We start from the raw sequence: 144,179 nt of genomic DNA, 5'->3' as shown, positions 1-144,179 counted from the left end.
GATCGTCGATTGTCTCATTGGGTTCGCTGCTGAAATCTTGGGGTTTGTGGTAGAATTCCCGGAGCCTCATTCTCCTGATGAATTCCTCTGTGTCCGCCGCGAGACTAGTGGGGTCCATTTTGGTAGTGGGGCAGAAATTGAGCCCTCGGCTGAGAACTTCGATTTCGTCTGGTTGAAGGGTGTGGTCGGATAAATTGACAATAGACTTCCCTGTGGTTGCAACCGTGGTACCAGGGGAAGCTTGGTCGTTGCTGGTGGTGATGCCGAGTTTCTCAAGCTTCCTGCTCTTGGTTTTCATGTAGGCAGCGTAGTTCCGTTGCCTCGTCTGTTTGGCGGTATAACGTAGCTGGTCTGCTGTGTCCTGAGTACAGGTTGAGAGTATGGACTCTATCTTGGTTTCGAGGTTGTGGCGTCTGCTGTAGAGTTGGTGTATGAGATGGTTGCGGAGTGTGCGAGAGGTACGGCGGCAGAGTCTCTCAGCGTAATCCGAGTTGTATGTGGACTTGAGTGGGTTCGTGATCTGGAGTCCTTTCGGGATCTTGTCTGCTTTCTTGCAGCTCTGTAAAAACTTGATGTCTGTGTCTAAATGCGCGATCTTCTTGGATATCCTTTCCACTGTGAGCCGGCAGTTTGTGGTGTCGATGGTAGTCATGATGTGGAGATGCCGGTGATGGACTGGGGTTGACAATTGTAAACAATTTTACAACACCAAGTTATAGTCCAGCAATTTTATTTTAAATTGCTGGACTATAACTTGGTGTTGTAAAATTGTTTACAATTGTCAACCCCAGTCCATCACCGGCATCTCCACATCATGACTACCATCGACACCACAAACTGCCGGCTCACAGTGGAAAGGAATAAAATTGCTGGACTATAACTTGGTGTTGTAAAATTGTTTACAATTGTCAACCCCAGTCCATCACCGGCATCTCCACATCATGACTACCATCGACACCACAAACTGCCGGCTCACAGTGGAAAGGATATCCAAGAAGATCGCGCATTTAGACACAGACATCAAGTTTTTACAGAGCTGCAAGAAAGCAGACAAGATCCCGAAAGGACTCCAGATCACGAACCCACTCAAGTCCACATACAACTCGGATTACGCTGAGAGACTCTGCCGCCGTACCTCTCGCACACTCCGCAACCATCTCATACACCAACTCTACAGCAGACGCCACAACCTCGAAACCAAGATAGAGTCCATACTCTCAACCTGTACTCAGGACACAGCAGACCAGCTACGTTATACCGCCAAACAGACGAGGCAACGGAACTACGCTGCCTACATGAAAACCAAGAGCAGGAAGCTTGAGAAACTCGGCATCACCACCAGCAACGACCAAGCTTCCCCTGGTACCACGGTTGCAACCACAGGGAAGTCTATTGTCAATTTATCCGACCACACCCTTCAACCAGACGAAATCGAAGTTCTCAGCCGAGGGCTCAATTTCTGCCCCACTACCAAAATGGACCCCACTAGTCTCGCGGCGGACACAGAGGAATTCATCAGGAGAATGAGGCTCCGGGAATTCTACCACAAACCCCAAGATTTCAGCAGCGAACCCAATGAGACAATCGACGATCCGGAACAGCAGACAGAGGGATCCGCGGTACAGCAACCGAAGAGGAAAGAGTCAAACTGGACTCCTCCGGAGGGTCGCTGCCCTCAGCTGGACATGTATGCTCAAGCTGTCAGGAAATGCGTCAATGCCAGATTCATCAGCCGCACTCAGAAGACAGTCCAGAATGTCACCCGAGCACAACGCAACGCCATCAACGCTCTCAAGACCAACCGCAACATCGTCATCAAACCAGCGGACAAAGGAGGAGCCATAGTCATACAGAACAGAACAGACTATTGCAAAGAAGCATACCGACAACTGGACAACCAGGAACACTACAGACGGTTACCCGCAGATCCGACCAAAGAACACACCCACCAGCTCAACAAACTGATCAAGACCTTCGATCCAGACCTTCAAAGCATCCTACGCATTCTCATCCCACGTAATCCCCGCGTGGGAGACTTCTACTGCCTCCCAAAGATACACAAAGCCAACACACCCGGACGTCCCATCGTATCAGGCAACGGAACCCTGTGTGAGAACCTCTCTGGATACATCGAGGGCATCCTGAAACCCATCGTACAGGGAACCCCCAGCTTCTGTCGTGACACTACAGACTTCCTACAAAAACTCAGTACCCACGGACCAGTTGAACCAGGAACACTTCTCACCACGATGGACGTCTCGGCACTATACACCAGTATCCCCCACGATGACGGCATCGCTGCGACAGCATCAATACTCAACACCAACAACAGCCAATCTCCGGAAGCCATCCTACAACTCATCCGCTTCATCCTGGATCACAATGTCTTCACCTTCGATAACCAGTTCTTTACCCAAACACACGGAACAGCCATGGGGACCAAATTCGCACCCCAATACGCCAACATTTTCATGCACAAGTTCGAGCAGGACTTCTTCACTGCACAAGACCTCCAACCAACACTATACACCAGATACATCGACGACATTTTCTTTCTATGGACCCACGGCAAGGAATCACTAAAGAGACTACACGATAACATCAACAAGTTCCATCCCACCATCAAGCTCACCATGGACTACTCCTCAGAATCAGTTTCTTTCTTGGACACACGAATCTCCATCAAAGACGGGCACCTCAGCACCTCACTCTACCGCAAGCCCACGGACAACCTCACGATGCTCCACTTTTCCAGCTTCCACCCTAACCACGTCAAAGAGGCCATCCCCTATGGACAGGCCCTGCGAATACACAGGGTCTGCTCAGACGAGGAGGAACGCGATGGACACCTACAGACGCTGAAAGACGCCCTAGTAAGAACGGGATATGACGCTCGACTCATCGATCGACAGTTCCGACGGGCCACAGCAAAAAATCGCATAGACCTCCTCAGGAGACTAACACGGGACGCAACCAACAGAGTACCCTTTGTCGTCCAGTACTTCCCCGGAGCGGAGAAACTACGCCATGTTCTCCGCAGCCTTCAACATGTCATCAATGAGGACAAACACCTCGCTATGGCCATCCCCACACCTCCACTACTCGCCTTTAAACAGCCACCCAACCTCAAACAGACCATCGTTCGCAGCAAACTACCTAGCTTTCAAGAGAACAGCGTCCACGACGCCACACAACCCTGCCACGGTAACCTCTGCAAGACATGCCAGATCATCGACACAGATACCACCATCACACGAGATGACACCACCCACCAGGTGCATGGTTCATACTCCTGTGACTCAGCCAACGTTGTCTACCTCATACGTTGCAGGAAAGGATGCCCCAGAGCATGGTACATTGGCGAGACCATGCAGACGCTGCGACAACGGATGAACGGACACCGCGCAACAATCGCCAAACAGGAGGGTTCCCTCCCAGTCGGGGAACACTTCAGCAGTCATGGACATTCATCCACCGACCTTCGGGTAAGCGTACTCCAAGGCGGCCTTCGAGACACACGACAACGCAAAATCGTCGAGCAGAAATTGATAGCCAAGTTCCGCACCCATGAGGACGGCCTCAACCGGGATCTTGGGTTCATGTCACGCTACACGTTACCCCACCAGCGAACAAATGTTATCTGTTTTTAATATAATGGGTCATTTGCTGGCTCTCTCTGCCTTCCGGATGTTTCTGCCTCTCTCTGTGTTTTTTTTCTCTGTTTTTTTTCCCTGTTTGTTTTTTTATTGAATGTGTATTCGGAGGTTCTGCAGGTAACACCTCTCTGTCTGAACACGGTGATTGCCTTGGCAACGGGCAGTTGCAGGGGCAGTCTGTAAACACCATTTATTATTGTTCAATATGTATAAATGCGTAGGCTTCAAGGAGATCTTGAAACATTTGCCTGAGGAAGGAGAAAATCTCCGAAAGCTTGTGAATTTAAAATAAAATTGCTGGACTATAACTTGGTGTTGTAAAATTGTTTACAGTTCTGAATGTAGGGATTACTTTAACAATGTAAATGGAAACCACTGTTTTCTATTTTTCATTATAGTAAGCTTAACTGAAACCTGAATACCTAGAAGCAATTTGAAAAGTTAAACCCCAAATCTTAAAGGGTTGTTAAATCTGCAATTGTAAATTTAACAGCCGTAAATTAAATTTTCGACGGCAGCCTTGGAACAGACACTTCGCAAGGAATCCCCTCTTCTATAGAACCACGGAAGTTTCCAGCACAGAAAGACGCCATTCGGCCCATCGTGTCGTGCCGTGGCTCTTTGCTAGCGCAATCTGAAACGAATCGCATTGTCCCGCCCTCTCGGCTAAAGCCTGGGAATTGCCGAGTGATATTATTGTACAAATGTGTTTGTGCTATTTTAACAGACACATTAGCACATTTAAAATAAACAGATGCAATGGCCCCAATATTTACGGGGAGGCAGGGAGGGAGCAGGGGCGACTTTTAGTGGCCGGAAAACCCGGAAATAAGGGGAACGCGGAGGTCCTGCTGAATTTAACGGCACAACCTCATTTTCATTTTTTTTGCTTCGTTTTCCTCCTGGCAGCCAGCAGGATTGAGAGGCTGGCTGGCTGGCGGGCAGCAAGGCCACAGCCGGGGAAGGGTGGGGAAGGAGGGAGAGAGGGAAAGATCGGGGAGTGGGGGGAGAAGAGATCGTGGTGGGGGTGCGGGGAGATTGTGGTGGGCATCGGAGCATGGGGTAGGGGTCGGCCTGGAGATTGCGGAGGGGGGGAGGCCGATCACGACTGGTTAGCTTGAGGAGCCCGGGGGAAGCACTCCTGCTCCTTGTTGCCCACAAGCAGTGCTGGAAAAGCCCTTACTGGATCCGGTCATACTCACCTCCCTCCAGCTGTCAGGTCTCCCGAGCCTGGTAAACCCGGCCCACAGCCGTTAGATCTAAATGGCTGCATACAGCCTCATTAACATATTTAAATAACTGACCGGCCTCTTGAGAGCAGGTAGCCCCTTCCCCCGCACAACCCCACCCGCCCCGGTTAAACTGGAGGTAGACGCATTCGTGGCGGGTTGGGGTCGGTTTCACATTTTTAAGAATTTAACCCTCGCTTGCCCCTCTCCCGCCCATCCTGGAAAGTTAAAATTCCCCCCACGGGCCCAATTTTAACTGCACTCACCTGGTGGAAACCAGGCCAGCAGGGGGGGTGGGGGGGGGCAGTTAAAATAATGGGTGTCAGTTACCTCCACCAACTCCGTTTCCTTCCCGCTATGTCCCCATATTAACCTGCTCTTTTGAGCAGGCGAGCAGGACACCTGCAGGAAGGAAGTGGGCTCCTGTTTTAAATATGCAGCTCAGGTCCCAATGCTGTCATCCGCACCTTCCCTGCCCCCCCGTTAATATCGGGGCCATTGAATCAACCAAGGTGAGACTGAAGGCACATGCAACCCACACCATGTAGGGATGGAAAGCTCCCTTTCCTGAATGACATTAGTGAACCAGTTGGTTTTTTTACAACCATCCAACAGCTTCTCTGGCTGTTCTTATAGAGCTGGCCCACAAATTACCATAGGAATTGCTAGATGAAAAAAGTCCATCTGGTTCACCTTCTACCATCCTGGTAGTCGCACAATACAATGATAATGGAGTTGTTGACTAATCAAGGCAATCAATCTCTATTAATTAGTCTACAACAGACAGAGACATGAGGGGCATGATTTTGACCCGGAGCCGGGAAGGGGGCAGGGGGCTCAAATTCCAGATGGGAAACCCGGAAATACGGGTTTTGCGGATGTCCTTACAATTTTGACATAAGGACGTCTTTTTTTTGGTCAGTTTGCCGTCCAACTGACCGGCCTGATTGACAGACTGGTCTCAGACGGACAGGACACCAGCCAGGGAGAGAACATCTTCAGATACGTCTTCTGGTAAGTCTTTGTTTCTATGGATGGGGGGGGGGCATGGGTGGGCACAGGGGGCTTGGGGGCATGGGTGGGCATGGGTTGGCACCGGGGCACATGGGCATGGGTTGGCACAGGGGCATGGGTTGGCACGGGAGGAGGGATTGGGGGTCAGTCACGGGGGCCGTCGGGATCGGGGGCCATCGAGGGGGTCTGCGATCGTTGTGGGGGGATCGGGAATCAGGGTCGGGGATCCGCTATCATTGGGAGGGGCAGAGATCGGGGGTGAGGGTCCGCGATTGTTAGGGGTTCGCTGCAGATAGGTTTGTTGGGTCTGGGAGAAGCACTCCTTCTCCTCCGGGCCCACAATCTGTGCCAGAAAGGCAACTACCTGTTAGTCTTGGGCCTTCATGCCTCCTTTCACATGGTGTGAAGGAGAAGGAATCCCGGCCCCCGCCGCGGTTGAAATCGGAAACTGTGGGAAAATGGAAGCCTGACCCGCCTCCTGGGAGTGGGTTGGTCGCCTGTCCCTCGTCCCGCCCCGGTGAAAAACAGAATTGGGCGGGTTGGAGGCGGGTTGGGGGAGGGTCTGAAATTGTTGGGACTTTGAATGTCCCCCCTGCCCCCAACCCACCCGTTTTTCATTTTTAAAATCGCGCCCGAGGTGAGGAAAACCCCTAGGGTGGAAAGCTTTGGGCACCATAGGTCCAAAGTCACCTGTTCCTCCCAAGCTTGTTAAACTCACCACATGTCATGTCTCAGATTACTCATATACAGTATCCCAAAATGTTATTTTCTGAAAGAAATCTATCTCATTTACATTTGAATGAATCAACGCTATCTGTTACCGCCATCTTCCTAGGAAGCCTGTTCTATAGATTTACCACTCCCTCATCGAAATAATGTTTCCAGATTCATAGAATTCACTTTCACAACTTACCATAATAGGGTTTGAATTCATGCCCTCTAGGTTGCTAGTACAGTACCATAATTACTAGGCTGCTGTTCCCTGTAAAGGGAGGTTCCTCTCCAGGGATATCATAACAGAAGATAAATGGGCTAAGGTCAGCACTCTTGGTTTGCAATATAGCTGGAGAGGGACTGCATGATGCCAATTAAAGAGGGGATTTCACACAAAATGGTTGCTCAAAAGACTTGAAACCATAAAACTGGAGGAAGATTAAGAGATTCCAATGGGATTCAGATGTACCAATTTGGATCAGGTGGCAATTCAGCTGCCTTATCTTTTAACAAGCTGAGTTTGCGACCCCATATCTTCACCACCACAAAGACCCCAACTTCCACCTCTGTAACATTGCCCATCTCCATGTGCCTCAGCCAATCTTCTGCTAAAACCCTCATGCGTTCTTTGTCATTTCCAAAATCAACTATTCCACTGCTCTCCTGGCCAGCCTCCCATCCTCTACCCTCCGTAAACATTAGCTTATCCAAAACTCTGCCCCCTATATCCTATCCCACACCAAAGTCCACCTCACCCTTCACACCGTCCTCACTGACGTACATTGGCTCCCAGTCCCTCAACACGTCAAATTTAAAATTGTTGTCCTCATGTTTGATTCCATTCAGGGTCTTGCCCCTCCCTATCTCTACAATCTCCTCCAGCCCTGGCAACCCCACAAAGTCTCCGTTTCTTCAATTCTGACTTCCCATGCATCACCCACTCTCTTTGCCTCACCATTAGCGGCCATGCCTTCAACTACCGATGCCACACATTCTGGAACTCCCTCCCTAAAGCTCCTGCCTCCACCTCCCTCTCATCCTTTAAAATCCTCCTTAAAACCCACCTCTCTGACCCGGATTTTGGTCTTCTACTTTGGCTCGGCAGCCATTTTATCTTTCTGATTACGCCTTTGTGAAATGCCTTGGGCATTTTTTTTTTACTTTAAAGGCGCTATACAAATGCAAGTTGTTGTTGTTGTAGAAAGCAACAATAAAGTAGATTTACTCACTCAAGTAGTCATTAGGGAGATGCCATAATGAAATGAAGACAAAACAAAGCATTCTGGTGGTCGTCCTTAAATATGACCGCAGTTCGGGGCAGGGTGCAAATGCTAAGACAACTTTACCTCTGTTTTGACGATAAATGTCAGTGTAAAACAGATTAAAGAGGACTACACTGTTTTATTAGACCCTTTTGAACTTAGCACCAAGGCTGCAGTCACACTTATCCTCTATATCACACCGTCTCACCCTGATTTTTCCAGTATCCTTTCAAATTTATTCTATGTTTGCTGAGGGCCCGGAGGCAATTGGCAGTTTTGTTCCCCATGTGAGGATTCCTGCCATAAAGAAAATATGAGGGAAAAATTGCTAAAATTTGTTGTGTCTACTACGAGGTTTTTTTTGCTGTCGTCTCATGAGCAGCAGAAATATAAAAAAAAAATCAAATATGAGAGGTGGTGCAGATCACCGGGGCACCATTAATCACCAATACGGAGACAGGATACGAAGAGGAACAGCGAAGGAATAATTTATTTCCACTGCTCAGTGAGTCAGCAACCAGAGGGCATAAATTTACGATCGTCACCCAAAGAGCCAGGTTCGGAGAAATCTTTTCTACACCGAGGGGTTATTTGGAAAATGCCCTGCCAGAAACAGAGGGCCGGGGTGGGGGAACAGAATCAATAATAGCTTTTAAAAGGGTAATGGATAAATATTTGAAAAAGAAAAATTCAAAAGGGTGTGGGGAAAAGGGAGAGCGTTTGGGACGACATAGATAGCTCTTTTAGACAACAGGCCCAGGCACAGTGGGTCGAATGGTTTCCTTCTGTACTGTAAAATTCTGTGGGGGATAAATTCCTCCGCTCCATTTTCAGGCGCAAACTGAGGCATGTACGGTACACGTGCCAGAAGAGGCTGGCCCAAGGACGACTCGAGATTGGTCCTCGGGCTTTCTTTCAATGATTCGGGCAAGCTGCCGGCGCCTATCACGTCTCCAGAGGAAGCTTGCCTTTTTGGTGTCCTCCAATTTGGGATCGGCTGCCCCGCCGGCGGTGGCCCGAAGTAAGTCCTGGGGGAGGAGAGAGGAGAACAGGACGTCCTGAGCTCAGGCCAGCAGTGGCCCGCACTGGTGCTAAGGAGCTGGGAGCAGCGCTCCTGCCCATATTTGGCGGCGGCCTCTGGCAGTCTCTTTAAGAGCCAAGTAATCCTGAACGGAGCAGGCCCGACATCTGGCAGCCGAATTTCCGGAATGGGTCCTAAAACAGGCCTTAGGCCCCTCACTAACATAGGCAGGGGGCCTAAAGCCTTATTGTTAACGTGTTAACCTGGATTGTTTGCAGCTGTTTTTCTGGATATTTCTTCATAATTTGATTTCATTCATCCTGCAAATGTGAAAATCTCTACTTAACAGGTAGGAGGACAAAGCGTACACCAGAAATAGAGCAATAAGAAGAGGAGGGGAGTTCTCCCAGTGTCCTGGCCAAGTTTTGGTTGACCGCTGGTGATGCCTGAAAAATCACCTCATCCATTTCGGGGTTGGACATCTTACATAGCCCCGCAAAATTGGCCCTTTATGCCCCCGTTTTGTGCCTGGAAAACAGATACAACGAGATCTGATTTCTCCCCTTGTGATTCTATTAATTTTGTGTTGGCAGATAGTCCCTCTTTAGTACTCGCTCACATTTGTCTGAGTTTAGAAGTAAGTGGATTTGAAAGCTGTTGTGAATGGTCCAATTCATCTGGGGGGTATTGGTGGATAGATTGCTGTAACCATCAGCACAGTATACGGCAGCAGTGAAGGGAGCGAATAGGATCTTGGCTGTAAAAGTCGAAGAAGAGTATAATGTCAGGAAGTGATTCTGAGTTTGTACAGAGCACTGATCCAGCCTCACTTTGCAGTACTGGGTACAGTTCTGATCACTGTGTTACGCAAAAGACATTTAGGCATTAGAGCAAATGGTATTCGGCACCTGAGTTATGAGGAGACGCTGCAGAAGCTGGGAATGTTTAAATTGGAATAAAGAAGGCATGGGGTGATCTTATTGAAGCATTCAAGATCCTAAAGACAAAATAAGAAAGGAAGAAAGAACTTGTATTTGTAAAGTGCTTTTCACAACTTCAGGATGTCCCATAGGCTTTACAGACAATTAAGTATTTTTGAAGTGTAATTACTGTTGTAATGTAGGAAACGCAGCAGCCAATTTGCACACAGCAAGGTCCCACAACAGCAATTAAATAAATGACAAGATAATCTGTTTTAGTTGTTAGTTGTGGGATAAATCTTGGCCAGGACACCAGGAGAACACCCCTCCTCTTCTTATTGCTCTATTTCTGGTGTACACTTTGTCCTCCTACCTGTCAAGTAGAGATTTTCACATTTGCAGGTTGAATGAAATCAAATTATGAAGAAATATCCAGAAAAACAGCTGCAAACAATCCAGGTTAACACGTTAACAATAAATTCCAGTCTGTGCTGTCTTATCGCAGTTGTTAACCCAACCACAGTGTTGAAATAGCAAACAGCAATTAGTTTTGGATGCTATTTTAAGTCTACTGGTTAGTTAACATATTTGTGTTAGATTCCTTTCTGTGCTATCTTAATGCAGTCATTGGGTTAACAAGTGTATTAAAAATTCTGGGGACAGGAAGTTATTGTGGATATATTAATCAATCTGCTAAAAATAATGCACAGGAAAAATTAAATCCCATATGGTATATGCTTACAAATGCTTTCAAATAAGTAGGTCAGAGTTACATAGTGAGAATGAAGGACTAGGGCCCGGGACACCAAGGGGTAGATTTTGACTCTGTGTGATAGTGTAAACGGGTGATGGCGAGTCGGCAGCCCAGTTTACATCTCTCCCAGTTTTGATTTCCATTGACTTCAAGATCTACCCATAACATAGATTCCATAGAAATTCCTCTCGCTGCTATTTCATTGTAAGCACTAACTCATTTATTTTAAAGCGGTTAGTGGCTCTGCTAGAATAGTGAATAAAAGAATTTCAGACAAACCCGTGCTTACAAGTGTCCCATGGCGTAATCACAGGCCCCGCAGACCCCCATAGGGAGGGCTCGGCTGCAGTATCCGCTGATGTTCCACGGTTGACTGCAGAGCGTCAAACCCATGTGGGAGATCCCCACACAAGTAGGCTGTGGCCTCCTGCGCACTCTCCGACATGTGGGATAAGCTCCCTGACAGGCAGTCCAATGCATATTGAGCAGTTGCAGGTGCACCAGGAATCATCTGGTGGGGGAGTCCTGAACAAAGGGGCTTATCTAATTATTCAGTGATCAAATCTGTAATGGACACGTCCCTTTGAAATACGGGTATAACTTTGACCGCTGAAGGTTTCTTTTGTTGTTGACAAGCCACTGCTGGGATATCCAAGGTTAAGTCCAATGGTGATGGTGGTTCTCAACCTTATAAATGACTGCATGTTTTCTCAACATATTCAATCAATTGCAGGATATTTAGTTTTTGGCCATTGTCACTCAGTTTTTTTTACTCTATCCACTTCCACGTACATGTGGTGTCTCATGATAACGGCTTCTCTCAGACACCAAAACCAGCACTTTCTGTGGTAGCTGCCATATATAATTATCATCCATGAATGTTCAATAAATGTTCGAACAAACATTTTAATTCCACTGTGTGGCAATTCCACCCAGCCATTGTTGGTACCTCTATTTTGTTTTCACTATTGGTGACGATATTATTCAAGGAATTGCATGTTGTGTTTCGTTGCCATCTGTTTATGGCATTTAAAGTTCCTCAGCTATGAGATTACCACTGCAAGAGAGGGAATTATATAATGACAATCATTGTCAGCTGAGCCCTTGCTGCCCATACAGGTGAAAGTATTTACACTAACACATGAGAGAAAATGGTTTAGGAACGTAGGAACAGGAATGGGCCATTCAGCCCCTCGAGTCTGTTCCCCCATTCAATTAGATTCTGGCTGATCTGTACCTCAATTCCATTTACCCTCCTTTTCTCCATATCCTTTGATACCCTCACCTATCAAAAATTTAGAGATCTCAGTTTTGAAAATTTCAAGTGACCCAGCATCAATAGCCTTTTAAGGGAGCGAGTTCCAGATTTCCACTACCCTTTGTGGAAAAAAGTGCTTTCTGATTTCACCCCTCACTACTCTCGCTCTAATTTTAAGATTATGCCCTCTTGTTCTGGATTCCTCCACCAGAGGAAAAAAGTTTCGTTATATCTACCCTATCGAAAACCTGAATCATTTTAAACCCCTCGATTAGATCACCCCTCATCCTTCTGAATTCCAAGGAATACAAATGAAGTTTAGGCAACTCGGCCTCATATTTTAACCCTTTAAGCCCCAGTGGTGAATCTGTGCGGTACCCCCTCCAAGGCCAATATATCCTTCCTGAAGGTCGGTGAACGCAGTACTCCAGATGGGGTCTGTCCAAGGTTCTGTACAACTGAAGCATCACTTCCTCACTTTTGAATTCGAAGCCCTTTACGATAAAGGCTAGCATTCCATTAGCCTTTTTGATTATTTTTTGTACCTGTGCACCAGCTTTTAGTGATTTCTGTACATGGACACCTAAATCCCTTTGCTCCTCCACAGCTCCCAGTCTCTCAACATCAAGAAAATATTCCAATTATTCTTGCCTACTCACTTAGTTTCTGTCAATGTCCCTTTCCTGCTCTCATCCACACAACTTACTGTGCCTCCTAAACTTAATGTCATCTGCAAACTTGGATATACAACTCTCTATTCCTTCTCTCCCAGTCATTGATATATACGTACCCACCTTTGCATGCATGCTTATTTTGATCTCATTTTGAAGGCGTTGACTCAGGGTTGCATTGTAAATCTTCCTTTTCTCTTCCTATAATTGTTTCCAAGATGAGGTGAGAACAAGTCTTTAGTCGGGAGTTAATGCAGGAGCAAAAGGCATTTGAACCATTCCTTTCAAGACCTTCATGGGCACTCCTGTAGTACTTGGTGAAGAATGTGCCACAGTGCACCTCTGTACTCCAGTCAAGAGGATTATACTGAAATGCAGAGTTACATGGAGCAAGTGCAGTCTTGCTTTAAAAAGCAGTTCAAAGCAAACTGGGAATATAAGCAGTCCTGTTCCTGTTTTATATGGGCAAGGGGCAGAACCTCGCCAAGGTTATAACATTCAACAAGGGATCTCGTGCTTAAATATGTTAATTCTAGCCTCTCGTGCATCCCCGATTTTCATCAGTCCACCATTGGCGGCCGTGCCTTCAACTGCCTCGGCCCTAAGCTCTGGAATTCACTCCCTAAACCTCTCCGCCTCTCTGCCTCTCTCTACTCCTTTAACACGCTCCATAAAACCTACCTCTTTGAACAAGTTTTTGGTCACCTGTCCTACCAACGGATCAGATCAAAGCTCTGCAGTCCTGCCACATCCAGTCGTGAATGGTGGTGGACAATTTTTTTTATTTTTTTTATTCGTTCACGGGATGTGGGCATCGCTGGCAAGGCCGGCATTTATTGCCCATCCCTAATTGCCCTCGAGAAGGTGGTGGTGAGCCGCCTTCTTGAACCGCTGCAGTCCGTGTGGTGACGGTTCTCCCACAGTGCTGTTAGGAAGGGAGTTCCAAGATTTTGTCCCAGCGACAATGAATGAACTGCGATATATTTCCAAGTCGGGATGGTGTGTGACTTGGAGGGGAACGTGCAGGTGGTGTTGTTCCCATGCGCCTGCTGCCCTTGTCCTTCTAGGTGGTAGAGGTCGCGGGTTTGGGAGGTGCTGTCGAAGAAGCCTTGGCGAGTTGCTGCAGTGCATCCTGTGGATGGTGCACACTGCAGCCACTGTGCGCCGGTGGTGAAGGGAGTGAATGTTTAGGGTGGTGGATGGGGTGCCAATCAAGCGGGCTGCTTTATTTTGGATGGTGTCGAGCTTCTTGAGTGTTGTTGGAGCTGCACTCATCCAGGCAAGTGGAGAGTATTCCATCACACTCCTGACTTGTGCCTTGTAGATGGTGGAAAGGCTTTGGGGAGTCAGGAGGTGAGTCACTCGCCGCAGAATACCCAGCCTCTGACCTGCTCTCGTAGCCACGGTATTTATATGGCTGATCCAGTTAAGTTTCTGGTCAATGGTGACCCCCAGGATGTTGATGGTGGGGGATTCGGCGATGGTAATGCCGTTGAATGTCAAGGGGAGGTGGTTAGACTCTCTCTTGTTGGAGATGGTCATTGCCTGGCACTTATCTGGCGCGAATGTTACTTGCCACTTATCAGCCCAAGCCTGGATGTTGTCCAGGTCTTGCTGCATGCAGGCTCGGACTGCTTCATTATCTGAGGGGATGCGAATGGAACTGAACACTGTGCAATCATCAGCGAACATTCCCATTTCTGACCTTATTTCATCTCCACGAGGACTGTGCGGTGGTCACTCCTACCAATACTGTCATGGACAGATGCATTTGCGACAGGTAGATTGGTGAGGACGAGGTCAAGTAAGTTTTTCCCTCGTGTTGGTTCGCTCACCACCTGCCGCAGGCCCAGTCTGGCAGCTATGTCCTTCAGGACTCGGCCAGCTCGGTCAGTAGTGGTGCTACCGAGCCACTCTTGGTGATGGACATTGAAGTCCCCCACCCAGAGTACATTTTGTGCCCTTGCTACCCTCAGTGCTTCCTCCAAGTGGTGTTCAACATGGAGGAGGACTGATTCATCAGCTGAGGGAGGGCGGTAGGTGGTAATCAGCAGGAGGTTTCCTTGCCCATGTTTGACCTGATGCCATGAGATTTCATGGGGTCCAGAGTCAATGTTGAGGACTCCCAGGGCCACTCCCTCCTGACTGTATATCACTGTACCGCCACCTCTGGTGGGTCTGTCCTGCCGGTGGGACAGGACATACCCAGGGATGGTGATGGAAGAGTCTGGGACATTGGCTGAAAGATATGATTCTGTGAGTATGGCTATGTCAGGCTGTTGCTTGACTAGTCTGTGGGACAGCTCTCCCAATTTTGGCACAAGTCCCCAGATGTTAGTAAGGAGGACCTTGCAGGGTCGACTGGGCTTGGTGTTTTGCCGTTTCGTGTCCGGTGCCTAGTGGTCCGATGCCGGGTGGTCCGTCCGGTTTTATTCTTATTATGACTTTTCGTAGCGAGATTTTACAACTGAGTGGCTTGCTGGGCCATTTCAGAGAGCAATTAAGAATCAACCACATTGCTGTGGGTCTGGAGTCACATATAGGCCAGACCGGGTAAGGGCGGCAGGCTTCCTTCTCTAAAGGACATTAGTGAACCAGACGGGTTTTTACGACAATCCGGTAGTTTCATGGCCATCATTACTGATACTAGTATTTTAATTACAGATTTTTATTTAATTGAATTTAATTAATTAATTGAATTTAAATTCGCCAGCTGCCGTGGCGGGATTTGAAGTCATGACTCTGGATTTTAGTCCAGGCCTCTGGATTACTAGCCCAGTAACATAACCACTATGCTACCGTACCCCTTAAACAACTAACGGGAGGAGGAGGCTCTGCAAACATCCCCATCCTCAATGACGGCGGAGTCCAGCACGTGAGTGCAAAAGACAAGGCTGAAGCATTTGCAACCATCTTCAGCCAGAAGTGCCGAGTGGATGATCCATCTCGGCCTCCTCCCGATATCCCCACCATCACAGAAGCCAGCCTTCAGCCAATTCGATTCACTCCACGTGATGTCAAGAAATGGCTGTGTGCTCTGGATACAGCAAAGGCCATGGGCCCCGACAACATCCCAGCTGTAGTGCTGAAGACTTGTGCTCCAGAACTAGCTGCGCCTCTAGCCAAACTGTTCCAGTACAGCTACAACACTGGCATCTACCCAACAATGTGGAAAATTGCCCAGGTATGTCCAGTCCACAAAAAGCAGGACAAATACAATTCGGCCAATTTCCACCCCATCAGTCTACTCTCAATCATCAGCAAAGTGATGAAAGGTGTCGTCGACAGTGCTATCAAGCATCACTTACTCACCAATAACCTGCTCACCGATGCTCAGTTTGGGTTCCGCCAGGACCACTCAGCTCCAGACCTCAATACAGCCTTGGTCCAAACATAGCCAAAAGAGCTGAATTCCAGAGGTGAGGTGAGAGTGACTGCCCTTGACATCAAGGCAGCATTTGACCGAGTGTGGCACCAGGGAGCCCCAGTAAAATTGAAGTCAATGGGAATCAGGGGGAAACTCTTCAGTGGCTGGAGTCATACCTAGCACAAAGGAAGATGGTAGTGGTTGTTGGAGGCCAATCATCTCAGCCCCAGGCCATTGCTGCAGGTGTTCCTCAGGGCAGTGTCCCAGGCCCAACCATCTTCAGCTGCTTCATCAATGACCTTCCCTCCATCATAAGGTCAGAAATGGGAATGTTCGCTGATGATTGCACAGTGTTCAGTTCCATTCGCAACCCCTCAGATAATGAAGCAGTCCGTGCCCGCATGCAGCAAGACCTGGACAACATCCAGGCTTGGGCTGATAAGTGGCAAGTTACATTCGTGCCAGACAAGTGTCAGGCAATGACCATCTCCAACAAGAGAGAATCTAACCACCTCCCCTTAACATTAAACGGCATTACCATCACCGAATCCCCCACTATCAACATCCTGGGGGTCACCATTGACTAGAAACTTAACTGGACCAGCCATATAAATACTATGGCTGCAAGAGCAGGTCAGAGGCGGGGTATTCTGCGGCGAGTGACTCACCTCCTGACTCCCCAAAGCCTTTCCACCATCTACAAGGCACAAGTTAGGAGTGTGATGGAATACTCTCCACTTGCCTGGATGAGTGCAGCTCCAACAACACTCAAGAAGCTCGACACCATCCAGGACAAAGCAGCCCTCTTGATTAGCACCCCATCCACCACCCTAAACATTCACTCCATTCACCACCGGCGCACTGTGGCTGCAGTGTGTACCATCCACAGGATGCACTGTAGCAACTCGCCAAGACTTCTTCGACAGCACCTCCCAAACCCGCGACCTCTACCACCTAGAAGGACAAGAGCAGCAGGCGCATGGGAACAACACCACCTGCACGTTCCCCTCCAAGTCACACACCATCCCGACTTGGAAATATATCGCCGTTCCTTCATCGTCGCTGGGTCAAAATCCTGGAACTCTCTTCCTAACAGCACTGTGGGAGAACCTTCACCACATGGAATGCAGCGGTTCAAGAAGGCGGCTCACCACCACCTTCCCAAGGGCAATTAGGGATGGGCAATAAATGCCGGCCTCGCCAGCGACACCCACATCCCATGAACGAATTTTTAAAAAAATCTCCTCGCGGCTTGGTGTCAAATTTTGTCTGATTACGCTCCTGTGAAGCTCCTTGGGATGTTTTGCTACATTTAAGGCGCTATATAAATGCAAGTTGATATTATTATTTACAGAAGATTTCCATTTGCCTGTAGCACAGCCTCATTCAGCCTCTCAAAACCGTGCCTTGGAGGAACAGTGAATCAAACGCTCGAGGTCGGGGGGGCCTGACTGTTCAACTCACGGCCACCATGGCACATCCCAACACTGCCCACAGAGCTGTGTAAAATGACCCCTTCGTTTCCTGACATGTGAAAGTGTTCCGTTTCCAGCAGGTAACGTCCCTTGCCTTGAGGAGCACTGAAATGCTAACAAGAAGTTTGTAAAGACATTAAGTGTGAATTGCTGAAACCATTCTTAATAGAAGAATCCATTTGCAAAAAAATGAGCGCAGTGGAAGTAAACATTAGTCAGATTCTGACATTCTGAATTAAAGCAAAATATCAATATTGACGTGATTAAGCGTCCCCGGGGTCAATGAAAGCATCCAAAGTAGAGTGTGCCTGTTTCAATATTAATCATTAGAGGTGCAAAACTGATGTTGCACTCCATCTCAATTACAAGTAACCCAGTGATTGCTACATCTCTTTGATCAAATCCCTGCTTAACCATTGAAGGTATTTACGAATCACCTCTGAGAATCACCAGCTTCTGTAGCACCAGCTCTGGATGAATGCAAATTGTGATGGGAATCCCTAAATATAGCTATAATTTATAGTTATTGTTTCAACAATAATTAGCAGATTGACATTTAATTCTCCTGAAATGTACGTTTGCTGCATACTGAACCTAAAAGATTTATATAATGTAGTGACCTATTAATATTTCCTCAAGCAGCCCATAATGCAAATAAAAATCTCTTACAGAGTAGCTTTCTTGATTTTGTACTCCTGGTGCAGAGTGTTGTCCGCCGGAAGCATATGTTGGGAGTCTGGGATTGGAAGACATTGGGACCCGCTGGATTTTCCAGATGGATGAAGATCCGTGCCAGAAGCATGACTTTTTTTTATTTTGTGGGTGACGTTGGCAATGCCACATTTATTCGCCCTCCCCAGTTGCCCTGAGAAAGTGGCGATGGGCCTTTGCCTTGAGCCGCTGCAGTCCTTTTGCTGCTGGTGCTCCCACGATGGTATTAAGTAGGGAAGTGAAGCATTTTGGTCCAGTGACAATATATGAACAGCAATAGATGTTCACGTGACGATGGTTTGGGACTCGGAGAGGAGCTTCCAGGTGATGGCGTTCCCACGATCTTGCTGCTCACATCATTCTTGGTGGTCGAGGTTCGCAGAGCTGGGAGATGCCGTCGAACTCACCATGATGAATTGCCTGCAGTGCATCCTGCAGATGGTACATACTGCAGTCACAGCGTGCCAGCAATGGGCACTGAGCCTAAGGGCAGGGTTACTGATCAAGCAAACTGCTCTGCCCTGAATGGTGTCGAACTTTGAGTGCTGCTGCACTTGCACCCACCCAGGTGAACGGTGAGTATTCCATCACACTCCTAAACTTAAATGAATCGTCCAGAGAAAAGTGAACTTGGCAAACAATAGCTTAAGCTTAGGCGGGCCTGTAAATGGACAAACAGCATGTTTGACCGTAAATCGAGGGCCTGCTCCGTTTAAGGACCCTGACTGTAATTCTGAAGGACAAATGGACAGAGCACCCTTTGTCCATTTGTACTAGGCAGTGAGCAGCCTAACCGGTGGGCCTTAAAGGGACCTCTAGTGGCCACTCCACAGGAGTGCTCCTCCTGGCCTCACGAAAATATCCCAGCCTGCTACCGGCCTGTGCTTGCCCCTCCTCCAGGATCGGCACCGGGGGAGGGGGGAACCTGCCGGCCGGCTAGGCATATAAGCCGGCCGATTTCCCGCCCTCCCACAACTGACAAGTATAGTTCCTGTTTGGTGCCTGCAGCTCGCCAGCTACTTTGAAATGAGGCCCGAGCCTGACAAGGATTTGGGCCACCCGGCACCGGCTTATGACTCGAGAATGCGGTCTTGCCGCTGAGTCTGTGCCTTTTTCGGGTGGAAGTTGAAGATGCACCCTTTCCCCCCCCACCACTGCCTCCAAGCCTCTCCATCTTGCTCCCTCTCTTCTCATCCTCAGAAACCTCCTCACAAGCTACGTCTTTGACCTTGCTCTGGGTCAGAAATCTTAATCCTTCTCCCTTCATATACTTGGGGTCTGGTTATTTGCACCTTCCTTTGAGACATTGAAGGTACTTTATAAACGCCAATCGTTGTTGAAATCCGTCGTATGGAACCCTGATAGAGCAGCTCGGACTTTATAGGCCGAATAATCTCTTCTCGTTCCATGTCTTGTGTTCTTGAGTAATCCCTTACTGATCATTCACAGGAGAAATTTGCAGGGCTGTGGGGAAAGGGCAGAGGAGTGGGACTAATTGGATAGCTCTTTCAAAGAGCTGGCACAGACACGATGGGCTGAATGGCCTCCTTCTGTGTTCCATGATTCTCTGGCATTGGGAATGATTTTATTTAGGAGAAGGCATACTTGTAAGCTCATTGAAGAAGTGCGTGTTGTGTCAGGGTGTATCATTACCAAAGCACCATTAAACCAGGATTGCTAGATGCTGAGATATATTAGCCATAAGGATCTCAAGAAAGCCACGGACAGGCAATAATCACTGGAAGGTCTCTTTCTGCAGAAGTTGGTTGACTAAACTGTGCCTATCTAAATGCAATACTTATACCTTATTAAGGACAGAAATAAAGTTAATGCAGAAATCAGAGGAGATGTAGCAAGAAGCTAATGGGTCCAGATGATCATAATCAGAGATAGAACTTTATTTGGAGCTTAAATCTATTTAGGATTTGCTTTATTAAAATTTTTTGCTCTTTCTTTCTTAATAGGAAAGTAATAGTGAATTGTTATAATGGAACTGAAATACACTTAAATGTGTAGTTTACCTTTTCCTGTGGGTAATTGTAAAGAAAGTAAAAAAACATGATAAAGTGTATCTCAGCTCCATTAACGCCAATTCATGCTGTTTCCAATTATGAAAGAAGGTAATAAAATCTGTAATAGAATTTAAATTGCTGTGGGATTTGACTTTAGCTGCGAATCCATCTCAAAAACGATTAATATTCATTTAACTGTGTGTTAAGATTCACCCATTAGCCTCCATTCCTAACCTTATCTACTGCATGGTCCCTTCACATGTAATCGCTTCCTTTCCACCTTTTAGAAATATGGGTATCAGGCCATTCAGTTATACTACACTGCATCCACCTGCAACCCCTCAATTGTCTCAGCTCATCTTTAACTGTTAATAAGGAGTGTACTCTGTTCTTGTGGCCTAGTTTGAAATGTCAGACTGCTGCCTCGGCAACGTGAACTTTTTAAACAGCCCGCCCATCTCCTCTGCCGCATTGTGTACAAAGAAGACTTTAAAAAAAAAAAATTGCTCTCAGGACATGGCCGATTTTGGCAGGATCACATTTATTGCCCATCCCTCGTTGCCCTGAGACAGTGGTCATGGGCCACCTTCGAAGGGCATGAAGTGGGTGGAGACAGGTGGAGGCCAGACCAGGTAGGGGGTGGTAGCTTTCCTTCCCTACAGGACATTAGTGAGGAAATTGGGATTTTGTGACAATCCAGCAGCTTCGATGTTAATTTTGTTCCTGGTGCTCGATATTACCAGATTTATTGGGCTTGAATTTGCTGGAGCAGGGCATCTTGCGGCCTGCCTGATTAGTTAGATTTTTTCCTTCACCCCTCAGCCTGTAAGTTGCTGCAAGTGCAAGCTGATAACAGAGAGGCGAGGGCGACAGGGCATCTGGGACCTTAGTGAACAACGGGACCAACAGTCTCCTTGACGAATGAGATACAAGGCTGAGATCGATAGATTTTTGGACTCTACGGGAATCAAGGGATGTGAGGATCGGGCGGGAAAGTGGAGTTGAGGTCGAAGATCAGCCATGATCTGATTGAATGGCGGAGCAGGCTCGAGGGGCCGTATGGCCTACTCCTGCTCCTATTTCTTATGTTCTTATGATTTAAGGATCAAGAAAGAAACAGAGGAACGACAGAGAAGGGGGGTGAATTTTGAGTGGGTGAATTCAATGTCAAATCAGGTATTGAAAGAGAAAAAAAGAGAGGGAAAGAAATATTGGATAAAGAGGGAAAAAAAAGAGACAGAAAGAAAATTAAAATTTTAAATTTGATACTTTTAGAATCTCCAACAACAATTCATTATCTGAGGGAATGAGACTCCACAGTTTAAACTGTTCATTTTCTGGGCCAGAGAGGTTGATTGGCAGTCATGAACAATTATCACATCATTAAATGGGTAATTACACTATTAGTTACTAGACGTAACTTTCTGTGGTGGGTTTAATGGGCAATTAATATACAAATGTAGCAACTTCACAAATCTCATGGGGAAGTTAAGGGCGAGATGCAGTTTTTGCGAAGCTAATGGCGGAACGGAGCAAATTGTCCGGCAACTTGTGGCGATTCGCAATTCAGGAGCTTTACCTTCCTCGTCACAAGTTGCTGGTCGATTTGCATGTCGTTCACACACCGTTATTTTTTTCAGCAAATTGAACTTAATTTCACAATTTCAAAAACTGATTGATTTTGGTCGGTTATCCTGGGAAATTGCACTTTGTCCATGTACAGAAGGCATTCGATAAAGTCCCTCATAAGAGACTGTTAGCTAAAGTTGAAGCTCATAGAATTGAGGGCAAATTATTGACCTGGTTAGGAAATTGGCTGAGCGGCAGAGACAGGGAGTAGGGATAATGGGCAGGTACTCAAATTGGCAGGATGTGACTAGTGGTGTCCCATAGGGATCTATGTTGGGGCCTCAACTATTCACTGTATTTATTAACGACTTAGATGATGGGATAGTGAGCCACATATCCAAGTTTGCCGATGACACAAAGATAGGCAGCATTGTAAGCAGTGTAGATGGAAGCATAAAATTACAGAGAGATATTAATAGATTAAGTGAATGGGCAAAACTGTGGCAAATGGATTTCAATGTGGGCAAGTGTGAGGTCATCCACTTTGGACCTAAAAAGGACAGATCAGAGTACTTTCTAAATGGTGAAAAGCTTGAAACAGTGGAGGCCCAAAGAGACTTAGGGGTCCATGTACATAGATCATTAAAATGTCATGGACAGGTACAGAAAATAATCAAAAAGGCTAATGGAATGCTGGCCTTTATATCTAGAGGAGTAGAATACAAGGGGGTAGAAGTTATGCTACAGCTACACAAAACCCTGATAAGACCACACCTGGTGTACGGTGTTCAGCTCTGGGCACTGCACCTTAGGAAGGATATATTGGCCTTGGAGGGACCGCAGCGTAGATTTACTAGAATGATACCTGGACTCCAAGGGTTAAATTACGAGGAGAGATTACACAAACTAGGGTTGTATTCCCTGAAATTTAGAAGATTAAGGGGTGATTTGATCGAAGTTTTCAAGATATTAAGTGGAACTGATAGGGTAGATAGAGAGAAACTATTTCCGCTGGTTGAGGAGTCCAGGACTAGGGGACATAGCCTAAAAATTAAAGCCAGGACTTTCAGGAGTGAAGTTAGGAAACACTTCTACATGCAAAGGGTGGTAGAAGTTTGGAACTCTCTTCCATGAATGTCAGTTGATGTTAGCTCAGTTGTTAATTTTAAATCTGAGATTGATAGATTTTTGTTACCCAAAGGTATTAGGGGATATGGGGCTAAGGCAGGTATATGGAGTTAGGTCACAGATCAGCCATGATCTCATTGAATAGTGGAGCAGGCTCGAGGGGGTTAAATGTCCTACTCCTTTTCCTATGTTCCTATACGTTTTAAGATACAATTCTAACATTTAAAATGAAGCACTCGCCTTTTATTAGTGAGCAGTTCCAACTCTGAAGTTTTGCCACCGGAAAAATCACCATGACAAACCAATTTATTTTTTTATTCATTCATGGGATGTGGACGTCGCTGGCAAGGCCAGCATTTATTGCACATCCCAAATTGCCCTTGAGAAGGTGGTGGTGAGCTGCCTTCTTGAACCATTGCAGTCCGTGTGGTGAAGGTTCTCCCACAGTGCTGTTAGGAAGGGAGTTCCAGGATTTTGACCCAGCGACGATGAAGGAACGGCGATATATTTCCAAGTCGGGATGGTGTGTGACTTGGAGGGGAACGTGCAGGTGGTGTTGTTCCCATGTGCCTGCTGCTCTTATCCTTCTAGGTGATAGAGGTCGCGGGTTTGGGAGGTGCTGTCGAAGAAGCCTTGGCGAGTTGCTGCAGTGCATCCTGTAGACGGTACACACTGCAGCCACGGTGCGCCGGTGGTGAAGGGAGTGAATGTTTAGGTGGTGGATGGGGTGCCAATCAAGCGGGCTGCTTTGTCCTGGATGGTGTCGAGCTTCTCGAGCGTTGTTGAAGCTGCATTCATCCAGGCAAGTGGAGAGTATTCCATCACACACCTGACTTGTGCCTTGTAGATGGTGGAAAGGCTTTGGGGAGTCAGGAGGTGAGTCACTTGCCGCAGAATACCCAGCCTCTGACCTGTTCTTGTAGCCACAGTATTTATATGGCTGATCGAGTTAAGTTTCTGGTCAATGGTGACCCTCAGGATGTTGATGGTGGGGGATTCGGAGATGGTAATGCCGTTGAATGTCAAGTGGAGGTGGTTGGACCCTCTCTTGTTGGAGGTGGTCATTGCCTGGCACTTGTCTGGCATGAATGTTACTTGCCACTTATCAGCCCAAGCCTGGATGTTGTCAAGGTCTTGCTGCATGCGGGCACGGACTGCTTCATTATCTGAGGGGTTGTGAATGGAACTGAACACTGTGTGATCATCAGTGAATAGTCCGTTAGAAACTCTACAGCAATTGTGGGATCTGCAATACCTGGAAAGCTCTGACAAGCTTCTAAGGTCATATCCACAGAATCAATTTCATGAAGTAGATCAAGAAAAGAGCCACGTTTAGCAGGTCTAAATGACGTCAAGTGACAGTCAGGCATGTGACATACCGGAATGGTATGACCATATGACCAGCATATGACCAGCTTGTTTATGAAGGACCCATTTGTCGTTCTTCATGGGGATACTCGGCTCTGTAATGAGGCCTCACCATGGAAGCACAGCAGCATCCTGAGCAAGAGGGTGAAAGTGACCAATGAAGCAGGAGGAACAGACCCCCAATGCAACATTGGCGACTGGTGCGCCGCGCAATTAATTAAAGATGTTTCCAATAACTGCAGGGCTGCTTAAACTTCCAAACCGCATACGGAAAGCGACCTTTTCTAAACAGCCTTCTCCTGCACTTTCCTGCGCAATTATTCAAACACCGTTTTCCCCATCTTTGGCTGTGACCTTACCTCACTCGAACCAATGACACACAAATATGCAGCACAATGTATATAAGTTAGGTGCGTTATTCCAACCATTGTGATTTGCTGCAGTGCTTTCCCTTTGTGCTGAAGGCATGTTTGTGGTGTGACACCTAGCCCACTACTTCTCCTCGGTGATTATGTTTTGGAAGGAGGAAGGATGCTGGCTGGCTGCAGGGTGTCACTGCCAGGCGACTGGGATTGTGATAGCCTCCATGTGATGTGCACTGTGGTGGGCCTACACCTGAGGCAGCTACATCTCGTGTTTCTGGCTTAAAAACAGAAAATGCTGGAAACACTCAGCAGGTCAGGCAGCCGGGAATACGGTGGAGAAAGGTAGGTAGTTGCCGTTTCTCATCTTTCGATTAGACACTTTACGACCTTCCGGCTTTAATGTTAAGCTCAACAACTTTAGGTCTTATCCTCCGCTCCCATTTCCCCAGACAGCGGACGCTGGTCATGGAGAACGGCTGCACCAGAGCCACTGGGAGTGGAGGTTGTTGTGGGCTGGTGCTTGGGGTAGTTCACACCCCTGGAGTCGATCTACCTTTCTCCTCCACATCCCTGGGCCACAGGACACTCCTCTTTCCCAGACTTTCCATGTTTCCCTCCCTCTCTGCTGCTCTTCTGTAATCATTCACACCTTCTCTGGACTCATCTTTTCTTTCTTTACTTGTCCCATTACCCATCCCCTTTTGTCTTGCACCATCATCCCTTTTGCCATTTAATCACTCCTTCCCTCCGCCCTACCACAGACCTTCCCCCCACCCCCTCCCCGCCTCCCCCCCAACCCCACCATTTTCCTGGCTGTATACTTGATTTAATGATGTTAATCTCTAACATCTTCCAGTTCTGATGAAAGGCCATTGACCTGAAACTTTAACTCTAGTTTCTCTCCTCACAGATGCTGCCTGACCTGCTGAGTGTTTCCAGCATTTTCTGTTTTTATTTCAGATTTCCAGCATCTGCAGTATTTTGCTTTTGTTCTAGTGTTTCTGGCTCCCTGTTTTCATATAGAATGATACAGCAAAGAAGGAGGCCATTCAGCCCATTGTGCCTGTGCTGGATCTTTGAAAGAACTATCCAATTAGTTCCATTCCCCTGCCCTTTCCCCATAGCCCTGCAATTGTTTCCCCTTCAAGTATTTATGGCATTTTCGTGTTTGCACAAAGATGTTTGATGGTCCAGCTATGACGTTGGCTTGAGAATGAGCCTTCTCATCCCTGACTACTACAGGCAGGCGCTTGATGTTGGACACTCCCTCACCATGTCTTCCGATTGGTCTGAGAGGAGCATTTAAGGCAATCATGAGGTTTGTGAATCTGTAGCTCAAGGTTGTCTGTGTCTGATCTTCAAGATCTCGTATCTGGCAAAGTGTATTTTTTAAGGTTAAAGCCCAAGACCTCTATAGTTGCAGTGTGAGCATCCATACGAGATCTTCCTGATGTACCTATGTCTTGAGCCACTGCAGGGACCACAAGAGTTTCCATGTGTTTTATGGCAGACCACAGTAGAGACAACCATATATCTAGGGTTGTGGACTCCTCCATTCTCCTCCCAAGACCCAGGTCAAGGGACCTCCAGCCTTGAGCAATTGACATGCCCTGCTCCTCCATGTCTGTGCATTGTGGCTCATCCTGTGCTCCCTCTTCAACCTCACTACCTACAAACTCCTGGCTGGAACTGTTCTGGTGTTTGGAAGGAGTGATGAGTGAGATGCAGGATGCTGTGAGGTGTGAGCTTGCTCGCTGACACGGCATGTGTGTACTTTGTTTCTCCATTTCTGTGAAAACTGCCTCAGTTAACCAAATACTGCCTCTGTTTTACTGCATGGTTCTTGTGATGTTTGTGTGCCTCTGTCGCAGTTGCTTAGCAGCATAATGTTATGTGACAAAGAACAATATTGTACTAGCTCTGAGCACAGCTGCAATCCTCTGGCTTCACCCTCACCCCCCTCCCTTGACCCGTTCCCTCTTAATAATGTCTGGAGTCATCCTCCTTGATTGTGGTCAGGTGCCGGAGCAGTCTGGGGCTCTCACCTGGGGCACTCCCAACATTTAAAGGTCATATTCATAGTAACATAGTAGGTACAGCACAGGATGAGGCCATTCAGCCCATTGTGCTTGTGCTGGCTCTTTGAAAGAGCTATCCAATTAGACCCAATCCCCTGACCTTTCCCCAAAGCCTTGTAAATATTTTTCCCTTCAAGTATTTATCCAATTCCCTTTTGAAAGTTACTATTGAATCTGCTTCCACCACCCTTTCAGGCAGTGCATTCCAGATCATTACATGTTGTACTGCAAGTGGAAGGATAGTACACAGAGCACGGACAGATTCATGCCTCTACTTGATGCTTCAAATTGAACTGGCACCACCCTGATCGGCTGACCTGCAAGCATTCATTGTGTGCAGCCCCTTTTAGAATTGTGGCTGTGCACACAGGTTGGCATATGCACTTCCTGACTGTATGTTTTCGATACATGAATAGCCCCCGTTCACACTGAGCATTCACTGCCCAGGTACCCTCACTTACTGCACTGGTCCTGTGGGCTTGGGAAACAGCGCTGACCCTTTCTGCCATTTTCTCCCATATTGACGGAAGCAGGTGCAGCCGCCCCTGTCATATCTTGTCTCCCTTCTCTTTATTTAGTCTTTGAAGTAGAGCTTCAAATGCCTGGTCATCGAGATGCGGTGCCATTTGCTTCTTATGCTTCATTGCGCAGGGAAATTGCTCAGTAAATAGCTGCACCAGGCTCCTATTTCATGGGTTTTAAATGGCTGCTGACCATGATAATTAATCGTCACACTCCATTAGATCCCCACATCTATCATTCATGATAGCGCCTGCTATAATACGGCCAAGTTGTAAATTCAAGGGTTGACAAACAAGCTTAATGATGCTGGAAAAAGTTAAGCAACACTCGGTTAATGATTTCTTTTAATGGCTAAAACTGTTATTTCTAGCCTAAGATCAAATGACCATATCCTTTCTCTCACAAAGACCACCTACTTACACCTCAGCCCTATCTCGGCCTACCTATTGCTTTTGTCACCTCCAAACTCAACCATTGCAATGGTCTCCTGGCCAGCCTCCCATACCCCTCCCTCCATAAAGCTCAGCCCGCATCCTATCCGGCACAAGTCCCACTCACCCATCACCCTGTCCTCGCCGAACCACATTGGGTCCTGGTCCCCCAACACCTCAAAATTAAAATGATCATCTTTGTGTTTAAATTCCTTCATAATCTTGCCCCTCCCTATCTCTGTAACCACTTCCGTCCCTACAACCCTCCCCAAACTCTCTGTTCCTCTGACTCTGGCCTCGTGTGCAGCCCCTAACCCTTCACCCCACCATTCCCTCCCTAAACCTCTCTGCCTCTCCTCCTTCCTTTCCTCTTTTCAGAGCCTCTTTAAAGCCCGGCTCTTTGACCAAGTTTTTGGTCTCCCCTCTCCTTCTTTGGCTCGGTATTCATTTTTTTTCTGATTACGCCTCTGTGACGTTCCTTGGAGCGTTTTTCTACATTACTATGCAAGTTGTTGTTGTCGTCATCGCTGCCACCATCGTCAACGGCGACGCTGATCTCTGAAAGGCACATTTCCTGAACAATGTCACTGTGTCAGTGTTCATGGAAGAAATCATGGACTTCCTTCCCGATACAGAGATGGAAATTTTCAGCGATGGACAAAGAAATCTTAAAAATTACAAATAACGAGCTCATGGACAGGCTATGGTCAATAAGACAACAAAGCTCATTGTGTCATGATTTTTTTTTTAATTTCCAGAAATTACAAGAAAATGAACCTTTCTGACAAGGTAAAAGAGCAATCTAGGCTAGAAGATAATCACTGATCATAATAGCAGATGCACACTCAGTGCGTTCACATGACATTCCTCCTACTATTATCTTAATGGAGGCATTAAACCATTTACTGGTTGATGGCCCACTCCGGTGATTCCTAAATTTACCACTGTCGCAAACCGCACTTACTTGCACACTTTAGGTTTTTTTTCCCCTAGAAATAAAAGAGATTCAATGTGGGTAAGTGTCTTTTTAGAAGGTAACTGACTTACATAGAATTACATAGAATTTACAGCACAGAAACAGGCCATTCATCCCAACAGGTCCATGCCAGTGTTTATGCTCCACACGAGCCTCCTCCCTCCCTACTTCACCCTTCTATTCCTTTCTCCCTCATGTGTTTATCTAGCTTCCCCTTAAATGCATCTATGCTAGTCGCCTCAACTACTCCTTGTGGTAGCAAGTTCCACATTCTAACCACTCTCTGGGTAAAAAAGCTTCTCCTGGATTCCCTATTGGATTTATTAGTGACTATCTTATATTTATGGCCCCCAGTTCTGGTCGCCCCCGCAAGTGAAAACATCTTCTCTGCGTCTATCCTATCAAAACCCTTTCATAATCTTAAAGACCTCTATCAGGTCACCCCTCAGCCTGCTCTTTTCTAGAGAAAAGAACCCCAGCCTGTTCAGCCTTTTCTGATTAGTATATCCTCTCAGTTCTGGCATCATCCTTGTGAATCTTTTTTTGCACCTTTTCCAATGCCTCTATATCCTTTTTATAATATGGAGACCAGAACTGTGCACAGTACTCAAAGTATGATCTAACCAAGGTTCTATACAAATTTAACATAACTCTGTATTGTTTAACATATCTTTCTGTATTTACAGTCCAACTGCTTGTTTTGACATATCATAAGGCCCGAATTTACCTTTTTTGGGGTAGTCTCACCTTCTTATCATGCTGATGGTCAGCTTTTGCCACTTTATCTAGGTTGGCATGTTAAACATGTTGCACCTCCTTTCAGAAGTGAAAGACAGTCAAACTGACAATGTCAATCAAAGGGGTAATAAAAGAAGAGCTGAAGTATTTGCAGTACTAAAGTGACTTGAGGGAAGCTCCTCCATAGCCAAATCTATAATGTCGCCTCTTTTTAAAAAATTCAAACGGAGTGCTGGAAGACTGGAAGAAGAAATCAGTTTGCTATTTTAAAAGGATACAATTAAAACTCTGTTAACTGAAGAGAGGTAAATGACTACTGGTTTGAGGGAAAGTATGTGGTTAAACAGACAGCTGCTGTTGAATGAAGTGCTCCTATTGATCCAATGTGGTTTCAGGGAACAGCAGTCAACCGTAGACTTAATATTCATTCTCCAACAGATAACAGAGACGGAATTGGAATACACTCAGGAATGTTATATCACCCACATTTACTTCAAACAAGGTAGTTGATTTGATCTGCAGGCAAACACAATGGGAGCTCCTTGCTCATTATTGTACTCCAATAAGAAGATCAGACTAATCCAATGAGTTAAAGTGGAGTCCAACAGGGACATGTGCTTTCTGTAATGATGTTATGTGCAACTCTTTAATCCATCATTAGTATACAGCTAAACAAGCAACAATAATAAGTGGAGATAGAAGTCATCGACTAACAATTGCTTTTTTCCCATTAGTGCCTTGTCACAGACTGTGTTGAGGCTATAGATTAGCGTTGATATGTGATTGTGCAAATAGGACTGTCTATCCCTCGCCACTTCATCCAGTGCCTCAGTCTCACTCGAACAGTGACCTACCTTGACCTCCAGAATTGGCTGCGGCAGCAAGGTTCTATTGCAGACTGTGGCCCTCCTTGCTGAGCCCGTGTCTGGTCTAAAAGTTGGTCTGAATGCCTAGGCCTGGATTCCCGCAGGTTCATCAAAACCGAAGATTCTCACAGTTTTTTTCAACCAGGAGCCCCTAACGTTTACCATGCAGTTCCTGTTACTATGGATGCTCGGGGAAGGGGCTGAGTCAGAAAGGCCCCCATACCCTCTACCTTTCACGGCAGGTTCAGCCATTCAGGTTCTGGAGCTGCCCAGGTTCCAATCCCATGCCAACTAAACCTTCTTTGTACGCTAACTTGAGGTGACCCCTTGTCTCCCTGGCACCCTCTGCACGTCCCAGTTTAATTCTTAAAGGTAGGAAAGGACCCGCAGGCAATGTTTGACCTCTTGTGTTGAGGGTCGGCAGTCATAACCTGGAGGTGGGCACCACAAAGTATACAGAGTTTTACGTGCAGTCCAAATAATGGCAGCCATCCTGTACCCAAGCTCTGTGCATCCTGCCACTATTGTTGGGATTGCAATTGCAGGTCACATCATGGACCCCAGTTGTTGGTCCACTAAAGGCCACCTAGACTGAGGTGGCTCACTTTGAAGTTAGCCATTAAGAGATGTAGATTATATAGCTCTCAGACTTCAGGAGATAAAAGTTCTCCGACTCTATTTGGATGTCAGTAATTAATTCAAGTGAAAGCAGAACCCTGAAGAATGAACAGGATATAATTTTATCACCTAACTCACTCCTAAGAGTAAAAATAATAGTGTGAATGGATGAGTACAGTCACTTCGGTGTCAGTCTTGGCTCAGTGGGTAGCATTCTCGCCTCTGAATCAGAAGGTTGTGGGTTCAAGTCCAATTCCAGAGAGTTAAGCACATCATCTAGGCTGGCACTTCAGTGGAGTACTGAGGGAGTGTTGTGCTGTCTTAAACCGAGGTCCTGTCTCCCGTCTCAGGTGGATGTGAAAGATCTCAAGGTACTGTTTTGAAGAAGAGCAGGGGAGTTCTTCCAGTGTCCTGGCCAGCATTTATTCCTCAAACAACAACAACAACTTACAATTAAATAGCACCTTTAAAGTAGTAAAACGTCCCAAGGTGCTTCACAGGAGCGTTATCAAACAAAATTTGACACTGAGCCACATAAGGAGGTATTAGGTATCGCCAAAAGCTTGGTCAAAGAGGTAGATTTCAAGGGGCATCTTAAAGGGGGAGAGAGAGATAGAGAGGCAGAGAGGTTTAGGGAGGGAATTCCAGAGCTTAGGGCCTAGGCAGCTGAAGGCACAGCTGCAAATGGTAGAACGATTAAAATCGGGGATGCGCAAGAGGCAAGAATTAGAGGAGCGTAGAGATCACAAAGGGTTGTAGGGCTGGAGGAGGTGACAGAGATAGGGGTGAGGTCAGGGAGGGATTTGAAAACAAGGATCAGAATTTTAAAATCGAGGCGTTCCCAGACTGGGAGCCAATGCGCTCAAACAACATCTAAATCTGATGATCTGATCATTTATCTCATTTTTTTTATTCGTTCATGGGATGTGGGTGTTGCTGGCGAGGCCGGCATTTATTGCCCATCCCTAATTGCCCTGGAGAAGGTGGTGGTGAGCCGCCTTCTTGAACTGCTGCAGTCTGTGTGGTGAAGGTTCTCCCACAGTGCTGTTAGGAAGGAAGTTCCAGGATTTTGACCCAGCGACGATGAAGGAACGGCAATATATTTCCAAGTCGCGATGATGTGTGACTTGGAGGGAAACGTGCAGGTGGTGTTGTTCCCATGTACCTGCTGCCTTTGTCCTTCTAGGTGGTAGAGGTCGTGGGTTTGGGAGGTGCTGTCGAAGAAGCCTTGGCGAGTTGCTGCAGTACATCCTGTGGATGGTACACACTGCAGCCACAGTGCGCCGGTGGTGAAGGGAGTGAATGTTTAGGGTGGTGGGTGGGGTGTCAATCAAGCGGGCTGCTTTGTCCTGGATGGTGTCGAGCTTCTTGAGTGTTGTTGGAGCTGCACTCATCCAGGCAAGTGGAGAGTATTCCATCACACTCCTGACTTGTGCCTTGTAGATGGTAGAAAGGCTTTGGGGAGTCAGGAGGTGAGTCACTCGCCGCAGAATACCCAGCCTCTAACCTGCTCTTGTAGCCACAGTATTTATATGGCTGGTCCAGTTAAGTTTCTGGTCAATGGTGACCCCCAGGATGTTGATGGTGGAGTATTCGGCGATGGTAATGCCGTTGAATGTCAAGGGGAGGTGGTTAGACTCTCTCTTGTTGGAGATGGTCATTGCCTGGCAGTTGTCTGGTGTGAATGTTACTTGCCACTTCTCAGCCCGAGCCTGGATGTTGTCCAGGTCTTGCTGCATGCGGGCTCGGATTGCTTCATTATTTGAGGGGTTACTGTTCCCGGGAGCTTGCTGTGCACAAATTGGCTGCTGCCTTTCCTACATTAAAATAGCGGCTACACTTCAAAAAGTACTTCATTGGTTGTGAAGGACTTTGGTCATGAAAGGTGCTACAAAAATGTAATTCTTTTGGTTAGTTTGAAATAAGAACCAGTACACCACAACAGCTTATGCCTTTCAGTCCCTGCAGATAAATTCCCGTGGAGTATTCAAGGGACATCAGGCTCAATTAAATAAGAATCAATGAAGTTTTACGACATGGCTGAAACACAGCTGAAAAAGTGTATAGCATTTGATTTACAACAGAAAAGGCTGTGATGAGGTAACTTGATGATGTGCCAAACATTCAACCATGGCACCTTAATCAAATCAATGTCTTCTTAAATTGGTAATAGTCAGGCAACCACTGGGATGGTGTCCCAAGAGGTAGGCCATACGGTCTCTGATTCAATACTACAAGGTAAAAGCTTCTTAATCTGGGCTCACTGTGAGCTGAGGCGGAACACAATCTGTTCTGTAGGTTGACAGTAATGTATATTTCTCGGGCCAATAGTTTGACTAATCTGCGCTGCTGTTTTTTAAAATAAATACCAACGTAAGCTGGCACCATTATTTGCCATTTCGCTTATATTGTTTTTTTTCTTCCTCTGAGAAAATAAACGCCAACATTTCCCTTTAACGTTTTGTCAGAAAGATTGATATAACTTTAAAAGTCAGGGTCTATCAGTAAAGGAGTGTATCGAGCCTTTTCTCCCTTGCACTTCCAAACAGAAGCTTCATCAAAACCGAATTTGTAGCCATTGCTTTCGTAAAAAGCCCGAGACGTTTACAATAATGTCTGTGTTTATTAACACGAGTCTTGTCTGGTTTAATCTGTAAAGTGCAGAGGTGTTGCTTGAGGTTGTGATTGCTTTGTTCATTTGTTGGTTTATGGATCATTTGTCTATGAAAGCAGTTAACAAATAAAAATGCTACAGAGGTTTTAGGTTGTCACAGTTTAATCAGAGAGACCAACAACTTCTCCCAGTCGAATAAATGTTCATTATTTCCACATGGGTAAGTCAGTACCTTCAGTTGATGCGATTAGTCATAGCTAAGATTACAATAATAGTCATCAGAGTTTGCCAGAGATGTTTAATGGACAGTACTGATCCTGTACATTTTTCGACAGTGCTGTCATGTGCTGCAGCATTTAGAACTGGTGAAATCTCGCAATACATTTAAGTTAACGTGTTATCTCTGTCGTTGGCTTACATGGTCCAGCTCTTCTCTCACACCCTTGCGATTTGCCTTTCATTGATTGATGACACTCATGGAGTAGATTAGCTAGTTGAGTTAACTTCTTCCGCAACGCTCATCTTTCTTGTCAAGGAGAGCTTGCAGAAATTTCCTGCAGGAATCATGAAAATTCCAATCGGTTTATGAATGGATCTGATGTTGATAAGAGTAAAAAGTATTGGTGCCAGGGGGCATTTGGGGAATATTGACTACTTTTTGCATGTGACATTAATCCTGATTCTTTCAATTTCTGTTCGATTTTAGCTTTTCTTTGGAATAGAGGGGCAAAATCTTCATGTATCCATTTACAAAGTTGTTAAACATACATTTGGAGTGGTTATTTAAAATGCATTGTAATCACGGGTTGTTTATCAAAGGCAGTTGATTCAGGTCTGGGAGTATAGCTCAGTTCTATCTCTTCTGCTCTCTGGGTGTATCATTCTTTTCTCACTCTCCTTTGACACTTCTGCAATGGTGCATCATCTGTTTCAATACTTCCAATAACAAATCTTGATTGAAACATGACATTGTTGCACAGCCATCCTCTTGAACAAGTAAAAGTATATGTTATTTAAGTTGACTGGACCTACCCCCCATTAATTGGCTTCACTGGTATTTTTATTCCACTTGTGAAAATCAAATATTTCACCCATATCAGAAAAAACAATTTGGCTTCAACATAGAATCAGAGAATGATACAGCACAGAAGGAGGCCATTCGGCCCATCGTGCCTGTGCCGGCTTTTTGAAAGAGTTATCCAATTAGTCACACTCCCCTGCTCTTTCCCCATAGCCCTGCAAATTTTAACCCTTTGAAGTATTTATCCAATTCCCTTTTGAAAGTTACTATTGAATCTGCTTCCACCACCCTTTCAGGCAGTACATTCCAGATCATAACAACTCGCTGCGTAAAAAAAATTTCTCCTCATATCACCTCTGGCTCTTTTGCCAATTACTTTAAATCTGTGTCCATTGGTTACCGACCCTTCTGCCGCTGGATACAGTTTCTCCTTATTTGCTCTATTAAAACCATGATTTTGAATGCCTCAATTGAATCTCTCCTTAGTCTTCCCTGCTCTAAGGAGAACAACCCCAGCGAGCAGAATATCTAGATGCATTTTTACACACGCCTGCTACTTTCTAAAAAAATTACGAACCCTTGAAAAATAACCAATAATGAAAACGAATCAGAATGGATATTATAGCCCCAAAGTTCCTTAGCCCTGGGTGCACAATATGGGGCAGGACCCAGTTACCCCCGGGGTCTCTGCCTCTTTTTTTGATCGTACAAAGTTCCGCTGGAAGTGGGGGTGGGCTCTTCTTCTATCGGCGCCCCTCCCCATCCTGTGCGGATGTCAAAGAAAGAGGCGAGACTGGTCAGATGTCCTCCCAGTTCCGCCTCCCTTGCCCCCGGTGCTAGGCAGTCCTGCATGAAGCAGGCGCACTAGTGTGTCAGGACCAGATCGTAGCAGGTGTGGGGTCTATTGTCCTTTCAAATGGCCAGTTCCCCGACGGCAATTGATTGCTTTTGGAAAAGCGGCAAATTCAAATTAAGATTACATTTTTAAAAAATTCTTCGGCCAGCAAGCCAGCCTGCTTACCCTGTGGCGAAATGTGCAAGAACACATTAACCTGGAATTTGGAACGTGGTCAGGGGGCGAGTCCAGGGAATTGTTAGAAGTTCTGTTCCACCCCCAATACACCCCCACCACGAGCTTATCTTCCTAATGAGGAGATAAATCATTCCATGCAATACATGGGCTTGGATAAATATAAACCACTTTCAGCATTGAATCAAATTGCGTCCAAAGTACAAATAACTAATTGAAGAGTATTCAAACCTTTAGGTTAAACTATTTTAAGAGAAAGGAAAAGATTGAGGTAACAAATGTCAATATACTCTCAAAAAATTCAGAAAGAATTTGCATTTATGTGGTGCCTTTCATCTCCACAGGATGTCCCAAACAACAACAGCAACTTAATGTAGTAAAATGTCCCTGGCGCTTCACAGGAGCGATTTTCAAACAAAATTTGACACCGAGCCACATAAGGAGATATTAGGACAGGTGACCAAAAGCTTGGTCAAAGAGGTAGATTTTAAGGATCTTCTTAAAGGAGGAGAGAGAGGTAGCGAGGCAGAGAGGTTTAGGGAGGGAATTCCAGAGCTTAGGGACTACGCAGCTGAAGGTATGGCCGCCAATGGTGGAGCGAAGAAAATCGGGGATGTGAAAGAGGCAAGAATTGGAGGACCGCAGAGATCTCGGAGGATTGTAGGGCTGGAGGAGGTTACAAAGATAGGGAGGGGCGAGGCCATGGAGAGATTTGAAAACAAGGGTGAGAATTTTAAAATGGAGGCGTTCTCGGGCCAGAAGCCACTGTAGGTCAGCGAGCACCTGGGTGATGGGTGAACGGCACTTGGTCCGAGTTAGGATACGGGAGGCAGAATTTTGGATGGGCTCAAATTTATGGAGGATGGAAGATGGGAGGCCAGCCAGGAGAGCATTGGAATAGTCTAGTCTAGAGATAACAAAAGCATGGATGAGGGTTTCAGCAGCAGATGAGCTGAGGCAGGGGCGGAGATGGGTGATGTTACAGAAGTGGAAGTAGGCGGTCTTGGTGATGGAGCGATATGTGGTTGGAAGCTTATCTCAGGTTCAAATAGGAAGAAGCCAAGGTTGGGAACGGCCTGGGTTAAATAGGACACCAAAGCTGTGAAAGTGCTTCATAGCCAAAGATTTACTTTTGAAGTCTGCTCCTTCCCCAATGCTCATGAACTCCAGCCCCCAAAAACATTCTTCTGGCCTAAAACCCAAAGTCTCAGTTTCATTCTCACCTGAATGTGTTGCATCAGATCCTAGTCATCTGTCCACTCTCAATCCCAGTACCCATGTCCAATCTGGCAACTGTTGGCTGCTTTCTTGCTTTGTACCCTAGGTTTTAACAAAAGGGAAATTCAGTAAAGGAACATGTATGGAAGCCATTGGGAGATGAATAGAAGAGAGAGAAGACAGAGGCAACGAGAAAGAAAAAAAGGATGCAGAAAAAATGGGAACAAGAGTTGGGCACAAAAGAAACGCAAAACGCATCCCTTGATTATCCGTGAGCAATGACACAGGAGATCCACTGGTTTGAAAATCAAGTTACTCATCATTCACAAGGAAGTAGAAAAATCAAAGGGTGACTTCTCAGGGGCGCTCAGTGCCAAAACCATTGAGTCTTTGGAAGCAAGTCATCTGACTTACTGAAAAGTAAAATACTGCAGATGCTGGAAATCTGAAATGAAAACAGAAAATGCTGGAAATACTCAGCAAGTCAGGCAGCATCAGTGGAGAAAGGAACAGAGTTAACGTTTCAGGTCGATGACCTTTCATCAGAACAGCGTCTGCTGTTGCCATTTACAGCTCCTCTAGACCCATCTTTTCTTTCTTTACTTGTCCCATTACCACCCTCCTTGCCTTGCACCATCATCCCTCTTGTCATTTAATCACTCCTGCCCTCCACCCTATCACAGACCTTCCCTTTTGTTCTTTCCTCCCATTCCTCCCCCACTTTCCCTGGCTCTGTACTTGCTTAAAAAACTGTTAAATCTTTCACTTCTTCCAGTTCTGACGAAAGATCTTCGACTCGAAATGTTAACTCTGTTTCTTTCTCCACAGATGCTGCCTGACCTGCTGAGTATTTCCAGCATTTTCTGTTTTTACTTCATCTAACTTGCAGTTAGATGGGGACAAAAGGTGGCATTTCATCCACTCGCAAGGCGGACAGTGTGTCACAACTGCCCCTCTGTTTGTGTGCGTTGCCCTTGTGCGCATCATAGAATCATAGAATGATACAACACAGAAGGAGGCCATTCGGCCCATTGTACCTGTGCTGGTTGTTTGAAAGAGCTATCCAATTAGTCCTCCTCCCCTGCCCTTTCCTCATAGCCCTTGAAATTTCCTCCCCTTCAAATATTTATCCAATTCCCTTTTGAAAGTTATTATTGAATCTGCTTCTACCACCCTTTCAGGCAGTGCATTCCAGATCATAACAGCTCACTGTGTAAAAAAATCTTTCCTCATCTCCCCTCTGGCTCCTTTGCCAATTACCTTAAATCTGTGTCCTCTGGTTACCGACCCTTCTGCCATTGGAAATGGTTTCTCCTTATTTACTTTATCAAAACCCTTCAGGGTTTTGAACACCTCTATTATCAATTATCTATTTTATACTACGAGCAATTGCTATGTGATAGAGTTGGTCACCCTGGTCAGGTGACTTGTTCCCAAAGGCTCAGAGAATGGTGCTCCAAGGTCGTTGGCTGTCAGGAGACAGTATTTTTTTTAGTTGCATGAAATCGTTCTAATTTTAGTTACTTCCAGTTTTATATGCATACAGGTATTAATATTTTTTTCATTTTAACTAAACAAAGTTAATTAGCTTTATGCTGACGACTTTAGGCATTGTTGCAACTAATGAACTCATGCTACTGAGTGATGCCTTAAAACCTGGATAACTCATCCTGTGGTTTCCTCCCTCCTCATGGAATAACCTCCGTTCTGTGATTTCCCTGGTCACCCTGAGCAAAATGATGAGTTCCCTATGTTGGAAATCAGTGGTTCAGCACTGTAACCCGGCACACCCCAGCATGCTGGTGACACAGTCGCATTACATCACTGAACTGTTGCTTATATTTTATGTTTAAAGCATGCTGTGTTGATTGGTCTTTAAAATGTTTACGACATTTATAACTGGCAACGCTGTAGAATTCTGGTATGCTACTAGACTCCGCACTTAAGGAGCTGACAGATCAGAAAACCAATTGATCATGTAATATCCTGAGGCACTGGGCTGAGGGAACCATACCAAAAAAGGCCATTCAGCCCATCCTGTCTGTGCATACACTTTGCTACAGCATTCTAAAACATATCCCACTGTCCTTCCCCCCCCCCCCGCACCAGAGTCATATCTTCCCCTGTCTCAAAATGTTTTACAAACAATACGTCACTCTGAAGTGCAGTGATTGTCGTTTTGGAGGCTAACTTAGCAGCTATTGTGTACACAGGAAGATCCCACAAACAGCAATGGGATGAACAAGCAATCAATCTGTTTTTGATGGTGTTGATTGCAGAATGAATCTTGGACAAGACACTAAGCAGCACCTCCTGCTTTCCTTGAAAAACCGCAATTAAATCTTAACTTCCGCTGGAACAGATAGATCAGATCTTGGTTTAAAATATATAAATGTCTTTTTTTTTGTTTCTTTAATATTATTCTCCCTTTTCTTTACTATAAAAGGGCTGTTCCAGGCTGACGATCCCAGTTTTGATGAACACTGACCTGTCTTTTCTCTCTCTAGTTGACCTGCTGTGCATCTCCAGAATATGTTAAATATTTATTTCAGATTCCCAAGATTTGCAGTTTTCTTTATATCTCCAGCTGGGTATTTATCTCTCTCTTTCTCTCTCTCTCTCTCAGTGCACCAGTTAACACATTCACCCAAAATTGCTCTTTGCTCTGTTTTAACACTGTCAGTAATGGCTGGGCTAAAATGGTGCACAGCGGAATTTCAGAGTGCACAATCAGAGAGAATTAAACCCCTAATAATTCCTGTTCTTATTCGGATATCAGCCCGGCAATGCTGTGGAGATGAAATGTCCAAAAATAAACTCCTTAAATAATCTGTACACAGGAAGAATGGTCCTATCCTGAAGGAGAGCTCTTATAATCAATTCCTCCCATTTGCATCAATGCCACCTGTTGGACAGCACACTGAGGTGTGCGTGAGATGTGTTTTTATTTTAATTTACCATTGCAACCCCTCTAACGCTGTCTATAAAAAAATCTTGTTGCTCTCTTTGATGCAACATAACCTCAGTGAACACACCTTTGTATCAGCGTCCAGCAACGTAACACTGTCACCTTCTGCTTAACCTGTCTTCCCTCAGTTAGGGAGGATATATGACTGAGTGGTTCAAATCGTGCTGTGCGTTAGTGTTAACGCGTTCGTACGAAATTCCTCGATCCACTATTTTAACAAAAGAGCTTCCTGTGTATAGCATTGTATGCCATTCAGATTAATTGTTTATCCACAATACTGCAGTTTGTGGAGTCTTGTTGCCTGCGTAATAACTGTTACCTTTGCCCAAATGACAACAGTCACTCCATCTCAGAGTGCATCTTTGGGGTAGATTTTCAATTTGTCGCCCAGGCGTAAAACTGATGTGGTGGATTGACCGCTCGTTATAGAAATGGAAATCATGTGGAATAGTTCAGAGGGCAGCACCTTGCCAATTGTATTATTATGAAACACAATAGACTGAAAATAAGTGTTGACAATATTTCTTTACTTTAAACTGGATTGCACTTGTGCTCAAATAGTGCACAAAGGAATATCAGAGGGATGCATCAAATCAGTCAGGTTCCTAATCCTTATTAACTTTGTGTGAATATACCAATCACATTCATTGCACTATTGACAAAAGCTCCTCATTTGTGAGACTTGCCTAAATATCCATGCACTCCCCCCACCGCTGGTGTACCATGGCTGCAGTGTGTATTATCCACAGGATGTACTGCAGCTACTCGCCAAGGCTCCTTTGGCAGCACCTCTCAAACCCGCCACACAGAAGGACAAGGGCAGCAGGTGCATGAGAAAACCATCAGCTCCAAATTCCCCTCTAAGTCACACACCATCCCGACTTGGATGTATATCGTCGTTCCTTCATTGTCGCTGGGTCAAAATCCTGGGATTCCGTACCTAGCAGCACTGTGGGAGAACCTTCACCACACGGCCATTTCTTTGTTCCCCATTATAATTTCCCCCATTTCTGACTGTAAGGGACCTACATTTGTCTTCACTAATCTTTTTCTCTTGACATATTTATAGAAGCTTTTAGGAAAATAGGAACATAGGAACAGGAGTAGGCCATTCAGCCCCTCGTGCCTGCTCCGCCATTTGATAAGATCATGGCTGATCTGTGATCTAACTCCATATACCTGCCTTTGGCCCATATCCCTTAATACCTTTGGTTGCCAAAAAGCTATCTATCTCACATTTAAATTTAGCAATTGAGCTAGTATCAATTGCCGTTTGCGGAAGAGTGTTCCAAACTTCTACCACCCTTTGTGTGTAGCAATGTTTTCTAATCTCGCTCCTGAAAGGTCTGGCTCTAATTTTTCAACTGTGCCCCCTAGTCCTAGAATCCCCAACCAGCGGAAATAGTTTCTCTCTATCCACCCTATCTGTTCCCCTTAAAATCTCCCAGTAGATGATGGTAAACGCCTGATACAAAATATAAATAAAATCCTGATCTGAACCAGTCAGAGCCATGCTGGGGCTTTTGTTGTTTGTGAGTGTTTTGATCGAAAACATACTGAATTCAATCAAATGTCTACAACACGTTTTAGAAGTATTTATCATGCCCCATTTAAAAAAAAACAAAATAAGGGTTAATTCCTCATTCGCACATTATATAAACGAATGTTCAATTTTTGTCCCTCACTTACCTTTATTCTGAGCTTTCTTGGAGGCCATGTGACTTGTAATGAATAAGGAATTTAGTAACCAATTAGAAGGTACCTACAATAAGCTGCAGAATCACCCATTAATCTTCAGCAAAAGGCATTATCCATTATAAACTACACTCAGTGGAACCCAACTGAGGAGGGCACAATGCAGACCTCATAGAAGGAGAAAAGAAGTCTCGAAAGGCTTGCTTCACAGAGTTCTTCCGATCTACCAGCGTAACTTGGGTGGAAGGTCGGCAGAAAGCCCCGGGTTTACTCCCTTTCTGTGGGGTTTCTGCCCATCTTCCGTTGGAGTTACAATGGTTCATCGGGAAACCCTGTGGAAATTGCACACCTTTATGTATTGTCACTGGTTTTAAAGAGGCAGCCATCGAATCAAACCCAGACAATCAAAAATACTATATAGTTATCACAAGGGCGTCACATCAGAAAGAACGCAGCACACAAGTACACACCAGTAAAACTGGTGCAGTGTCATCCAATTTCTAGGCCAAACAGCTGGGGGATTCTCAGTTCTATCCAGATGTGCATGTTATGAGCTCTGACTAGAAAATTAACATGAATTTGCTTAATTTTTTGCCAGTGGTCATATATTATTTGATTATTCAGAAAGCACCAACTATTTCTGTTGGTAATAGTCAGATCACTGCCTACAAGTGCATAAATGGTGATATGAGTCCAATCAATGGCAACTTGTTTAATTAAAAAAACTGTGTCCACTTCTCCAGTTGATGCTGGTTAATTGCTGCTTAAAGAACAGCAAAAACATGTTAATGTTGGACTCTGTGAGTCAACTGGTTTAGTCCTGTTTGCACCCAGGGGCAATTTTAGGAGCATGTGCAAAAAGCTAGCATCCAATCCAGTAACAATAACACACAGAACGACAATACTTCACATAGAATTACATAGAATTTACAGCACAGGAACAGGCCATTCGGCCCAACTGGTCTGTGCTGGTGTTTATGCTCCACACGAGCCTCCTCCCTCCCGACTTCATCTAAACCCATCAACATATCCTCCTATTTCTTTCTCCCTCATGGACTTATCTAGCTTCCCCTTAAAGGCATCTATGCTATTCGCCTCAACTACTCCTTGTGGTAGCAAGTTCCATATCCTAACCACTCTCTCGGTAAAGAAGTTTCTCCTCAATTCTTTATTGAATTTATTAGTCACTAGCATTTTAGCACTTCCACTAGCCCTAATTCACAGAGCAAATCATATTGCCTCCTTCACTCTCTTGGCTTCTTGTTTAACATACGATTCCTAATTTGAGAAGACAGGCTAGCAAGTTGTTCTCGGGCATCTATCAATACAGTTTTAATTGGTTGCAAGGGTGATTTTCTCTCCGAATCTCCCCACTCTATTCCACACCCAAGAAGGTGTTAGCTCTGATCTGAGCTATGACCAGGCAACTTGTAAAACTCAGTCGCCTCATCACTACTCCATGTTTATCTCATCTTACCCATTTCAACTTTGATGGTGCCTTGCACCATGGTCCTTGACCGCTCGAGCAGGATTCTCAATGAAAAACAACGGCTCCTTGTATGACTACATCATTGGGAGCCGTGTGTTATGAATTGCAGCAACAATATATTCCCTAAAGAGACACGTTTCCAAATAAAATAGTAAGAGTTTAGGGCTCGAGGGGAATCAAGGACTATGGGGATCGGGAGGGAAAGTGGAGTTGAGGTCGAAGATCAACCATGATCTGATTGAATGGTGGAGCAGGCTCGAGGGGCTCTATGGCCTACTCCTGCTCCTATTTCTTATGTTCTTATCTGCAGTATTTTGCTTTTGAAAGAATGGATCAGATTCTTTGTCTTGGGGAGAAAACGGCATTGTGTTCTGATGTCATCCGTGGTTCTCCTGAAAACCCTGGTAGAATGAATTGTTACATATGGCTTCCTCTCCATAATATGCTGTTTAATTATCAAACATCAAAGAATCTCTTAACAGTTTGCAGGCCTTGCTTCCTTATCTCTGCAACTGTCCACATTGTTTCTCCTTATCAGTTACTTCAGGTATAATCTTACGAAGGCTCCCATTTCGTCTGGCCTACGTTCATGTTTGTCTCTCTCAGCGTCCTGGACGTGACTTCGGTCAAGTTGGCAGCCCTTACCAAGAAAGTGATGATGTGGAGATGCCGGTGATGGACTGGGTTGTACAAATGTCAGGAATCTTACAACACCAGGTTATAGTCCAACAGTTTTATTTGAAAATCACAAGCTTTCGGAGGCTTTCCCCTTCGTCACCTGACTCACCTGATGAAGGAGGAAGCCTCCGAAAGCTTGTGATTTTAAAAAAAGCTGTTGGACTATAACCTGGTGTTGTAAGACTCCTTACATTTGTCCACCCCAGTCCATCACCGGCATCTCCACATCAAGGATGAGCTAAGCTGTACCTAAACTGAACTGACTTGAAATATGGCCTAAACACTTGCAGGATCAAGAACGTTAGTCAGGATCCAGGAAATCAAAGTCAGCCAATAAGCTGAATATCAGATTATGGCATGGGTGCCCAAAAGATATTACCAAAAGTTTTCTGTCATATAATAATGAGCAACTTGCACACCTTGCATAGTCTGAATATTACCTTAACAGGAGGAGCGATGCATGTTGGGGTCTGGTGTAGACTAATTGATTGAGATTGATTGCTGTGATTAGTCAACAACTCTATTATCATTGTAACATGGACTACCAGGATGGGAGACCTTGGTCTTTTATCGTCCAGCAATGTTTCCATGAGGCAGAAAGTGAAACCCTACAATGCACTCCCAGGATAATTCTTATCCTTATGAAAATGAACAAGATTTGTATTTATATAGTGCCTTATTTTGGCTCTCAGAAACACCTCAAAGCTTTACCTTGAAATGCAGGGCCTGTTATTATGTGGGTAAATGCAGCAGCTATTTGACACACAGCAAGATCCAACTAACAGCAATGAAATGAATGACCAATTAAACTGTTTTTGGTGGTATTGGTTGGGGAAGAAATGATGGTCAGGACATGTTATCCTTTATGGACATGTTGTCGGTCAGATAAGCAGATAACATAAGAGTATTTGATTTCAATATTGAATACTTAACTTTCTCCTTTCTTATTGCTAATTTTCATTGTTGCATCTTCATTTCTCAGAATCTGCATTTTAAGTATTAAGACAGGCATATTTCATCAAGCTGTCATTGTTCTTTTTAGTTCCCAACCACCTCCCTATTTATCTTAAGAATGACAGTCTACAATGAGTCCCATTTCATGATTGCTTGGGTCAGCTCATTCACACAATCCACCCAAGCACATTTCTGTCACTAATTTGATGTCACAAGAGATGCTGCTGCTTCTGCATAAGAATATAAAGAACATAAGAACATAAGAAATAGGAGCAGGTTAGGCCATACAGCCGCTCAAGCTTGCTCCACCATTCAATCAGATCATGGCTAATCTTTGACCTCAACTCCACTTTCTCGCCCGAACCCCTTATCCCTTCATTCCCCAAAAATCTGTCTATCTCAGCCTTGAATATATTTAATGACTCAGCATCCACAACCCTTTGGGGTAGAGAATTCCAAAGATTCACAACCGTCCGAGTGAAGAAATACCTCCTCATCTCAGTCTTGAATGACCGACCCCTTATCCTGCGACTATGCCCCCTAGTTCTAGACTCTCCAGCCAGGGGAAACAACCTCTCAGCATCTACCCTGTCAAGCCCCCTCAGAATCTTATATGTTTCAATGAGATCACCTCTCATTCTTCTAAACTCCAGAGAGTATAGGCCTATTCTACACAATCTCTCCTCATAGGACAACCCTCTCATCCCAGGAATTAATCCAGTGAACCTTTGTTGCACCGCCTCTAAGGCAACTATATCCTTCCTTAGATAAGGAGACCAAAACTGTACACAGTACTCCAGGTGAAGCCCTCACTAAAGCCCTGTACAACTGTAGTAAGAAGTCCTTACTCTTGTACTCCAACTCCCTTGCAATAAAGGCCAATATTCCGTTTGCTTTCCTAATTGCTTGCTGTACCTGCATACTAACTTTTTGTGTATCTTGTACAAGGACACCCAAGTCTCTCTGAACACCAACATTTAATAGTTTCTCACCATTTAAATAATATTCTGTTTTTCTATTCTTCCAACCAAAGTGAATAACTTCAGATTTCCCCACATTATACTCCATCTGCCACCTTTTTGCCCACTCACTTAATCTGTCTAAATCCCTTTGCAGGCTCTTTGTGTCCTCCTAACCAACTAACTTTGTATCGTCAGTAAACTTGAATACATTACACTCGGTCCCTTCACCTAAGTCATTAATGTAGATTGTAAATAGCTGAGGCCCAAGCACTGATCCTTGCGGCACCCCACTAGTTACAGCCTGCCAACCTGAAAATGACCTGTTTATCCCTACTCTGTTTTCTGTCCTTTAACCAATCTTCAATCAATGCTAATATATAACCCCCAACTCCATGAGCCCTTATCTTGTGTAACAACCTTTTATATGGCACCTTATCGAATGCCTTTTCAAAATCCAAATATACTACATCCACTGGTTCCCATTTATCTACCCTGCTGGTTACATGCTCAAAAAACTCTAATAAATTTGTCAAACATGACTTCCCTTTCATAAAACCGCGTTGACTCTGCCTAATCATATTATGATTTTCTAAGTGCCCTGTTACCACTTCCTTAATTCTGGATTCCAGTATTTTCTCGATGACCGATGTCAGGCTAACTGGCCTATAGTTCCCTATTTTCTCTCTCCCTCCCTTCTTGAATAGCGGGGTAACATTTGCTATCTTCAAGTCCACTGGGACCGTTCCAGAATCTAGAGAATTTTGGAAGATCATAACCAATGCATCCACTATCTCTGCAGTCACCTCTATTAGAGCCCTAGGATGTAGGCCATCAGGTTTAGGGGATTTGTTGGCTTTTAGTCCCATTAGTTTGTCCAGTACTTTTTCTGTAGTGATATTAATTGTTTTAAGTTCCTCACTCTCATTTACCCATTGGTTCCCCACTATTTCTGGTATGCTTTTTGTGTCTTCCACTGTGAAGACACATACAAAATATTTGTTTAACGCATCTGCCATTTCCTGATTCCCCATTATAATTTCTCCTGTCTCAGCCTCTAAGGGACCAATGTTTACTTTCGCTAATCTCTTCCTTTTTACATACTTGTAGAAGCCCTTACAATCTGTTTTTGTATTTCTTGCTAGTTTTCTTTCATATTCTATTTTCTCCCTTTTTATCAATTTTTTGGTTGTCCTTTGTTGGTTTCTAAAACTCTCCCAATCCCCAGGCTTATTACTCTTCTTGGCAACATTATAGGCCTCTTCTTTCAATCTAATACTCTCCTTAACTTCTTTACTTAGCCACAGGTGGATCACTTTTCCCATGGAGTTTTTATTTCTTAATGGAATGTATATTTGTTGAGAATATTGAAATATTTCTTTAAATGTTTGCCATTGCTTTTGAACTGTCAAACCCATGCTGGGTTCAAAACCCCTTTAACAAAAGATATTTGAAGGAAAGGGTTAACTGTACCCCTTTTAAACAAAGACATTTGGAAACCTGTAAACACAGTAATGTGGTAAACTGTGTTCTCACAAATCCTGATTTTCCCTCACTGACGCTGATGGCATTGGAGAAGTGTGAGTTTCAGGATCGAAGACATTGTACTGCGGACAGATATCTAGATAATTAAATAAATAAGCTAGATGGATAATATTGAGCTTAAAGCGTGGTCAGGCACGTATAGGTGTTTGGAAGCACAAGCTTTTCAACACAGCAGGGGTAATGTAAGAAAAGGCAACAAGGACATACATCAAAGGCTTCGGATCAGGAAGGCAAAGATAGGTGTGAAAAAAGCAGGGGCCTCTCATTCCTATCAGGTAATCTGTTCAAAAGAACTGGGAATTGTAAAACATCAAACAGTGTTGCACCCAGTGTATGGTCAAATGGTATAAGGAATGGATTTGATGCCAATGAAGCATTAAAATTGGAGATGCAAGGACCATTAAGAATGTTTGGATGGAAATCATGATGTGGAGATGCCGGTGATGGACTGGGGTTGACAATTGTAAACAATTTTACAACACCAAGTTATAGTCCAGCAATTTTATTTTAAATTCACAAGCTTTCGGAGGCTACCTCCTTCCTCAGGTGAACATTTTCCACATCGTTCACCTGAGGAAGGAGGTAGCCTCCGAAAGCTTGTGAATTTAAAATAAAATGGATGGAAATGTAAGGAGCCTTTTATAACCCATTGTTCGAGCACATGGTCTTTTCTACATCAAAGGGTCTCCAGCCACATGATCAAAGCCTAAACTGTCAATCATTGAAGTATGTTAATGATTGAGGCAAAAAGAATGACCCTTCCCAATCCTACCTCCTATTGGTAAAAAACAATATAAAAGAAGACTTTAAGAGAAGAACAGGCACTCTCTCCTCTTCCCTTCTCTCTCACTCTCTCTCTCTCTCCCTCTACCACCCGACAGTCACAAGGAACGCACACTGCAGTTGAACATCATGCAAGAAGAAGAGGAACTCGAGTTCTGAAGAGCTGATCAACCTTCAGCCCCGATGAGCAAAATCCTTGGTTTAAAGGTTGTATGTGTATTAATGATTTGCCTGATGTGTGTATGAATTGTTAAGTCGTTACATAATAATGTTGTGAATTATTAAGTGTATAACGGGATTTTATAAAGGGAAGTCATATGTATGGTTTGATTTTGCTTCATGAATGCTCGTATGAATGATAACATCATTAAATATCACTTTTGATTGCTGAAGCAACCGTGAGTGAGGGTGACTTTCTTTGCTTGACTATTCGCCCAGTGTCCAAGAATCACAGGAAATAAGGAATTCCCTACACCCTTTAATTTAATTTCCTAATCTACCTTTGACAACTTTTTTATTCGTTCATGGGACGTGGCCACCTTGAACCGCTGCAGTCCGTGTGGTGACGGTTCTCCCACAGTGCTGTTAGGAAGGGCGTTCCAGGATTTTGACCCAGTGACGATGAAGGAACGGAGATATATTTCCATGTCGGGATGGTGTGTGACTTGGAGGGGAACGTGCAGGTGGTGTTGTTCCCATGCACCTGCTGCTTTGTCCTTCTAGGTGGTAGAGGTCGTGGGAGGCCTTAGCGAGTTGCTGCAGTGCATCCTGTGAATGGTACACACTGCAGCCACAGTGCGCTGATGGTGAAGGGATTGAATGTTTAGGGTGGTGGATGGGGTGCCAATCAAGCAGGCTGCTTTGTCCTGGATGGTGTCGAGCTTCTTGAGTGTTGTTGGAGCTGCACTCATCCAGGCAAGTGGAGAGTATTCCCTCACACTCCTGACTTGTGCCTTGTAAATCGTGGGAGTCAGGAGGTGAGTCACTCACCACAGAATACCCAGCCTCTGACCTGCTCTTGTAGCCACAATATTTATGCGGTTGGTCCAGTTAAGTTTCTGGTCAATGGTGACCCCCAGGATGTTGATGGTGGGGGATTCGGCGATGGTAATGCCGTTGAATATCAAGGGGAGGTGGTTAGATTCTCTCTTGTTGGAGATGGTCATTGCCTGGCACTTGTCTGGTGCGAATGTTACTTGCCACTTATCAGCCCAAGCCTGGATGTTGTCCAGGTCTTGCTGCATGCGGGCACGGATTGTTTCATTATCTGAGGGGTTGCGAATGGAACTGAACACTGTGCAATCATCAGCGAACATCCCCATTTCTGACCTTATGATGGAGGGAAGGTCATTGATGAAGCAGCTGAAGATATTTGGGCCTAGGACACTGCCCTGAGGAATTCCTGCAGCAATGTCCTGGGGCTGAGATGATTGGCTTCCAACAACCACTACCATCTTCCTTTGTGCTAGGTATGACTCCAGCCACTGGAGAGTTTTCCCTTGATTCCCATTGGCTTCAATTTTACTCGGGCTCCTTGGTACCACACTCAGTCAAATGCTGCCTTGATGTCAAGGGCAGTCACTCTCACCTCACCTCTGGAATTCAGCTCTTTTGTCCATGTTTGGACCAAGGCTGTAATGAGGTCTGGAGGAAGGAACAAAGGAACGTTACAAAGGATTCACGCACTGATATCGCCGACAGTTATTTCTGGGCTTATCAGTGATGCTCCAAACTATATCGCTGTTGCTGATCATCAGAGCCACTCCTTGCATTGCCGTGGTGTTGGCAGCTGTGGAAGATCTCCACAGAGTAATCATCCTGTTACACACAGCAACATGGCTTCTTACCTCTGAATTCCCTGTTAAAAGAAAACCCCAGCAGAGTGACGGTTCATGGTCACCTCGTCCCAGTGTGTGGGCAGGGGACCAGTGAGTGCTTTCCGTCATTACGGTGGAGGTAAATCAAAGAGCACAATAGGAATAAAGGATCCTTAAGAGGCTTCTTTTTTTTTATTCGTTCACGGGATGTGGGCGTCGCTGGCGAGGCCAGCATTTATTGCCCATCCCGAATTGCCCTTGAGAAGGTGGTGGTGAGCCGCCTTCTTGAACTGCTGCAGTCCGTGTGGTGAAGGTTCTCCCACAGTGCTGTTAGGAAGGGAGTTCCAGGATTTTGACCCAGCGACAATGAAGGAACGGCGATATATTTCCAAGTCGGGATGGTGTGTGACTTGGAGGGGAACGTGCAGGTGGTGTTGTTCCCATGCGCCTGCTGCTCTTGTCCTTCTAGGTGGTAGAGGTCGCGGGTTTGGGAGGTGCTGTCGAAGAAGCCTTGGCGAGTTGCTGCAGTGCATCCTGTGGATGGTGCACACTGCAGCCACAGTGCGCCGGTGGTGAAGGGAGTGAATGTTTAGGGTGGTGGATGGGGTGCCAATCAAGCGGGCTGCTTTATCTTGGATGGTGTTGAGCTTCTTGAGTGTTGTTGGAGCTGCACTCATCCAGGCAAGTGGAGAGTATTCCATCACACTCCTGACTTGTGCCTTGTAGATGGTGGAAAGGCTTTCGGGAGTCAGGAGGTGAGTCACTCACCACAGAATACCCAGCCTCTGACCTGCTCTCGTAGCCATCGTATTTATATGGCTGGTCCAGTTAAGTTTCTGGTCAATGGTGACCCCCAGGATGTTGATGGTGGGGGATTCGGCGATGGTAATGCCGTTGAATGTCAAGGGGAGGTGGTTAGACTCTCTCTTGTTGGAGATGGTCATTGCCTGGCACTTGTCTGGCGCAAATGTTACTTGCCACTTATGAGCCCAAGCCTGGATGTTGTCCAGGTCTTGCTGCATGCGGGCTCGGACTGCTTCATTATCTGAGGGGTTGCGAATGGAACTGAACACTGTGCAGTCATCAGCGAACATCCCCATTTCTGATCTTATGATGGAGGGAAGGTCATTGATGAAGCAGCTGAAGATGGTTGGGCCTAGGACACTGCCCTGAGGAACTCCTGCAGCAATGCCCTGGGGCTGAGATGATTGGCCTCCAACAACCACTACCATCTTCCTTTGTGCTAGGTATGACTCCAGCCACTGGAGAGTTTTCCCCCTGATTCCCATTGACTTCAATTTTACTAGGGCTCCTTGGTGCCACACTCGGTCAAATGCTGCCTTGATGTCAAGGGCAGTCACTCTCACCTCACCTCTGGAATTCAGCTCTTTTGTCCATGTTTGGACCAAGGCTGTAATGAGGTCTAACCGCAACAATCCTGCAGCCAGTTAGGGTGATGGTGGCTTCTTGAGTGGTGTATCAGCAGAATGAGATATTATTTCCGAGAAGTGGATAACGTTCTTTTTCTTAAGCATTTGATTGATTTTATCGCACTGCTCCGAGGCTGAGTTATTTATCAGTGAGGTTTAGACCATCAATTGCAGCATTGTGTTCTGTGAATTCAGGCTGGCTTCAGCATGACATCGGCACTCTTTCTTTTCAGTGGCACTTACCAGTCGGGAATGTGGACCACATTCTTGTACCTGTACTATTGAGCAATCTGACTTCTACTATCTGTCTGCTCATCATAATCATAGAATCATAAGGCTCAATTTTAACATTGATAAACGGGTGGGTTGGTGGCGAGGGACATTGAAAATTGCCATCATTTCAGACCCGCCTCCAACCTGCCTCCAACCCGCCCATTTTTGGTTTTTGCCGGGGACGGGAAGAGGGGCGGGCGACCAACCCGCTCCCAGGAGGTGGGTTGGGCCTTAAAACCTTTCGAAGAGGCTCCATTTTTCTGGACTTCCAGGGCCTCCTGTTTTATGCCTCTGAAAAGTGCAGGAGTGCTTCCCCCAGGCCCAACGAACGCGGACCCCCGATCCCCGATCCTAATCCGCCCACCCCCGACCCCCGATCCTCCCCCTCAACGATCGCGGACCCCCGACCCCCAATCGTGGACCCCCCGCCGATTGCGGAGCCCAGACCCCCGATCGTGGATCTCCCGACTCTCGGTCGCGGACCCCCTCCCCACGATCATGGAGCCCCCTCCCCATCCCCCTCCCCCCACGATCCTCCGACCCCCTCCCCCAATCCTCCCCCAACTCCGATCCTCCGACCCCCAACCCCTGTTCCACCCCCTCAATGATTGCAGACCCACACCATGAACCCTGATCCCGACCCCCCCCACCGTGACTGGCCTCCCATCCTATTCCCCATGCCAAACTATGCCCACCCATGCCCCATGCCCACCCGTGCCCAGCCATACTCCCATGCCCACCTGTGCCACCCCCACCATCCATACAAACAAAGACTTACCTGCAGACTTACCTGAACAAGTCCTCTCCTTGGCTGGTCTCCCGTCCGACTGAGACCAGCATATCTATCAGACCTGTCGGTCAGCCTTCACATCTTTCCTAAAGTGCGGTGCCTCGAACTGGACACAATACTCCAGTTGTGGTCGAACCAGTGATTTATAAAGGTTCATCATGACTTCCTTGCTTTTGTACTCTATGCCTCTATTTATAAAGCCCAGGATCCCGTATACTTTTTTAACCACTTTCTCAACCTGCCCTGCCACCTTCAATGATTTGTGCACATATACCCCCCGATCTCTCTGTTCCTGTACCCCTTTTAGAATTTTACCCTCTAGTTTATATTGCCTTTCCTCGTTCTTCCTACCAAAATATATCACTTCGCATTTTTCTGCATTAAATTTCATCTGCCTCGTGTCCGCCCATTCCACCAGCCTGTCTATATCCTCTTGAAGTCTATCGCTGTCATCCTCACTGTTCACTACCCTTCCAAGTTTTGTAAATTTGGTAATTGTGTCCTGTACACCCAAGTCCAAGTCGTTAATATATATCAAGAAAATCAGCAGTCCTAGTACCGACCCCTGGTGAACACCACTGTACACCTCCCTCCAGTCCAAGAAACAACCGTTCACCACTAGTCTGCTTCCTGCTCCTTAGCTAATTTTGTATCCATGCTGCTGCTGCCCCTTTTAGTCCATGGGCTTCAATCTTGACGACAAGCTTATTGTGCGGCACTTTATCAAATGCCTTTTGAAAGTCCATATGCACCACGTCAACCGCATTGCCCTCATCAACCCTCTCTGTTACCTCATCAAAAAAACTCTGTTCAGTTAGTTAAACATGATTTGCCTTTAACAAATCCGTGCTGGCTTTCCCTAATCAATCCACACTTGTCCAACTGACTGCTAATTCTGTCCCGGATTATCGTTTCTAAAAGTTTCCCCACCAGTGAGGTTAAACTGACTGGCCTGTCATTGCTGGGTTTATCCTTACACCCTTTTTTGAACAAGTGTGTAACATTTGCAATTCTCCAGACCTCTGGCACCACCCCCGTATCCAAGGATGTTTGGAAGATTATGGCCAGTAACTCTGCAATTTCCACCCTTACTTCCCTCAGCAACCTAGGATGTATCCCATCCGTACCAAGTGACTTATCTACTTTAAGTACAGCTAGCCTTTCTAGTACCTCCTTTATCAATTATTAGCCCTTCCAGTATCTCAACTACATCTTCCTTTACTGACTCTCTGGCAGCATCTTCTTCCTAATTAAAGACAGATGCAAAGTACTCATTTAATACCTCAGCCATCCCCTTTGCCTCCATGAGTAGATCTCCTTTTTGCTCCCTGATTGGCCCCACCCCTCCTCTTACTACCCGTTTATATGCCTATAGAAGACTTTTGGATTCCCTTTTATGTTGGCCGCGAGTCTATTCTCATACTCTCTCTTTGCCCCTCTTATTTCCTTTTTCACTTCCCCTCTGAACTTTCTATATTCAACCTGGTTCTCACTTCAATTATCAACCTGACATCTGTCATACGCCCCTTTTTACTGCTTCATCTTACACTCTATCTCTTTTGTCATCCAGGGAGCTCTGGCTTTAGTTGCCCTACCTTTCCCCCTCGTGGGAATGTACTCAGACTGTATCTGAACCATCTCCTCCTTAAAGGCCGCCCATTGTTCAATTACAGTTTTGCCTGCCAATCTATAATTCCAATTTACCTGGGCCAGATCAGTTCTCATCCCACTGAAATTGGCTCTCCTCCAATTGAGCATTTTTACTTTAGAATGTTCCATGTCCTTTTCCATAGTTATTCTAAACCTTATGATACTATGATCGCTGTTCCCTAAATGCTCCCCCACTGACACTTGCTCCACTTGGCCCACCTCATTCCCCAGAACCAAGTCCTGCAATGCCTCCTTCCTCGTTGGGCCAGAAACATACTGGTCAAGAAAGTTCTCCTGAACACACTTCAAAAATTCCTCCCCTTCTTTGACCCTTATATTATTACTATCTCAGTCTATATTAACAAAGTTGAAGTCCCCCATTAACACTAGTCTATGGCTCCTGCACCTCTCTGTAATTTCCCTGCAAATTTGCTCCTCTATATCCTTCCCACTGCTTGGTGGCCTATAGTATACACCCAGTAATGTAATGTAATGTAATGGCACCTCCATTGTTTCTTAACTCTAAGCAAATAGATTCTGTCCCTGACCCCTCCAGGACATCCTCTCTCTCCAGCACTGCAATGTTCTCCTTAATCAATACTGCCATCAGCCCCCCACCCCCTGCCTTTCTTCCCTCCCTTATCATTCCTGAACACCTAGGACCCAGGGATATTTAATGTCTTTTTATTTGTTCATGGGATGTGGGCGTCGCTGGCGAGGCCAGCATTTATTACCCATCCCTAATTGCCCTTGAGAAGGTGGTGGTGAGCTGCCTTCTTGAACCACTGCAATCCGTGTGGTGAAGGTTCTCCCACAGTGCTGTTAGGAAGGGAGTTCCAGGATTTTGACCCAGCGACAATGAAGGAACGGCGATATATTTCCAAGTCGGGATGGTGTGTGACTTGGAGGGGAACGTGCAGGTGGTGTTGTTCCCATGTGCCTGCTGCCCTTGTCCTTCTAGGTGGTAGAGGTCGTGGGTTTGGGAGGTGCTGTCGAAGAAGCCTTGGCGAGTTGCTGCAGTGCATCCTGTGGATGGTGCACACTGCAGCCACAGTGCGCCGGTGGTGAAGGGAGTGAATGTTTAGGGTGGTGGATGGGGTGCCAATCAAGCGGGCTGCTTTGTCCTGGATGGTGTCGAGCTTCTTGAGTGTTGTTGGAGAGTATTCCATCACACTCCTGACTTGTGCCTTGTAGATGGTGGAAAGACTTTGGGGAGTCAGGAGGTGAGTCACTCGCTGCAGAATACCCAGCCTCTGACCTGCCCTTGTCGCCACAGTATTTATGTGGCTGGTCCAGTTAAGTTTCTGGTCAATGGTGACCCCCAGGATGTTGATTGTGGGGGATTCGGCAATGGTAATGCCGTTGAATGTCAAGGGGAGGTGGTTAGACTCGCTCTTGTTGGAGATGGTCATTGCCTGGCACTTATCTGGCACAAATGTTACTTGCCACTTATCAGCCCAAGCCTGGATGTTGTCCAGGTCTTGCTGCATGCTGGCACGGACTGCTTCATTATCTGAGGGGTTGCGAATGGAACTGAACACGGTGCAATCATCAGTGAAAATCCCCATTTCTGACCTTATGATGGAGGGAAGGTCATTGATGAAGCAGCTGAAGATGGTTGGGCCTGCCCTCCCCAATCCTGCCCTTTTTTGAGCCAGGTCTCTGTTGCCACCACAACATCATATTCCCAAGTTGCTATTTGCGCCTTCAGCTCTCCAACCATGATTAACAAGCTTTGTGCATTTACACACAAGCACTGTAAACCTATCTTAGACTTTCTTGTATTCTCTCTTAGTCTGGTCCCATCTTCTACCGTACTATTTCTTGCTCTAGTGCTGTTTATCTCTCCCAATCCTTTATGCACCTTGTTTCTCCTTTCCAATGCTACATCCTGGTGCCCATTCCCCAGCCAAATTAGTTTAAACACCCCCCTCCCCATAGCATTAGGGAACCTCCCCGTGAGGACATTTGTCCCAGCTCCGTTGAGATGCAACCCATCCGGTCTGTAAAGGTCCCATCTTCTCCAGAACTGGTCCCAATGCCCCAGGAATCTAAAGGCCTCCCTCCTGCACCATCTCTCCAGCCACACATTCATTTGCTCTATGCTCCTGTCAGTGTGGACTGCACGGTGTGCGGAAATACACAGTGTGCTGAGAGTTCAGTAAGTGTGGGAGTTTAAGGGTTAATCTTTTTAAATCTAGTGCATATTGCTTCAACTGTTTAAGGTCAATTTAAAAGTTTAAATTTCTAAGTTTCTGTCAGGCTTCAGCAGAGAGCTGCTGTAGCAAGTTAATTGGTTAGCTAGATTCAACTGGTACTTGAAGGTGGGGCAGGCCTGACTCATCTGAGTCGCAACTGTAGAAATACAGGGGCCTGTCAGTGCGGACTGCACGGTGTGCGGATATACACAGTGTGCTGAGAGTTCGGTCAGTGTGGGAGTTTAAGGGTTAATCTTTTTAAATCTAGTGCATATTGCTTCAACTGTTTAAGGTCAATTTAAAAGTTTAAATTTCTAAGTTTCTGTCAGGCTTCAGCAGAGAGCTGCTTTAGCAAGTTAATTGGTTAGCTAGATTCAACTGGTACTTGAAGGTGGGGCAGGCCTGACTCATCTGAGTCTCAACTGTAGAAATACAGGGGCCTGTCAGTGCGGACTGCACGGTGTGCGGATATACACAGTGTGCTGAGAGTTCGGTCAGTGTGGGAGTTTAAGGGTTAATCTTTTTAAATCTAGTGCATATTGCTTCAACTGTTTAAGGTCAATTTAAAAGTTTAAATTTCTAAGTTTCTGTCAGGCTTCAGCAGAGAGCTGCTTTAGCAAGTTAATTGGTTAGCTAGATTCAACTGGTACTTGAAGGTGGGGCAGGCCTGACTCATCTGAGTCTCAACTGTAGAAATACAGGGGCCTGTCAGTGCGGACTGCACGGTGTGCGGATATACACAGTGTGCTGAGAGTTCGGTAAGTGTGGGAGTTGGGGGAAGGAGGTGCTGCTTTGCCTTGCTTTTCCAAACTTTTCCTGCAGAGCGGTAGTGGACCTGAGAGTTGAAGACTGAGATTGTGGAATAAAAGCAGCAGCAGACCTGCACCACGAGACAACTACTGTGCGACATCACAGGGACTTAACTCCTGGACCACAGATAAATAAGAAGCAAAAAGTAATCCAAGTGGGATGTCACCAAGGAAGAGGTAAGTGATTGGCTGGTGAGTATTTTCCTGCTGAATTTGTCTAAGGTTAGAGTTTGTGGATTCTCTGGTCTCTGTTGTGTAGTGGGGGACTGCTGTTCAGCAAGGGCCCTTGAGTATACCTTTTAATTGAAGTGAAATTGGTGGGATTCATTTAATTTGAATTAATTAGTTAAAGGGTAAGTCATGTCAGGACAGCCCAGCCTCGTGTTATGCTCTTCCTGCTCTATGTGGGAAATCAGGGACCCTTCCGGTGTCCCTGACGACCATGTGTGCGGGAAATGTATCCAGCTGCAGCTACTGACAAACCGCATTGCGGCACTGGAGCTGCGGATGGATTCATTAAGGAGCATTCGCGATGCTGAGAATGTCGTGGATAGCACGTTTAGTGAGATGGTCACACCGCAGGTAAAGGTTGTACAGGCAGGAAGTAATTGGGTGACCACCAGGCAGAGTAAGAGGAGCAGGCAGGCAGTGCAGGGGTCCCCTGTGGCCGTCCCCCTCTCAAACAAATATACCGCTTTGGATATTGTTGAGGGGGATGACTTATCAGGGGAAGGCAGCAGCAGCCAACTTCCTGGCACCAGGGGTAGCTCTGCTGCACAGGCTGGGAGGAAAAAGAGTGGAAGAGCTATAGTGGTCGGGGATTCTATCGTAAGGGGAACAGACAGGCGTTTCTGTGGCCGTAAACGTGACTCCAGGATGGTTTGTTGCCTCCCTGGTGCCAGGGTCATGGATGTCACTGAGCGGCTACAGGGCATTCTCAAGGGGGAGGGTGAGCAGGCAGAGGTCGTGGTCCACATTGGGACCAACGACATAGGTAGGAAGGGAGATGAGGTCCTGCATCAAGAACTTAGGGAGCTAGGTAGCAGATTAAAGAACAGGACCTCAAAGGTTGTAATCTTTGGATTACTCCCAGTGCCACGGGCTAGTGAGTATAGAAATAGGAGGATAGAACAGATGAATGCGTGGCTAAAGAGTTGGTGCAGGAGGTCGGGTTTCAGTTTCCTGGATCACTGGGCCTGCTTTTGGGGAAGGTGGGACTTGTACAAGTCGGACGGGTTGCACCTGAACCAGAGCGGGACAAATATCCTTGCGGGGAGGTTTGCTCGCACTGTTGGGGGGGGTTTAAACTAACTTGGCAGGGGGATGGGATACAGAGTGGAGCTACAATAGGGGGTGATGTGCAGCCAAATATAGAGAAAAAAACAAGTCAGCTTGGAAGACAGGGCAAATATGTGAGGGCAAGGCTGGATGGCATCTATTTTAATGCAAGGAGTCTTGCAAATAAGGTGGATGAACTGAAGGTGTTGATAAACACATGGGAGTATGACATTGTTGCTGTCACAGAGACATGGTTGAGGGAGGGGCAAGACTGGCAGCTCAATATTCTGGGGTACAGAATCTTCAGGCGAGACAGAGGGGGAGGTATAAGAGGAGGGGGGGTCGCAATATTAATTAAAGAATCAATTACTGCCATAAGGAGGGATGATATATTAGCAGGTTCCTCAAATGAGGCCATATGGGTGGAGCTTAAAAACAAAAAGGGGGCAAGCACTTTGATGGGAGTGTACTATAGGCCCCCAAACAGTCAGGGGGAGATAGAGGAACAGATATGTAGGCAAATCTCAGAAAATTGTGCAAATAATAGGGTAATAATAGTGGGGGATTTCAACTTCCCCAATATTAACTGGGATACTCAGAGTGTAAAAGGCTTAGAGGGTACAAAATTCTTAACGTGCATCCAGGAGAGCTTTTTGAGCCAGCATGTAGAAAGTCCTACAAGAGAGGGGGCGGTACTGGACCTAATTCTAGGGAATGTGGCCGGCCAAGTGGAAGAAGTGCTAGTAGGTGAGCACTTTGGTGACAGTGACCATAATTCGGTGAGATTTAAGGTGGTCATGGAAAAGGATAGGGAGGGGCTGGAAATAAAGGTTCTAAATTGGGGGAAGGCCGATTTTAATAGGATAAGGCAGGATCTGGCCAAAATGGACTGGGATCAGCTGCTTGTAGGAAAATCCGCATCGGAGCAATGGGAGTCTTTCAGAAGGGAGATTGAGACCATACAATGGCAACATGTTCCCGTAAAGGTCAAGGGTGGTTCCAAGAACTCCAGGGAACCTTGGATGTCAGGGGATATACGAGAATGGATTAGGAAAAAAAGGAGAGCTTTTGGCAGATACAAAAGGCTAAAGACGGAGGAAGCCCTAGAGGAGTACAAAAAGTGCAGGGGGATACTTAAAAAAGAAATTAGGAGATCAAGGAGGGGCCATGAAATAACACTGGCGAGCAAAATGAAGGAAAATCCTAAGATGTTTTATAAGTATATTAAGGGTAAGAGGATGACTAGGGAAAAAATAGGGCCCATTAGGGACAAAAATGGCAATCTGTGTGTGGAGCCGGCAGATGTAGGAGGGGTTCTAAATGAATTTTTTGCATCTGTTTTCACTATGGAGAAGGACGATGTAGACATAGAAATATGGCAGGGGGACTGTGATATACTCGAACATATTAACATCGAGCGGGAGGAGGTATTGGCGGTTTTAGCAGGCCTAAAAATGGATAAATCCCCAGGCCCGGACGAAATGTATCCCAGGCTACTGTGTGAGGCAAAGGAGGAGATTGCGGGGGCTCTAACACATATATTCAGAACCTCTCTGGCCACAGGGGATGTGCCAGAGGACTGGAGAACCGCTAATGTAGTACCATTATTCAAGAAGGGGAGTAGGGAAAAACCGGGGAACTACAGGCCAGTGAGCCTAACATCAGTGGTAGGAAAATTATTGGAAAAAATTCTGAAGGACAAAATTAGTCTCCACTTGGAGAAGCAAGGATTAATCAGGGATAGTCAACATGGCTTTGTCAAGGGAAGATCATGTCTGACTAATTTGATTGAATTTTTTGAGAGGGTGACTAGGCGTGTGGATGAGGGTAACGCAGTGGATGTGGTATACATGGATTTCAGTAAGGCCTTCGATAAAGTCCCGCACAGGAGACTGGTCAAGAAGGTATGAGCCCATGGAATCCAGGGTGCCTTGGCACTTTGGATACAAAACTGGCTTAGTGGCAGAAGGCAGAGGGTGATGGTCGAAGGTTGTTTTTGTTACTGGAAGCCTGTGGCCAGTGGGGTACCACAGGGATCGGTGCTGGGTCCCTTGCTGTTTGTGGTCTACATTAATGACTTGGATATGAATGTAAAAGGTATGATCAGTAAGTTCGCTGATGATACAAAAATTGGTAGGGTGGTAAATAGTGAGGAGGATAGCCTCAGTCTGCAGGACGATATAGATGGGTTGGTCAGATGGGCGGAACAGTGGCAAATGGAATTTAACCCGGAAAAGTGCGAGGTGATGCACTTTGGAGGGACTAACAAGGCAAGGGAATACACAATGAATGGGAAGACGCTAGGCAAGACAGAGGGTCAGAGGGATCTTGGTGTGCAAGTTCACAGATCCCTGAAGGCGGCGGAACAGGTAGATAAGGTGGTAAAGAAGGCATATGGGATACTTGCCTTTATTAGCCGAGGCATAGAATATAAGAGCAAGGAGGTTATGATGGAGCTGTATAAAACACTGGTTAGGCCACAGCTGGAGTACTGTGTGCAGTTCTGGTCGCCACACTACAGGAAGGATGTGATCGCTTTGGAGAGGGTGCAGAGGAGATTCACCAGGATATTACCAGGGCTGGAGCGCTTCAGCTATGAAGAGAGACTGGGAAGATTGGGTTTGTTTTCCTTGGAGCAGAGGAGGCTGAGGGGGGATATGATTGAGGTGTACAAAATTATGAGGGGCACAGATAGGATGGATACTAAGGAGCTTTTTCCCTTCGTTGAGGGTTCTATAACAAGGGGACATAGATTCAAGGTAAAAGGCGGGAGGTTTAGAGGGGATTTGAGAGAACTTTTTCACCCAGAGGGTGGTTGGAGTCTGGAACTCACTGCCTGAAAGGGTTGTGGAGGCAGGAACCCTCACAACATTCAAGAAGCATTTGGATGAGCACTTGAAATGCCATAGCATACAAGGCTACGGACCAAATGCTGGAATATGGGATTAGAGTAGACAGGGCTTGATGGCCGGCGCGGACACGATGGGCCGAAGGGCCTCTATCCGTGCTGTATAACTCTATGACTCTATGACTCCTATTTCTATACTCACTAGCGCGTGGTACTGGGAATCATCTGGAGATTACTACCTTTGAGGTCCTGCTTCTTAATCTCTCTCCTCACTCCTTAAAATCTGCTTACAGGATCTCATCCCTTTTTCTACCTATATTGTTAGTACCGATATGGACCATGACTGCTGGCTGTTCACCCTTCCCTCCAGAATGTTCTGCAGCCGCTCAGTAATATCCTTGACTCTGGCATCAGGGAGGCAACATACCATCCTGGAATCACGTCTGCGGCCGCAGAAATGTCTGTCTGCTACCCTAACTATTGAATCCCCTATCACTCTTGCTCTCTTGACCATTCTCCTCACCCCCTGTACAGCTGAGCCACCCATGGTGCTGTGGTCTTGGCTCTGGCTGCACTCCCCAGAGGAACCCTCTCCCTCACCAGTATTCTGAATACTGGATAGAGAGCGAGATGCCCTCAGAGGGCTCCTGCAATATCTGCCTGCTCCTCCTTGTCCGTCTGGCAGTCACCCAGACAAGATGTCAACTTTCTTCTCAAAAGAACATAAAAACATAAAAAATAGGAGCAGGAGTAGGCCATACAGCCCCTCGAGCCTGCTCCACCATTCAATCAGATCATGGCTGACCTTCGACCTCAACTCCACTTTCCTGCCCAATCCCCATATCCCTTGATTCCCCGAGAGTCCAGAAATCTATCAATCCCAGCCTTGAATATATTCAATGATTGATCATCTACAGCCCCCTGGGGTAGAGAATTCCAAAGGTTCACAACCCTTTGAGTGAAGAAATTTCTCCTTACCTCAGTCTTAAATGGCCGACCCTTTATCCTGAGACTATGCCCTCTGGTTCTAGACTCTTCAGCCAGGGGAAACAGCCTCTCAGCATCTACCCTGTCAACCCCCTACATAATCTTATATGTTTCAATGAGAACTCCTCTCATTCTTCTAAACTCCAGACAGTATAGGCCCATTCTACTCAATCTCTTCTCATAGGACAACCCTCTCATCCCAGGAATTAATCTAGTGAACCTTCGCTGCACCGCCTCTAAGGCAAGAATATCCTTCCTTAGGTAAGGAGACCAAAACTGTACACAGTACTCCAAGTGTGGTCTCACCAAAGCTCTGTACCATTGCAGCAAGATGTCCTTACTCTTGTATTCCAACCCGCAAGGCCAACATACCATTTGCCTTCCTAATTGCTTGCTGTATCTGCATGTTAACTTTCTGCGTTTTGTGTGCAAGGACACCAAACCCATCTGAACACCATCATTTAGTAGTTTCTCACCATTTAAAAAATATTCTATTTTTCTATTCTTCCTACCAAAGTGAATAACCTCACATTTCCCCACATTATACTCCATCTGCCACCTTCTTGCCCACTCATTAATCCCTTTGCAGACTCTTTGTGTCCTCCTCACAGTTTACTTTCCCACCTAGCTTTATATTTTCAGCAAACTTTGATACATAACATTCAGTCCCTTCATCTAAGTCATTAATATAGATTGTAAATAGCTGAGGCCCAAGCACTGATCCTTGCGGCACCCCACTAGTTACAGCCTGCCAACCTGAAAATGACTCATTTATTCCTACTCTCTGTTTTCTGTCCATTAACCAATCCTCTAACCATGCTAATATATTACCCCCAACACCATGAGCCCTTATCGTGTGTAACAACCTTTTGTGTGACACCTTATCGAATGCCTTTTGAAAATCCAAACATACTACATCCACTGATTCCCTTTATTTACCCTTCTAGTGACATCCTCAGTCCTGAAGATTGTGCACCAGAGTTAGCCGCTTCCCTAGCCAAGCAGTTCCAGTACAATTGTGACACTGACATCTATCCGACAATGTGGAAGTTTGCCCAGGTATGTCCTATCCACAGAAAACAGGATAAATCCAACCCGGCCAATTACCGTCCCCTCAGCCTCCTCCCTGTCATCAATAAAGTGACGGAAGGAGACATCAATAGTGATATTAAACAACAAATATCTGCTCACCATCACTCAGTTCGGGTTTCACCAGAACCACTCAGCTCCGGACCTTATCACAGACTTGATCCGTCTGTGGAAGCAAGAGCTGAATGCCAGAGGAGAGGTGAGAGGAGCTACTCTCAACTTCAAGGCAGCATTCGACCAAGAATGGCATCAAGGAGCCTGAGCAAAACTGAAACCAATAAGGGTTAAAGGGAAAACCCTCCAGTGGCTGGAGACATAGCAGACGCAAAGGTAGATGGTTGTGGTTGTCGGAGGCCAGAATATCACTGTAGGAGTTTCACAGGTTAGTGTCCTCGGCCCCACCATCTTCAGCTGCTTCAATAATGAACCCCCCATCATGAGGTCAGGAGTGTGGCTGTACATTGACGATTCCAAACTGTTCATCTCCATTCACAACTCCTCTGATAATGAAGCTCTCCGCTTCTTCCTTGAACGGAGACCCAACCAGTCCCCATCCACCACCACCCTCCCCCGCCTGGCTGAACTTGTTCTTACGTTGAACAACTTCTCCTTTGACTCCACTTACTTCCTCCAAATAAAAGGTGTCACTATGGGATCCTGTCCGGGTCCCAGCTATGCCTGCCTTTTTGTGGGATATGTGGAACATTCCTTGTTCCAGTCCTACTCAGGTTCCCTCCCTCACCTCTTTTTCCGGTACATTGATGACTGTATCGGTGCTGTTTCCTGCTCTCGCCCCGAACTGGAAAACTTCATCAACTTTGCTTCCAATTTCCACCCTTCCCTCTCCTTCACATGGTCCATCTCCAACTCTTCCCTTCCTAGACTTCTCCATCTCCATTTCTGGGGATAGCCTGTCAACCAATATCTATTATAAGCCCACCCACTCCCACAGCTATCTTGATTGCACTTCCTCCCACCACATTTCCTGTAAGGATTCTATTCCACTCTCACACTTTCTCCGTCTCTGTTGCATCTGTTCTGACGATGCCACCTTCCACAACTGTGCTTCTGATATGTCTTCCTTTTTCCTCAACCGAGGATTCCCCTCCACTGTAGTTGACAGGGCCCTCGACCGTGACTGTCCTATTTCCCGCACTTCTGCCTTACCCCCTCCCTTTCCTCCCAGAACCATGATAGAGTCCCCCTTGTCCTCAACTTCCGCCCCACCAGCCTCCACAGTCAATGCCGGTCGTTTGCCATTTTAATTCCCCGTCCCACTTCCACTCTGACCTCTCTGTCCTCAGCCTCTTACATTATTCCAATGAAGCTCAATGTAAGCTCGAGGAACAGCACCTCATCTTTTGTTTAGGCATTTTACAACCTTCCGGACTCAACACTGATTTCAATAACTTCAGATCATAACCACTGCTCCCATTTTTTCGGACAGCAAGTACTGGTAATGATTCTGCTGCTGCCATTTACACCCACTCCTGACTAATCTTTTGTTTCTTAACCTGTCTACAAAATGCTGCAGTACAGAGGGATCTGGGTGTCCTCGTACATGAAACACAAAAAGTCAACATACAGGTGCAGCAGGTAATCCGGAAGGCAAACGGAATATTGGCCTTTTGTTTCTACGGGGATGGTGTGTAAAAGCAGAGAAGTCATGCTACTGGTGAGACCACACCTGGAGTACTGTGTACAGTTCTGGTGCCCTTATTTAAGGAAGGACATACTTGCATTGGAGGCAGTTCAGAGAAGGTTCACTAGGTTGATTCCGGGTATGGAAGAGTTATCTTATGAGGAAAGATTGAACAGGTTGAGTCTATACTCATTGGAGTTTAGAAGAATGAGAGGAGATCTTATTGAAACATACAAGATTCTGAGGGGACTCGATAGGGTAGATGCTGAGAGGATGTTACCCCTCATGGGGGAATCTAAAACTAGAGGGCATAGTCTCAGAATAAGGGGTCGCCTGTTTAAGACCGAAATGAGGAGGAATTTCTTCTCCCAGAGGGTTGTGAATCTTTGAAATTCTTTACCCCAAAAAGCTGTGGAGGCTGAGTAATTGAATACATTCAAGGCTGAGTTAGACAAATTTTTGATCAGCAAGGGAGTCAAAGGATATGGGGAAAGGGCAGGAAAGTGGAGTTGAGGTAAAAATCAGATCAGCCATGAATGGCGGAGCAGGCTGGTGGGGCCGAATGGCCTACTCCTGCTTCTATCTCTTATGGTCTTATGATCTTAAGGTCTGTCCCATTACCATTTTCCTTGCCTTGCACTATCACCCCTTTTGTCATTTAATCACTCCTGCCCTCCACCCTATCACAGACCTTCCCTTTTGTTTTTTCCTCCCCCCTCACTTGCCCCCACCTTCCCCTGGCTCTGTACTTGCTTAAATACTTTAACTCTTTTAACATCTTCCAGTTCTGACGAAAGGTCATCGACCTGAAACGTTAATTCTGTTTCTTTCTCCACAGGTGCTGCCTCACTTGCTGAGCTTCTCCAGCATTTTCTGTTTTTACCTCTGATAATGAAGCCACCTGTGCCAGCAGGACCTGGATAACATTGAAGCCTGGGCTGACAAGTGGCAGGTATGACGTGCATCACATAAATGCCAGGTGATGACCATCTTGAACAAGAGAGTCACTCCTGTGACTCGGCCAACGTTGTCTACCTCATACGTTGCAGGAAAGGATGCCCCGGAGCATGGTACATCGGCGAGACCATGCAGACACTGCGACAACGGATGAACGGACACCGCGCAACAATCGCCAAACAGGAGGGTTCCCTCCCAGTCGGGGAACACTTCAGCAGTCAAGGACATTCAGCCACCGATCTTCGGGTAAGCGTTCTCCAAGGCAGCCTTCGAGACACACGACAACGCAAAGTCGTCGAGCAGAAATTGATAGCCAAGTTCCGCACCCATGAGGACGGCCTCAACCGGGATCTTGGGTTCATGTCACGCTACACGTAACCCCACCAGCGAAAAAAGAGTTATCTGTTTTTAATACAACTGGTCATTCTCTCTCTTTCTCTTCCTTTCGGATGCTCCTCTCTCTCTCTGTTTGTCTTTGGGTTCTGACCGTTTGTATATTCAGTAGTCCTGTATGTAATGTCTCTCTGTCTGAACACTATTCGACTCCTTTGATTGCCTTGACAACGGGCAGTTGGAAAGATTATCTGTAATCACCTGGCATTGTTCTCTGACTATATATGCAGTAACCTTCATGGAATCCCACACTCACCTGACGAAGGAGAAAGCCTCCGAAAGCTTGTGATTTTCAAATAAAACTGTTTGACTATAACCTGGTGTTGTAAGATTCCTTACATTTGTCCACCCCAGTCCATCACCGGCATCTCCACATCAAGAGAAAGCCCAGACATCTTCCTTGACCTTCAATGGTACCACCAGCGCTGAGTCCCCCACTTTCAATATTCAATACTAACCAGAAGCTTAACTGGACCAGTCATATCATCACCATGCTACAAAGGCTCGCCTCATGACCCCTTAATGTTTCTCCACCATCTACAAGGCTCAAGTCAGGAGTGTGACACCACTCACCTGGATGTGTGCATCTAGGATACAAATGATTGCTTGGGTGACTTACTTGCGACTGGACTCAATATCTACCTTCTCCACCACGGCTGCGCTGTGGCTGCAGTATGTACAATCTACAGGATGCACAGCAGCAACTCACCAGGGTCACTACTTTGTCAGCACCTCCCTCCCCTGCCACCTCTACCACTAAAAGGGCAAGAGCAGCGATGTCACAGGAACACTGTCACCTGCACGTTCTCCTCCTAACACAATCCTGACATATATCACCGTTTCTGCTGGATCAAACTCCTAGAATTCCCCACCTAACACCAATGTGGGAATACAATCACCACCTTCTCGAGGGCAATTAGGGATGGGCAATAAATGCTGGCCTTGCCAGCGACGCCCACATCCCATGAACGTATAAAATAAAAGGACTGCAGTGATTCAAGGAGGCTCACCACCATCACTACCACCTTCTCAGGGCAACTGGGGAGGGGGCAATAAATGCCGACCTTGCCAGTATTGCCTACATCTCAAGGCGAAATATGTATTAAAAAAACTGCTGGTACTGAAAAAAACAAATATATCCCTTTGTCAAAGCCCCTCAGCTGAGGATACAGATTAAGCAGGTTATTACAATAAGCCTGGTACATGATATTAGATTTGGATGGCTAGAACAGCAATAGAGGAACGTCCTCATATTTAAATCCCTTGCCCCTCCCTATCTCTGTAACCTCCTCACAACCCCCTCCTTCTGAACTCTGTCCCTCTTACTTTTTTATAATTCATTCATGGGATGTGGGTGTCGCTGGCGAGGCCGGCATTTATTGCCCATTCCTAATTGCCCTTGAGAAGGTGGTGGTGAGCCGCCTTCTTGAACCGCTGCAGTCTGTGTGGTGAAGGTTCTCCCACAGTGCTGTTAGGAAGGGAGTTCCAGGATTTTGACCCAGTGACGATGAAGGAACGGCGATATATTTCCAAGTCGGGATGGTGTGTGACTTGGAGGGGAACGTGCAGGTGGTGTTGTTCCCATGTACCTGCTGCTCTTGTCCTTCTAGGTGGTAGAGGTTGCAGGTTTGGGAGGTGCTGTTGAAGAAGCCTTGGCGAGTTGCTGCAGTGCATCCTGTGGATGGTACACACTGCAGCCACAGTGCGCCGGTGGTGAAGGGAGTGAATGTTTAGGGTGATGGATGGGGTGCCAATCAAGCGGGCTGCTTTGTCCTGGATGGTGTCGAGCTTCTTGAGTGCTCTGGCCTTATGCGCATCCAATTCCTCCCTGCTGAGAATCCCTACGTGGTCAGTTTTCGGTAAAATATTAAGATGCCTACGTGGCAAAGAAGCAGAATGCAAAATGGTTAGAAAGGGTTAATTAGTTAGTAACTGAGATTGGTACAGGTGGCCTGGCCTCCTGCTGGGCCATATGTTTGCGTAGTCAGCAGGTTTGCATGGTCTTAGCAATGTAGAGTCTTTGATGTGATTCAAGGACTGGTCTGAATGTCTCCATGTTTATGACAGATCAATATAGGTAACGAGCTTAGCCAAAGTTGAAAGACATTCCAGGTTGGGAGATAAGGAACAGAAGGAACAGGGAAAGAACATTCCAAGTTGGAAGGTGAGGAAGTATCCCCTTTGATGTCTAACAGCAACATGGTCAGCACATGATTATTTATGATTGGCCGGAAATAATGTAACCTCGCATGGCAACCTGTGCCCGGCTTATGATTGGTGTTGACCCTCGTTAAATTTTACTGAACCAGACTGAGGGGAAAGAATCCGGATCGTCACTGCCACCCACCCCCACCCCCCCAACCTTTGCCCCAGCATTGGTTGCCGTGTCTTCAGAATTGGAGAGTGGGAGAGAAACAGAGACACAGTTGCAGGAAGAAAGGCACAGGTTTGATTTTTGTCCGGCCGCAATAGCACAGGAGAACAACTCATCCCATGTAACACTTTTATTAAAGCATTTTTTTCTACTATTGGTGTCAAGTTTATGGGCCTGTAATTCCCAGGGCTGTGGTTCGACTCTATTATAGAGATGAATATTTCTGCTAGAGCTTCCCTACTTCCTTTTACTTCCATAAAGAATTCCCTGGTGTTTGGTGTCAAGTCTTGGCATTTCATATACTCTCTCATGGTTCCTCTGTTTTTTTTAATAACCCTTACACTGCTAATATCAAATTCCACTGATACCATGTCAAGCTTGCTTATGGAACTGGGAATAGTGCTACAATCTTGCTTTGTGAAGACAGTAGCAAAGGACCTACTTAAAAAGTCACCAATCTGCTCTTCATTTGTGACTAAGAGAACGGCGTGAAATTTTCAATAAGACACATTATTGTGCCAATAATTCTTCCAAATAAGTATGTTAACTGTCAGAGAAGCAATAACACTTGCTTTTGTTTCTGAAAATTAATGTACTAAATTTGGTTTGTAGCTTACCCTGCTTAGGAAGCAATGGCTCGGGAGCAATTTACCAGTACATAGACTAGCTGTTTCTTATGAGTCCCAGAAAGTGTACGCAGCAATAAATCGCCTTTACAGAAAGCTATGAATCCCCTCAAGAAATCAATTTTTAATGGAAGATTCTACATATTTTGTAAAGGAGCTGTCCGGACAGCTCAATAAGGGAGCAAAATGTGATACTGTAATACTACTTTAAAATATCACTCATATCATCAAAATAATTTCATTAAATTCATACTTTATTGCTGAGACTAAACACGTTTCAAACAGTAAGGGATCCACTCGAATCTTTCGTTTTGCATTGGTTAACAGCCTTCTTAACACTCAGTGCCGTTGTTCCAGATGTGGAATATCAGTATCTTTCTTAGTATGCAGCAATGCTCTAATTAAATGAATTTTGACATGATTTTTTGCTTTTCTATCTTTCAGTTAATCCACTGAACCTGGGTACACCCAGTGTGTGGATACACCCAGTGTGTGGGTACACCCAGTGTGTGGGTACTCTCAGTGTGTGGTTACTCCCAGTGTGTGGGTACTCTCAGTGTGTGGATACACCCAGTGTGTGGGTACACCCAGTGTGTGGATACACCCAGTGTGTGGGTACACCCAGTGTGTGGGTAGACCCAGTGTGTGGATACACCCAGTGTGTGGGTACACCCAGTGTGTGGGTACACCCAGTGTGTGGATACACCCAGTGTGTGGGTACACCCAGTGTGTGGATACACCCAGTGTGTGGGTACACCCAGTGTGTGGATACACCCAGTGTGTGGGTACACCCAGTGTGTGGGTACACCCAGTGTGTGGATACACCCAGTGTGTGGATACACCCAGTGTGTGGGTACACCCAGTGTGTGGGTACACCCAGTGTATGGATACACCCAGTGTGTGGATACACCCAGTGTGTGGGTACACCCAGTGTGTGGGTACTCTCAGTGTGTGGATACACCCAGTGTGTGGATACACCCAGTGTGTGGGTACACCCAGTGTATGGATACACCCAGTGTGTGGATACACCCAGTGTGTGGATACACCCAGTGTGTGGGTACTCTCAGTGTGTGGATACACCCAGTGTGTGGATACACCCAGTGTGTGGATACACCCAGTGTGTGGATACACCCAGTGTGTGGATACACCCAGTGTGTGGGTACACCCAGTGTGTGGATACACCCAGTGTGTGGGTAGACCCAGTGTGTGGGTACACCCAGTGTGTGGATACACCCAGTATGTGGGTACTCCCAGTGTGTGGGTACTCCCAGTGTGTGGGTACTCTCAGTGTGTGGGTACTCTCAGTGTCTGGGTCCTCTCAGTGTGTGGGTACTCTCAGTGTCTGGGTCCTCTCAGTGTGTGGTTACTCCCAGTGTGTGGGTACACCCAGTGTGTGGGTACTCCCAGTGTGTGGGTACTCTCAGTGTGTGGGTACTCTCAGTGTGTGGGTACTCTCAGTGTGTGGGTACTCTCAGTGTGTGGTTACTCCCAGTGTGTGGGTACACCCAGTGTGTGGGTACTCCCAGTGTGTGGGTACTCCCAGTGTGTGGGTACACCCAGTGTGTGGGTACTCTCAGTGTGTGGGTACTCTCAGTGTATGGGTACTCCCAGTGTGTAGGTACTCTCAGTGTGTGGGTACTCCCAGTGTGTGGGTACTCTCAGTGTGTGGGTACTCTCAGTGTGTGGGTACTCCCGGTGTGTGGGTACTCCCAGTGTGTGGGTACTCTCAGTGTGTGGGTACTCTCAGTGTGTGGGTACTCTCCGTGTGTGTGTACTCCCGGTGTGTGGGTACTCCCAGTGTGTGGGTACTCTCAGTGTGTGGGTACTCTCAGTGTGTGGGTACTCCCGGTGTGTGGGTACTCCCAGTGTGTGGGTACTCTCAGTGTGTGGGTACTCTCCGTGTGTGGGTACTCCCGGTGTGTGGGTACTCCCAGTGTGTGGGTCCTCTCAGTGTGTGGGTACTCTCAGTGTGTGGGTACTCCCGGTGTGTGGGTACTCTTAGTGTGTGGGTACTCTCAGTGTGTGGGTACTCTCAGTGTGTGGGTACTCTCAGTGTGTGGGTACTCCCGGTGTGTGGGTACTCCCAGTGTGTGGGTCCTCTCAGTGTGTGGGTACTCTCAGTGTGTGGGTACGCCCGGTGTGTGGGTACTCTCAGTGTGTGGGTACTCTCAGTGTGTGGGTACTCTCAGTGTGTGGGTACTCTCAGTGTGTGGGTACTCTCAGTGTGTGGGTACTCCCAGTGTGTGGGTACTCCCAGTGTGTGGGTCCTCTCAGTGTGTGGATACTCTCAGTGTGTGGGTACACTCCGTGTGTGGGTACTCCCAGTGTGTGGGTACTCCCAGTGTGTGGGTACTCTCAGTGTGTGGGTACTCCCAGTGTGTGGGTACTCCCGGTGTGTGGGTACTCTCAGTGTGTGGGTACTCTCCGTGTGTGGGTACTCCCGGTGTGTGGGTACTCTCAGTGTGTGGGTACTCTCAGTGTGTGGGTACTGCCAGTGTGTGGGTACTCTCAGTGTGTGGGTACTCCCAGTGTGTGTGTCCTCTCAGTGTGTGGGTACTCTCAGTGTGTGGGTACTCTCAGTGTGTGGGTACTCTCAGTGTGTGGGTACTCCCAGTGTGTGGGTCCTCTCAGTGTGTGGGTCCTCTCAGTGTGTGGGTACTCTCAGTGTGTGGGTACTCTCAGTGTGTGGGTACTCCCAGTGTGTGGGTACTCCCAGTGTGTGGGTACTCTCAGTGTGTGGGTACTCTCAGTGTGTGGGTACTCTCAGTGTGTGGGTACTCTCAGTGTGTGGGTACTCCCAGTGTGTGGGTACTCCCAGTGTGTGGGTACTCTCAGTGTGTGGGTCCTCCCAGTGTGTGGGTACCTCCAGTGTGTGGGTACTCTCAGGGTATGGGTCCTCCCAGAGTGTGGGTACTCCCGGTGTGTGGGTACTCTCAGTGTGTGGGTACTCCCAGTGTGTGGGTACTCTCAGTGTCTGGGTACTCTCAGTGTGTGGGTACACCCAGTGTGTGGGTACTCCCGGTGTGTGGGTACTCTCAGTGTGTGGGTACTCCCAGTTTGTGGGTACTCTCAGTGTGTGGGTCCTCCCAGTGTGTGGGTACTCTCAGTGTGTGGGTACTCTCAGTGTGTGGGTACTCTCAGTGTGTGGGTACTCCCAGTGTGTGGGTACTCTCAGTGTGTGGGTCCTCTCAGTGTGTGGGTACTCCCAGTGTGTGGGTCCTCTCAGTGTGTGGGTCCTCTCAGTGTGTGGGTACTCTCAGTGTGTGGGTACTCTCAGTGTGTGGGTACTCTCAGTGTGTGGGTACTCCCAGTGTGTGGGTACTCCCAGTGTGTGGGTACTCTCAGTGTGTGGGTACTCTCAGTGTGTGGGTACTCTCAGTGTGTGGGTACTCTCAGTGTGTGGGTACTCTCAGTGTGTGGGTACTCTCAGTGTGTGGGTACTCTCAGTGTGTGGGTACTCTCAGTGTGTGGGTACTCTCAGTGTGTGGGTACTCTCAGTGTGTGGGTACTCTCAGTGTGTGGGCACTCCCAGTGTGTGGGTACTCCCGGTGTGCAGGTCCTCTCAGTGTGTGGGTACTCTCAGTGTGTGGGTACTTTCAGTGTGTGGGTACTCTCAGTGTGTGGGTACTCTCAGTGTGTGGGTACTCTCAGTGTGTGGGCACTCCCAGTGTGTGGGTCCTCTCAGTGTGTGGGTACTCTCAGTGTGTGGGTACTCTCAGTGTGTGGGTACTCTCAGTGTGTGGGTACTCTCAGTGTGTGGGTACTCTCAGTGTGTGGGTACTCTCATTGTGTGGGTACACTCAGTGTTTGGGTACTCTCAGTGTGTGGGTACTCTCAGTGTGTGGGTACTCTCAGTGTGTGGGTACTCTCAGTGTGTGGGCACACCCAGTGTGTGGGTACTCCCGGTGTGTGGGTACTCCCGGTGTGTGGGTACTCTCAGTGTGTGGGTACTCTCAGTGTGTGGGTACTCTCAGTGTGTGGGTACTCTCAGTGTGTGGGTCCTCTCAGTGTGTGGGTACTCCCAGTGTGTGGGTACACTCAGTGTGTGGGTACTCTCAGTGTGTGGGTACACTCAGTGTGTGGATGCTCTCAGTGTGTGGGTACTCTCAGTGTGTGGGTACTCTCAGTGTGTGGGTACACTCAGTGTGTGGGTACTCTCTGTGTGTGGGTACTCTCAGTGTGTGGGTACTCTCAGTGTGTGGGTACTCTCAGTGTGTGGGTACTCTCAGTGTGTGGGTACTCTCAGTGTGTGGATACTCTCAGTGTGTGGGTACTCCCAGTGTGTGGGTACTGTCAGTGTGTGGGTACTCCCGGTGTGTGGGTACTCCCGGTGTGTGGGTACTCTCAGTGTGTGGGTACTCCCAGTGTGTGGGTACTCCCAGTGTGTGGGTACTCCCGGTGTGTGGGTACTCTCAGTGTGTGGGTACTGTCAGTGTGTGGGTACTCCCGGTGTGTGGGTACTCTCAGTGTGTGGGTACTCCCGGTGTGTGGGTACTCCCAGTGTCTGGGTACTCTCAGTGTGTGGGTACTCCCGGTGTGTGGGTACTCTCAGTGTGTGGGTACTCTCAGTGTGTGGTTACTCTCAGTGTGTGGGTACTCTCAGTGTGTGGGTACTCCCAGTGTGTGGGTACTCTCAGTGTGTGGGTCCTCTCAGTGTGTGGGTACTCCCAGTGCGTGGGTACTCTCAGTGTGTGGATACTCTCAGTGTGTGGGTACTCCCGGTGTGTGGGTACTCCCAGTGTGTGGGTACTCTCAGTGTGTGGATACTCTCAGTGTGTGGGTACTCTCAGTGTGTGGGTACTCTCAGTGTGTGGGTCCTCTCAGTGTGTGGGTACTCCCAGTGTGTGGGTACTCTCAGTGTGTGGATACTCTCAGTGTGTGGGTACTCCCGGTGTGTGGGTACTCCTAGTGTGTGGGTACTCTCAGTGTGTGGGTACTCCCAGTGTGTGGGTACTCTCAGTGTGTGGATACTCTCAGTCTGTGGGTACTCTCAGTGTGTGGGTACTCCCAGTGTGTGGGTACTCCCAGTGTGTGGGTACTCTCACTGTGTGGGTACTGTCAGTGTGTGGGTACTCTCAGTGTGTGGGTACTCCCGGTGTGTGGGTACTCTCAGTGTGTGGGTACTCTCAGTGTGTGGGTACTCCCAGTGTGTGGGTACTCTCAGTGTGTGGGTACTCTCAGTGTGTGGGTACTCCCAGTGTGTGGGTACTCTCAGTGTGTGGGTACTCCCAGTGTGTGGGTACTCTCAGTGTGTGGGTACTCCCGGTGTGTGGGTACTCTCAGTGTGTGGATACTCTCAGTGTGTGGGTACTCTCAGTGTGTGGGTACTCTCAGTGTGTGGATACACTCAGTGTGTGGGTACTCTCAGTGTGTGGCTACTCTCAGTGTGTGGGTACTCTCAGTGTGTGGGTACTCTCAGTGTGTGGCTACTCTCAGTGTGTGGGTACTCTCAGTGTGTGGGTACTCTCAGTGTGTGGGTACTCCCAGTGTGTGGGTACTCTCGGTGTGTGGGTACTCCCGGTGTGTGGGTACTCTCAGTGTCTGGGTACTCTCAGTATGTGGGTACTCTCAGTGTGTGGGTACTCTCAGTGTGTGGGTACTCTCAGTGTGTGGGTACGTACTCTCAGTGTGTGGGTACTCTCAGTGTGTGGGTACTCCCAGTTTGTGGGTACTCTCAGTGTGTGGGTACTCTCAGTGTGTGGGTACTCTCAGTGTGTGGGTACTCCCAGTGTGTGGGTACTCTCACTGTGTGGGTACTCTCAGTGTGTGGGTACTCTCAGTGTGTGGGTACTCCCAGTGTGTGGGTACTCTCAGTGTGTGGGTACTCTCAGTGTGTGGGTACTCCCAGTGTGTGGGTACTCTCAGTGTGTGGGTACTCCCAGTGTGTGGGTACTCCCAGTGTGTGGGTCCTCTCACTGTGTGGGTACTCCCAGTGTGTGGGTACTCTCAGTGTGTGGATACTCTCAGTGTGTGGGTACTCCCAGTATGTGGGTCCTCTCAGTGTGTGGGTACTCTCAGTGTGTGGGTACTCCCAGTGTGTGGGTACACCAAGTGTGTGGGTACTCCCAGTGTGTGGGTACTCCCAGTGTCTGGGTCCTCTCAGTGTGTGGGTACTCTCAGTGTCTGGGTCCTCTCAGTGTGTGGGTCCTCTCAGTGTGTGGGTACTCTCAGTGTGTGGTTACTCCCAGTGTGTGGGTACACCCAGTGTGTGGGTACTCCCAGTGTGTGGGTACTCTCAGTGTGTGGTTACTCCCAGTGTGTGGGTACACCCAGTGTGTGGGTACACCCAGTGTGTGGGTACTCCCAGTGTGTGGGTACACCCAGTGTGTGGGTACTCTCAGTGTGTGGGTACTCTCAGTGTATGGGTACTCCCAGTGTGTAGGTACTCTCAGTGTGTGGGTACTCCCAGTGTGTGGGTACTCTCAGTGTGTGGGTACTCTCAGTGTGTGGGTACTCCCGGTGTGTGGGTACTCCCAGTGTGTGGGTACTCTCAGTGTGTGGGTACTCTCCGTGTGTGTGTACTCCCGGTGTGTGGGTACTCCCAGTGTGTGGGTACTCTCAGTGTGTGGGTACTCTCCGTGTGTGGGTACTCCCGGTGTGTGGGTACTCCCAGTGTGTGGGTCCTCTCAGTGTGTGGGTACTCTCAGTGTGTGGGTACTCCCGGTGTGTGGGTACTCTTAGTGTGTGGGTACTCTTAGTGTGTGGGTACTCTCAGTGTGTGGGTACTCTCAGTGTGTGGGTACTCCCGGTGTGTGGGTACTCCCAGTGTGTGGGTCCTCTCAGTGTGTGGGTACTCTCAGTGTGTGGGTACTCCCGGTGTGTGGGTACTCTCAGTGTGTGGGTACTCCCAGTGTGTGGGTACTCTCAGTGTGTGGGTACTCTCAGTGTGTGGGTACTCCCAGTGTGTGGGTACTCTCAGTGTGTGGGTACTCCCAGTGTGTGTGTCCTCTCAGTGTGTGGGTACTCTCAGTGTGTGGGTACTCTCAGTGTGTGGGTACTCTCAGTGTGTGGGTACTCCCAGTGTGTGGGTACTCCCAGTGTCTGGGTACTCTCAGTGTGTGGGTACTCCCGGTGTGTGGGTACTCTCAGTGTGTGGGTACTCTCAGTGTGTGGTTACTCTCAGTGTGTGGGTACTCTCAGTGTGTGGGTACTCCCAGTGTGTGGGTACTCTCAGTGTGTGGGTCCTCTCAGTGTGTGGGTACTCCCAGTGCATGGGTACTCTCAGTGTGTGGATACTCTCAGTGTGTGGGTACTCCCGGTGTGTGGGTACTCCCAGTGTGTGGGTACTCTCAGTGTGTGGATACTCTCAGTGTGTGGGTACTCTCAGTGTGTGGGTACTCTCAGTGTGTGGGTCCTCTCAGTGTGTGGGTACTCCTAGTGTGTGGGTACTCTCAGTGTGTGGATACTCTCAGTGTGTGGGTACTCCCGGTGTGTGGGTACTCCTAGTGTGTGGGTACTCTCAGTGTGTGGGTACTCCCAGTGTGTGGGTACTCTCAGTGTGTGGATACTCTCAGTCTGTGGGTACTCTCAGTGTGTGGGTACTCCCAGTGTGTGGGTACTCCCAGTGTGTGGGTACTCTCAGTGTGTGGGTACTGTCAGTGTGTGGGTACTCTCAGTGTGTGGGTACTCCCGGTGTGTGGGTACTCTCAGTGTGTGGGTACTCTCAGTGTGTGGGTACTCCCAGTGTGTGGGTACTCTCAGTGTGTGGGTACTCTCAGTGTGTGGGTACTCCCAGTGTGTGGGTACTCTCAGTGTGTGGGTACTCCCAGTGTGTGGGTACTCTCAGTGTGTGGGTACTCCCGGTGTGTGGGTACTCTCAGTGTGTGGATACTCTCAGTGTGTGGGTACTCTCAGTGTGTGGGTACTCTCAGTGTGTGGATACACTCAGTGTGTGGGTACTCTCAGTGTGTGGCTACTCTCAGTGTGTGGGTACTCTCAGTGTGTGGGTACTCTCAGTGTGTGGCTGCTCTCAGTGTGTGGGTACTCTCAGTGTGTGGGTACTCTCAGTGTGTGGGTACTCCCAGTGTGTGGGTACTCTCGGTGTGTGGGTACTCCCGGTGTGTGGGTACTCTCAGTGTCTGGGTACTCTCAGTATGTGGGTACACTCAGTGTGTGGGTACTCTCAGTGTGTGGGTACTCTCAGTGTGTGGGTACTCTCAGTGTGTGGGTACTCCCAGTGTGTGGGTACTCTCAGTGTGTGGGTACTCTCAGTGTGTGGGTACTCCCAGTGTGTGGGTACTCTCAGTGTGTGGGTACTCTCAGTGTGTGGGTACTCTCAGTGTGTGGGTACTCCCAGTGTGTGGGTACTCTCACTGTGTGGGTACTCTAAGTGTGTGGGTACTCTCAGTGTGTGGGTACTCCCAGTGTGTGGGTACTCTCAGTGTGTGGGTACTCTCAGTGTGTGGGTACTCCCAGTGTGTGGGTACTCTCAGTGTGTGGGTACTCCCAGTGTGTGGGTACTCCCAGTGTGTGGGTCCTCTCACTGTGTGGGTACTCCCAGTGTGTGGGTACTCTCAGTGTGTGGATACTCTCAGTGTGTGGGTACTCCCAGTGTGTGGGTCCTCTCAGTGTGTGGGTACTCTCAGTGTGTGGGTACTCCCAGTGTGTGGGTACACCAAGTGTGTGGGTACTCCCAGTGTGTGGGTACTCCCAGTGTCTGGGTCCTCTCAGTGTGTGGGTACTCTCAGTGTCTGGGTCCTCTCAGTGTGTGGGTACTCTCAGTGTGTGGGTACTCTCAGTGTGTGGTTACTCCCAGTGTGTGGGTACACCCAGTGTGTGGGTACTCCCAGTGTGTGGGTACTCTCAGTGTGTGGTTACTCCCAGTGTGTGGGTACACCCAGTGTGTGGGTACTCCCAGTGTGTGGGTACTCCCAGTGTGAGGGTACACCCAGTGTGTGGGTACTCTCAGTGTGTGGGTACTCTCAGTGTATGGGTACTCCCAGTGTGTAGGTACTCTCAGTGTGTGGGTACTCCCAGTGTGTGGGTACTCTCAGTGTGTGGGTACTCTCAGTGTGTGGGTACTCCCGGTGTGTGGGTACTCCCAGTGTGTGGGTACTCTCAGTGTGTGGGTACTCTCCGTGTGTGTGTACTCCCGGTGTGTGGGTACTCCCAGTGTGTGGGTACTCTCAGTGTGAGGGTACTCTCCGTGTGTGGGTACTCCCGGTGTGTGGGTACTCCCAGTGTGTGGGTCCTCTCAGTGTGTGTGTACTCTCAGTGTGTGGGTACTCCCGGTGTGTGGGTACTCTTAGTGTGTGGGTACTCTCAGTGTGTGGGTACTCTCAGTGTGTGGGTACTCTCAGTGTGTGGGTACTCCCGGTGTGTGGGTACTCCCAGTGTGTGGGTCCTCTCAGTGTGTGGGTACTCTCAGTGTGTGGGTACTCCCGGTGTGTGCGTACTCTCAGTGTGTGGGTACTCTCAGTGTGTGGGTACTCTCAGTGTGTGGGTACTCTCAGTGTGTGGGTACTCCCAGTGTGTGGGTACTCCCAGTGTGTGGGTCCTCTCAGTGTGTGGATACTCTCAGTGTGTGGGTACTCTCCGTGTGTGGGTACTCCCAGTGTGTGGGTACTCCCAGTGTGTGGGTACTCCCAGTGTGTGGGTACTCCCGGTGTGTGGGTACTCTCAGTGTGTGGGTACTCTCCGTGTGTGGGTACTCCCGGTGTGTGGGTACTCTCAGTGTGTGGGTACTCTCAGTGTGTGGGTACTCCCAGTGTGTGGGTACTCTCAGTGTGTGGGTACTCCCAGTGTGTGTGTCCTCTCAGTGTGTGGGTACTCTCAGTGTGTGGGTACTCCCAGTGTGTGGGTCCTCTCAGTGTGTGGGTCCTCTAAGTGTGTGGGTACTCTCAGTGTGTGGGTACTCTCAGTGTGTGGGTACTCCCAGTGTGTGGGTACTCCCAGTGTGTGGGTACTCTCAGTGTGTGGGTACTCTCAGTGTGTGGGTACTCCCAGTGTGTGGGTACTCCCAGTGTGTGGGTACTCTCAGTGTGTGGGTCCTCCCAGTTTGTGGGTACTCCCAGTGTGTGGGTACTCTCAGTGTCTGGGTACTCTCAGTGTGTGGGTACACCCAGTGTGTGGGTACTCTCAGTGTGTGGGTACTCTCAGTGTGTGGGTACTCCCATTGTGTGGGTCCTCTCAGTGTGTGGGTACTCTCAGTGTGTGGGTACTCTCAGTGTGTGGGTACTCTCAGTGTGTGGGCACTCCCAGTGTGTGGGTACTCCCGGTGTGTAGGTCCTCTCAGTGTGTGGGTACTCTCAGTGTGTGGGTACTCTCAGTGTGTGGGTACTCTCAGTGTGTGGGTACTCTCAGTGTGTGGGTACTCTCAGTGTGTGGGTACTCTCAGTGTGTGGGCACTCCCAGTGTGTGGGTCCTCTCAGTGTGTGGGTACTCTCAGTGTGTGGGTACTCTCAGTGTGTGGGTACTCTCAGTGTGTGGGTACTCTCAGTGTGTGGGTACTCTCAGTGTGTGGGTACTCTCAGAGTGTGGGCACACCCAGTGTGTGGGTACTCCCGGTGTGTCGGTACTCCCGGTGTGTGGGTACTCTCAGTGTGTGGGTACTCTCAGTATGTGGGTACTCTCAGTGTGTGGGTACTCTCAGTGTGTGGGTCCTCTCAGTGTGTGGGTACTCCCAGTGTGTGGGTACACTCAGTGTGTGGGTACTCTCAGTGTGTGGGTACTCTCAGTGTGTGGGTGCTCTCAGTGTGTGGGTACTCTCAGTGTGTGGGTACTCTCAGTGTGTGGGTACTCTCAGTGTGTGGGTACTCTCAGTGTGTGGGTACTCTCAGTGTGTGGGTACTCTCAGTGTGTGGATACTCTCAGTGTGTGGGTACTCCCAGTGTGTGGGTACTGTCAGTGTGTGGGTAATCCCGGTGTGTGGGTACTCCCGGTGTGTGGGTACTCCCAGTGTGTGGGTACTCTCAGTGTGTGGGTACTCCCAGTGTGTGGGTACTCCCAGTGTGTGGGTACTCCCGGTGTGTGGGTACTCTCAGTGTGTGGGTACTGTCAGTGTGTGGGTACTCCCGGTGTGTGGGTACTCTCAGTGTGTGGGTACTCCCGGTGTGTGGGTACTCCCAGTGTCTGGGTACTCTCAGTGTGTGGGTACTCCCGGTGTGTGGGTACTCTCAGTGTGTGGGTACTCTCAGTGTGTGGTTACTCTCAGTGTGTGGGTACTCCCAGTGTGTGGGTACTCTCAGTGTGTGGGTCCTCTCAGTGTGTGGGTACTCCCAGTGCGTGGGTACTCTCAGTGTGTGGATACTCTCAGTGTGTGGGTACTCCCGGTGTGTGGGTACTCCCAGTGTGTGGGTACTCTCAGTTTGTGGATACTCTCAGTGTGTGGGTACACTCAGTGTGTGGGTACTCTCAGTGTGTGAGTACTCCCAGTGTGTGGGTACTCTCAGTGTGTGGATACTCTCAGTGTGTGGGTACTCCCGGTGTGTGGGTACTCCTAGTGTGTGGGTACTCTCAGTGTGTGGATACTCTCAGTGTGTGGATACTCTCAGTGTGTGGGTACTCTCAGTGTGTGAGTACTCTCAGTGTGTGGGTACTCCCGGTGTGTGCGTACTCTCAGTGTGTGAGTACTCCCAGTGTGTGGGTACTCTCAGTGTGTGGATACTCTCAGTGTGTGGGTACTCCCGGTGTGTGGGTACTCCCAGTGTGTGGGTACTCTCAGTGTGTCGATACTCTCAGTGTGTGGGTACTCTCAGTGTGTGGGTACTCTCAGTGTGTGGGTACTCCCAGTTTGTGGGTACTCTCAGTGTGTGGATACTCTCAGTCTGTGGGTAGTCTCAGTGTGTGGGTACTCCCAGTGTGTGGGTACTCTCAGTGTGTGGGTACTGTCAGTGTGTGGGTACTCTCAGTGTGTGGGTACTCCCGGTGTGTGGGTAATCCCGGTGTGTGGGTACTCTCAGTGTGTGGGTACTCTCAGTGTGTGGGTACTCCCAGTGTGTGGGTACTCTCAGTGTGTGGGTACTCTCAGTGTGTGGGTACTCCCAGTGTGTGGGTACTCTCAGTGTGTGGGTACTCCCAGTGTGTGGGTACTCTCAGTGTGTGGGTACTCCCGGTGTGTGGGTACTCTCAGTGTGTGGGTACTCTCAGTGTGTGGGTACTCCCAGTGTGTGGGTACTCTCAGTGTGTGGGTACTCTCAGTGTGTGGGTACTCTCAGTGTGTGGGTACTCCCAGTGTGTGGGTACTCTCACTGTGTGGGTACTCTCAGTGTGTGGGTACTCTCAGTGTGTGGGTACTCCCAGTGTGTGGGTACTCTCAGTGTGTGGGTACTCTCAGTGTGTGGGTACTCTCAGTGTGTGGGTACTCCCAGTGTGTGGGTACTCTCACTGTGTGGGTACTCTCAGTGTGTGGGTACTCTCAGTGTGTGGGTACTCCCAGTGTGTGGGTACTCTCAGTGTGTGGGTACTCCCAGTGTGTGGGTACTCCCAGTGTGTGGGTCCTCTCACTGTGTGGGTACTCCCAGTGTGTGGGTACTCTCAGTGTGTGGATACTCTCAGTGTGTGGGTACTCCCAGTGTGTGGGTCCTCTCAGTGTGTGGGTACTCTCAGTGTGTGGGTACTCCCAGTGTGTGGGTACACCAAGTGTGTGGGTACTCCCAGTGTGTGGGTACTCCCAGTGTGTGGGTACTCTCAGTGTGTGGATACTCTCAGTGTGTGGGTACTCCCAGTGTGTGGGTACTCCCAGTGTGTGGGTCCTCTCAGTGTGTGGGTACTCTCAGTGTGTGGGTACTCCCAGTGTGTGGGTACACCCAGTGTGTGGGTACTCCCAGTGTGTGGGTCCTCTCAGTGTGTGGGTACTCTCAGTGTGTGGGTACTCTCAGTGTGTGGGTACTCTCAGTGTGTGGGTACTCCCAGTGTGTGGGTACTCTCAGTGTGTGGGTACTCCCAGTGTGTGGGTACTCTCATTGTGTGGATACTCTCAGTGTGTGGGTACTCCCAGTGTGTGGGTCCTCTCAGTGTGTGGGTACTCCCGGTGTGTGGGTACACCCAGTGTGTGGGTACACCCAGTGTGTGGGTACTCCCAGTGTGTGGGTACTCCCAGTGTGTGGGTACTCCCGGTGTGTGGGTCCTCTCAGTGTGTGGGTCCTCTCAGTGTGTGGGTATTCTCAGTGTGTGGGTACTCCCAGTGTGTGGGTACTCTCAGTGTGTGGGTACTCCCAGTGTGTGGGTACTCTCAGTGTGTGGGTACTCCCAGTGTGTGGGTACTCTCAGTGTGTGGGTACTCTCAGTGTGTGGGTACTCTCAGTGTGTGGGTACTCCCAGTGTGTGGGTACTCCCAGTGTCTGGGTACTCTCAGTGTGTGGGTACCCTCAGTGTGTGGGTGCTCCCAGTGTGTGGGTACTCTCAGTGTGTGGGTACTCTCAGTGTGTGGGTACTCCCGGTGTGTGGGTACTCTCAGTGTGTGGGTACTCTCAGTGTGTGGGTACTCCCGGTGTGTGGGTACTTTCAGTGTGTGGGTCCTCTCAGTGTGTGGGTACTCCCAGTGTGTGGGTACTCCCAGTGTGTGGGTACTCCCGGTGTGTGGGTACTCCCGGTGTGTGGGCACTCTCAGTGTGTGGGTACTCTCAGTGTGTGGGTACTCCCAGTGTGTGGGTACTCCCGGTGTGTGGGTACTCCCGGTGTGTGGGCACTCTCAGTGTGTGGGTACTCCCAGTGTGTGGGTACTCCCAGTGTGTGGGTACTCCCGGTGTGTGGGTACTCCCGGTGTGTGGGTACTCTCAGTGTGTGGGTACTCTCAGTGTGTGGGTACTCCCAGTGTGTGGGTACTCCCAGTGTGTGGGTACTCCCGGTGTGTGGGTACTCCCGGTGTGTGGGCACTCTCAGTGTGTGGGTACTCCCAGTGTGTGGGTACTCCCAGTGTGTGGGTACTCCCAGTGTGTGGGTACTCTCAGTGTGTGGGTACTACCGGTGTGTGGGTACTCCCAGTGTGTGGGTACTCCCAGTGTGTGGGTACTCCCAGTGTGTGGGCACTCTCAGTGTGTGGGTACTCCCAGTGTGTGGGTACTCCCGGTGTGTGGGTACTCCCGGTGTGTGGGCACTCTCAGTGTGTGGGTACTCTCAGTGTGTGGGTACTCTCAGTGTGTGGGTACTCTCAGTGTGTGGGTACTCCCTGTGTGTGGGTACTCCCAGTGTGTGGGTACTCCCGGTGTGTGGGCACTCTCAGTGTGTGGGTCCTCCCAGTGTGTGGGTACTCCCAGTGTGTGGGTACTCCCAGTGTGTGGGTACTCTCAGTGTGTGGGTACTCCCAGTGTGTGGGTACTCCCAGTGTGTGGGTACTCCCAGTGTGTGGGCACTCTCAGTGTGTGGGTACTCCCGGTGTGTGGGTCCTCTCAGTGTGTGGGTACTCTCAGTGTGTGGGTACTTTCAGTGTGTGGGTGCTCTCAGTGTGTGGGTACTTTCAGTGTGTGGGTACTCTCAGTGTGTGGGTACTCTCAGTGTGTGGATCCTCTCAGTGTGTGGGTACTCTCAGTGTGTGGGTCCTCCCAGTGTGTGGGTCCTCCCAGTGTGTGGGTACTCTCAGTGTGTGGGTACTCCCGGTGTGTGGGTACTCCCGGTGTGTGGGTACTCCCAGTTTGTGGGTACTCCCAGTTTGTGGGTACTCTCAGTGTGTGGGCACTCCCAGTGTGTGGGTACTCCCGGTGTGTAGGTCCTCTCAGTGTGTGGGTACTCTCAGTGTGTGGGTACTCTCAGTGTGTGGGTACTCTCAGTGTGTGGGTACTCTCAGTGTGTGGGTACTCTCAGTGTGTGGGTACTCTCAGTGTGTGGGCACTCCCAGTGTGTGGGTCCTCTCAGTGTGTGGGTACTCTCAGTGTGTGGGTACTCTCAGTGTGTGGGTACTCTCAGTGTGTGGGTACTCTCAGTGTGTGGGTACTCTCAGTGTGTGGGTACTCTCAGAGTGTGGGCACACCCAGTGTGTGGGTACTCCCGGTGTGTCGGTACTCCCGGTGTGTGGGTACTCTCAGTGTGTGGGTACTCTCAGTATGTGGGTACTCTCAGTGTGTGGGTACTCTCAGTGTGTGGGTCCTCTCAGTGTGTGGGTACTCCCAGTGTGTGGGTACACTCAGTGTGTGGGTACTCTCAGTGTGTGGGTACTCTCAGTGTGTGGGTGCTCTCAGTGTGTGGGTACTCTCAGTGTGTGGGTACTCTCAGTGTGTGGGTACTCTCAGTGTGTGGGTACTCTCAGTGTGTGGGTACTCTCAGTGTGTGGGTACTCTCAGTGTGTGGATACTCTCAGTGTGTGGGTACTCCCAGTGTGTGGGTACTGTCAGTGTGTGGGTAATCCCGGTGTGTGGGTACTCCCGGTGTGTGGGTACTCCCAGTGTGTGGGTACTCTCAGTGTGTGGGTACTCCCAGTGTGTGGGTACTCCCAGTGTGTGGGTACTCCCGGTGTGTGGGTACTCTCAGTGTGTGGGTACTGTCAGTGTGTGGGTACTCCCGGTGTGTGGGTACTCTCAGTGTGTGGGTACTCCCGGTGTGTGGGTACTCCCAGTGTCTGGGTACTCTCAGTGTGTGGGTACTCCCGGTGTGTGGGTACTCTCAGTGTGTGGGTACTCTCAGTGTGTGGTTACTCTCAGTGTGTGGGTACTCCCAGTGTGTGGGTACTCTCAGTGTGTGGGTCCTCTCAGTGTGTGGGTACTCCCAGTGCGTGGGTACTCTCAGTGTGTGGATACTCTCAGTGTGTGGGTACTCCCGGTGTGTGGGTACTCCCAGTGTGTGGGTACTCTCAGTTTGTGGATACTCTCAGTGTGTGGGTACACTCAGTGTGTGGGTACTCTCAGTGTGTGAGTACTCCCAGTGTGTGGGTACTCTCAGTGTGTGGATACTCTCAGTGTGTGGGTACTCCCGGTGTGTGGGTACTCCTAGTGTGTGGGTACTCTCAGTGTGTGGATACTCTCAGTGTGTGGATACTCTCAGTGTGTGGGTACTCTCAGTGTGTGAGTACTCTCAGTGTGTGGGTACTCCCGGTGTGTGCGTACTCTCAGTGTGTGAGTACTCCCAGTGTGTGGGTACTCTCAGTGTGTGGATACTCTCAGTGTGTGGGTACTCCCGGTGTGTGGGTACTCCCAGTGTGTGGGTACTCTCAGTGTGTCGATACTCTCAGTGTGTGGGTACTCTCAGTGTGTGGGTACTCTCAGTGTGTGGGTACTCCCAGTTTGTGGGTACTCTCAGTGTGTGGATACTCTCAGTCTGTGGGTAGTCTCAGTGTGTGGGTACTCCCAGTGTGTGGGTACTCTCAGTGTGTGGGTACTGTCAGTGTGTGGGTACTCTCAGTGTGTGGGTACTCCCGGTGTGTGGGTAATCCCGGTGTGTGGGTACTCTCAGTGTGTGGGTACTCTCAGTGTGTGGGTACTCCCAGTGTGTGGGTACTCTCAGTGTGTGGGTACTCTCAGTGTGTGGGTACTCCCAGTGTGTGGGTACTCTCAGTGTGTGGGTACTCCCAGTGTGTGGGTACTCTCAGTGTGTGGGTACTCCCGGTGTGTGGGTACTCTCAGTGTGTGGATACTCTCAGTGTGTGGGTACTCTCAGTGTGTGGGTACTCTCAGTGTGTGGATACTCTCAGTGTGTGGGTACTCTCAGTGTGTGGCTACTCTCAGTGTGTGGGTACTCTCAGTGTGTGGCTACCCTCAGTGTGTGGGTACTCTCAGTGTGTGGGTACTCTCAGTGTGTGGGTACTCTCAGTGTGTGGGTACTCCCAGTGTGTGGGTACTCTCGGTGTGTGGGTACTCCCGGTGTGTGGGTACTCTCAGTGTCTGGGTACTCTCAGTATGTGGGTACTCTCAGTGTGTGGGTACTCTCAGTGTGTGGGTACTCCCAGTGTGTGGGTACTCTCAGTGTGTGGGTACTCTCAGTGTGTGGGTACTCCCAGTGTGTGGGTACTCTCAGTGTGTGGGTACTCTCAGTGTGTGGGTACTCTCAGTGTGTGGGTACTCCCAGTGTGTGGGTACTCTCACTGTGTGGGTACTCTCAGTGTGTGGGTACTCTCAGTGTGTGGGTACTCCCAGTGTGTGGGTACTCTCAGTGTGTGGGTACTCCCAGTGTGTGGGTACTCCCAGTGTGTGGGTCCTCTCACTGTGTGGGTACTCCCAGTGTGTGGGTACTCTCAGTGTGTGGATACTCTCAGTGTGTGGGTACTCCCAGTGTGTGGGTCCTCTCAGTGTGTGGGTACTCTCAGTGTGTGGGTACTCCCAGTGTGTGGGTACACCAAGTGTGTGGGTACTCCCAGTGTGTGGGTACTCCCAGTGTGTGGGTACTCTCAGTGTGTGGATACTCTCAGTGTGTGGGTACTCCCAGTGTGTGGGTACTCCCAGTGTGTGGGTCCTCTCAGTGTGTGGGTACTCTCAGTGTGTGGGTACTCCCAGTGTGTGGGTACACCCAGTGTGTGGGTACTCCCAGTGTGTGGGTCCTCTCAGTGTGTGGGTACTCTCAGTGTGTGGGTACTCTCAGTGTGTGGGTACTCTCAGTGTGTGGGTACTCCCAGTGTGTGGGTACTCTCAGTGTGTGGGTACTCCCAGTGTGTGGGTACTCTCATTGTGTGGATACTCTCAGTGTGTGGGTACTCCCAGTGTGTGGGTCCTCTCAGTGTGTGGGTACTCCCGGTGTGTGGGTACACCCAGTGTGTGGGTACACCCAGTGTGTGGGTACTCCCAGTGTGTGGGTACTCCCAGTGTGTGGGTACTCCCGGTGTGTGGGTCCTCTCAGTGTGTGGGTCCTCTCAGTGTGTGGGTATTCTCAGTGTGTGGGTACTCCCAGTGTGTGGGTACTCTCAGTGTGTGGGTACTCCCAGTGTGTGGGTACTCTCAGTGTGTGGGTACTCCCAGTGTGTGGGTACTCTCAGTGTGTGGGTACTCTCAGTGTGTGGGTACTCTCAGTGTGTGGGTACTCCCAGTGTGTGGGTACTCCCAGTGTCTGGGTACTCTCAGTGTGTGGGTACCCTCAGTGTGTGGGTGCTCCCAGTGTGTGGGTACTCTCAGTGTGTGGGTACTCTCAGTGTGTGGGTACTCCCGGTGTGTGGGTACTCTCAGTGTGTGGGTACTCTCAGTGTGTGGGTACTCCCGGTGTGTGGGTACTTTCAGTGTGTGGGTCCTCTCAGTGTGTGGGTACTCCCAGTGTGTGGGTACTCCCAGTGTGTGGGTACTCCCGGTGTGTGGGTACTCCCGGTGTGTGGGCACTCTCAGTGTGTGGGTACTCTCAGTGTGTGGGTACTCCCAGTGTGTGGGTACTCCCGGTGTGTGGGTACTCCCGGTGTGTGGGCACTCTCAGTGTGTGGGTACTCCCAGTGTGTGGGTACTCCCAGTGTGTGGGTACTCCCGGTGTGTGGGTACTCCCGGTGTGTGGGTACTCTCAGTGTGTGGGTACTCTCAGTGTGTGGGTACTCCCAGTGTGTGGGTACTCCCAGTGTGTGGGTACTCCCGGTGTGTGGGTACTCCCGGTGTGTGGGCACTCTCAGTGTGTGGGTACTCCCAGTGTGTGGGTACTCCCAGTGTGTGGGTACTCTCAGTGTGTGGGTACTACCGGTGTGTGGGTACTCCCAGTGTGTGGGTACTCCCAGTGTGTGGGTACTCCCAGTGTGTGGGCACTCTCAGTGTGTGGGTACTCCCAGTGTGTGGGTACTCCCGGTGTGTGGGTACTCCCGGTGTGTGGGCACTCTCAGTGTGTGGGTACTCTCAGTGTGTGGGTACTCTCAGTGTGTGGGTACTCTCAGTGTGTGGGTACTCCCTGTGTGTGGGTACTCCCAGTGTGTGGGTACTCCCGGTGTGTGGGCACTCTCAGTGTGTGGGTCCTCCCAGTGTGTGGGTACTCCCAGTGTGTGGGTACTCCCAGTGTGTGGGTACTCTCAGTGTGTGGGTACTCCCAGTGTGTGGGTACTCCCAGTGTGTGGGTACTCCCAGTGTGTGGGCACTCTCAGTGTGTGGGTACTCCCGGTGTGTGGGTCCTCTCAGTGTGTGGGTACTCTCAGTGTGTGGGTACTTTCAGTGTGTGGGTGCTCTCAGTGTGTGGGTACTTTCAGTGTGTGGGTACTCTCAGTGTGTGGGTACTCTCAGTGTGTGGATCCTCTCAGTGTGTGGGTACTCTCAGTGTGTGGGTCCTCCCAGTGTGTGGGTCCTCCCAGTGTGTGGGTACTCTCAGTGTGTGGGTACTCCCGGTGTGTGGGTACTCCCGGTGTGTGGGTACTCCCAGTTTGTGGGTACTCCCAGTTTGTGGGTACTCTCAGTGTGTGGGTACTCCCGGTGTGTGGGTCCTCTCAGTGTGTGGGTACTCTCAGTGTGTGGGTACTCTCAGTGTGTGGGCACTCTCAGTGTGTGGGTACTCCCAGTGTGTGGGCACTCTCAGTGTGTGGGCACTCTCAGTGTGTGGGTACTCTCAGTGTGTGGGTTCTCCCAGTGTGTGGGCACTCTCAGTGTGTGGGTACTCTCAGTGTGTGGGCACTCTCAGTGTGTGGGTACTCCCAGTGTGTGGGCACTCTCAGTGTGTGGGCACTCTCAGTGTGTGGGCACTCTCAGTGTGTGGATACTCTCAGTGTGTGGGTACTCCCAGTGTGTGGGCACTCTCAGTGTGTGGGTACTCCCAGTGTGTGGGTCCTCTCAGTGTGTGGGTACTCCCAGTGTGTGGGCACTCTCAGTGTGTGGGTACTCTCAGTGTGTGGGTACTCCCAGTGTGTGGGCACTCTCAGTGTGTGGGTACTCTCAGTGTGTGGGTACTCTCAGTGTGTGGGTACTCTCAGTGTGTGGGTACTCTCAGTGTGTGGGTACTCTCAGTGTGTGGGTACTCCCAGTGTGTGGGCACTCTCAGTGTGTGGGTACTCCCGGTGTGTGGATACTCTCAGTGTGTGGGTACTCCCAGTGTGTGGGCACTCTCAGTGTGTGGGTACTCTCAGTGTGTGGGCACTCTCAGTGTGTGGATACTCTCAGTGTGTGGGTACTCCCAGTGTGTGGGCACTCTCAGTGTGTGGGTACTCTCAGTGTGTGGGTACTCCCAGTGTGTGGGCACTCTCAGTGTGTGGATACTCTCAGTGTGTGGGTACTCCCAGTGTGTGGGCACTCTCAGTGTGTGGGTACTCTCAGTGTGTGGGTACTCCCAGTGTGTGGGCACTCTCAGTGTGTGGATACTCTCAGTGTGTGGGCACTCTCAGTGTGTGGGTACTCTCATTGTGTGGGTACTCCCAGTGTGTGGGTACTCTCAGTGTGTGGGTACTCCCAGTGTGTGGGCACTCTCAGTGTGTGGATACTCTCAGTGTGTGGGTACTCCCAGTGTGTGGGCACTCTCAGTGTGTGGGTACTCTCAGTGTGGGGGTACTACCAGTGTGTGGGTACTCTCAGTGTGTGGGTACTCTCAGTGTGTGGGTACTCTCAGTTTGTGGGTACTCTCAGTGTGTGGGTACTCCCAGTGTGTGGGTACTCTCAGTATGTGGGTACTCCCAGTGTGTGGGCACTCTCAGTGTGTGGATACTCTCAGTGTGTGGGTACTCCCAGTGTGTGGGTACTCCCGGTGTTTGGGTACTCCCGGTGTGTGGGCACTCTCAGTGTGTGGGTACTCTCAGTGTGTGGGTACTCCCAGTGTGTGGGTACTCCCGGTGTGTGGGTACTCCCGGTGTGTGGGCACTCTCAGTGTGTGGGCACTCTCAGTGTGTGGGTACTCCCAGTGTGTGGGTACTCCCAGTGTGTGGGTACTCCCGGTGTGTGGGTACTCCCGGTGTGTGGGTACTCCCGGTGTGTGGGTACTCTCAGTGTGTGGGTACTCTCAGTGTGTGGGTACTCCCAGTGTGTGGGTACTCCCAGTGTGTGGGTACTCCCGGTGTGTGGGTACTCCCGGTGTGTGGGCACTCTCAGTGTGTGGGTACTCCCAGTGTGTGGGTACTCCCAGTGTGTGGGTACTCCCAGTGTGTGGGTACTCTCAGTGTGTGGGTACTCCCGGTGTGTGGGTACTCCCAGTGTGTGGGTACTCCCAGTGTGTGGGTACTCCCAGTGTGTGGGCACTCTCAGTGTGTGGGTACTCCCAGTGTGTGGGTACTCCCGGTGTGTGGGTACTCCCGGTGTGTGGGCACTCTCAGTGTGTGGGTACTCTCAGTGTGTGGGTACTCTCAGTGTGTGGGTACTCTCAGTGTGTGGGTACTCCCTGTGTGTGGGTACTCCCAGTGTGTGGGTACTCCCGGTGTGTGGGCACTCTCAGTGTGTGGGTCCTCCCAGTGTGTGGGTACTCCCAGTGTGTGGGTACTCCCAGTGTGTGGGTACTCTCAGTGTGTGGGTACTACCAGTGTGTGGGTACTCCCAGTGTGTGGGTACTCCCAGTGTGTGGGTACTCCCAGTGTGTGGGCACTCTCAGTGTGTGGGTACTCCCGGTGTGTGGGTCCTCTCAGTGTGTGGGTACTCTCAGTGTGTGGGTACTTTCAGTGTGTGGGTGCTCTCAGTGTGTGGGTACTTTCAGTGTGTGGGTACTCTCAGTGTGTGGGTACTCTCAGTGTGTGGATCCTCTCAGTGTGTGGGTACTCTCAGTGTGTGGGTCCTCCCAGTGTGTGGGTCCTCCCAGTGTGTGGGTACTCTCAGTGTGTGGGTACTCCCGGTGTGTGGGTACTCCCGGTGTGTGGGTACTCCCAGTTTGTGGGTACTCCCAGTTTGTGGGTACTCTCAGTGTGTGGGTACTCCCGGTGTGTGGGTCCTCTCAGTGTGTGGGTACTCTCAGTGTGTGGGTACTCTCAGTGTGTGGGCACTCTCAGTGTGTGGGTACTCCCAGTGTGTGGGCACTCTCAGTGTGTGGGCACTCTCAGTGTGTGGGTACTCTCAGTGTGTGGGTTCTCCCAGTGTGTGGGCACTCTCAGTGTGTGGGTACTCTCAGTGTGTGGGCACTCTCAGTGTGTGGGTACTCCCAGTGTGTGGGCACTCTCAGTGTGTGGGCACTCTCAGTGTGTGGGCACTCTCAGTGTGTGGATACTCTCAGTGTGTGGGTACTCCCAGTGTGTGGGCACTCTCAGTGTGTGGGTACTCCCAGTGTGTGGGTCCTCTCAGTGTGTGGGTACTCCCAGTGTGTGGGCACTCTCAGTGTGTGGGTACTCTCAGTGTGTGGGTACTCCCAGTGTGTGGGCACTCTCAGTGTGTGGGTACTCTCAGTGTGTGGGTACTCTCAGTGTGTGGGTACTCTCAGTGTGTGGGTACTCTCAGTGTGTGGGTACTCTCAGTGTGTGGGTACTCCCAGTGTGTGGGCACTCTCAGTGTGTGGGTACTCCCGGTGTGTGGATACTCTCAGTGTGTGGGTACTCCCAGTGTGTGGGCACTCTCAGTGTGTGGGTACTCTCAGTGTGTGGGCACTCTCAGTGTGTGGATACTCTCAGTGTGTGGGTACTCCCAGTGTGTGGGCACTCTCAGTGTGTGGGTACTCTCAGTGTGTGGGTACTCCCAGTGTGTGGGCACTCTCAGTGTGTGGATACTCTCAGTGTGTGGGTACTCCCAGTGTGTGGGCACTCTCAGTGTGTGGGTACTCTCAGTGTGTGGGTACTCCCAGTGTGTGGGCACTCTCAGTGTGTGGATACTCTCAGTGTGTGGGCACTCTCAGTGTGTGGGTACTCTCAGTGTGTGGGTACTCCCAGTGTGTGGGTACTCTCAGTGTGTGGGTACTCCCAGTGTGTGGGCACTCTCAGTGTGTGGATACTCTCAGTGTGTGGGTACTCCCAGTGTGTGGGCACTCTCAGTGTGTGGGTACTCTCAGTGTGGGGGTACTACCAGTGTGTGGGTACTCTCAGTGTGTGGGTACTCTCAGTGTGTGGGTACTCTCAGTTTGTGGGTACTCTCAGTGTGTGGGTACTCCCAGTGTGTGGGTACTCTCAGTATGTGGGTACTCCCAGTGTGTGGGCACTCTCAGTGTGTGGATACTCTCAGTGTGTGGGTACTCCCAGTGTGTGGGTACTCCCAGTGTGTGGGCACTCTCAGTGTGTGGGTACTCTCAGTGTGTGGGTACTCCCAGTGTGTGGGTACTCTCAGTGTGTGGGTACTCCCAGTGTGTGGGCACTCTCAGTGTGTGGATACTCTCAGTGTGTGGGTACTCCCAGTGTGTGGGCACTCTCAGTGTGTGGGTACTCCCAGTGTGTGGGCACTCTCAGTGTGTGGGTACTCTCAGTGTGTGGGTACTCCCAGTGTGTGGGTACTCTCAGTGTGTGGGTACTCCCAGTGTGTGGGCACTCTCAGTGTGTGGATACTCTCAGTGTGTGGGTACTCTCAGTGTGTGGGTACTCCCAGTGTGTGGGTACTCTCAGTGTGTGGGCACTCTCAGTGTGTGGGTACTCTCAGTGTGTGGGTACTCCCAGTGTGTGGGTACTCTCAGTGTGTGGGTACTCCCAGTGTGTGGGCACTCTCAGTGTGTGGATACTCTCAGTGTGTGGGTACTCCCAGTGTGTGGGCACTCTCAGTGTGTGGGTACTCTCAGTGTGTGTGTACTCCCAGTGTGTGGGTACTCTCAGTGTGTGGGTACTCTCAGTGTGTGGGTACTCTCAGTGTGTGGGTACTCTCAGTGTGTGGGTACTCCCGGTGTGTGGGTACTCCCGGTGTGTGTGTACTCCCGGTGTGTGGGTACTCCCAGTGTGTGGGCACTCCCGGTGTGTGGGCACTCCCGGTGTGTGGGTACTCTCAGTGTGTGGGTACTCCTGGTGTGTGGGTACTCCCGGTGTGTGTGTACTCCCGGTGTGTGGGTACTCCCAGTGTGTGGGCACTCCCGGTGTGTGTGTACTCCCGGTGTGTGGGTACTCTCAGTGTGTGGGCACTCTCAGTGTGTGGGTACTCCCGGTGTGTGGGTACTCCCAGTGTGTGGGTACTCTCAGTGTGTGGGTACTCTCAGTGTGTGGGTACTCTCAGTGTGTGGGTACTCTCAGTGTTTGGGTACTCTCAGTGTGTGTGTCCTCTCAGTGTGTGGGTACTCTCAGTGTGTGGGTACTCTCAGTGTGTGGGTACTCTCAGTGTGTGGATACTCCCGGTGTGTGGGTACTCCCGGTGTGTGGGTACTCCCAGTGTGTGGGTACTCCCAGTGTGTGGATACTCTCAGTGTGTGGGTACTCCCAGTGTGTGGGTACTCCCAGTGTGTGGGCACTCCCGGTGTGTGGGTCCTCTCAGTGTGTGGGTACTCCCGGTGTGTGGGCACTCTCAGTGTGTGGGTACTCCCAGTGTGTGGGTACTCTCAGTGTGTGGGTACTCTCAGTGTGTGGGCACTCTCAGTGTGTGGGTACTCTCAGTGTGTTGGTACTCTCAGTGTGTGGGTACTCTCAGTGTGTGGGTACTCCCAGTGTGTGGGTACTCTCAGTGTGTGGATCCTCTCAGTGTGTGGGTACTCTCAGTGTGTGGGTACTCTCAGTTTGTGAGTACTCCCAGTGTGTGGGTACTCTCAGTGTGTGGGTACTCTCAGTGTGTGGGTACTCTCAGTGTGTGGGTACTCCCGGTGTGTGGGTACTCCCAGTGTGTGTGTACTCCCAGTGTGTGGGTACTCTCAGTGTGTGGGTACTCTCAGTGTGTGGGTACTCTCAGTGTGTGGGTACTCTCAGTGTGTGGCTACTCTCAGTGTGTGTGTACTCCCAGTGTGTGGGTACTCCCAGTGTGTGGGCACTCTCAGTGTGTGGGTACTCCCAGTGTGTGGGTACTCCCGGTGTGTGGGTCCTCCCGGTGTGTGGGCACTCTCAGTGTGTGGGTACTCTCAGTGTGTGGGTACTCTCAGTGTGTGGGTACTCCCTGTGTGTGGGTACTCCCAGTGTGTGGGTACTCCCGGTGTGTGGGCACTCTCAGTGTGTGGGTCCTCCCAGTGTGTGGGTACTCCCAGTGTGTGGGTACTCTCAGTGTGTGGGTACTCCCAGTGTGTGGGTACTCCCAGTGTGTGGGTACTCCCAGTGTGTGGGCACTCTCAGTGTGTGGGTACTCCCGGTGTGTGGGTCCTCTCAGTGTGTGGGTACTCTCAGTGTGTGGGTACTTTCAGTGTGTGGGTACTTTCAGTGTGTGGGTACTCTCAGTGTGTGGGTACTCTCAGTGTGTGGGTCCTCTCAGTGTGTGGGTACTCTCAGTGTGTGGGTCCTCCCAGTGTGTGGGTACTCCCAGTGTGTGGGTCCTCTCGGTGTGTGGGTACTCCCGGTGTGTGGGTACTCCCAGTGTGTGGGTACTCCCAGTTTGTGGGTACTCCCAGTTTGTGGGTACTCTCAGTGTGTGGGTACTCCCGGTGTGTGGGTCCTCTCAGTGTGTGGGTACTCTCAGTGTGTGGGTACTCTCAGTGTGTGGGCACTCTCAGTGTGTGGGTACTCTCAGTGTGTGGGCACTCTCAGTGTGTGGGCACTCTCAGTGTGTGGGTACTCTCAGTGTGTGGGTACTCCCAGTGTGTGGGCACTCTCAGTGTGTGGGTACTCTCAGTGTGTGGGCACTCTCAGTGTGTGGGTACTCCCAGTGTGTGGGCACTCTCAGTGTGTGGGCACTCTCAGTGTGTGGGCACTCTCAGTGTGTGGATACTCTCAGTGTGTGGGTACTCCCAGTGTGTGGGCACTCTCAGTGTGTGGGTACTCCCAGTGTGTGGGCACTCTCAGTGTGTGGGCACTCTCAGTGTGTGGGTACTCTCAGTGTGTGGGTACTCTCAGTGTGTGGGTACTCTCAGTGTGTGGGTACTCCCAGTGTGTGGGTACTCTCAGTGTGTGGGTACTCCCGGTGTGTGGGTACTCCCGGTGTGTGGGTACTCCCAGTGTGTGGGTACTCTCAGTGTGTGGGTACTCTCAGTGTGTGGGTACTCCCGGTGTGTGGGTACTCCCAGTGTGTGGGTACTCCCAGTGTGTGGGTACTCTCAGTGTGTGGGTACTCCCAGTGTGTGGGCACTCTCAGTGTGTGGGTACTCCCAGTGTGTGGGCACTCTCAGTGTGTGGATACTCTCAGTGTGTGGGTACTCCCAGTGTGTGGGCACTCTCAGTGTGTGGGTACTCCCAGTGTGTGTGCACTCTCAGTGTGTGGGTACTCTCAGTGTGTGGGTACTCCCAGTGTGTGGGTACTCTCAGTGTGTGGGTACTCTCAGTGTGTGGGTACTCTCAGTGTGTGGGTACTCTCAGTGTGTGGGTACTCTCAGTGTGTGGGTACTCTCAGTGTGTGGGTAGCCTCAGTGTGTGGGTACTCTCAGTGTGTGGATGCTCCCGGTGTGTGGGTACTCCCAGTGTGTGGGTACTCCCAGTGTGTGGATACTCTCAGTGTGTGGGTACTCCCAGTGTGTGGGTACTCCCAGTGTGTGGGTACTCCCGGTGTGTGGGTCCTCTCAGTGTGTGGGTACTCCCGGTGTGTGGGCACTCTCAGTGTGTGGGTACTCCCAGTGTGTGGGTACTCTCAGTGTGTGGGTACTCTCAGTGTGTGGGCACTCTCAGTGTGTGGGTACTCTCAGTGTGTGGGTACTCTCAATGTGTGGGTACTCTCAGTGTGTGGGTACTCTCAGTGTGTGGGTACTCCCAGTGTGTGGGTACTCTCAGTGTGTGGGTCCTCTCAGTTTGTGGGTACTCTCAGTGTGTGGGTACTCTCAGTTTGTGAGTACTCCCAGTGTGTGGGTACTCTCAGTGTGTGGGTACTCCCAGTGTGTGGGTACTCCCAGTGTGTGGGTACTCTCAGTGTGTGGGTACTCTCAGTGTGTGGGCACTCTCAGTGTGTGGGTCCTCTCAGTGTGTGGGTACTCTCAGTGTGTGGGTACTCTCAGTGTGTGGGTACTCTCAGTGTGTGGGTACTCCCAGTGTGTGGGTACTCTCAGTGTGTGGGTCCTCTCAGTGTGTGGGTACTCTCAGTGTGTGGGTACTCTCAGTTTGTGAGTACTCCCAGTGTGTGGGCACTCTCAGTGTGTGGGTACTCTCAGTGTGTGAGTACTCCCAGTGTGTGGGTACTCTCAGTGTGTGGGTCCTCTCAGTGTGTGGGTCCTCCCAGTGTGTGGGTACTCTCAGTGTGTGGGTACTCCCAGTGTCTGGGTACTCTCAGTGTGTGGGTACTCTCAGTGTGTGGGTCCTCTCAGTGTGTGGGTACTCCCAGTGTGTGGGTCCTCTCAGTGTGTGGGTCCTCTCAGTGTGTGGGTACTCTCAGTGTGTGGGTACTCTCAGTGTGTGGGTACTCCCAGTGTGTGGGTCCTCTCAGTGTGTGGGTCCTCTCAGTGTGTGGGTACTCTCAGTGTGTGGGTACTCCCAGTGTGTGGGTACTCTCAGTGTGTGGGTACTCTCAGTGTGTGGGTACTCCCAGTGTGTGGGTACTCCCAGTGTGTGGGTACTCCCAGTTTCTGGGTACTCCCAGTGTGTGGGTACTCCCGGAGTGTGGGTACTCCCAGTGTGTGGGTACTCTCAGTGTGTGGGTACTCTCAGTGTGTGGGTACTCCCAGTGTGTGGGTACTCCCGGTGTGTGGGTACTCCCAGTGTGTGGGTACTCTCAGTGTGTGGGTACTCTCAGTGTGTGGGTACTCCCAGTGTCTGGGTACTCTCAGTGTCTTGGCCCTCTCAGTGTGTGGGTACTCTCAGTGTGTGGGTACTCCCAGTGTATGGGTACTCTCAGTGTGTGGGTACTCTCAGTGTGTGGGTACTCTCAGTGTGTGGGTACTCCCAGTGTGTGGGCACTCTCAGTGTGTGGGTACTCTCAGTGTGTGGGTACTCTCAGTGTGTGGGTACTCTCAGTGTGTGGGTACTCCCGGTGTGTGGGTACTCTCGGTGTGTGGGTACTCCCAGTGTGTGGGTACTCCCAGTGTGTGGGTACTCCCGGTGTGTGGGTACTCCCAGTGTGTGGGTACTCTCAGTGTGTGGGTACTCCCTGTGTGTGGGTACTCCCGGTGTGTGGGTACTCCCGGTGTGTGGGTACTCTCAGTGTGTGGGTACTCCCAGTGTGTGGGTACACTCATTGTCTGGGTACTCTCAGTGTGTGGGTACTCCCAGTGTGTGGGTACTCCCAGTGTGTGGGTCCTCTCAGTGTGTGGGTCCTCTCAGTGTGTGGGTCCTCTCAGTGTGTGGGTACTCCCGGTGTGTGGGTACTCTCAGTGTGTGGGTACTCTCAGTGTGTGGGTACTCCCGGTGTGTGGGTCCTCTCGGTGTGTGGGTACTCCCAGTGTGTGGGTACTCCCGGTGTGTGGGTACTCTCAGTGTGTGGGTACTCTCCGTGTGTGGGTACTCTCAGTGTGTGGGTACTCCCAGTGTGTGGGTACTCCCAGTGTGTGGGCACTCTCAGTGTGTGGGTACTCCCGGTGTGTGGGTCCTCTCAGTGTGTGGGTCCTCTCAGTGTGTGGGTACTCCCGGTGTGTGGGTACTCTCAGTGTGTGGGTACTCTCAGTGTGTGGGTACTCCCAGTGTGTGGGTCCTCTCAGTGTGTGGGTACTCTCAGTGTGTGGGTACTCCCAGTGTGTGGGTACTCCCAGTGTGTGGGTACTCCCGGTGTGTGGGTCCTCTCAGTGTGTGGGTCCTCTCAGTGTGTGGGTACTCCCAGTGTGTGGGTACTCCCGGTGTGTGGGTACTCTCAGTGTGTGGGTACTCTCAGTGTGTGGGTACTCCCGGTGTGTGGGTACTCTCAGTGTGTGGGTTCTCCCGGTGTGTGGGTACTCCCAGTGTGTGGGTCCTCTCAGTGTGTGGGTACTCTCAGTGTGTGGGTACTCCCAGTGTGTGGGTACTCCCAGTGTGTGGGTACTCTCAGTGTGTGGGTACTCCCAGTGTGTGGGTCTTCTCAGTGTGTGGGTACTCCCAGTGTGTGGGTACTCCCAGTGTGTGGGTACTCTCAGTGTGTGGGTACTCCCGGTGTGTGGGTACTCCCAGTGTGTGGGTACACCCAGTGTATGGGTACTCCCAGTGTGTGGGTACTCTCAGTGTGTGGGTACTCTCAGTGTGTGGGTACTCTCAGTGTGTGGGTACTCCTCGTGTGTGGGTACTCTCAGTGTGTGGGTACTCCCGGTGTGTGGGTACTCCCAGTGTGTGGGTACTCCCAGTGTGTGGGTACTGCCGGTGTGTGGGTACTCTCAGTGTGTGGGTACTCTCAGTGTGTGGGTACTCTCAGTGTGTGGATACTCCCAGTGTGTGGGTACTCTCAGTGTGTGGGTCCTCCCAGTGTATGGGTACTCTCAGTGTGTGGGTACTCTCAGTGTGTGGGTACTCCCAGTGTGTGGGTACTCTCAGTGTGTGGGTACTCTCAGTGTGTGGGTACTCTCAGTGTGTGGGTCCTCTCAGTGTGTGGGTACTCCCGGTGTGTGGGTACTCTCAGTGTGTGGGTACTCTCAGTGTGTGGGTCCTCCCAGTGTGTGGGTCCTCTCAGTGTGTGGGTACTCTCAGTGTGTGGGTACTCTCAGTGTGTGGGTACTCCTGGTGTGTGGGTCCTCTCAGTGTGTGGGTACTCTCAGTGTGTGGGTCCTCCCAGTGTGTGGGTACTCTCAGTGTGTGGGTACTCCCGGTGTGTGGGTACTCTCAGTGTGTGGGTACTCTCAGTGTGTGGGTACTCCCAGTGTGTGGGTACTCTCAGTGTGTGGGTACTCTCAGTGTGTGGGTACTCCCGGTGTGTGGGTACTCTCAGTGTGTGGGTCCTCTCAGTGTGTGGGTACTCCCAGTGTGTGGGTCCTCTCAGTGTGTGGGTACTCCCGGTGTGTGGGTACTCTCAGTGTGTGGGTCCTCTCAGTGTGTGGGTACTCTCAGTGTGTGGATACTCAGTGTGTGGGTACTCTCAGTGTGTGGGTACTCTCAGTGTGTGGGTACTCTCAGTGTGTGGGTACTCCCAGTGTGTGGGCACTCTCAGTGTGTGGGTACTCTCAGTGTGTGGGTACTCTCAGTGTGTGGGTACTCTCAGTGTGTGGGTACTCCCGGTGTGTGGGTACTCTCGGTGTGTGGGTACTCCCAGTGTGTGGGTACTCCCAGTGTGTGGGTACTCCCGGTGTGTGGGTACTCCCAGTGTGTGGGTACTCTCAGTGTGTGGGTACTCCCTGTGTGTGGGTACTCCCGGTGTGTGGGTACTCCCGGTGTGTGGGTACTCTCAGTGTGTGGGTACTCCCAGTGTGTGGGTACACTCATTGTCTGGGTACTCTCAGTGTGTGGGTACTCCCAGTGTGTGGGTACTCCCAGTGTGTGGGTCCTCTCAGTGTGTGGGTCCTCTCAGTGTGTGGGTCCTCTCAGTGTGTGGGTACTCCCGGTGTGTGGGTACTCTCAGTGTGTGGGTACTCTCAGTGTGTGGGTACTCCCGGTGTGTGGGTCCTCTCGGTGTGTGGGTACTCCCAGTGTGTGGGTACTCCCGGTGTGTGGGTACTCTCAGTGTGTGGGTACTCTCCGTGTGTGGGTACTCTCAGTGTGTGGGTACTCCCAGTGTGTGGGTACTCCCAGTGTGTGGGCACTCTCAGTGTGTGGATACTCCCGGTGTGTGGGTCCTCTCAGTGTGTGGGTCCTCTCAGTGTGTGGGTACTCCCGGTGTGTGGGTACTCTCAGTGTGTGGGTACTCTCAGTGTGTGGGTACTCCCAGTGTGTGGGTCCTCTCAGTGTGTGGGTACTCTCAGTGTGTGGGTACTCCCAGTGTGTGGGTACTCCCAGTGTGTGGGTACTCCCGGTGTGTGGGTCCTCTCAGTGTGTGGGTCCTCTCAGTGTGTGGGTACTCCCAGTGTGTGGGTACTCCCGGTGTGTGGGTACTCTCAGTGTGTGGGTACTCTCAGTGTGTGGGTACTCCCGGTGTGTGGGTACTCTCAGTGTGTGGGTTCTCCCGGTGTGTGGGTACTCCCAGTGTGTGGGTCCTCTCAGTGTGTGGGTACTCTCAGTGTGTGGGTACTCCCAGTGTGTGGGTACTCCCAGTGTGTGGGTACTCTCAGTGTGTGGGTACTCCCAGTGTGTGGGTCTTCTCAGTGTGTGGGTACTCCCAGTGTGTGGGTACTCCCAGTGTGTGGGTACTCTCAGTGTGTGGGTACTCCCGGTGTGTGGGTACTCCCAGTGTGTGGGTACACCCAGTGTATGGGTACTCCCAGTGTGTGGGTACTCTCAGTGTGTGGGTACTCTCAGTGTGTGGGTACTCTCAGTGTGTGGGTACTCCTCGTGTGTGGGTACTCTCAGTGTGTGGGTACTCCCGGTGTGTGGGTACTCCCAGTGTGTGGGTACTCCCAGTGTGTGGGTACTGCCGGTGTGTGGGTACTCTCAGTGTGTGGGTACTCTCAGTGTGTGGGTACTCTCAGTGTGTGGGTACTCTCAGTGTGTGGATACTCCCAGTGTGTGGGTACTCTCAGTGTGTGGGTCCTCCCAGTGTATGGGTACTCTCAGTGTGTGGGTACTCTCAGTGTGTGGGTACTCCCAGTGTGTGGGTACTCTCAGTGTGTGGGTACTCTCGGTGTGTGGGTACTCTCAGTGTGTGGGTACTCTCAGTGTGTGGGTCCTCTCAGTGTGTGGGTACTCCCGGTGTGTGGGTACTCTCAGTGTGTGGGTACTCTCAGTGTGTGGGTCCTCCCAGTGTGTGGGTCCTCTCAGTGTGTGGGTACTCTCAGTGTGTGGGTACTCTCAGTGTGTGGGTACTCCTGGTGTGTGGGTCCTCTCAGTGTGTGGGTACTCTCAGTGTGTGGGTCCTCCCAGTGTGTGGGTACTCTCAGTGTGTGGGTACTCCCGGTGTGTGGGTACTCTCAGTGTGTGGGTACTCCCAGTGTGTGGGTACTCTCAGTGTGTGGGTACTCTCAGTGTGTGGGTACTCCCGGTGTGTGGGTACTCTCAGTGTGTGGGTCCTCTCAGTGTGTGGGTACTCCCAGTGTGTGGGTCCTCTCAGTGTGTGGGTACTCCCGGTGTGTGGGTACTCTCAGTGTGTGGGTCCTCTCAGTGTGTGGGTACTCTCAGTGTGTGGATACTCAGTGTGTGGGTACTCCCAGTGTGTGGGTACTCTCAGTGTGTGGGTACTCTCAGTGTGTGGGTACTCTCAGTGTGTGGGTACTCCCAGTGTGTGGGTACTCCCAGTGTGTGGGTATACCGTGCCTGGGTACTCCCAGTATCTATTACTTGAATTCAGCCATGAAGCCAAACTTTGGCGGGCTTGACTGTACAGCTTCTGTTGATGTTGCCCTTTGTTGAGGGAGTGGGGATCTGGTCGTGAGAGATTGGGTTGTTCCAGTATTCCAGTATGTCATTTAGTCAGTATCTTGCCAATGTTTGTACTTTATTTCAAAAATCACAAACCCACTTCGAGAGCTATTTGAGCCATAAAGTTTTGTCCTGGTTCTCATATAAATACCACCATGAGACAGCATCTCCTTAACCTGAGCTGGGCTGGCAGACCTGAGTTATATGTCTTGATCTGTTGACATTCTTAGCCTCATGATGTTGTCAGCTTGGCTCATTTGGTACTGCTCTTGCCAATCACCATTCATCTCATTTACTGTCTGTGCATAAATTGGCTGTCACATTTGCCTACATAACAACAGTGGCCACATTGAAAAACAAATTAATTGCATGTAAAGCACTTTGGAATCCCTCGAGGACACAATAAAGCCGTATGTGAGTATAAATTCTTTCTTTCTCTCTTTCTCATTATTCTTTATCAGCTCAAATGGAACATCCCCCTCATTTGCTAAAGCTGCTTTCAATGGACTTGGTTTCCTCTTTCAAGTCAAAATTTAATTTCCCTGAAACAATCCTAAAGTCTCAATAAAACTCAAATCTATCCAGAATTTGAATGCTACTTCCATATCTGGAAGAATACAGAAAGAAGCTCTTGGAAATGTAATAGACAATGAGGAGGATAGTAACAGACTTCAGGAGGACATCGACAGACTGATGAAATGGGCAGACACATGGCAGATGAAATTTAATGCAGAGAGTGTGAAGTGATTCATTTTGGTAGGAAGAATGAAGAGAGGCAATATAAACTAAATTGTATAATTTTAAAGGGGGTGCAGGAACAGAGAGACCGGGGTTTGGGGGGTAGTGTACATACACAAATCTTTGAAGGTGGTAGGACAAGTTGAGAAGGCTGTTAAAAAGGCATATGGGATCTTAGGCTTTATAAATAGAGGTATAGAATACAAAAGCAAGGAAGTTATGCTAAACTTTTATGAAACACTAGTTAGGCCCCAGCTGGAGTATTGTGTCCAGTTCTGGGCACCACACTTTAGGAAGGATTTCAAGGCCTTAGAGAGGGTGCAGAAGAGATTTACTAGAATGGTACGAGGGATGAGGGACTTCAGTTATGTGGAGAGACTGGAGAAGCTGGGGTTGTTCTCCTTAGAGCAGAGAAGGTTAAGGGGAGATTTGATAGAGGTGTTCAAAATCATAAAGGGCTTTCATAGAGCAAATAAGGAGAAACTGTTTCCAGTGGCAGGAGGGTTGGTAATCAAAGGACACAGATTTAAGGTAATTGACAAAGAACCAGATGCAACCTGAGGAAAACATTTTTACACAGCAAGTTGTAATGATCTGGAATGCACTGCCTGAAAGGGCGGTGGAAGTAGATTCAATAATAACTTTCAAAAGGGAATTGCATAAATACTTGAAGGTGAAGAATTTGCAGGACTATGGGGCAAGAGCAGGAATGGTGGTCGATAAGGGTGTGGAACAGGGTGGCGATGATGCGTTTGGGGACCTTAGAGAGGAAGAGGAGATTAGAGACAGCTTGGTAGTCAAGAGGAGGTAGGGCTGCTGTTGGCTATGTGTTTGGCCAGGCAAAAGGGAAGACTCTGCACAGGTGGTTGCATGTCCAAATGCCAGGTGACTCTTTAAAGCACCATTTGCTGTTATTTTTTTTATTCATTCATGGAATGTGAGCGTCGCTGGCGAGGCCAGCATTTATTGCCCATCCCTAATTGCCCTCGAGAAGGTGGTGGTGAGCCGCCTTCTTGAACCGCTGCAGTCCGTGTGGTGACGGTTCTCCCACAGTGCTGTTAGGGAGGGAGCTCCAGGATTTTGACCCAGCGACGATGAAGGAACGGCGATATATTTCCAAGTCGGGATGGTGTGTGACTTGGAGGGGAACGTGCAGGTGGTGTTGTTCACATGTGCCTGCTGCACTTGTCCTTCTAGGTGGTAGAGGGCGCGGGTTTGGGAGGTGCTGTCGAAGAAGCTTTGGTGAGTTGCTGCAGTGCATCCTGTGGATGGTACACTCAGCAGCCACAGTGCGCCGGTGATGAAGGGAGTGGATGTTTAGGGTGGTGGATGGGGTGCCAATCAAGCGGGCAGCTTTGTCCTGGATGGTGTCGAGCTTTTTGAGTGTTGTTGGAGCTGCACTCATCCAGGTAAGTGGAGAGTATTCCATCACACTCCTGACTTGTGCCTTGTAGATGGTGGAAAGGCTTTGGGAAGTTATGAGGTGAATCACTCATCGCAGAATACACAGCCTCTGACCTGCTCTTGTAGCCACAGTATTTATGTGGCTGGTCCAGTTAAGTTTCTGGTCAATGGTGAGCCCCAGGATGTTGATGGTGAGGGATTCGGCGATGGTAATGCCGTTGAATGTCAAGGGGAGGTGGTTAGACTCGCTCTTGTTGGAGATGGTCATTGCCTGGCACTTATCTGGCACAAATGTTACTTGCCACTTATCAGCCCAAGCCTGGATGTTGTCCAGGTCTTGCTGCATGCTGGCATGGACTGCTTCATTATCTGAGGGGTTGCGAATGGAACTGAACACTGTGCAATCATCAGCGAACATCCCCATTTCTGACCTTATTATGGAGGGAAGGTCATTGATGAAGCAGCTGAAGATGGTTGGGCCTAGGACACTGCCCTGAGGAACTCCTGCAGCAATGTCCTGGGGCTGAAATAATTGGCCTCCAACAACCACTACCATCTTCCTTTGTGTTAGGTGTGACTCCAGCCACTGGAGAGTTTTCCCCCGATTCCCATTGACTTCAATTTTATTAGGGCTCTTTGGTGCCACACTCAGTCAAATGCTGCCTTGATGTCAAGGGCAGTCACTCTCACCTCACCTCTGGAATTCAGCTCTTTTGTCCATGTTTGTACCAAGGCTGTAATGAGGTCTGGAGCCGAGTGGTCCTGGCGGAACCCAAACCGAGCATCGGTGAGCAGATTATTGGTGAGTAAGTTCCGCTTGATAGCACTGTCGATGACACCTTCCATCACTTTGCTGCTGATTGAGAGTAGACTGATGGGGCGGTAATTGGCCGGATTGGATTTGTCCTGCTTTTTGTGGACAGGACATACCTGGGCAATTTTCCACATTGTCGGGCAGATGCCAGTGTTGTAGCTGTACTGGAACAGTTTGGCTAGAGGTGCGGCTAGTTCTGGAACACAAGTCTTCAGCACTACAGCCGGGATGTTGTCGGGGCCCATAGCCTTTGCTGTATCCAGTGCACTCAGCCATTTCTTGATGTCACGTGGAATGAATCAAATTGGCTGAAGACTGGCTTCTGTGATGGTGGGGCTATCGGGAGGCGGCCGAGATGGATCATCCACTCGGCACTTCTGGCTGAAGATGGTTGCAAACACTTCAGCCTTGTCTTTTGCACTCACGTGCTGGACTCTGCCATCATTGAGGATAGGGATGCTTACAGAGCCTCCTCCTCCCGTTATTTGTTTAATTGTCCTCCATTCACGACTGGATGTGGCAGGACTGCAGAGCTTTGATCTGATCCGTTGGTTGTGGAATCGCTTAGCTCTGTCTATAGCATGTTGCTTCCGCTGTTTAGCATGCATGTAGTCCTGAGTTGTAGCTTCACCAGGTTGGCACCTCATTTTTAGGTACGCCTGGTGCTGCTCCTGCATGCTCTTCTACACTCCTCATTGAACCAGGGTTGATCCCCTGGCTTGATGGTAATGGTAGAGTGAGGAATATGCTGTGCCATGAGGTTACAGATTGTGGTGGAATACAATTCTGCTGCTACTGATAGCCCACAGCGCCTCATGGATGCCCAGTTTTGAGCTGCTAGATCTATCCCATTTAGCACGGTGATAGTGCCACACAACACGTTGGATGGTGTCCTCAGTGCGAAGATGGGACTTCATCTCCACGAGGACTGTGCGGTGGTCACTCCTACCAATACTGTCATGGACAGATGCATCTGCGACAGATAGATTGGTGAGGACGAGGTCAAGTAGGTTTTTCCCTCGTGTTGGTTCGCTCACCACCTGCTGCAGGCCCAGTCTAGCAGCTATGTCCTTCAGGACTTGGTCAGCAGTGGTGCTGCCGAGCCACTTTTGGTGATGGACATTGAAGTCCCCCACCCAGAGTACATTCTGTGCCCTTGCTACCCTCAGTGCTTCCTCCAAGTGGTGCTCAACATGGAGGAGGACTGATTCATCAGCTGAGGGAGGACGGTAGGTGGTAATCAGCAGGAGGTTTCCTTGCCCATGTTTGACCTGATGCCATGAGATTTCATGGGGTCCAGCGTCAATGTTGAGAACTCCCAGGACCACTCCCTCCTGACTGTATATCACTGTACCGCCACCTCTGGTTGGTCTGTCCTGCCGGTGGGACAGGACATACCCAGGGATGGTGATGGAAGAGTCTGGGACGTTGGCTGAAAGGTATGATTCTGTGAGTATGGCTATGTCAGGCTGTTGCTTGACTCGTCTGTGGGACAGCTCTCCCAATTTTGGCACAAGTCCCCAGATGTTCGTGAGGAGGACTTGGCAGGGTCGACTGGGCTGAGCTTGGTTTGCCTTTGTCATGTCCGGTGGTCCATTCGGTTTTATTCTTATTATGACTTTTTTTCATAAGATTTTACGACTGAGTGGCTTGCTCAGCGGCCATTTCAGAGGGCGATTAAGAATCGATCACATTGCTGTGGGTCTGGAGTCACATATAGGCCAGACCGGGTAAGGACGGCAGGTTTTCATCCTTAAAGGCATTAGTGAACCAGAGGGTTTTTACAACAATCCGGTAGTTTCATGGCCACCTTTACTGATACTGTTTTTTTTAAATTCCAAGTTTTATTTAATTAATTGAATTTAAATTCCCCAGTTGCTATGGCGGGATTTGAACTCATGACTCCAGATTATTAGTCCAGGCCTTTGGATTACTAATGTAAGGAATCTTACAACACCAGGTTATAGTCCAACAGTTTTATTTGAAAATCACAAGCTTTCGGAGCTTACCTCCTTCGTCAGGTGAGTGAGTGACGAAGGAGGTAAGCTCCGAAAGCTTGTGATTTTCAAATAAAACTGTTGGACTATAACCTGGTGTTGTAAGATTCCTTACATTTGTCTACCCCAGTCCATCACCGGCATCTCCACACTTTGAATTACTAGTCCAGTAACATAACTACTATGCTACCGGACCCCGTTATGCCAAGTAAAATCTTTTACTCCACTGTTTTTAATGAAGTTCAGAGGGATTTTGAAGAAATAACTCTGTGAAGTCTCTCGTAAATCATATTTGTGAATCTTCCGTTATGCAGCTACAAATAGGTAAAATTTAATTTGAAGCTAACATCCCTTTTTTTTCAGAATTCCAACGTTAATCCCATGTACTGGGACAAGCTTTATGGTTTTAGAATGGCGAATGTTACACCTACAAATATATAACAGCCAAATGTCGGAATTCCCTGGCTCAGTGCTGACCCACAGTAACATTTCGAGGACTCATAATGTGATCCCAGCACTTACTGAAATAAAAATATTGAAATAAAAATATTTAATTGAGCTCGCACTCAATAATCCAAGATGAGCTCATTTAAATATCTTTCTGGTGCCCCCGATGCATATAATGACAAACTGAGAGCGCTGGTTGAAGGGTAAAGGGGGAGTGGGGTTTAGGGGGCAGAATTTTAGGCACCAGCGGCCAGTGAAACGCCAGAGAATTGTTCCTGGCGGGAAAGAGGGAGGAAAATGGCAGTAGAGCACTTGAAATGGAGATGAGGAGGCAAGTTGTGTGGGAAAGAAGAAAATGATTAATTTTTAGTTAGGGGTCTCTTTTTATCGCACGCTATCAATGGCCTCTTCAGGTGCTCCAATCGTGCTGTGGAGAGGCCTCCCTAATGCAAGTGTTTCTGCAGCCCGAGTGAGCAGTTTGTGCACAGGATCTCAATGCCCTCTGCGCTGGCTGCCCTCCACTGGCGGCATCATTGCCTTTTGACCTCTGCGCCATATAACATAGGCACCTGCCATGGCACTATGGGATGCTTCATCTCAGCAGAATCCTGGAAAGTCTAAAGCCTCTAATTTGCTGTTGACGATATTAGTGGACGGATGCTTAACATGTTCACGTGACCTTTCCTTCATCTGCTCCTCTAACGGAGGCGCCGCCCTCACCCGCCTCCCACCCCCTGTTTATGGGTTAACACCTCCATTAAGATAGCAGATGGAGGAACGTCACCAGGAGGTGAATTTCCGCAAGGATTCTCCTGCTCCTCTGCCGTAACTTTGGCAGAATAGCTGCAGAAGCCCCAGGAAAATGGCCTATACGGTGATTTTCTGGGGTTTCTACGACTCTCCCGCCGAAGTTACGAGGGACAAACGGGAGGACTCTTAAGAAAATTCATCCCCTAATTGATTATACCTTAATATCACAAACAGTTATTTCTAGACTTAAACCTGGAAAAGTACTACTTGCTGGTAGGCTGCAAACGTTGAAGTGAATATTTATTGTGGAGGAGGCAAAGATGTGGCTTTGCGTTGAATAAGTATTAAGGTTTTAAGATGAACAGTACACTTGGATGATGCAGAGTGCAGAGAGGACTTGGATTTATATAGTGCTTTTTCCAACCACAGGACATCTAGAGCCCCAAGAGGCAAGTCATGTTACGCGTAGCTTTGCCTCACGTGTTTCTGGGCCTTAATTCACAGTTCTGGGATGATACTGGGGAAGAGGGGGAGAAAGAGAGTGATTAAACAGCATTTGAAATGAAAAAAATTGAGATAGTTCACAACAGTTTTATTGACAGTGCTGCTTGATTACTCCTCTTAGGATGTTTACTGCATTAGAGAAGATCGAGGGGTAGCTGATCGAGGTTTTTAAAATGTTAAAAGGATTTGATCGGGTAGATACAGAGGAATCAAGGTCAAAGGGCACAATCTTAAAAGTAGAGCTAGGCCATTCAGGAGCGAAGTCAGGAAGTACTTCTTCGCACAAAGGGTAGTAGAAATCTGGAACTCTCTCCTCCAAAAGGCTGTGGCTCAATTGGAGCTTCCAAGACTGAGATTGATAGATTTTTGTTCGGTAAGGGTATCAAGGGATATGGAGAAAAGCCGGGAAAATTGAGTTGCGGCGCAGATCAGCCATGATCTAGTTGAATGGCGTAGCAGGCTCGAATGGGCTGAATGGCCTTCTTCTGTTCCTAATGTTCCTATGTTCCTAAAGGTGCTATATAAATGCCAATTGTGGTGGTCAATCAAGAGAAAGGTCAAGGTTCGAACTAACTCTAGAATCCAGAGCATTGGAATACTCGAGTATTGTGAAATACTCCGTCCCTTTTCAAACCAAGAGTTTTTACGTGCTAAAGTGACTGATTGACAATAGAATTGGTTCCAGAGCTAATAGCTTGAAGTAATAATCAATAGAGACTAATGATATGTTTTGCTATGTATTGTTTGGAGACCTCTCCAAGAATGAATTTAACTGACATTTTGTCAGGTCTATTATTTTATGCCGTTCATGCATTAAAACATTAATTGAAGCAGGCAACAGCTTAATAGATCTTTGGGTCAAAATGGCAACTAATTGCTTATTGGCATAGAGCTGCCACTTATACACTATATACACATAGGCATATACGAGTGACAGTCAGTGAAGGAATTGGAAAATATAAGGAGAAGCGCAAGTAAAAAATTGAAATACAGGTCAGGTCGTACATCAACCTGCAACGGTTGCAGGATTTCCTGAAGACCTAGAAATTCAACCGCAACCCAAAAATGGGAGCAGGCTGCCGGCACCTGTTCCTGTGGTCGCAGGGACTATGGTGCTGCCTGCTCATTGTCCTGAGTCAGGCGTGCTGCCAGTGTTAACCGCGTTATTCATTAGCTGTGTGCCTGTTAGGGGGCAGGAAATTGGGCTTCACTGATGCCACTTAAAGGCAGCCAGCAGCTCTTAAAAGGGGAGATGCACCCTGGCTGCAGACAGCAGGGAAATGCTTCTGAAGAAAGAAATGGCCACAAGACCTGCAAAATTGCGCCCTCATGTTCCCCAATGGGCTTGTACGGGGCGGGTGGAGACTCTGCCCCCATAAGAACGTCCCGGACACTTTGGCGCGAAGCATAACCCTGTCCTGGCCTAATTTCTGGCTATCGTGGCAGATTCTCAACAAAGTACAGATCAACGGGGAGAGAGCAGGCTGGTGGGATTAGTTTTTGATTACTCCAGCAAACAGACAGTGCAGACACAGTGAGCCGAGAAGCCTCGTTCAGTGCTGCAAAAACTCCAAGGCCGGGAAATTCCTCGGCGCTGCTCCCGCTTCATTGCTGTTACGTTGCTGTAAGAGCGGTGGAAAGTGGGGCACCCGCCGTGCATCCGATGAACGGGAGCTGCTCCGAGGAATTTCCTGGCCGTAGAGTTTCACAGCTCTTCTAAGTCACGGCGGGAGTCTGTCGGAACATCTGTGCGTTTTTGGGGTCAAAATGTTTCACACGATGTGGATAAACCCAGATAACAGAAATGTGAATAAACCCAGATAACAGATAGGACTGTGGAATTACACCGACCCACATCTGCTCTACCACAAATAGTGCAAAGTAAGATGGTGTGGGAATTGCCTTCATCAACAATAACAACTTGCATTTATATAGCGCCTTTAATATCGTAAAACGTCCCAAGGCGCTTCACAGGAACGATTATCAAACAAAAATTTGACACCGAGCCAAATAAGGAAATATTAGGACAAGTGACCAAAAGCTTGGTTAAAGAGGTAGGTTTTAAAGAGAGTCTTAAAGGAGGAGAGAGAAATGAAGAGGTGGAGAGGTTTAGGGAGGGAATTCCAGAGCTTAGGGCCCAGGCAGCTGAAGGCACGGCCGCCAATGGCGGAGCGAAGAAAATCGGGGATGTGCAAGAGTCCAGAATTGGAGGAACGAAGAGATTTCGGAGGGTTGTAGGGCTGGAGGAGATTACAGAGATAGGGAAGTATTTGAAAACAAGGATGAGAATTTTAAAATCGAGGCATTGCCGGACCGGGAGCCAATGTAGGTCAGCGAGCACAAGGGCGATGAGTGAACAGGACTTGGTACGCGTTAGGATATGGGCAGCAGTGTTTTGGATGAGCTCAAGCTTACAGAGGGTGGAAGGTGGGAGGTCAGCCAGGAGAGCTTTGGGATAGTCAAGTCTAGAGGTAACAAATGTATGGATGAGGGTTTCAGCAGCAGATGTGTTGAAGTAGGGGTGTAGACGGACGATGTTACTGAGGTGGAAGCAAGCGATCTTGGTGATGGAGAGGATATGGGGTCAGACGCTCATCGCACCAAACTATTCAGGGGCCTCAAGAATATGGCAGGTGCATTCATAAGCAATGTCCGAGAGCAGTCAGATACTGTTTTGGTTCTGTTTTTTCACTTCGGGACTCTCTGGGCAATACACACGCCCCCAAAGGGGATAGGAAAATCGGAGAGAATACCACGCAGGTTGTCCCCTCTCCAACAGAGTGACAGTGGTGAAGGCCAGGGAGCAGGGTAGTGCCCAATGTCTTGGAAACACAACAGTGAGAAATGAGGAGAGAAAAAAAAAATCAGGGTCAAACAGAATTTGCAGTTCCACGTATATTTATCTCGTTGCTGCCTTATACGCAGCAGTTGCTTTAAAGTGTGACCTGGAGTTAACATTGTCTAGTTGTACATCATCTTCTAAAGCCTGGATCCCATGGGCTAGCCCTGCATCGTCTGCATCCAGATCAGCCCCGCCAACAGTAACAACTGAACCCGCTGCTTCTTACAAACACAGCTCCTGTGTAACTGGTGCACTTCCTCTTCAGACTGCATCCTCCCAACAAGTCAATACAGAGTGACAAGTTAATACTCATAAAGCACACATGACAGTCTATTTAATAGGAACATGGTGTCGGCCTTATTAGTCTGCTGCCACTCATGCGCTTTCAGTTTTATAATTGCACTGCTTCAATCCTTTCTCTGTCAAAGGTGCATTCAAAACATTAACCTGTCTTTCCTCTTTGCAAATGCTGACAGAACCTGCTCCAGCAGTGCCTCCAGCATTTCCTATCTTTTTTTCTAAACTTCAACATAGTTTTTGTTTCGTTCTGCATCAGGGGGAGGGCGAGGGGCAAGAATTCCTCTTGTTCCAAAGCGCGTAAGGTCGTTTGCGAAGATTTCCTCTGTTTGGTATTTCTAGAAGGACGTGCTAGCAATGTAACTAGAAGTGCTGACCAGAGGAAAGTCCTCACAAATGTCTTTACTACGTTGTGCCAATGGAATCAAACCAGATTTTGAGGCTTTAGTGAGGATGGAATGTAGATTCCCTAGGATGCTGTCTGGTATGAAGCAATACAAATACGAAGAAAGGCTTGAAAAATTGGGTCTTTTTGCATTAGAACAACGCAGATTACAATTGACACACAGATTACAGGACGATATGAGAGAAGTGTTTAAAATTATGGAAAGACTGGACGGTGTAGACTGTTTTCAGTTGAGGGGTCAAGAATGAGGGGCCGTAGATAACAAAATCAAATGTAGGAGATTTAGAACAGAGGAGAGGAGAATTTTTTTTTTAACACAGAGAGTTGTGAAGCTGTGTAATTCACTTCCAAGGTTAGTGATTGAGGCAGAAACTGTGGGGGTGATTTTAGGATTGCTAACCCTCCAGGATTGTCCTGGAGTTTCTGGGAATTGAAGATTAATCTCATTGCTGCAAGCAACCCTGGAGAAAAATCATAGGAGCATTAAAAAAATTGTGTTTTTTTTTCCAATTTTCTTTGAATTCTTTAATTTATTAGTATAAAAATGTAGGAGTTGGGAAAAAGGGCAATTTGACAGTCAAAAATGCATTTAAGGGGAAGCTAGATAAACACATGAGGGAGGAAGGAATAGAAGGATATGCTGATAGGGTTAAATGAAATGGGGAGGGAGGAGGCTCGTGTGGAGCATAAACACTGGCATGGACCTGTTGGGCCGAATGGCCTGTTTCTGTGCTGTAAATTCTATGTAATTCTATGTAATTTACAACTTGTGGTGTGCAGTCCAAAATTGGTTTCTGATTCCTACGACCTCAATGTAATATAAGCCACTGCCAGGTGACAATGTGTCTTGCAAACATTTATGCCTGTACAAGTGAAAGAACTGAACTACAAAGTAGGAGGTTTGCTTAAAAAAGGGACATCTGGAAATTTTCCACATTTTATGAAAGGTCAGTAAAATGGAGATGGAGCAGCCAAGTGGTCCCAGAAACAGCAATGAGATAAATTAAACGGCTTTACTGATGTATGTTTAGAGATAAATGTTGGCCAGGAAATTTGAGTAATGTACCAGGTAATATAGGCAGTGTATAAACAGTATCTTATGGTAGAAACAGTCCTGGTAATGGTAATAAAGAACTCATTCACTGCAAACCATTGTTATGTTTTGACCATTGCCCAGGCTGAAATGTAATATCTTCCAGTCATTACATTGCCAGTTAATGCCAAATGGATGGAGTTAAGATACAGATCAGCCATGATCTAAGAACATGAGAACATAAGAAATAGGAGCAGGAGTAGGCCATAGTGCCCCACGAGCCTGCTCGGCCATTCAATAAGATCATGGCTGATCTTCGACCTCAACTCCACTTTCCTGCCCAATCCCCATATCCCTTGATTCCATTAGAGTCCAAAAATCTATCGATCTCAGCCTTGAATATACTCGATGACTGAGCATCCACAGCCCTCTGGTGTAGCGAATTCCAAAGATTCACAACCCTCTGAGTGAAGAAATTCCTCCTCCTCATGGAGTCTTAAATGGCCAATCCCTTATCCTGAGACTATGCCCCCTAGTTCTAGACTCTTCAGCCAGGGGAAACAACCTCTCCGCATCTACCCTATCAAGCCCTCTCAGAATCTTATATGTTTCAATGAGATCACCTCTCATTCTTCTAAACTCGAGAGAGTATAAACCCATTCTACTCAATCTCTCCTCATAGGACAACACTCTCATCCCAGGACTCAATCTAGTGAACCTTCGTTGCACCACCTCTAAGGCAAGTATATCCTTCCTTAGATAAGGAGACCAAAACTGTACACAGTACTCCAGGTAAGGTCTTACCAAAGCCCTGTACAATTCCTTACTCTTGTACTCCAACCCCCTTGCAAAAAAGGCCAACGTACCATTTGCCTTCCTAATTGCTTGCTGTATCTGCATGTTAACTTTCTGCGTTTTGTGAACAAGGACACCCAAGTCTCTCTGAACACCATCATTTAATAGTTTCTCACCATTTAAAAAATATTCTGTTTTTCTATTCTTCCTACCAAAGTGAATCACTTCACATTTCCCCACATTATACTCCATCTACCACCTTCTTGTCCACTCACTTAACCTGTCTATATCCCATTGCAGACTCTTTGTGTCCTCCTCACAGCTTACTCTCCCACCTAGCTTTGTATCATCAGCAAACATGGATACATTAGAATCATAGAATCATAGAATGATAAAGCCACAGAAGGAGGCCATTTGGCCCATCATGCCTTTGCCGGCACTTTGAAAGAACTATCCAATTTGTCCCAGTCCCCTGCTCTTTCTCCATAGTCCTGCAAACTTTTTGCCTTCAAGTAGTTATCCAATTTCCTTTTGAAAGCTATTATTGAATCTGCTTTCACCACTCTTTCAGGCAGTGCATTTCAGATCAGAACAACTCGCTGTGTAAAAAATGATTTCCTCGTGTCACATCTGGTTCTTTTGTCAATTACCTCGGTAATTTTGTCAATTATACTCGGTCCCTTCATCTAAGTCATTAATATAGATTGTAAACAGCTGAGGCTCAAGCACTGATCCTTGCAGCACCCCATTAGTTACAACCTGTCAACCTGAGAATGACCCGTTTATTCCTACTCTCTATATTCTGTCCGTTAACCAATCCTCTATCCATGCTAATATATTACCCCCATTCCCATGAGCCCTTATCTTGTGTAACAACCTTTTATATGGCACCTTATCAAATGCCATTTGAATATCCAAATGTACCACATCCACTGATTCCCCTTTATCTACCTCGTTAGTTCCTTTGGTCTCCTTATCTAAGGATGGATATACATGCTTTAGAGGCGGTGCAACAAAGGTTCACTAGATTGATTCCCGGGATGAGAGGTTTGTCCTATGAGGGGAGATTGGGAAGAATGGGAAGAATTCTCTGGAGTTTAGAAGAATGAGAGGTGATCTCATTGAAACGTACACAATTCTTAGAGGGTTTGACAGGGTGGGTGCGGAGAGGCTGTTTCCCCTGGCTGGAGAGTCTAGAACTAGGGGGCATTGTCTCAGGATAAGGGACGGGCGATTTAGGACTGAGATGAGAAGGAATTTCTTCACTCAAAGGGTTGTGAATCTTTGGAATTCTCTACCCCAGTGGGCTGTGGATGCTCAGTTGTTGAGTACATTCAAGACTGAGATCGACAGATTTTTGGACTCTAAGGGGATCAAGGGATGTGGGGATCAGGCGGGAAAGTGGAGTTGAGGTAGAAGATCAGCCATGATCTTATTGAATGGCGGAGCAGGCTCGAGGGGCCATATGGCCTACTCCTGCTCCTATTTCTTATGTTCTTATGTTCTAGTAACATCCTCAAAAATAGGAGGCTTGCTGAATAAAGGGACATCTGGAAATTTACATCTAATTGAATGGTGTTACAGGCTCAAGGGGCTGAATGGCCTACACCTGTTCCTATGTTCCTAATAGGAAGTTTGGCAAGTCCATTATGTTCGGCAGGACCTCTGCGTCCCTCGCCTTGCCAGGTTCTTTGGCCGTTTTCTGCATCCCCCATGCCCTCCCCGCCTTCCCGTAAATATCCAGACCATGGTTTCTGTGAGTGAACCTGGTTTTTAGCCTTATGCGTCATGATAGAATTAAAGAAGTTAATAGCAAACTAAACCTTAGAAAAAAATGCTTTATTTTTGTCACATTTAGTAAGATTGTATATATTTTATAATTATAGGCTGGTTGTGATGTCCACTTGTGTGGATATCAAATAGTTTTGGCTTTACATTGATGCAAACGTCTGATATAACTCCAGTGGAAAGTTAGCCAAATCAAATTCTGGTATATCATGACAGATCACCATCAAGGAGTAGTCTGATCTGCTTCAGCTTCATAATCATAGAAATATACAGCACAGAAGGAGGCCATTTGGCCCATCGTGCCTGTGCCTTGAAAGACCTATCCAATTAGTCCCAATCCCCCGCTCATTCCCCATAGCTCTGCAAACTTTTCCTTTTCAACTATATATCCAATTTCTTTTTGAAAGTTACTATTGAATCTGCTTTCATCACCCTTTCAGGCTGGACGTTCCAGATCATAACAACTCGCTGTATTGACCTGATCTTTTCCCAATGTCACCAGAGACATCATTTTGGACCAGGATTCCACTATGTGATTTTAAAAAATTTATTCACCTTGGAGGACTTCAGAGGTAATAGTGCATAAGTGGGAAAAGAAGCCATTGCAGGAGATTCTGTGGCTATGATAGGTAATCTAAAGGGGGTGCAGGAACAGAGAGACCTGGGGGTAAATGTGCACAAATCATTGAAGGTGGCAGGACAGGTTGAGAAAGCAGTTAAAAATGTACACGGGATCCTGGGCTTCATAGAGGCATAGAGTACAAAAGCAAGTAAGTTATGTTGAACTTTTATAAAACACTGGTTCAGCCACAGCTGGAGTATTGTGTCCAATTCTGGGCACCGCACTTTAGGAAGGATGTGAAGGCCTTAGAGAGGAAGAGATTAGGAGGGCTGAGGAAGAGATGGGGGGCTGAGGAAGAGATCGGGGTTTGAGCAAGAGATGGAGGTGCTGAGGAAGAGATGGGTGGGTTGAGGAAGAGATGGGGGGGCTAAGGAAGAGATAGGTGGGTTGAGGAAGAGATGGGGGGGCTAAGGAAGAGATGGGTGGGTTGAGGAAAAGATGGGGGGCTAAAGAAGAGATCAGTGGGTTGAGGAAGAGATCGGGGGCTGAGGAAGAGATCGGAGGTTGAGGAAGAGACAGGGGGTCTGAGGAAGAGATCAGGGGGGATGAGAAGAAGATTCCGGGGCTGAGGAGGAGATCGGAGGTCACTGGAGGTCGGGTGAAGAGTCGGAGGTAGGTGGGGTTCACCATGGGGTGGGGGGGATCCTCCATCGATGGGGTGGGGGGCGGCCGGTCGCAGGGGTCCTGTCGGCCAGGTGAGCTTGTTGGGCCTGGATGAAGCAATCCTGCTCCTCCGGGTCCACAAGCAGTGCAATAAAGGCACTCACCTCATGGACCTAGCCCTTCCCACCTGCTTTCACCTGATGTGAATTGGAAGAGATGGGAACCCCGAACACTTAAGCCTAAATTCACTGAACTTTTGCACTACACAAAGAATTAAGTACCTCAACTATTTCAATGAGGTCCATTGCTCTTTTAAGTATTGGCTGTCGGCTTTAAGTGGGGGCGTAGTCAATTGTTAGTAGAGATTTTAAAATTTTCAAATTTGTTGCCCTCACCACGCTGTTATTAGCTCTCACTTCCAGCAAGTTACAGTGCAATAAACTGTTTGAGCTGAAGGGTGCAGGAAAACGTTTGACGTTTTGTTGAGCACTGACCTTTAATCTGCTGGGAACTACTGATGCCCCACTCTAGCAAGATCTGGCCCATTGTCACTAACTATACTTAAGGGTGTTTTTTTGTTTATCTAAATATTGTACGTTACATGAACGGATTTATTTGTTTTCCTCAACCAAGGCTTCCCTTTTGAACCGGTCAACGGGACCCTTGATTGTGTCGTCCCCATTTCCCAGACCTCTGCTCTATCGCCCCTCCCTTGCCTCACAACAGTCACAGGACTCCCCCTTGTCCTCACTTTCTACCCCACCAGTCTCTGTGTTTGCCTGATCATCTTCTGCCAGTAGCACCACCTACGACATGATCTGACCACCGAGTACAACTTCCTCTCCTCCCACCTCTGCCTTTCAGAGGGATACCACAATCCCAGCCCTAAAATAGCCACCAGCTTTTTCTTCTTAAAAACCCAACAGTTACCACTGCGGACTGCACACATGGAGGCTTCCTGCTGTGTTTTTCTCCTGTCACAGCATGAAAAGTGAAGACAGGAACAAGGCAGTATCTTAGAAGGTGTTGTGCTCATGTTGCCAAGGAGCCAGAACAAAAGAAGTTGCCTTGTTTTATTGGTGAATATGTTTATTATTTTATATACGTTATTATTCAGCATTGCCCTGTGTGCTTATAATCCCTAAGTGCAGTTTCTCAGCAGTTTTTAAGCACTTATGTATTGTTGAAACCAAATGAATGCTGATCTTAAATCTACTAGGATGTACTGGTTCAGTTAGCAAGACAATAAATTGCGAGAGGTTGGTGCAGTTAAGGCCATTATGAGCCTGGAGAAGGTGCCAAATTGCTGTAAATTGGACTGGTGGATGGATTTATTCCATGTACTTGATTTATTCCACGCAGACAGGGAAAATGAAAACTGCCACTAAGGGCGTCGTTGGAGGAAGTAACAATTGCGTATAGACATTAAATATCTTACAGGCTGCAGAAAAATCAGCTGATGCCAAGTGCAAAGTCCTGTCCACCCCTGATAACCTTAGTCACAACTCCCTCTGTACTGTCAGCACTGAGCTGAATAGATGTGAATGCTGTGGATTTGTTTGTACGAGTGACTGGGATAAAACCGTGAAAACGTAACTCATAACTGTCCCTGTGTAAATAGGAGATCTTTATTTTCATTTAATGGGTTAAACAAAAAAAAAGAAAGCCTTGCATTTACGTAGCTCCTTTCACGAACTCAGAACATTCCAAAGTGCATTGTAGCTAGTGAAGTACTCATGGAATCATAGAATCATAGAAAGCTACAGCACAGAAGGAGGCCATTTGGCCCATCATGTCCGTGCTGGCCGAAAAAGAGCTATCCAGCTTAATCCCACTTTCCAGCATTGGTCCGTAGCCCTATAGGTTAGAGCACTTCAAGTGCACGTCCAAGTACTTTTTAAATGAGTTGAGGGTTTCTGCCTCTACCACCCTTTCAGGCAGTGAGTTCCGGACCCCCACCACCTTCTGGGTGAAAACATTTCCCCTCAGCTCCCCTCTAATCCTTTTACAAATTACTTTAAATTTATGTCCCCTGGTCACTGACCCCTCTGCTAAGGGAAATTGGTCCTCCCTATCCACTCCATCTAGTCCCGTCATAATTTTATATACCTCAATTAAATCTCCCCTCAGCCTCCTTTGTTCCAAAGAAAACAACCCCAGCCTATCCAATCTTTTCTCATAGTTAAAATTCTCCAGTCCCGGCAACATCCTGTTAAATCTCCTCTGTACCCTCTCTGGTGCAATCACATCTTTCCTGTAATGTGGTGACCAGAACTGTACGCAGGACTCAAGCTGTGGTCTAACCAATGTTTTATACAGTTCTAGTATAACCTCCCTGCCTCTTATATTCTATGCCTCGGCTAATAAAGGAAAGTATCCCGTATGTCTTTTTAACCACCTTATCGACCTGTCCTGCTACCTTCAGGAATCTGTGGACATGCACTCCAAGGTCCCTCTGTTCCCCTACACCTCTCAGTATCCTCCCATTTATTATGTATTCCCTTGCCTTGTTTTCCCTCCCTAAATGCATTACCTCACACTTCTATTTTTTGAAGTGTAGTCACTGTTGTAACATAGGGAAACATGGCAGCCATCTTGCACAAAGCAAGTTCCCACAAATAGCATTGAAATAAATGACCAGATAATCTGTTTTAGGCGTTGGTTGAGGGATAAATATTTGCCTGGACACCGGGGCAACTCCCCTGCTCTTCTTCGAATAATGCCATGGGGTCTTTTACGTCCAACTGAGAGGGCAGACAGGGCTTCGGTTTAACGTCTCATCTGAAAGACTTATTTATTTGCTATTTGTTGGACCTTGCTGTGCACAAACCGGTTGCCACATTGCCCTACATAGCAACAGTGCACTTCAAGAGCTAATCCATTGGATGTAAAATGCTTTGGGGCATCTTGAGGATTTGATAAGAACACTATAAAAATACAAGTTCTTTCTTTCGCTGTGGAGTGCATGTCCAAATGATGGGAGAAGGAAATGCCTTCAGAGAAAGACTTGCATTTATATAGCGCCTTTCATGACTTCAGGACATCCCAAAGCGCATTACAATTAATGAAGTACTTTTTGAAGTGTAGTCGCTGTTGTAATGTAGGAAACATAGCAGCCATTCTGCACACAGCAAGATCCCACAAACTGCAATGAAATAATGACCAGATCATTTGTTCTTAGTGATGTTGATTAGGAACATAGGAACATAGGAACAGGAGTAGGCCATTCAGCCCCTCGTGCCTGCTCTGCCATTTGATAAGATCATGGCTGATCTGTGATCTAACTCCATATACCTGCCTTTGGCCCATATCCCTTAATACCTTTGGTTGCCAAAAAGCTATCTATCTCAGATTTAAATTTAGCAATTGAGCTAGCATCAATTGCCGTTTGCGGATGACAGATCCAAACTTCTACCACCCTTTGTGTGTAGATTGAGGGACATTTTTTGCCAGGACATCAGGGAACACCCCACCCCTCCCCCCCACCCCCACTTTTCTTCAAAATAGTGCTATGGGATCTTTTACATGTACCTGAGAGGGCAGACAAGGCCTCGTTTTAATGGCTCATCTGAAAGACGGCACCTCTGACAGTGCAGCACTCCCTCAGTACTGCGTTGGGAGTGCCAGCCTAGAATTTTGGGCTCAAGTCTGTGGAGTGGGACTTGAACACACGACCTTCTGACTCAGCGATGGCTGTGCTACCACTGAGTCACAGAGGCCGCAGGCTAATTAACAACAAATGTTAAACAAAGGCAAAAATGTTTATAGTTGTCTTAATTCAGGAGAAACTTCTTTACCCAAAGAGTGGTAAGAATGTGGAACTCGCTACCACAAGGAGTAGTTGAGGCGACCGGCATAGATGCATTTAAGGGGAAGCTAGATAAACACATGAGGAAGAAAGGAATAGAAGGATATGATGATAGGGTTAGATGAGGTGGGGTTGGAGGAGGCCCATGTGGAGCATAAACGCCGGCATAAACCAGTTGGGCCGAATGGCCTCTTTCAGTTCTGTGGACTCTATATAATTCTACACAACATGTACTACTTAGTTGCTACAAGTAATCTTACCCATTCACATTGATACAGTTGGACAAGCTGGTTGAAGCATCAAAGCCACAGTGCAGGACACTATGAAGAGGAAAAAAGTAGAAAATAATGGGATAAATCAAGAAGTAGTGATCATAGAATCATAGAAGTTTACAACATGGAAACAGGCCCTTCGGCCCAACATGTCCATGTCGCCCAGTTTATACCACTAAGCTAGTCCCAATTGTCTGCACTTGGCCCATATCCCTCTATACCCATCTTACCCATGTAACTGTCCAAATGCTTTTTAAAAGACAATATTGTACCCGCCTCCACTACTGCCTCTGGCAGCTCGTTCCAGACACTCACCACCCTTTGAGTGAAAAAATTGCCCCTCTGGACCCTTTTGTATCTCTCCCCTCTCACCTTAAATCTATGCCCCCTCGTTATAGACTCCCCTACATTTGGGGAAAGATTTTGACTATCTACCTTATCTATGCCCCTCATTATTTTATAGACTTCTATAAGGTCACCCCTAAACCTCCTACTCTCCAGGGAAAAAAAGTCTCAGTCTATCCAACCTCTCCCTATAAGTCAAACCATCAAGTCCCGGTAGCATCCTAGTAAATCTTTTCTGCACTCTTTCTAGTTTAATAATATCCTTTCTATAATAGGGTGACCAGAACTGTACACAGTATTCCAAGTGTGGCCTAAATAATGTCTTGTACAACTTCAACAAGACATCCCAACTCCTGTATTCAATGTTCTGACCAATGAAACCAAGCATGCTGAATGCCTTCTTCACCACCCTATCCACCTGTGACTCCACTTTCAAGGAGCTATGAACCTGTACTCCTAGATCTCTTTGTTCTATAACTCTCCCCAACGCCCTACCATTAACGGAGTAGGTCCTGGCCCGATTCGATCTACCAAAATGCATCACCTCACATTTATCTAAATTAAACTCCATCTGCCATTCATCGGCCCACTGGCCCAATTTATCAAGATCCCGTTGCAATCCTAGATAACCTTCTTCACTGTCCACAATGCCACCAATCTTGGTGTCATCTGCAAACTTACTAACCATGCCTCCTAAATTCTCATCCAAATCATTAATATAAATAACAAATAACAGCACACCGCTGGTCACAGGCCTCCAGTTTGAAAAACAACCCTCTACAACCACCCTCTGTCTTCTGTCGTCAATCCAATTTTGTATCCAATTGGCTACCTCACCTTGGATCCCGTGAGATTTAACTTTATGTAACAACCTACCATGCGGTACCTTGTCAAAGGCTTTGCTAAAGTCCATGTAGACCACGTCCACTGCACAGCCCTCATCTATCTTCTTGGTTACCCCTTCAAAAAACTCAATCAAATTTGTGAGACATGATTTTCCTGTCACAAAACCATGCTGACTGTTCCTAATCAGTCCCTGCCTCTCCAAATGCCTGTAGATCCTGTCTCTCAGATTACCCTCTAACAACTTACCAACTACAGATGTCAGGCTCACCGGTCTGTAGTTCCCAGGCTTTTTCCTGCCGCCCTTCTTAAACAAAGGCACAACATTTGCTACCTTCCAATCTTCAGGCACCTCACCTGTAGCTGTCGATGATTCAAATATCTCTGCTAGGGGACCCGCAATTTCCTTCCTAACCTCCCATAACGTCCTGGGATACATTTCATCAGGTCCCGGAGATTTATCTACCTTGATACGCGTTAAGACTTCCAGCACCTCCCTTTCTGTAATATGTACACTCCTCAAGACATTTATTTATTTCCCCAAGTTCCCTAACATCCATGCCTTTCTCAACCGGGTGAAGCAAATACGACATTTAAAATTCTTGCAGATTGTAGAAGGAAGGGAGGACTGAGGGAAGTAAGTAGTTTCACAGTTTTAAGATCCTGGTAAAGAATGAGTTGAATGGGTGATAGCGGGCTGGATTTTATTTTAATTCATTCTCGGGATGTTGGCGTCACTGGCAAGGCCAGCATTTATTGCTGATCCAAAGTTGCCCTTGAGAAGGTGGTGGTGAGCCTTCTTGAACTGTTGCAGTCCGTGTTGCGAAGGTGCTCCCGCAATGATGTTAGGCAGGGAGTTACAAGATTTTGACTCGACGACGATGAAGGAATGGCGATATATGTCCAAGTTGGAATGATGTGTGACTTGGAGGAGAACTTGGAGGTGACGGTGTTCCCACAAACCTGCTGCCCTTGTCCTTCTTGGTGGTGGAGGTCGTTAATTTGGATGGCGCATTGGCGAGTTGCTGCAATGCATCTTGCAGCCATTGGGTGCTGATCGTGGAGGAGGTGGATGTTTAGGGTGGTGGATGAGGTACCGATTAAGTGGATTGCTTTGTCTTGGATGGTGTCGAGCTTCTTGAGTGTTGTTGGAGCTGCACCCATCCAAGCAAGTGGACAGTATTCCATCACACTCCTCACTTGTGCCTTGTAGATAGTGGAGAGGCTTTGGGGAGTCAGAAGTTAAGCCACTCGCCACAGAATACCCAGCCTCTCACCTGCTCAAGTAGACGTGGCACTTATGTGGCTGGTCCAGTTGACTTTCTGGTCAAAGTTGACCACCCAGGATGTTGATGGTGGGAGATTCGGCGATGGTAATGCCATTGGATGTCATGGAGAGGGGGTTAGACTCTTTCTCGAGATGATCATTGCCTGGCACTTGTTACTTGCCACAGGACCTGGATGTTGTCCAACCAAAAGAGGAGACTCCCACCCAGTGCAATTATTTTAGTACAATGTTGGAAGAAGAATATATGTGTCTGTGTGTGTTTGTTTGTCTGTGTGTGTCTGTGTTTGTTTGTGTGAGTATGTCTGTGTGTGTTTGTTTGTGTGAGTATGTCTGTGTGTGTTTGTTTGTGTGAGTATGTCTGTGTGTGTTTGTTTGTGTGAGTATGTCTGTGTGTGTTTGTTTGTGTGAGTATGTCTGTGTGCGTTTGTTTGTCTGTGTGTGTCTGTGTGTGTGTGTCTGTGTGTGTTTGTGTCTGTGTGTGTTTGTGTCTGTGTGTGTTTGTTTGTGTGGGTGTGTGTGTCTGTGTGTGTCTGTGTGTGTTTGTTTGTGTGTGTGTGTCTGTGTGTGTTTGTGTCTGTGTGTGTTTGTTTGTGTGGGTGTGTGTGTCTGTGTGTGTCTGTGTGTGTTTGTTTGTGTGTGTGTGTCTGTGTGTGTTTGTGTCTGTGTGTGTTTGTTTGTGTGGGTGTGTGTTTGTTTGTCTGTGTGTGTCTGTGTGTGTTTGTGTCTGTGTGTGTTTGTGTCTGTGTGTGTTTGTTTGTGTGGGTGTGTGTGTTTGTTTGTGTGGGTGTGTGTGTCTGTGTGTGTTTGTGTCTGTGTGTGTTTGTTTGTGTGGGTGTGTGTGTCTGTGTGTGTTTGTTTGTGTGTGTGTGTCTGTGTGTGTTTGTGTCTGTGTGTGTTTGTTTGTGTGGGTGTGTGTGTCTGTGTGTGAGAGTGAATGAATGGTATTTGGAGCTCAAGAGGAACAATTTTAGAGGAACAATGATGATATTAGTATTGAAAAGACAACAAAGATTGCAGCAGAGAAAGCAAAGTTGGAGGATGGAGGTGAAAGAAGGAATCACCCATCAGACTGTAAGCTTTCTCTTGTATCCTGCGCAGGACTGCAAGAGAGAGATAGATTTGTGTGATTCAGTCTTCATATTCTGGACAGGCAGACAATGGTAGTTTTTAGCCTGAGTATATTACTAGGACCCTTACTGTTCTGATCAATTATACTTTTCACATAATAACTAACGATTGCAATAGCTGGTTACGGGAAATGCAGATTTATTTAATGCAATCTGTTTGTTTAATAAATTCCTCTGCAAATGAGATAACTTTCTGTGTGTGCTGGAAAATCAGTGACTTGGGGAATTGGGATGTTTTCTCTATTCATTGTTATTAGAGGAGCTGTATGATAATCCATCAGAACAGTGGGTGACTGGATGACTTTATATCTGATAGTACACCATCATAATGCTTCATTACTCCTCACTGCTGCCAGTGACGAAAAATAATATTTACAATCTTATGCGTCAGGCTCCATGGGGACCTTTATACCATGAAGGAGACTTTAGATCTGTCAATTTGTGCAGAAACTTGAAAGATCCTTTTAAGTTCTTTCATCACTGAAACCTGAAGGAAAAGATTAACTTAGCTATCTTCCCGCTAATAAAATGTGCTCCTGCATCTCAGATATTCAAAAGAATCTTTTTAATTCTACAAGTCTTTTCATATTTATATCTGAACAATAGCACTGTCAAGGTTGTAAATTTATTTCAAATAGTCAAAATGTCATTACCTGGATGAAAGCATTGTCCAGCAGCTGAATATTTCCACACTCTGTTAGAAAGACGCAAGCCTGGAAAGTACAGAGAGCGATATCACCTTATGAACACTGAACACACTCATACCAAATTCATTTATCCACTATCTGAACAGACATTGGGTAGATTTTTGACTCTGTGCAATAGTGTAAAGCGGGTGATAGCGAGTCAGCAGCCTGTTTTACATCTCTCCCAAAGCACAAAGTCAAGATCTAGCCCAGAGAGGGCTGAAGGGAAGATCTAGAGGCATTCGAAATGATGAAAGGTATTTGAGATGGTAAATAGTGAGAAATTGGTTCCATTGTTTGGCAAATTGGTAAGGAAGGGGGGGTGGGGGGGCGGGGAGGGGGGAGCATAAACCTGAATGTGAGATAATTCACCAGTTATCGGGGGTAATTTTGACTTTGGGCAATAGTGAACGTCAATGGAAATAAAAATCGGGAGAGATGTAAAAGGGGCTGCCGATTCGCTATCACCCATTTTATTCTATCGCACAAAGTCAAGATCTACCCCATTCACTCTTACTTTAAACTTAACACCGCTGTTAAAATATTGGGAAGAGTAGTTTGATATGAGCCCATGAAGTGGTCGTACGATAGCATCACCAATGTTGCAAATGATCAAATCATTTTTAAAAAAAATGCTCATGTACAAATCTAAGCAAAATAATAAGAGCAAAAAAATGAAAACACAAAGGCCTAAAAATTGGATGGTGTCTGAATGGGGGAGCGGTGCAGTGCACGATGCACACGCCCAGTGAGGGACAGAGGACAGGGCTGCGGCAAATTGGTCCACCGGACTCATCTGTCAATTACCCGGCGAGCTGCAAACGTCGAGTCGCGACCCCAGAGACAGCTCACCGGTCGCGGAGGAAGGTGAGCGGCTTCGGCTGGCTCGGACACTGGCCGAGGTCCTCAGCAGAGGCCGAGGTGGTGGGGGTAGGGCAAATCGTGAGGTGGGGAGGGGCCCACGGACTTAACGTGATGAGCGGGTATGCCTTGGAAGTGGGAGGGGAGGCGATCGGAAGGGAAGAGAGCAACCCGAAAGAGGGGAAAGAGGCAGCAACCAGGAGAGGGTGGGAGATAATCGTCAGGGGGTGGTGATCGGTGGCCGGTAGCGGCCCATGGTTTTAATGTGGAGCCAGGAGGGGCACTCCTGCATCTCCCGGCTACACATTCAGGTAAGTATTTTTTGAAAGAAGCACATTTTTGGTGTTGGCTTGCAGTGGTCTCTTTAATGACCGCTGGTTAGGCCGCATGCAGACCTGACTTTCCTGAACGCAGCAAGCCCAGCGCTGGCTGTATTCAGGGCAGCACAATTTTACAAAGGGGGCCTTATACAGGCGTTAGACCCCCCCCCTATTTGGACTAATGTCTTTTTCAGGTGTGGGCCCTGGATGCCTCTTTTGACACCAGTCTTTCTTTCACAACTCAGCCCTCCCATAGTTGGGATCAGTCTGGTAGCCCTTCTCTGAACTGCCTCCACTGTAGGCCTCTACAAGATTACATAGAGAATGAGATAGGTGGAGGCTCTGAATAAGAACTCCATTCTAGCTTTGATTGACCAAAACAGTGTGATAGACATTATGGGGGAATTTTAACCCCCCAGGACAGGCGGGACAGATTTTAAAAATTCCAATGAGATCTTGCCGTTATACTCGGTAAGACATCCGCATCCAGGGGTTTCCAGGTTTCCCAGCTGCTGACAGGCTCTACCCACCTCCCCCCCACCCCGCCCCCTGCCTCCCTGTAAATATTGGGGACAATTACATTTTTTTAAAAAACTATCAGAGTGAACAACTTTTAGCTCTGCTATACTTTGTCGGTCAGAATGAGTTCCTCTGAAAGAAACATGAGTATCGAACTCCTGGATCTTTTTCTCCTCAGGTAAAACAAACAGAAAACTAATTTCCATTCTGGACTATGAGATCTGCCAGCTCCCTCAGGTGAAGATACATAGCCCGGCTTGGGAGGGGTTGGAGTCCTTGGTGATGCAGGCTTCAATGTTCTTATCCCTGTTTGAAACAGCTCAGTTTCAGTTTGTTACTAAAAATCAGGTGAAGATTTGGTTTGTGGTTTCTGATAAATGGGCAAAAATAACTACAATTGCTGCCAGGAAGCAGATAGATGGCCAGAGGATCACCTTTCCTGGTTAGGATATTAACAGTTGTAAACATCAATAATTTAGTATTACCTTGTAATATTTACTTATTTGTGACCTCAACTTTCATTGACGATATTACGCATACAATTGGAAAATATCGAGGAGCAGCTACTGTGTAATTAGTGTTGATTATAGTGTCATAGTATCATTGTATATACGCACAGGACAAGCCCATTCGGCCCATCGTGCCTGCGCCAGCTCTTTGACAGAGCTATCCAATTAGTCCGATTCCCCTGCTCTTTCCCCATAGCCCTGTAAATTTTTCCCTTCAAGTGTTTATCCAATTCCCTTTTGAAAGTTATTATTGAATCTGCTTCCACCACCCTTTTAGGCAGTGTATTCCAGATCATTGCAACTCGCTGCGTTAAAAAAATGTTTCCTCATTTCGGCTCTGGCTCTTTTGCCGATCACCTTAAATCTGTGTCCTCTGGTTACCGACCCTTCTGCCACTGGAAACAGTTTCTCCTTGTTTACTCTGTCAAAACCGTTCATGATTTTGAACACCTCTATCAAATCTCCCCTTAACCTTCTCTGTTCTAATGTCTCCGCACCATTCACCTGAGGAAGGAGGAAGCCTCCGAAAGCTTGTGAAATTTAAAATAAATTTGTTGGACTATAACTTGGTGTTGTAAAATTGTTTACAATTCTCTGTTCTAAGGAGAACAACCCCAGCTTCTCCAGTCTCTCCACATAACTGAATTCCCTCATCCCTGGCACCATTCTAGTAAATCTCTTCTGCACCTTCTCTAAGGCCTTCACATCCTTCCTAAAGTGTGGTGCCCAGAATTGAACACAATACTCCAGCCGAGGCTTAACCAGTGTTTTATAAAGGTTTAGCATAACTTCCTTGCTTTTGTACTCTATGCCTCTATTAATAAAGCCCAGGATTCCATATGCTTTTTAACAGCCTTCTCAACTTGTCCTCCACCTTCAAAGATTTGTGTATGAGCACCCCCAGGTCTCTGTTCCTGCACCCCCTTCAAAATTGTACCATTTAGTTTATTTTGCCTCTCCTCATTTTTCCTACCAAAATGCATCACTTCACATTTCGCTGCGTTAAATTTCACCTGCCATGTGTCTGCCCATTTCACCAGTCTGTCTATGCCCTCCTGAAGTCTGTTACTATTCTTCACATTGTTTGCTACATTTCTGATTTTCCTGTCATTTGCAAACTGAAATTATACCCTCTATACCCAAGTCCAGGTCATTAATATATAGCAAAAAGAGCAGTGGTCCTAATACTGACCCCTGGGGAACAACACTGTATACTTCCTTCCAGTCTGAGAAACAGCCATTCACCGCTACTCTCTGCCTTCTGTCCCTTAGCCAATTTTGTATCCACACTGCCACTGTCCCTTTAATCCCATGGGCTTTAATTTTGCCAACAAGTCTATTATGTGATACTTTATCAAATGCCTTTTGAAAGTCCATATACACAAAATCAACCGCACTACTCTCATCACCCTCTCTGTTACTTTATCAAAGAACTCGATCAAGTTAGTAAAACACAATTTTCCTTTAACAAATCCGTGCTGACGTTCATTTATTAGCCCATACTTTTCCAAGTGCCAATTTGATTTGTGCCGGATTATTGTCTCTAAATATTTCGCCACCACCAACGTTAGGCTGACTGGCTTGCAGTTGCCGGGTTTATCCCTCTCCCTTTTTTGATCAGGGGTATAACATCTGCAATCCTTCAGTCTCCTGGCACCATCCCCATATCTAAGGAGGATTGGAAAATTGTGGCCAGAGCCTCCGCAATTTCCCTCAGCAACCTAGGATGCATCCCATCTGGACCGGGTGACTTTTCTACTTTGAGTACTGCTAATCTTTTAAGTACCTCCTCTTTATCTATTTTTATCCTATCCAGTATCGCCACTACCTCCTCCTTTACTGCTACAATGGCAGTATCCTCTTCTCCAGTGAAGACCGATGCAAAGTGTTCATTTAGTGCCTCAGCTATGCCCTCTGCCTCCACAAGAAGACCTTTTTTGTCCCTAATCGGTCCCACCCTTCCTTTGGCTACCCTTTTACTATTTGTATGTTTATAAATATAGAATCATAGAATCATAGAAAATTTATGGCACAGAAGGAGGCCATTCGGGCCTTCGTGTCCACGCCGGCCGAGAAACGAGCCACCCAGCCTAATCCCACTTTCCCGCATTTGGTCTGTAGCCCTGCAGGTCACGGCTCTTCAAGTGCACATCCAGGTATTTTTTAAATGAGTTGAGGGTTTTCATTTTGTGAGTGCCACACCCCCAGGGGACTCCTGCACTCCTAATCTGTCTGGCGGTCACCCACTCCCTCTCCACCTGAACTCCCTGTAGCTGCAGGGTGACCACCTCCTGAAACGTGCTAGCCACAAAACTCCCAGCTTCCCGTATGTACTGTAGTGACGCCAGCTGCCCCTCAAGCTCAGAAACCCTGAGCTCCAGCTCAAGCAGTTGGCGGCACTTCCTGCACATGTGGTTTTCCAGGACACACATAGTGTGAATAACTGTTACTGTAAATAGCTGTCCTACCATGTTGGTTAACAGTTAATTAAACTTTGTTTAGCTTTAAGGCACTTTACTGTTTATCTGATACTAAAAACCACTAAAAAACCACTAACCAACCACTAAAAAACACTATCTATGAACTAAATACTTACTGACTTACCCTCGGTGCTCCTTCTTGCCTTGTTTTGATTCCACATGCAGCTCCCTTTATGCTCCGCTCAGTCCTAGTCTTTCGGGAGCTTTCCTTTAAATCACTTGGCACCTCCTTCCCCTTCTGCACCTAATTCCCACACTCAGCAAATTCCCAGATGAAAGTCCTCACTCTGTTAGCGCTTCACTCCGTTAGAGGCTCACTCTCTGTCTTTCCTAACCTCTGTGCTCAAACTCTGTCTAAGTGCCTGTACTTTGTGGTTGCTATTACTAATTATAACTAGGTCAATACTGGTCAGCTTATTAAAAATATAATGAGTTACTTTCGTGTGTGCTTTTAGCTATCGGCCTCATTATATGAAACACTTTATTGAACAATAATGAGGCATTTTATGCTTTCTACAGATATATTGCTTTTTATCTTTTTAAGAGAATGAATATTAGAACATGTGATGATTGTACTTTACACTGCATTTCTAAAACTTCCTATTATGTTATATAAAACAACGAATATGATTTAGTTGAATGTATTCAATAAATTATATGTCTGTTGCCAGCCATCAAATTAATTTTTAAAAATATTATTTGAAGCATTTTTTCATTTTGTTTTATTGGCTTAATGGACCCATTTTCTTAAAATGGGATGCTGGTATTGGTCACATTACACATTAAGGGTACAGTAGTGTAGTGATTATGTTACTGGACTAGTAATTCAGAGAATGTGAGTTCAAATCCCACCATAGCAGTTTGAGAATTTGAATTCAGTTAAAATAAATAAATCTGGAATAAAGAGCTGGGGGGGATCTTAACCCGCAAGAACAGGTGGGTTGGAGTTAGAAATACTCGTTTCTGCGATCGCAACAGCAACTCGGCTCCAACGCGCCTATGTCCGGGTTTAACAAGGATGCGTTTGAGTGCGCACGTGTAGCTGAATGGTGGATGTCGTGTTCCCAATTAGTGCCAGCGGGCGTGTCATTAATGGGGCAATTAACCTTGTTGAAATAGTCAAGTTTTTTATTATTTAATGTTACTCACCTTTAAATTTATTGTCTCCAGGACGGCTTTCCCAGTGCTCGTGAATCTCGTCAGGTGAAAGGAGGTAAGAATGGCCGGATCATCAGGTAAGTGCCTTTATTGCACTGTTTGTGGGCCAGAAGGAGCAGGAGTGTTTCCTCCAGGCCCAACAAGCTTACCCGCCATGATCGACCGACCCACCCCCCACCCTCCCCAGCCGATGTTGGAGACCCCCCCAACCCGTGTCCAAGACATCCCCTGATGTCCGACACCCCCTCCCAACCTCCGACTCCTCCGCTGACCTCCGATCTCCGACTCCTCCCGACCTCCGACTCTTCTGCTGACCTCCGATCTCCGACTCCTCCCTATCTCTGGCTCCTCCCGACCTCCGACTCTTCTGCTGACTTCCGATCTCCGACTCCTCCCGACCTCCGACTCTTCTGCTGACCTCCGACCTCCGACTCCTCCCTATCTCTGGCTCCTCCCGACCTCTGACTCTTCTGCCGACCCGATTGCCTCCCGGTCCGCGATCTTCTCCACGGCCCCCCAACCCCCGATGTTTTCCACGGCCGCACAGGTGCAGTGTATCTGAAATGCAGATAACATGGGGCCTTATTGAGCTTTGTGCACAGTTGGTATGCAGCCTCTGAATACTGTATATGCTGACTGGTGGCATTGGGTATGCTGAGCACCTCAGACAGATCAAAGGCTTTGAGCCTCTGTGCCCAATAATAAAGGGTGTCTGCTGTGACATTACCAGCCCTATACAGTCTGTCCACTGCATAAGACAAAAAAACAAGTGGCCCATCACACACTATTTATATACCATTAATGTACAAAGGTAAAACAAGGAGTAGAGATTGAGACATGCTGTAAGAACATGGTCCTTTGTAATTTATACTTACAAATGAAATGATAATAGAATTTTGCCCAAAAAGCTTTGCGGTCTATGTTCACACATAAACATTTTCCCACAGGCTACAATAATGCTGCATATTTGCTTCCCTGCACTAACTTTAACAGAGATGTGGACATGAGTGAATGGATGAGGAGAGCTCTGAGGTGGAAATGAACCATTCTTTCATTATTAAGCAATGCTTACATTTTTTATCCCGTGCTTGGGTTTTAAAGCGAGTGAGGCAAAGAAAATCATGCCTTGTTTAGGACTGGTCTGCTTAGAAAATTCCTTGGCTTCCCTGTTAAAGGAAGTGTAACTATTTACTCACTGAGGATAAGCAAGATGTCAAAGCTTGGACAAACAGAGCACAGTGGCAGGCCTATGGAAGATGCTGGGATGCAGCCACATCTCAATAGTTAACTTGATGTACTCCACCACCAACCCCCCACCCCCCCCGCCCGCCCCGGTCTCCTCACACCATCAGCCCGTCTCCCCCCCACCACAATCTCCTCCCAGCATTGGGCCCACAAATTGGAGAGGTGTGTATTAACAATAGAGACATAATCGTAGGAGATGGATTGGTAAGAAAATGGAGGGTTTTGCAGTTTTTTCAGAACTGTTTTCTTAACCTTTATGTAGTAACTCCAACAAGGAAGGAAGGGTTACTTAACCTGGTTCTTGGTAGCAAGTTAGCAACTTAAAAGTAGGGGACTATTTGGGAAACACTGACCACAATATAAGACTGGAAAGGGAGAAAGAAAAGTTGGGGACAAAGGTAAAAAAATACAATATTGAGATAAATAACATTATTTCACATATTAAATGGAAGGAAAATTGGCAACTAGAATCTTAAATGGAAAATATTTAAGCAGGCGATAGAAAGGATACAAATCTGGTACATTCTAATCAGAAAAGGAGACTGTATGGGAGGCTGGGCTTCCATGGATGAATAAGGAGATTCCATCAAAGTTGAAACTAATAAAAGAAGAACTCAGGGGGTGAGTCTCAACTGGAATTCTCCCGAGCATCCACTGTAACTTCGCTTATGCCGTTTTTCCGGGGCTTCTGTGGCTGATCCGCCGGAGTTACGGCAGACCATCGGGATAACCCCCTCGGAAATTCACCCTCTCAGTATTTATGGGGCAGATAATAAACACAAAAGCCAGGAAAAATAGAAAGAACGTATAAAAGGAAAGCTGCAAAAAGAAGAAAAAGTGAGAGGAAATTGGCAAGAGGATAGTCACTGTAGAGGGAAGGTTGCTAAGAGGTGAAAGAGGCAAATTTGCAGTGGAGGGTGAGGGAATAGCAGAGATGTTACCAAGTATTTTTCTTTAGTTTTCACAGGGAAATTGGATATTGAGATTATAAAACCACCAGAAGTGAAACTTTTGGTGAAGATTGTTATTCAAAGAGAAATGGTACTAAAGACCTCACTGAGACTGAAGGTGGACAAGTCATGGGGCTTGATGGTTTACATCCGAGATTTCCGAGGGAAGCTAGGGAAGAAGTAATGGAGGCTTCAACAATAACGTCCCAAAATTCTGCGGAAAGGAAAATTGTGCTGGAAGACTGGATCCTGGCAAATATGATATTCCTCTTCAAGAAAGGAGAGAGGGATAAGGCGGTAAAATATGTCAATTTATTACACTGCAGTTGTTGATACTATAATATGTGATAAAATTACTTGGAGAAAGCTGAATTACAGGGTCAGGGAAAGGGCTTCTAAAAGGCAGGTTGTGCTTGACCAATTGTGAAAAATTCTTTGAAAAAGTAACAGAAGGGATGGATAATGAAAATGTGGTGTTTTTTTCATATGGATTTTCTAAAAGAAAGAACTTGCATTTATATAGCACCTTCGCAGCCAATGAAGTACTTTTGAAGTGTAGTCACTGTTAAGAAACATAAGAAACATAGGAAATAGGAGCAGGAGTAGGCCATACGAACCCTCGAGCCTGCTCCGTCATTCAATAAGATCACGGCTGATCTTCGAACTCAACTCCATTTTCCCGCCCGATCCCCATGTCCCTTGATTTCCTTAGAGTCCAAAAATCTATCTATTTCAGCCTTGAATATACTCAACAACTGAGCATCCTGGGCCCTCTTGGGTAGGGAATTTACAGTCCTCTGAATGAAGAAATTGCTCCTCATCTCGGACCTAAATGTCTGACCCCTTATACTGAGACTGTGCCCCCTAGTTTTTTTTAAATTCGTTCACGGGATGTGGGCGTCACTGGCGAGGCCAGCATTTATTGCCCATCCCTAATTGCCCTTGAGAAGGTGGTGGTGAGCTGCCTTCTTGAACCGCTGCAGTCCGTGTGGTGACGGTTCTCCAACAGTGCTGTTAGGAAGGGAGTTCCAGGATTTTGACCCAGCGATGATGAAGGAACGGCGATATATTTCCAAGTCGGGATGGTGTGTGACTTGGAGGGGAACGCGCAGGTGGTGTTGTTCCCATGCGCCAGCTGCTCTTGTCCTTCTAGGTGGTAGAGGTCGCGGGTTTGGGAGGTGCTGTCGAAGAAGCCTTGGCGAGTTGCTGCAGTGCATCCTGTGGATGGTGCACACTGCAGCCACAGTGCGCCGGTGGTGAAGGGAGTGAATGTTTAGGGTGGTGGATGGGGTGCCAATCAAGCGGGCTGCTTTATCTTGGATGGTGTCGAGCTTCTTGAGTGTTGTTGGAGCTGCACTCATCCAGGCAAGTGGAGAGTATTCCATCACACTCCTGACTTGTGCCTTGTAGATGGTGGAAAGGCTTTGGGGAGTCAGGAGGTGAGTCACTCGCCGCAGAATACCCAGCCTCTGACCTGCTCTCGTAGCCACAGTATTTATATGGCTGGTCCAGTTAAGTTTCTGGTCAAGTTTCTGGTGACCCCCAGGATGTTGATGGTGGGGGATTCGGTGATGGTAATGCCGTTGAATGTCAAGGGGAGGTGGTTAGACTCTCTCTTGTTGGAGATGGTCATTGCCTGGCACTTATCTGGCGCGAATGTTACTTGCCACTTATGAGCCCAAGCCTGGATGTTGTCCAGGTCTTGCTGCATGCGGGCTCGGACTGCTTCATTATCTGAGGGGTTGCGAATGGAACTGAACACTGTGCAGTCATCAGCGAACATCCCCATTTCTGACCTTATGATGGAGGGAAGGTCATTGATGAAGCAGCTGAAGATGGTTGGGCCTAGGACACTGCCCTGAGGAACTCCTGCAGCAATGCCCTGGGGCTGAGATGATTGGCCTCCAACAACCACTACCATCTTCCTTTGTGCTAGGTATGACTCCAGCCACTGGAGAGTTTTCCCCCTGATTCCCAATTGACTTCAATTTTACTAGGGCTCCTTGGTGCCACACTCGGTCAAATGCTGCCTTGATGTCAAGGGCAGTCACTCTCACCTCCCCTCTGGAATTCAGCTCTTTTGTCCATGTTTGGACCAAGGCTGTAATGAGGTCTGGAGCCGAGTGGTCCTGGCGGAACCCAGACTGAACATCTTCAGCCAGGGGAAACAGCCCCTCAGCATCTACCCTGTCAAGCCCTCTCAGAATCATATATGTTTCAATGAAATCACCTCTCATTCTTCTAAACTCCAGAAAGTATAGGCCCATTCTACTCAATCTCTCCTCATAGGACAACACTCTCACCCCAGGAATCAATCTAGTGAACCTTTGTTGCACCCCCTCTATGGCAAGTATATCCTTCCTTCGGCAAGGAGACCAAAACTGTACACAGTACTCCAGGTGTGGTCTCATCAAAGTCCTGTACAATTGTAGTAAGGCTTCCTTACTATTGTACTCCAACCCCCTTGCAATAAAGGCCAACATGCCATTTGCCTTCATTATTGCTTGCTGTACCTGCATGTTAACTTTCATGTACAAGGACACCCAAATCCCTCTGAACACCAACATTTAATAGTTTCTCACATTTAAAAAATATTCTGTTTTTCTATTCTTTCTACCAAAGTGAATAATCTCACATTTCCCCACATTATATTCCATCTGCCACCTTCTCACCCATTCACTTAACCCGTCTATATCCCTTTACAGACTCTTTCTGTCCTCCTCACAGCTTACTTTCCCACCTAGCTTGTATCGTCAGCAAACTTGGATACATTACATTCAGTCCCTTCATCTATGTCATTAAGATAGATTGTAAATAACTGAGATCAATTTGTACACAGCAAGGTCCCACAAACAGCAATGAGATAATGACCAGACTATCTGTTTTAGTGATGTTGGTTGAGGGATAAATATAGGCTAGGACACCAGGGGAACCATCCTCCTCTTCTTTGAATAGCACAAGGGATCTTTTACATCCATCTGAGAGGTCAGATGGGGCTTCAGTTCAGGGTCTCATCCAAAGCACAGCACCTCCAATAGTGCAGCACTGAAGTGTCAGACTGGATTATGAGCTCATGTCCTGGTGTGGGGGTTAAACGGCCTTCTGACTCAGACAAGAATACTACCACTGATCTAAAGCCGACACTTTATAGCCAGATGGATAAATCGATGGATGGATGGTAGAAAAAAAAAGGGTAGGATAAAAGGATGTTTCTTTGACTGGAAAGATGCATTGAATTATATTCCACAGGAATCTGTGCTGGGGCCACTTTTATTTACTGTGTACATAAATGTATATGGACTTAGTAATTGAGGGAACAATATGAATAGTTGCTGATAATGCCAAATTGGAGGGAGTATGGCAAATTGTGATGAGGACTATTAAAGACTGCAGGGAGACTCTAGATAGTTCAGCAGGAAGAGAAGATAGTGCAGATGTGGTTCAATGTAGAACAATGTGAAGTAACACACTGGTCAGCAAGACAGGAATAGGAGGGCACACATTTAAGATAACAGAAAAGGAATTGGAAGAGGGGTGAGAAAATGTTTCTTTACACAGAGGATGGTTAGAATGTGAAATTCTCTGCTACAAACCATTATTGAAGGAGAATCCATTATTTTGTATTAAAAGGGAATTAGATATTTGCTTGAAAAAGAGCAACATTAAAGGGTAAAGCAGAGCAAGCAGGAGGGTAGGATTAAACTAGGAAAACACCATCATAGATTTGACAGGCCGAATGGCCTGTTTTTGTGCTATAACATTCTATAATTATTTGATTTTATGATCAGTGCTCATAATAATCCAGAGCATACGTAGCAGTGCATAAATATAATATAAAACACAGGATTTATCAAAGTTTTTCATGTAGAACAGAGCCAAACCACATTAAGGAACAAACGAGTTACACTAAAATCACTGGTTTCTTGATGTGTTTAAGAACCAACTGAACGATCAGATACTCAATGGAAACTGTGTATTCTGTTTTCTATTTGTTTCTAATTACATTTAACCTGTTGATAATCTTCTAATTGGCATAATAATAACACTTGTTAGATGAATCACTTTTTGGAAAAACTACAGGTTAGAGGTAGGGGTAGGTCTCATTATCAAACCATTCACTTGAAGGCAGCGTCAGATATCTGTCGATATATAAAATGACTTGTATCTTGCATGCATCCTTTATGTCTTTTCTTTTAAAGAATTATACTTAAATTGAATTGGGCAGTATGGCGTGATATAATCGAACTCAGTGCCCAAAGAAATCAGCCTGAATTCTAGTGGTTCTAGACATCAGCTGAGAACTGGATCAGGCAAGGCCGGCTGCTCTCTGGATCTATGACATTTTTCGCAGGGCTGATGGAAGACAAATCACAAAAACTAATCCTACACATTCAATTGCCTCCTTTAGGATGTATGATGATACCATACCTGACCCCGTGACCTTCTTCATATCTACTCACTTGGAAGGCTAATAATCACCTTAATTCATTTTGTGTTTCATTTATATCTAGCGTATAATTGATTTTCCTTTAGTTGCTTGGGTTTTCTGTGGTTAAAAATGAACTGGTATTTCTTATTGAATAAGAACTTTAGTTCAAATATGTGGCAAGAAGTTAATTTTATATTTTAAGCATAGCAATCCAACTGTATAATTCACTTGACTTTTAATGTTCTTCTACAATATGGTACATCATTTTCTGTTACATTCCCAGAGAACTTATGATTTGCTTTACCAGTCTTTATCTATAGCCTGACAGATCTGCCAGCAATTCTTCATTTTCTCCCATTCTCTACTTATTATAAAAATGGCCTTTTCTGTTCTGCAATTAAACTGTGTAATTACCAACCCAGATTTATTGCCCATTAACATACATTCTCAAAAAAAAGCCCTTAAACTACAATCCATTCTTTTAACATTTCCTCTCTCCCTCACTCTCTTAATGGACCGAGGAAGGATGATTCTGTGAAGCTGCTTTTGTCTCTACGTCTTATTATCGAAATAAACTATAGATACTTAGGTGTACACATATTGTATTCTTTTACATGCCAACTAAATTATATATTTTTCTATTATGTAATGTAACTTTTTAAAAGATCTCAGGTTCTTACCGAACCACCCTTCTCTTCAAGGAAAGGTATAGTCGATTAAAATGCTCACTTTCGCTAAGATGATATAATCTCCCTGTTGACCTATCTTACATTAAGTTAGCTTTTGACATCCCTTGTGAAAGATGATCAGATACTTTGATTCGTTGCCTACAGACAATAGGCCTATCAGTCTCACAAATCCCTTTTTATATTTACTTGACATTTTAGGTGAAATCTTTGGTTCATTCACTTACTGCACCAGTTCTGATCTGTTGAGCTGAGGTAGAGCTGTGGAAAAATTAACTTAATATATGATAGGTTACCACGGAGGCGATATAATTTTAGAACAAGCATTTTGATCAAGTCTGCCTTTCTTTGAAGAGAAACTAGAAGTGGTAAGAACCTGAAATTCCAATTATAGATCCTCATATATTTAAAAAATTTTGTAACAATAATTTAAGTTACATTAATCATTTCAAACTTGTACCCATTTTGAAAGTAAATTTATTGTTTCCTCTTTCAATCCCATCGTATCGTTTCCATCATTTCTCTTTTGCTGAATGAGTTCTAAGCAGCCATTTTATCATTTTTGCCTTCCAAATCCTTTAAATGTGAGGCATGTTGATAATTGGGTTCATCCTCTGCGGAATTTTCTTTTCCTCCATTGGCTTCTACATTACTGAAAATAATTAAATAATTTCATCGTACAGTGACAACATACTGTGACGCTAATAGATTATTTTGGTGGAAAGGGTTTAATGCTACTGTGTTTTCTTTTTACAGATGCTTTGTAAGCTTTCTTTGTTCCAACTTTGAGATCTTTCGAGTGTTAGATTACGCAGGTATGTGCTAAAAGTGAAACAAATACTAAAGAATTGTTTTTACGCAGTGTATGTATCATGAAATACATTTAGTATGTAACCCCATACAAATTATAAGCCTGTTTCAGCGACTGTTACTAGGGACAGCCACATACACCCAGTATCTTAAGGTGATCAGCAGGGAGATGTATATTCCAGAGACACAGCTCACCCCTTGGTTTGAGACGACTGGGTAAGGGCTTTGCCATTGTCACAGCTCCCAGAGAGATTAAGTGCTCAGTGTTAACATCACTAGCCATCTCCTCTTGATTGATTAAATGTTTTGCCATTGTCTCAGCAAGTTGATGATGTCAGATCAGGTGCCGGACCGTCGGGGTCCCTTTTGACAAGCTGATGGACTACGTCTGGCATCATCAACTGTGCTGAGAATGTCTCGCCAACTCACCACAGGACATCCGGCTAAGCAGTGTATAAATTTTGTTTGCATGATTAAGAAGATGCAGATGATACAAAAATTGGCGGTGTGGAAAGCTGTAGACTGCAGGAAGATATCAATGGACTGATCAGGTGGGCAGAACAGTGGCAAATGGAATTCAATCTGGAGAGGTGTGAGGTAATGCATTTGGGGAGGGCAAACAAGGCAAGGGAATACACAATAAATGGGAGGATACTGAGAGGTGTAGAGGAAGAGAGTGCATGTCCACAGAGCCCTGAAGGTAGCAGGACAGGTAGATAAGGTGGTTAAGAAGGCATATGGGATATTTTCCTTTATTAGCCGAGGCATAGAATATAAGAGCAGACAGGTTATGCTGGAACTGTATAAAACATTGATTAAGCCACAGCTTGAGTACTGCGTACAGTTCTGGTCACCACATTACAGGAAGGATGTAATTGCACTAGAGAGGGTACAGAGGAGATTTACTTAGATGTTGCCAGGACTGGAGAATTTTAGCTATGAGGAAAGATTGGATAGGCTGGGGTTGTTCTCTTTGGAACAGAGGAGGCTGAGGGGTGATTTAATTGAGATATATAAAATTTTGAGGGGCCTAGATAGAGTGGATATGGAGGACCTATTTCCCTTAGCAGAGAGGTCAATAACCAGGGGGCATAGATTTAAAGTGACTGGTGGAAGGATTAAAAGGGAGCTGAGGAAAATTTTTTCACTCGGAGGATGGTAGGGGCCTGGAACTCACTGCCTGAAAGGGTGGTAGAGGCAGAAACCGTCAACTCATTTAAAAAGTACCTGGATGTGCACCTGAAGTGCCATGACCTACAAGACTACGGACCAAGTGCTGGAAAGTGGGATTAGGCTGGTGGCTCATTTTTGGCCGGCGTGGAAACAATGGGCCGAATGGCCTCCTTCTGTGCCCTAAATTTTGTATGATTCTATGATTCTACGAAAGACACAGCTCAAACCAAGAGGCAGTGTAGAGGATCCTTTCAGGAACAGCAGGCTAGGTTTGTTAAGGTGAACGTGCTGGAAGGAGCCCACGCCAGTGTCGGAAGAAGGAAAGAAGTCTGCTGAAGGCAGGATCCAAGGGGGTGGAGCCATGAGGACCATGAGAAGTGAGAGAACTGGAGATATATTACCCACTGCCCAAAGTGGAAGTGGGTAATATATCTCCAGTTTCCATCCTGTAAACTGCTGCTAAAATACTGAGTGTGTTAAACTGCTCTTTGTAATAAAGTATGAGCCACTGTAACCAATTGAGGTGGACTCGAATCTTTCAAAGCTGGGAAGTGAGTAATGGAGCACGGGCTCCCTAAGACCATATATCTATTCCCAACAAATTGGCGAGCCAGCCAGGAGTTGACTAATGGTAGTTTACAGTACCTTGATGGGGGTATAGTACTTTGTTGTGAAGACAGGCTTAGGTCTTTTTCGCCCAGCTTGTGAAGGGTCTATGTAGGGAACCGAAACGGTATGTGAGCAACAATTGTTGCTCACCAGCAGTAATAGCGTTCAGATGGCAGATACCATGCCAGAAGTCGTGATGCACTATGAGAAGTTGTTGAATCGGAGAATTCAGCAGCTTGTGGCATTCTGGACCGGTCCAGAGGGGAGATGGTGTGGACCGGTCCCGAGGGGAGATGGTGTGGACCGGTCCCGAGGGGAGATGGTGTGGGCAGGGCCCCGATGGGAGATGGTTTGGGCAGGGCCCCGAGGGGAGATGGTGTGGGCAGGACCCCGATGGGAGATGGTGTGGGCAGGGCCCCGAGGTGAGATGGTGTGGGCAGGGCCCCGAGGGGAGATGGTGTGGGCAGGGCCCCGAGGGGAGATGGTGTGGGCAGGGCCCCGAGGGGAGATGGTGTGGACAGGTCCCGAGGGGAGATGGTGTGGACAGGTCCCGAGGGGAGATGGTGTGGACAGGGCCCCGATGGGAGATGGTGTGGGCAGGGCCCCGATGTGAGATGGTGTGGACAGGGCCCCGATGGGAGATGGTGTGGGCAGGGCCCCGAGGGGAGATGGTGTGGGCAGGGCCCCGATGGGAGATGGTGTGGACAGGGCCCCGATGGGAGATGGTGTGGACAGGGCCCCGATGGGAGATGGTGTGGACAGGGCCCCGATGGGAGATGGTGTGGACAGGGCCCCGATGGGAGATGGTGTGGACAGGGCCCCGATGGGAGATGGTGTGGACAGGGCCCCGATGGGAGATGGTGTGAGCAGGGCCCCGATGGGAGATGGTGTGGGCAGGGCCCCGAGGGGAGATGGTGTGGGCAGGGCCCCGAGAGGAGATGGTGTGGACAGGGCCCCGATGGGAGATGGTGTGAGCAGGGCCCCGATGGGAGATGGTGTGGGCAGGGCCCCGAGAGGAGATGGTGTGGACAGGGCCCCGATGGGAGATGGTGTGGGCAGGGCCCCGAGGTGAGATGGTGTGGGCAGGGCCCCGATGGGAGATGGTGTGAGCAGGGCCCCGATGGGAGATGGTGTGGGCAGGGCCCCGATGGGAGATGTTGTGAGCAGGGCCCCGAGGGGAGATGGTGTGGACAGGGCCCCGAGAGGAGATGGTGTGGGCAGGGCCCCGATGGGAGATGGTGTGGGCAGGGCCCCGATGGGAGATGGTGTGGACAGGGCCCCGATGGGAGATGGTGTGGGCAGGGCCCCGATGGGAGATGGTGTGGACAGGGCCCCGATGGGAGATGGTGTGGGCAGGGCCCCGAGAGGAGATGGTGTGGACAGGGCCCCGATGGGAGATGGTGTGGGCAGGGCCCCGATGGGAGATGGTGTGGACAGGGCCCCGATGGGAGATGTTGTGGGCAGGGCCCCGATGGGAGATGGTGTGGGCAGGGCCCCGATGGGAGATGGTGTGGGCAGGGCCCCGATGGGAGATGGTGTGGGCAGGGCCCCGATGGGAGATGGTGTGGGCAGGGCCCCGATGGGAGATGGTGTGGGCAGGGCCCCGATGGGAGATGGTGTGGGCAGGGCCCCGATGGGAGATGGTGTGGGCAGGGCCCCGATGGGAGATGGTTTGGGCAGGGCCCCGATGGGAGATGGTTTGGGCAGGGCCCCGAGGTGAGATGGTGCGGGCAGGGCCCCGATGGGAGATGGTGTGGGCAGGGCCCCGAGGGGAGATGGTGTGGGCAGGGCCCCGAGAGGAGATGGTGTGGACAGGTCCCGAGGGGAGATGGTGTGGACCGGGTCCAGAGGGGAGATGGTGTGGGCAGGGCCCCGAGAGGAGATGGTGTGGGCAGGGCCCCGAGAGGAGATGGTGTGGGCAGGGCCCCGAGGGGAGATGGTGTGGGCAGGGCCCCGAGGGGAGATGGTGTGGGCAGGGCCCCGAGAGGAGATGGTGTGGACCGGGTCCAGAGGGGAGATGGTGTGGGCAGGGCCCCGAGAGGAGATGGTGTGGGCAGGGCCCCGAGAGGAGATGGTGTGGGCAGGGCCCCGAGGGGAGATGGTGTGGGCAGGGCCCCGAGAGGAGATGGTGTGGGCAGGGCCCCGAGGGGAGATGGTGTGGGCAGGGCCCCGAGGGGAGATGGTGTGGGCAGGGCCCCGATGGGAGATGGTATGGACAGGGCCCCCGAAAGGAGATGATGTGTGCAGGGCCCCGTGGGGAGATGGTATGGACAGGGCCCCTGAAAGGAGATGATGTGGGCAGGGCCCCGAGGGAAGATGGTGTGGGCAGGGCCCCGAGGGGAGATGGTGTGGGCAGGGCCCCTGAAAGGAGATGGTGTGGGCAGGGCCCTGAGGGAAGATGGTGTGGGCAGGGCCCCGAGGGGAGATGGTGTGGGCAGGGCCCCTGAAAGGAGATGGTGTGGGCAGGGCCCCGAGGGGAGATGGTGTGGGCAGGGCTCCGATGGGAGGTCATGTGGGCAGGTCATGGAGTGGATACAGAGATGTAATCAGTGGGAAATTAAGAAAATAAAACAGGAGGGAACCAAGGATAAGGAGGAGGCTCAACATAAGATAACGTGCTTGTCCTGTTTAGTCACCCAATTACAGGCAGGAGCGGCTATTTTCGCTGCCAGGTTAGGAGTTCAATAAATGAAGGAAAGATACAAGTTTAAGAAAGGGACTTTCCTACATGAAAGTTTAAATTGGGACAAATTTAACTTAAGTAGCAAACTTCGGAAATTTAAATTTGGTCTGAGAGAAAAAGGAAAAAATTAGTTTTGGTGGAATACAGAAGAGAGGGAAATATTCTGTTCCTTTTCAACTTTTAAATGTGTCTCTGAGATGTTTGCTTAAGTTTGTTTACACAGAGCGAAAGCAGTTTAACTCTCTGTATGTCTTTGATATTAGGTGTAATGTAAACATGTGCTGTCTTACGTTTGTTTTCTTGGTGTGTGTGTGTAAGCATGTTATTTTTGAGATATTGAGTCCTCGTGTTTTTGGGTTTGAACTGATTTGGAGTAATTGATAGAATGAGTGTTTGATTAAATTATCAAATGATGAAACTGGTTTTCTGTGGCAAGCCACCACAGACAGTTAGTCATTTAAACTGTGTGAGTATTCCTTGGGCTCGAGACCTGGGATTATCACATGAAATTTGGCACTCTCTGAGTTCATAACCCATGACAGGAATCAATATTTTAAGTTGTATGAGTGTGTGAAATAGGTTTATGAAATACGTTAATTTTGACTTGACTGAGTGCCTTCAAAATCTTTCAGGTGATTTTGTTTGTTTAAAATTATTAAAATGCAGTAGAGGTCGGGAGCCTGCATACGCTCTTGCACATAAGAACATAAGAAATAGGAGCTGGAGTAGGCCACGTGGCCCCTCGAGCCTGCTCCACCATTCAATCAGATCATGGCTGATCTTCAACCTCAACTCCACTTTCCCACCCGATCCCCATATCCCTTGATTCCCCTGGAGTCCAGAAATCTATCGATCTCAGCCTTGAATATACTCAACGACTCAGCATCCACAGCCCTCTGGGGTAGAGAATTCCAAAGATTTACAACCCTCTGAGTGAAGAAATTCCTCCTCATCTCAGTCTTAAATGGCTGACCCCTTATCCTGCGACTATGCCCCCTAGTTCTAGACTCTCCAGCCATGGGAAACAACCTCTCTGCATCTTCCCTGTCAAGCCCCCTCAGAATCTTATATGTTTCAATTAGATCATCTCTCACACCAGATAGTATAGGCCCATTCTACTCAACCTCGCCTCATATGACAACCCTCTCATCCCAGGAATTAATCTAGTGAACCTTAGTTGCGCCGCCTCTAAGGCAAGTATATCTTTCCTTAGATAAGAGACCAAAACTGTACACAATACTCCAGGTAAGGTCTTACCAAAGCCCTGTACAATTGTAGTAAGACTTCCTTACTTTTGTACTCCAACCCCCTTGAAATAAAGGCCAACATTCCATTTGCTTTTCTAATTGCTTGCTGTACCTGCATACTAACTTTTGTGTTTCTTGTACAAGGACACCCAAGTCTCTCTGAACACCAACATTTAATAGTTTCTCACCATTTAAAAAATATTCTGTTTTTCTATTCTTTCTACCAAAGTGAATAACCTCAC

The 144,179-nt window shown here is 48.0% G+C and overlaps 1 long non-coding RNA gene across 4 annotated transcripts; it reads right to left on the bottom strand.

Annotated features, from left to right (window-relative positions):
* Positions 1 to 33,481: 33,481 nt before the first annotated feature.
* LOC137344983 (uncharacterized) lies at positions 33,482 to 130,535 on the bottom strand. 4 transcript variants are annotated; one of them, XR_010968526.1, is made up of 5 exons: positions 130,378 to 130,535; positions 124,226 to 124,285; positions 119,958 to 120,017; positions 36,612 to 36,708; positions 33,482 to 33,891 (listed from the first exon to the last, which is right to left on the bottom strand). It is a non-coding gene; the product is annotated as an uncharacterized lncRNA (long non-coding RNA). The 4 variants fall into 4 exon arrangements; XR_010968527.1 differs by lacking the exon at positions 130,378 to 130,535 and adding an exon at positions 130,097 to 130,275 and having other exon boundaries at positions 33,482 to 34,324; XR_010968529.1 differs by lacking the exon at positions 130,378 to 130,535 and adding an exon at positions 130,097 to 130,275 and having other exon boundaries at positions 33,482 to 33,932.
* Between the last annotated feature and the right edge of the window lie 13,644 nt (positions 130,536 to 144,179).

The sequence above is a fragment of the Heptranchias perlo genome, chromosome 2 (assembly GCF_035084215.1).
Source record: "Heptranchias perlo isolate sHepPer1 chromosome 2, sHepPer1.hap1, whole genome shotgun sequence".
In the NCBI taxonomy this organism is placed as follows: Eukaryota; Metazoa; Chordata; class Chondrichthyes; order Hexanchiformes; family Hexanchidae; genus Heptranchias; species Heptranchias perlo.
This window is presented reverse-complemented; position numbering and strand designations above follow the sequence as displayed.